Source organism: Rattus rattus, chromosome 1 (assembly GCF_011064425.1).
Source record: "Rattus rattus isolate New Zealand chromosome 1, Rrattus_CSIRO_v1, whole genome shotgun sequence".
In the NCBI taxonomy this organism is placed as follows: Eukaryota; Metazoa; Chordata; class Mammalia; order Rodentia; family Muridae; genus Rattus; species Rattus rattus.
In genome coordinates, this window is record NC_046154.1 from 258,870,645 (window position 1) to 259,014,823 (window position 144,179).

Sequence of the window (144,179 nt, forward strand, 5' to 3'; positions counted from 1 at the left end):
CCAGGAAGACGTTTATTACTATAATTATTAATGTTGTAGTTCTGGAGTTATGACCCAAGGCCCTCAGCATGTCAGCGGAGTGCTCTGTAACGGAGATGTATCCACAGCCTTAACATCCAAAACTAAAGTTTAGTGTCACTGTTTGAATTCACGTTGCCATGTTATGAAAATGTTTTATTTGTTTGTTTATTGTATGTGAGTGCACTGTTGCTGTCTTCAGACACACCAGAAGAGGGCGTCAGACTCCATTACAGATGGTTGTGAGCTGCCATGTGGTTGCTGGGATTTGAACTCAGGACCTCTGGAAGAGCAGTCGGTGCTCTTAACCACTGAGCCATCTCTCCAGCCTCTTTTTGTTTTAGTTTTTTGTTTGTTTGTCTTTTTTGAAACTTTTTTTTTTCTGGTGTAGCCCTGGCTGTCCTGGAATTCCCTCTTTAGACCAGGCTGGCCTCAAACTGAGAGATCTGCCTGCCTCTGCCTTCCTAGTGCTGGGGTTAGAGGTGTGTGCCATCTGCACCCGGGTGCCATTTCTTTTTTAAAAACATATTGCTGCATATCCATTTATTTTGTGTGCTTGCGTGCGAGCTTGGGTGCCACGTTGCCCAAGTGGCGGTCAGAAAACAACGTGTGGGGGTCGGTTCTCTCCCACCATCGTGTGGGTTCTGGGATTGACTGTGATCATCAGGCTTGGCGGTAGGTGCCTTCCCTTGCCCACCCATCTTTCTGGGCCCCCTTTCTGCTCCATTTCCCAGTTGCTTATCAGGTACAACCTGGCGCCCACTTACAATAAATAGGCTTTCTCATACTCTGTGGTTAAGCTGAAACTAACTCTCAGGTTGGTGGAAAAGGACTATGTAGCCTTCGTATAGAGAAAACAAGACTTATAATCGAACATGAAGGTTAAGACAGAGGGACCTTACATTCTGATGCACGAGAGAAGAACTCTCCTGACGTGGAGAAGAAGAGTATCTTTGTGATTCAGATAAAAGCTCCTGATGACTGTTGGAGCACTTGAGAGCCCTCCCCACAATTGACCTCAGCACTCCTGCACATTCAGGAAGAAGAGGGACCATTTTAGGACGTGCAGGCAACAGAGATACAAATCTCACGGCCCCTACCCTCACCCCTTTCTGGTCTCGAACTCATTCTGTGGGATTTGAACCTGTGGCCTTCCTCTTGCCCTGGTTTCTGGAACTGCAAACCTTCAGCATGACATTCTCCTGACATTTGGATATTTATGTCACACACGACTTTCTGATTTATATCACAAGATCTAGTTCCTAACACGTAGAATAAAAACAGTCATGTAAAGGAATTCGAGGAATTTGCTATTTGAAGGCTGGGCATTGGTTCACACTTTTCATTGATGATGTAAATTCGAAAATGAACATTCAGTATTTCTACAAACTAACGAGGAGTGGCAGAAGGAACGTTAATCACGACCAGAGATTATATGCCTTCTTCGTGTTAGCTGTCTAAAGTTATATAATGCCATCTCAGTCCCGTTAGCAGTTGCGTGGGATCAGGCACATATTACCCCGCCTGAGAAAAGTAGCCATTCCTGTGGCTGAGGGAAACATGCTTTGTATGTGTTAGAACTGGGGTCCTTTGACCTTCGAGGCTGACCTTTCCCACAGGCCACATTGTTCTTGTTCCAGTTTAGCGGCTGTGACACAGGGCAGAGCATCAAGGTGAGAGCCCATGCATTAGGGAGGAGGTCACGTCCTAGTGCCTTGGCTTAGACACTAAGTTCCTCTTACTTGTACTTAGGAGAGATAAGACCTCCTTAGAATATAGGGAGAGAACACAAGTCAATACTGAGGTAAGAGTTCTTCCTGCCATTCAGAGTGGAAATGAGTTCTTATGAAGCTTGGCCCAGGATATCTGACCCGGATGGGGAGTAGGCGCTGACACACTTGTGGTTCTTAAGCATCAGGGCTGTGATGCAGAATCAGAGTACTCGCTCTTCCAGAGGACCTGAGTTCGATTCCCAGTTCCCATGTCGGCAGTTTATAACTGCCCGTGACTCTAGCTTTAGCGGCTCTAAGTGCTTTCTTCCGACCTCGGGGCACCCATACACACACAGCACATCTTCACAAAGACGATACGCATAAGCAAAAATTAAAAATTAAAACAAAAATAATTTAAACGAAAGCATTCAGACTACAAGTTGAGACATCAGAACACAGCCTGAGACAGGGTTGGGCAGGGGGGGAGAGGCTCGGATTATTCAGCAAAAGAGATGAGAATGCTTGGTGCTGAGGTAGGAAAGATAAGACTTACTAGCATTCTATTACCGGAGATTAAGCTTATAGCCCAAGAAGGAGGATGAGACCTTCTAGTCACTTACAGAGGAAAGACAAAACCTAGAAAGCAGTGCTTCTCAACCTTCCTAATGCTGCAACCCTTTAATATAGCTCCTCATATTGTGGTGACCCCAAACAATAAAATTAGTTTATTGATACTTCATTGCTGTAATTTTGTTGCTCCTACGATTTGTAATATAAATATCTGATGATCTGATTACGAGACCCCCCTCAAAGGGGTTTGCAAACCACAGGTTGGAAAACACTGCTCCAGATGCATGACTGAAGTAACGAGTCCTGGTTGTCAGAGACAAGATGCTCTGATGTCCTGTGATACTCAGATAGGGTATGTAAGACCTCCTCATACTCAAACAGAAGATAGAGAGTTCTGTGATCCTTAGGCAGTGGGAAAGAAGACAGGCAGAAATGAAGTTGAGATGATATTCTTGGAGAGGGGGAATGACATTTAGGTAGGGAGATGAGGCTACTCAAGCAGGGAGAGGAGACTTCTTTTAGGAGAAACGACTACTTCTGACACTTCATTATGGGAGTCGAGACTCACAGAACATTCATATAGTTAAGGTACAGTCTGTACTCTGGTAGAGGATATAAGATCTCTTGATTCTGGTACAGAACGTGTGACAAGGTACCACTCAGAAGAAAGAAATGAGACCTTGGGCCCTGAGGTGGAAAAGAACAGTTCTCACACATGGAGAGGGGAAGTCAGCTTTCTGATGCTTAGGTAAAATATTCAAAACCTTATTGGGCAGCCTTGGGAGATGTGACCTTCTGAAAGCTACAGAATGAAGTATGACATTCAGTTAAATGTGCCCAGAGAAATCAAGATTATCCCATCAGGGATTGGGATTTAGCTCAGGGTAGAGCGCTTGCCTAGTAAGCGCAAGGCCCTGTTCGGTCCCCAGCTCCAAAAAAAAAAAAAAAAAAAAAAAAAAAAAAAAAGATTATCCCATCAAACGAGAACTCAACATATAGGGGAAAATAAAAATGTCTCGATGGGTAGGAGCATTCGCATCTCGTGGCACCCCCTAGAGGAGATGTTAACCTTTCACTGCTATAAGAGGCGGGTGGGGACTCACAGTCAAGGGGGGATGAGACCTTTTGACCTTGTTACAGGGAAGGAGGAGCATCATAGTACGTGACACGCACCTGTCATGCTGTCTTCTGATAATCAGATATGTATAAATAAAGACGCTTGCTACTCAGGTAGCCGTGACAAGAATTCCGCTGCTCGAGTATAGACGATCCCGTGTGGCTGTACTTGTGGTCAAAAGAGGAGACCCGGAGAACTTCAAGAAGTACGTGATACTCAGAAACGGGCAAGAAGGTAGGCTTTGAAATCATAAGTCAGGAAACTTCAAAATGGCTCCTTGAAAGTGTTCTGGTGACCCCCCACGCCCCTATACCGATGATCTATCAGTCAGCAGAACCCGATTTCTTTTCGCTGTGAACATCTCGGATGTATTACCTCATTACAGGAGGGCCGAGCTGCTCTTCAGACCGTGAGCCTGTTGTGGTATCATCCCCCACAGAGCATATCCCAAACATTCATAAAGTGAGACGTCAGAAGGCTCGCCAAGGATGAACGAAGGTCTTAGGACTGAGGAAACGGGTTGGTCGCTCATGAGTACCTCACCACCCTGAGGTCGGGAGAATTCACGCAGGAGGTTTGGATGGCACCTTCAGCGTGGATCAGTTAATCGAGGAGGCCTGCCTGGCCTAACTGCTGGGGTGGGGGTGGGAGATCACCCTGCTGATTGGCCAGAAGGCTGTAGAGCTTTGTGAGGTCACAGCTTGCAGGCCAGGTTAGGGCGGGAGTATGGTAGAGATGCTGCCAACTGTCGTTGCGCTGGTCCTGGCAGTGTCCGTGGTTGCCAAGGATAACACCACGTGTGAGTAAGTGTTGGGCACCTTGGTGGGTAAGGGTGCTCATGAATAACAGGTCCTATCCGGACGCCCTGTGTCCGGGGCTAGAGTGAGTAGCACATTGCCTTTGCAGGCTCTGGATAACTTCATAGTTCCTGTGAGCCACATCCCCTCCTCAGATCCTTCCTGCTTCCAGAACTGTGATCCTAGAATCATTAGGTTTCCAGCTGCCCCTGGCTTCCCAGGAAGGTGGGGTGAGGGTGAGGATGACCCATTATTCCTAGATCTCTTCCCACTACTTCAGTGACTGACTTCATTGCCTGTCAGGTATCGGGGCCTAAACTTTGGGAGCCCCTGTTCTCCTCTGGATGATTGAGGTCAATCACCTGTGTGTGAATTCAAAGGCATCGTATGCCTTTGCACCTCTATCCACCTGAAGATTCTCATTCCTAAGGGACTCACAATGCAAACAACTCCAAAACTCTAGGTGGCCTCCCCCCACCCCCCCATAAGTCCCCAGAACTTCCCGCTCAGGATCCCCTCTGCTTCTAGTGTGACTCTAATGCTCATGAGACACTGTGTTTGCTTGCAATTATCTGCAGTTAAGTTCTCCAGACCCAGCTACACAGTTTCTATAACCTTAGTCATGTGACATTTGCCTGAGTCTCCCATCCAAGATTGGTCCTGAAAACCATTACACCCCTCCGAAGCACTTTTGATTACCGCCATGTCCAGGGGTTCCCTTCAATACCTTTAGGACCCATCTAGATATTTCCCGGAGACTGTGACCTCCTACATACCCTAGGCTGCCTCTCTTTCCCCCGAAGTCCCTCCCCATCTTTCCCAACCCTGTGTCCCTGCCTCCCCCCAGGTGTGGAGGTACAAAGACTGGATGCCTCTTCTTGGTTTGAGCAGTTTCCTGGTCTCTCCTCAGAGGCCCCTGTGGGTTACGATTCAGGCAGAACCCACAAGCAGGTATCCGGATTGTCGGAGGGCAGACTTCGTCGCCTGGGGCCTGGCCCTGGATGGTCAGTTTACAGATCTTCACGTCCCATAACAGCCGTAGGTATCATGCCTGTGGAGGCAGCCTACTGAACTCCCACTGGGTGCTCACAGCTGCTCACTGCTTCGATAACAAAAAGTAGGTGTGGGGCTCAGAGAGGGAGGTCTCTAGGGTAACCTTCACGGACAGGGAAGTTCCCTGGAGTCTCTGTGGAGCTCTGGGACCACATGGTCACCAGACTCCAAAAGGGCTCTGAGGGTCACACCACAGGTTGTTTTTCCCCCTCTGGCCAGTCTGTGAACGAGACCGGCTGGCACACCTTTGTCTCCACAGAAAAGTCTATGACTGGAGACTGGTTTTTGGAGCCCATGAAATTGAATACGGAAGAAACAAGCCAGTGAAAGAGCCTCAGCAGGAAAGATACGTGCAGAAAATTGTCATCCATGAGAAATACAACGCTGTGACCGAGGGGAACGACATTGCTCTCTTGAAAGTCACTCCTCCTGTTACATGTGGGGACTTCATTGGGCCTGGCTGCCTACCTCATTTTAAGTCTGGTCCTCCCAGAATCCCCCACACCTGCTACGTGACTGGGTGGGGATACATAAAAGATGACGGTGAGTATATGCGGGGCTCCTCGGTGGGCACTGGCGCCCATTCTCCTTGCTGGCTGTCTTTGCACGGCAAGGGTCACGATGTGTGGCTAAGCTGTTTCACTCCTCTCAGCATCATGAATAGAGTCTGGGCACAGACCCTTTCATGGCTGGAGAATTCAGTGTGAGGGAAGCTGAGTCCCATGTCTGAGGTCATGGTGTCCAGGTTGTCGGAAGGCGTGACTGGCAATAGCCCAGCTATCTATGGGAAGGCTGAACGGCAGGTATAGTAGAACCTTGACATGTTTGTGAATGCAGCAATAATGAGTGTGTGTGTGTGTGTGTGTGTGTGTGTGTGTGTGTGTGTGTGTATCAGCTGGAGGTCCAGCTGGATGGATTTTGGACATTGGAAACTTGAACTGAAGCAGCCTTTGCGAAAGACCTCTGGATGTGGTGGTGTTGCCATGAGAAACACAAGGTGTTTCCCTCACTTGTGCACAGTTGAAGCCTCTCCGACTTCTGTGGTCTTAGGGGTGTCTTAGTTCACCATCAGCAGTCGGTACCTAGGCCTGTTCCCCTCTGTGGATAGTCGTAGAACCAAGACTCACTTTTCCTTCCAAATGATGTTCTTTACGCGGACCGGGAGGGATATAGTCGGTGAGTACACTTTTCCTAGGTCCATTAGTTCAAGACTCCTGGAAGGGCCCAGAAGATCTCTTGCTATTCAAGATGACCTGGGTGTGTAGGGGAATGTTTTCCGTAGTAGGCAAGCTGACAGGGGACACAGGAAGTGTTCTAGAGCCACCGATGACTCCACAGTTATACCCTGACTCCCAGACCACCTCCCCACATCCTTAAAGTCTAGGGACACTGTCAATACCAGAAGTAACAGGTCAGCCTCTTAAGTCCCAACCTTAGGCCACAGGGCATCCCTGGGACAAGAAGACCAAATAGAACTTGTTCTCTGCCCATGAACAGGGCTTTTGGCTTCACAAGTACGATTTTTTTTTTATTGCCACATTAGAGATGTGAAATGTGACTGAAATTAACGGAGGCATTGTTTTCTTCTTTGGTTTTTGGAAAACTCGGCCTTCCTGATTTGAGACAATTGAGTCATTTGAGGCTTGCCTTTTTTCTTTTTTTCTTTCTTTTTTTAATCCCGGATTTCATCTCTTTTTCTAGAGGTGATCTAAGTCTTCAGAGCGGTGGCTCTTAAGCTGTGGTTTGGGGGTCCTTCTGACAAACATCTGCTCCCAAAGACATTTACATTCCGATTCGTAACGGTAGCAGAATTACAGTTATGAAGTAGCAAGGGAAATAATCTCATGGTTGGGGGTCACCACGGTACGAGGGACTGTATTAAAGGGTCACAGCATTAGGAAGGCTGAGAACCAGTGTTTTTAAAGGTTTACGGCCCGCCCTGTCCTGCGGGGGGAAGGGGCCTTACCCTCCCTACTTTAGTTTCCGATTGCTCCTTTGGTATGTGACGGCAGCTATCTGAGGGGTGCGGGCATCCCATCCCATCTGCTGGTGCCCTGGCCCTGCTCAAGCATGCGCACAGCCCGATTCAGCCCTGTCTTATCTGTCCTCCGATCACATACATAGCCCGTGTTCTTGTAGATCTTGGGTAGCTGGTCTCTGGTTCTAGAATCCCCTTAAATCAGTGGGGGTATCATTTTCGCCCTGCGGACACAGTTTCCTATCAAGGCCTCAGTCTTTAAAAATCCCTAGGCCCCAGACTCCCATGGCCTGTTTTATATGCTTTGTTCTGCCTCCTTCATGAGTTTATCGGCTCTGGGGTTGGAAGCGCCACCCAGATACCGTTCCTTTAGCTGGGACTTTGAGGTCTTGTGGGCCTCTTATTTAAATGGACTGACACAGATGACTTTCGGTCTTAGCCACAGACCTAAAAATGTTACTCATCTTAATGGCCAGCGAGTTTGGGTTGCTGTGGTTATTTAAGTGTCATCCCCAGATCAGGGGCAGTGCTTGTGCAAACCTCTCAGTGATGCTCAGATGTGGGGCGGGGCGGGGCGGGGTGACAGCTCTATTGAAAATGGAAAACGAAATAAAACATCCCATGTTTAAAAAAAATCCTTTAAATACCCAAAGCTCAGGAAACACACGTTAAGCAGATGCCTCCTGAATGCTTGGCCCTGCATATACTGGCCCCGTGCTTTTCCTATCTTATCCCCTGCACTGCCCGTGACATCCAACCTACAGTGCCATGGGAGGGGGCTGTCCGAGCCACACCATGTGGCAAAGAGGCACAGCTGTGCTGGTTCTGATGCTGCGTCTCGAGTCCGGCACATGCCGGCCGCCTGAGCTGAAGCCTAACCCCAAGGATAGGGTCAGTGGTGTGAATGAGGCCTTGACTCAGTTTTCCTCTTCCAAAACTCTCCTTAAAGCAGAGCTGAGGCACACGGGAGGAACCTGTCTGAAGCTGGGAGGAGGAGTCCCAATGAAGTTGATAAAACAAAATCAAAACCAAAAAACACAAAAACAGGGAGGGTGACTTCCAGACACACGGTGGCGAAGGAACGGTGTGTCTGTCGTGGGTGTGGAGAGATGCGATCCCGGCCAAATTCTTGAAGTAGGTGGGCAGCGCTCCAGTCCCTGAACCAAAACCAGGAGGAAAAGGCCCTCGGACTTAGCTCTTGGCAAACAGTAGCTATGCTTATCAGGGAGAGCTACAGCTAGTGTACACAGTTCCTCATCCATCGCTAAGGTAGACATCATCTCTCCTTCCTTTCTTCCTCCAGGCAAAATTCTTTTACCTCTACTCCCACCTGTCCTTTCACTGTGCCTTTCTTCCCCTCAGGAGTGTGAGGTGAGCCTGAGGGATCTTGGTTTAACCAGAGCACTGCATAGGATGGACGGAGATTCATGGTGGGGGAGGAGGCAGGGCTTTCTCCGTCTCCTCCTTGGGCACTGACCGCTGTGTGGCCTGGCTGCAGCCCCCAGACCATCACCTGTCCTGATGGAGGCCCGCGTGGATCTCATTGACCTCGACCTGTGTAACTCCACCCAGTGGTACAATGGGCGTGTCACATCAACTAATGTGTGCGCAGGGTATCCTGAAGGCAAGATTGACACCTGCCAGGTAACTTCCTTCTGGTACCCCAGACCCTTGGGGTCCCTCTTGGGGTCCTACCCCGCCCGCTGAGGAAAACCTCATTTTAAGTCCCGGATCTCCATCCTCTCCTCCCTTGACCCCAGGGCCAGCAGCTCCGGTGACTTGGGACAGTGTCTGCCATCTGTTCCTACTGAGAACATGTCGTCACACTTAGCATCTGACCCCAACATTAGCATACAGAACACATTGCCCCAAACCGATCCTCTTTTTTTTTTTTTGCATTTTTTTTTTATTGGATATTTTTAATTTACATTTCAAATGTTATTACCTTTCCTGATTTCCCGTCCATAAGCCCCCTATCCCATCCCCCTCCCTTTCTGCTATAAGAGTCAAACTGGCCCTTGAAGACAATGCTTTTCTCTTCCCCATAACACCAAGCTCCCAGAGCCACCAGTGTTCACGCATGCACGTAAAGCCACATGCATGTCTTTGTACGCTCATCTTATTGCAAGGCATCTCAGGACCCCTTCCCCACCCACCCTCCGCATCCCAACGGATATTTGCAACACTTAACCTTACCAGTTGCGTTTAAGGCAGGCAGGAAACTATGTGGCCGCTGGCATTGTTCTCCCATAGCCCCATGAGCCTTCTGGGAAGGGAGAGTGGTTCAGGCTGAAAGTGACCCCTCTGTCCTTCTGGACAGGGGGACAGTGGTGGGCCTCTCATGTGCAGAGACAGCGTCGACAGCCCCTTTGTGATCGTGGGGATCACAAGCTGGGGGGTAGGCTGTGCCCGTGCTAAGCGTCCTGGAGTCTACACAGCCACCTGGGACTACCTGGACTGGATTGCTTCCAAGATTGGCCCTACTGCCTTGCACTTGATTCAGCCGGCCACCCCTCACCCACCTACAACCCAGCAACCGCTCATCTCTTTCCACCCTCCTTCGATCCACCCTCCTTGGTACTTCCAACACCTGTCTCCTCGGCCGCCTCACCTACGACCGCCTCGGCCTCTGCTCCATCAGCCGTCTTCAGTCCATACCTCCGCAGCTCCAGTCATACCTCTACTGTCCCTGCTCACCCCAGTCCACCCTGTGTCCTTTACTCTTGCTGCATACCACACGAGGCACCACACAACGCTGTCTTTTGCTCGGCGTCTACAGCATCTCATAGAGGCCCTGAAGATGAGAACTTACCTATAAAATATCCCACCGGTACAGTGGACGGTGAACTACCACCACCGCTTCTCCGTTGAGCCCTTTCCAACAAACCCAGCGAGCCCCCCCCCCACACCTCAGAAAAGAGAAAAGAGTGAAATAAATACACACACACACACACACACACACACACACACACACACACACACACACACACACACACGAGGACATGCTTTCTGGACTTCTGTTTTCTCCAACTCAACCCAAATCTTCCTCCATCAAATCTACGTCCTCCCTCCTCAGCTCCAATAAAATGGAATTTCTCATACACTCATATTGTTTTTTTTTAAATGTTGGATTTTAATGCTTCAATAAGCAAACTCGGGTCACAGGCCAACCATGGTCCTTATTTGACCATAAGTAAGTGTCCTTACTTGACACCTTATTGATACTGACAGGTGTTAAATGCCTTTGTGTATGTAGCTGGAGGGTGGGGGTGAAAGTGCTTGCTCTACCTGCTAAGCTGACCAGAAAAGAAGGAACGGGCTTCCCCCAGGAGGCCATTATCTTGATGCAACCTTGAGGCTGGCCCAAGGAGATGCATCTGTGTGAAAGGGCCTGGATCCTCAGAGAACAAGGGATGACCAAGCTGCTTGGAAGCCACCACTAATCTTACTTGTGGCTGATCAAACATTCTGGGTTATTACTGGCCTTTAGCTAAATCTACTGGTTCCCGGACTCAAGCCCATAAGGTCCTCTTTGCTAAGGCTTTCCCAGGAATAACAGGGGTGGTAGGGGTTGGGGGCAGGGATGGGGTGGGGGTGGGAGGGATCTTATGGATGTACCTGAGTTTGGAATGGCTTTTTACAGCCATTAGATTTTTTTTTTTTTGGTTCTTTTTTCCGGAGTTGGGGACCGAACCCAGGGCCTTGCGCTTCCTAGGCAAGCGCTCTACCACTGAGCTAAATCCCCAACCCCGCCATTAGATGTTTAAGACTATTCATTGTAAGGGACAGAAACCGGTTTGAACCTTTGTAAGGATACAAAGATACGCAGGACCAATAGGAACGGGTCAGAAGCATTCTCAAGGCACAGCGAGCCCAGCTAGGTGTGGGAATGGTCTGAAGCTTCCTCAGAATGGCTGCTGGACCCCCAGTCTAGACCTGCCCCACACTGCCTGAGGCTGGGGTCAGCCTTCAGCCTGCCCACATTTGTTTGCCTAGTCCTGGGAAGGACACCCTCATGGGCTCTGTTCTGCTATCCATTCTGGTCAAAAAGTAAATCAAACCTGGCGTTTGGATTAACCACTTGTATTTATTAAAGATGGCAGGGCAGTGAGAAGCGACACTTCCTCAAATCAAAATGTCCTTACTCAAGGATGCGATCTGTTCTCAAGAGTTGTGCTTTGCTTTCCAGCTTTGGATTGATAGGAGTGCAAGGCCTCTGACCACTCAGAGTGAGGCACAAGGACCCCCTTGCATTAGGAATAAAAACCCTAGCAGGACTTCAGCTGGGCATGCTTGCCTGCTTGATTCGACCGTGCCTATTCACCTGTGTGCAGAGCTGACACTCTTCCCCTTACTGGCATACTTCGGATTGCACAGTCCCTTTCTTGGGACCCCAGACCTATTTCTAAAAGCCTGGCCGGCAATGTGAGAGGCTCCCTGTGACCAAAGGTCCTGGGAACTGACTCCCTGCCACCTTGTTGCCTCGGTCCTGGATATAGACAAATATCTCAGGCTCCTGAACTAACCGAAACCCATGTGAAAGGATTCGGCAGCGTTGAGATAATTAGGGACATTGAATGAATGTGGCAGCAACTAGGTAACTTCTGTGCACAAACCAAGGCAAGAAAATTGGGCTATAGAATACTGATATAGAATACTGATGTGGTTGGGCCTTTTTTTTTTTTTTTTTTTTTTTTTTTTTTTTTTTTTTTGAGGGTGAATATGACTTAGATGTCTGTCACAGGGTACTTGGAAGTGGAAAAACAAAAGGTCCAGGGGGGACAACACATGGAACCAGTACAGGGGGTTTGAGTAACTCCCAGGGGGACTTGGGAAGGGAGGAACGAAGGTCCTTTGTCTGATGTTCACCATTTAGTCCATTAGGATGGATTTTTGAGTTTCTGGGAAGAAAACTTCAGAATCAAGAGAAAAAAAACAAAGCAACAGCAAAACAAAACAAAACAAACAAAAAAAATGTGAACACTGCTTTGGTGGGCGGGACATCTGGAAGGCCGTTTGAGCGTGACTGAAATGTTTAATCAGAGAAGCGAATATAGATCCCCGATCTGCAGTTCCAGTTTCCTGTGTGGGAAAAAGCAGTTTGAGCAGAGTTCAGGTGGTATAGGGAGTCCACAGCAACTGCAGTAGATAAAGGGCCTCGGTGCTCCTCAAGGGTTATCAAGACATCACAGTTATAAGGATGGGAAACCAGGCTCCCTCTCTGGGTAAGCAGACGGATAAAAGGTCTGAGGCCAATAATAGTAATGTCTCCTAAAGCCCATGCTACAGCAGTGCGGGGAACAAAAAGGAAAAGAAAACCGATTAAGACTGGGTGTCTTAGGGTTTCTATTGGTGTGATGAAACACCATGACCAAAAGCAACAGGTAGGAAAGGGTTTATTTTAGTTGATAATTCTCAGGTTTATATTCCATCACTGAGCGAGTCAGAACAAGACAGGATCCTGGAGGCCGGAACCGAAGCAGAGTCCGTGGAGGAGAGCTGCTTACTGGCTTGCTCCTCAGGGCTTGCCCAGCCTGCTTTCTTAGACCTATCTAGTCCACCTGCCCAGGGATGGCATCACCCACGGTGAGCTGGGTTCTTCCACACCAATCATCATGATAATAGCATATAGGCTTACCTTATAGGCTAAGCTTACGGAGGCATTTCTCAAGGTTCTCTCTCCTCAGTAACGAATAGATTTGGGTCAGGTTGACAACCACACACTGGGTATGTGAACTTATAAAGCACGTTAATGATGAAAGAATGGGGAAGAGGTGATTCTGATTTTGCTGAAGAAGGGACCCAGGACCCTCTTTTCTCTGATGCAACAGCAACAACATAAACGAGAGAAAAGAGAGCCACTTCCTAAGGGGGATCCACTGGATCACTTCTCTTTCTCTGTGCTGGGAGCCCAGTTCTGTACTGCCAGCTCAAGTTCTGACTCTCATGTATACCCCAGTGTCTAAGAATGAACCTTGAAACAATGGCAGAAGGATATCCAAAATCCACAGAGGAATCCCCTTAATTGATGTTCCCATCCAGGGATGTTCTCAATTTGTCAACGTCCCCCTTCCCAGTTCAGAGGTCTTAAATTACAAAGGGGGCCAAGGCCTCTGGTAGAACACCCGTATGTGATCTTTGCTCTATGGGATCAGTATCTCGGGCCTCAACTCTATGCCTGGCCTGAGGTACTGTCGATCTATTACTTTCTGTAGTGGACAGAGAGGATGATTAGAGCTGTTGCTACACACAGACATTCATGTAGGCGAAACACACATAAAATATTTCTAAAAAGACGAGGTTTCTACTTAAGTGGAGGTCACAATCTCTTTGAGGCGGGAGAAATGCCTCGAACGTTAAAAGCACTGCCGCTTTTATGGGTGACGTGGATTTGGTCCCCGGCACCCACATGGTGTTCCGAAACCACCTTTTTTAGTTCCAGGGGCTCTGGCATCCTCTTCTGACTCTGAAGGTACCAAGACCACACAGTGTACAGACTTACATGCTGGCAAGATACTCACCCATTTAATCTAAAAAACAAAAACAAACGCCAAAACCAAAATTAACAATAAAAAAGAAGGAATGCTATGTCTGGATAGGGCGTCATGATGAGAGATAAAAAGTTCTCAACCAACAACTCACATGGAATAACAACAATGAGGTCCATCAAAGCCATTTGAGGAATCGTTGAAACTTGGCCATAAAGGGGATTGGGAAATCAGTACTCCAGTCTTAGACTGGATAAAAATAAAAACATTTGATATACAAAGAGAAATTAATATGCAGTTGGGAAAAGAATGGCCTACATTATTTCTAGGAAGGCAAAAGGACTGGAAGAAAAAAGTGTTTGGTGTTAAACAAATTAAATTAGAGAGCCGTTGGGACATGGGATGGTGAAGTTACACTTTATAAGAACAGCTGGCCATTACAGTGAAAACCTGCAAGAGACTGAGGTTTGAAAGGAAGATTCTAGAGGCAGAAATGAGGGGAGAAGGGACGTTTCAAGAGGGAATTTCCTGTCTTAACAAGAAATAATACCTCACATGACCTTTGCAGAGGATTAAAAGACATTAATAAAATATCGTTTGTCACCTCGAACTGAAAGTCCAGAGTTAACTCTCATTTTGGCTCTGTATGCACTTTCTCTTCTGCCTTTTCTTGTTCTCAGGGAGTGTCCCCTCACATCCAGGGTCATTCTGACAATGGGCCAAGGCTCACGTTAAAATGTGTATTTTTTTTTTTTACAACAGAAAAAAAAAAAAAAAAAAAAAAGGATTCAAAGGAATTAAAAGCTAAACAAAGAGTTGCAATAGGAAAAAAGCTTGATAATCAAATTATGGGTATGGGTATTCTTAACTCTCGCTAATGTGCCATGGATTTCGATTTGGCTTTTATTTAGGGAAAGAAATAGTAAATGTGTGTGAGAGAATTATTGAGAAGGATGTAAGTGTGCGTTCATATTTCTGGTAAAGGGGTTAAAAAGGAAGGTATTTTAGATAAGGATGGATTTTATGTAATAAAACAAGATTTTTGTCCTAAGAATGAAAAACAAAAGTTTAGTTACTGTTTTATTGCTATGGAGAGACACCGTGACCAAGGTGTCTTCCGAGAAGAAGGAAGACTTTATTTGGGGCTTACAGGTTTAGAGGGTGACTATGCTGGCTGCTCTTGTGTCAACTCGACAAAAGTCATCGAGAAGGAGGGAACCTCAACTGAGAAAATGTCTCCATAAGATCCAGTGGTTGAGCGTTTTCTTAATTAGTGATTGATTGATAGGGCGAGCCCAGCCCATTGTGGGTTGTACCATCCCTGGGCTGGTGGTCTTGGGTTCCATAAGGAGGCTGAGCAAGTCATAAGGAGCAATCCAGTAAGCAGCACCCCTCCATGTCCTCTGCATCAGTTCCTGCCTCCAGGTTCCTGCCCCCTTGACTTCTTGTCCCAACTTCCTTTGGTGATGAACTGTGATGTGCAAGCACAAGCCTAATAAACCCTTTCTTCCCCAAGTTCCTGTGGTCATGGTGTTTCATCACAGCAATAGTAACCAAGATAGTGAGTTCATGACCATCACAGTGGGGAGCATGGCAGCAGGCAGGCAGCAGGCAGGCGGGCAGGCAGGCATGGTGCTGGTCCAGTAAATGAGAGCGTATATACTTTTTGACAAGTAGGAGGTCCACAGAAAGAAGGGTAACTGGGCTTTTGAAACCTCAAAGCCCACCTCTAGTAGTACACCTCTTCCAACGAGGCCACACCTCCTAACCCTTCCCAAGTAGTTCTACCACCTGAGAACCAATACTTCAAATGTGTGAGCATATGGTGTCCATTCTCATTCAAGCCCCAGAAAGAACAAAACAAAGTTAAAACCAAGTCACAGCAGGTTGGAATATATTGTATAAGGTTCACGGAGAATGGGACTTGAGGGTGATATATGTTTGATGATAAAGTTATGAAAATTCCTAAGATTATACTGATCTATGTGTAAAATAGACAGGGGCTCACTGTAGCTATATCTACCCTGGAACTCAGTTTGTGGTCCAGAATGGCCTTGATCTTTCAGTGATCTGCTTGTCTCCGACTTTTCAACGTCACCACACCTGGCTCCACAGCACTCTCAATAACTAAAATGCAAACAGGTCAATTATTTGTCAGTGGATGAATAAACAAATTGTTGAGTATGGACACGATGGAACACAGTCCAGCTACGAATGAGAGACAATGTACATGATGCATAGATGAATCTCTGACTCTCACCTCTCTGTCTCTGCCTCTCTGTCTCTCTCAGAAACAGGGTCTTTCTTCATAGTCCTCACTGTCTTGGGGCTCACTATGTAGTCCAGACTGGCCTCTGCCTCAGTGCTGGGATTAAAGACATGTGCCGCTGTGCCCTGCTCTGGATGAGTCTTGAAAGTGGAAGAAAGACACAAAAAGTCACATATTGTATAATTTCATGTATATGAAATATTCAGATTAAACAGATATCACCAGTGCGGACTTCACTTTGGAGTGATGGGACCACACAGAATTGGCAGATGTCCCACATTGTGACTGAATGAAATGCGCTGGAAGCTTAGTCATGTGCATTCACCTCAGACATTGCATCCCTATGTAGTCTATTTAATTTAGTCCCTTCAAAAACTGGTTAAATCATAAAGTGTGGCAGTGGAACCCCTAAAACTTACAAAAGGCGTGGCTTAATGACAGCTGTTGTGCGGTAGTTATCTATGAGCACTCTGACCCCAATACCAGTATTGATGGACTAATGCAGTTTCCCCTTCCCCAGAGAAGTGTCTGAGCTAAAGTAGGAGCTGCTTGGCCCTGGAGGACACAAGCTATCTCCCGCATCTCATGTGTGCACTTGGTGACAGTTCTCTGGTCTTCAGGCAGGACCAAATCTGCCACAGTTTGTCCTTCCTCCTGTCCCAGGGGTTGGAGGTTGTGGTAAGGCTGGCCTTCAGCTGAGATAAGAACTTGGATTCTCACCTCACTCTGTTCCCCTTGCTCAGCTGAGAAAGCAGCCCTAGTAGCCCATCTAAAAATTGTCTTCTCAGGCTCTGCTTTAAGGAAATCTAGTACGAAACAGTATGGGGGGCTGGAGAGATGGCTCAGCCGTTAAGAGCCCCGACTGCTCTTTCAGAGGTCCTGAGTTCAACTCCCAGCAACAGTATGGGAAAACCAATAATAGTACATTTTTGAGTATGTGAAATCTACCTCAATAAAGCTATTTACATAAGAAGAAATACCTACTGGCTGGAGTATAGTTCAGAGGTAGGACACTTACTTAGCTAGCTCATGAGGTCCTGGGTTCAGTGCTCAAAATTGCAACACACTCATGCGTACAGGCATGCACACACACACACACACACACACTCACACTCACACTCCCCGATTATTAACCGATTATTAATCACTTACAGTAACTGTTGTTTGTCTTTTTAGGAGGAGTCTCACTTTGTAGCTATGAATAGCCTGGAATTCACTCTGTAGACCAGACTGGATTTGAATTCCCACCTCTGCCTTGCGACTGCTGGGATTAAAGGTGTGTTTCACTATGCTCAGTAACAAGTTTTTTTCTTCTAAAAATCTTAACTCATCTGAGTAATGCGTTCCTGAGAGTCCCTGATCAGAAGTCAAAGTTGAACATTTAAGTATCACCTACTTAAAGGTGAAACACACTTGTTCCTGAGATCTCAAATCTACATTTAATTATAAAAAACCCCACAAACAATAAATTCTACTGAAATGGTCTCTATTGTCAACCAAGAGCTAATTTGGACTACAGCGTAGTAGGCTATCAAGGCGGTCTTCCTTCATCTATGCGGCTAATGTCGTTGTTTACTTCAGACCACAAAGCACAGATACTCGGTGTGATGGTTTGAAGGAGAATGGCTTCCGTTAGTTCCTGTCTGAGTGCTCTGAGTGCTCGTGCTGGTGGAGTGGTTGAGAAGGATTAGGAGGTGTGGCTTTGCTGGAGGTGTGTCCCAGGGGATGGGCTTTGAGGCTTCAAGGACCTTGCCATCTAGCATTCCCATTGGTTCTCTCTGCCTTGTGCCTGTGGACCAAATGTGAACCCTCAGCTACTGCACCAGCGCCATCTTCCTGCCTGCTGCTGCAGTGCTCCCCAGGATGACGGTCCTGGACTCACCCTCTGACACTGTGGGCCCCATTAAACGCTTTCTTCTAGGTTGTCTTGGCCATGGAGTTTGTTATGGCAACAGAGAGGTAATTAAGACACTCAGTGTTTATGAAACGTACTCTTTATTGTAAAAAAGGAAACAATATAAACAAAATGATAATGCAAATGCTCGAGACAAGGCAATCCAGCAAGCTGCAGAGCGCAGGCGGCTCTCCTCTGCTCCTCACTGCTACCCTGACCACGACGCAGTGTGTGGCTCGCCCTAGAGGTGGAGGAAGCTTTCTACCCTGAGATGGAGGCTTTAAGGGGGTTTCTGTTCACGTGGTGGGGAACAGTACAGTGTGTGTAAGCAGATATGGCTAGACTTGTCTTCGCTCCGCCGCAATAGTCTGCTCCTGTGCTCTCAACTGACCTAGAAGAGCTCCTGAAACAGTCGGTGCTAAAAACAAATCTGGAATTAACAGTATCTGTCAAAATATTGTTGAGAAAGTTGGTTGGGAGACAGGGACAGGGGTATCATGGATGGATTCTGTAGGGACACAGTCCTCTAGGGATAGCATCATTCTCTCGGCAAAAAGGAAGTGACAGTCCCTGAGGTCAGTTTGGGAAGAAAGACCAACAAACACCTAAATGTCTACTAAGAAGACATGAGCATGTGCACTGTTTCTGCACTGTCAGGCTGCTGGGGTGGGGGTGGGGGATGTGAAAGACACGGATCCCTCGTCCTGATGCAGGAAGCTGGTGGGTATCACATCTGTCTAGTTTGTGTTGACCTCATCATGTACCACAGAACAGTGGGTTTGCAGGAAGTTGAGCAGGGGTAGTCTAGAGAGGTTCTCCAGCAATGTAGGGTGTTCCAAATGGTCCCCAACACCCCAATTCTGCCATGTATGGATGTCCTCTGGTTAAGAAGGAGATGGGCTCTTGCTCATGTCACCCTGCTCTTGGTCTGGTGTATCCTCTTCTTTCTGCTCCAACTTGAAGTTCTGTGAAGGAGTTATAGGTGAAGCCTGACCCTACACTTGTCCATTCATAGTTCTGAGGCAGTTAGGCATTGCAAAGGCAGGCAGAACCCCATGTGTTAGGTTGTACTGCACACTCTGAGGAATCATCCTTTCCTATCATACCTCAATCAGCCTGACTTACCTCAAGCTCCTGTAAAACTTCATCCATGAAGTCCTGGGAACTTTTTTTGTAAGCCACAGCTAACCGAATAGCATCATTGAAGAGCTGAAGGTGGGGCAGAAATGGCAGAAGTGTAGTCGTGGGTAGGACCCTGAACCTCGCCTTTATAAACCAGTCTCACCAGTCACTGGCCCCTCTCTCACGCTGGTCCCATAGACTGTCTCGCCAAATGTGGTCCTCCCAACTCCTCTCCTCTGCTGCACCCAGCCACACCCTGTTCTTGCCTCCTCCTTCCCCCTCTCGCCTCCCCAGGACTCCAGCACTCCTAAGCCACATCAGCAGACTGCCTAAGGCCTACCATTACCTTCACAACATTGGTTCCATCAGCAGCCGAGACAAAGTACAGGGGTAGGGAGAACTTCTTGGCAAAACTGAAATTCTTTTGAGTCATCTGTATGTCTGCTGCAGAGAGAAGCAGGGCACTGGCTTGTCTACCCGGGCAAAGGGGAGAGTTTGGAGGCAGGGTCAGTGGAGGCTCTGGGCTCTGTCAGGGACTGCCCTGGAAATGGGTACTAGGGGTCTGTGTCTTGGGAGGACAGGGTCTTGCTGCTGGCATCCCTATGAGAAAAGGAGTATCTTGGGAAGGAGAAACAAAGGCTGCCCATTCTTTGAAAGAAGGAAATGTGTGGAGCTTGGTCCCGGGAACTACTGTCACCCAGGTGCAGGGATGGCCCACCATCAATTTTATTGGCCACCAGGATGCACGGGATCTCCGGCCTGAACTCCCGAAGTTCTGCATACCAGGTGCCCAGGTTCTTATAGGTGATTTTCCTCTGGACATCAAATACCTACAGAGGATAGAAGACAGTTTAGACACAGTTACACTACTTCATTTGCCTTATTTCACACTCTTATTTAGTATCCTTGGTTATTAGAATTAAGACTTTTTAAGTTCTCAGGGTTGGGGATTTAGCTCAGTGGTAGAGCGCTTGCCTAGCAAGCGCAAGGCCCTGGGTTTGGTGCCCAGCACCGGAAAAAAAAAAAAAAGAAAAAAGAAAAAAAAAAAGACTTTTTAAGTTCTCATGGGCTTTTGTGCTTAAAGGACTGTGGAGGAACAGGTCATGAGTCCCTTCCATGACCCCTTCACTGTCCTCATCTGACAGCTGGCAAGCCCCTTCAGGTGGCCTCTATGTGCACACACAACTATCTGACTATGAGCTACCAGCGTGCACACTGGAAAGTGAAACGATACATCAGAGGAGGCTGCATAGAGACGGCGGCATCTAAGCAGACACTGGACCATGAGCAGCGTTTCTGTTGAATGGGTATGAACTGCAGAGAGCTGAGGGAAGAGCAGTAGGGGAGGGTGAACAGACCAGTCTCTTGTGGGTTCGTGCCACTCCTTATGGATGAGAAGGCACCCACTCATGAGAGCAATGGTGTGCATGCTGTAGGAGGTAGGGCTAGAAGAGTTAGGTGGTGTCAACTGCTATAAAGTGCCAGGGCAAACTTACATTTTGTAGGCAGACACCACAGCAGTGGTGACAACTTGTGTTCTTATCAGAGGTGTAGTGCCTGTTTCCTTCCCTTGTGATTAGGACCAGAGTGACTTACAGAGCGGTCACAATACAACATCTACCTGGGGACCTCAGTCTTGAGGTCTAGCTGCCATTCCGTGAGCTAGTCCACATCGGCTCTTACTGACAAAGTGTCCTCACTTGGTGACAGTCCCTAGGGTTCCTAATTCAGAGACCTAGACTATGGGACTGGGGCTCAGCTCAGGGGTAGAATGCATACACCTATGGGTAAAGTCAGTCCTGTTTACCCCCTAGTATCAAACCTCCAATCAGCCTACGGACTCGTGTGTCACAGATGCTTGCCATTCATGAAGATGTTTTATCTGTGGATTAAGGAGGACATATTCCTTCTCGGCATGTAAGGGAGGTGGCCTGGAAAGCAAGCCTGGGAGCTCAGAGGCAGGGTCGCCCTCCCAGAGGCAGGTTTTCTCAGTCTTACTAGAGCCTACGCACAGGTGACTTTGGGGAACTTTTGTGCAGTCTGTCACCCATGGTAACCATCCTAGATAGCACAGGGAGAGCCTGAGAGGCAGGTGAGGGCTGCTCTGAGAGGGGAAAGGCCTTTCAGAAGCCGTGGGTGAGGTACCCATGATGTTTCCCTCAGTAGCCGGCGGTGGCCTTGTCTCAGCCATGCTTTCTTTGAACACTGAGTGGTGAAGCGAGCCCAGTGCCTCTGCTTTTTTTTCCTTTGCCCCCATCTGAGGCAGCTCCTCTGGCATATTCTGTTTTAGAAGCTATGGGGGAGGGGGGGTAAAGCATCTGGGTGGCCTGGAACAACCTTCTCCTACACATCTATATTTGGTGGTGGGGCCAAGGACCATTGATCCCTTGTCTCCTTTGTCTCCTTACCCCTCAGGCCGGAATAACCCAGTGGCTTTTTTTTTTAACTGCCCAGCTGGTTTCATACCATGATGCAGGCGTGAGCCTTGTGGTAGTAGGAGGCATGCATGCTCTGGAACCGCTCCTGGCCTGCTGTATCCCAGAAGTCTGCAACGAGAACACAACTGTCTGCCCAATGGGGCTGAGGGACAGGGAGACACCCCGACATGTCCCAAGCATTTCCATGCAGGTCTCTGCAGAAACATGAGTGTATTGTGAGAGGAAGACATCAAAAAAAGGAAGGACAGTGCAGATAGGAAATCCCGGAAGGAAGAGTGTAGGTGTCCCTTGTCCCCATAGATGGTGGACAGTCAGGATATACGGCCTGGTGACCCCAGGGAAAGGTCATGTCTGACATTTGAGAAGTGGTTAGGCCACAGATGGATCTATGTATGCTAGTCAAATGCTAATCCCTGAGATGAGAAGGTTTACCCCGTCAAAGGCCTCTGTGCCCCTTTCCCTCTGGCAGAACAGTCTTCCAGTGTCTGCTTGTCTAACTCCTGCCCTGCACACTAGTCCTGGCCTGGGTGCTGTGACACCGTATGTCCTTGAGGACCTCCTTTTCTGCTCCTTGACTTCCAGTTTTTCCTCCTCCACTCTCTCCCACGAACCTCCTTTCCTACCACCTCCCACCCCCGCCCCCACTCAGCGTGGCCTGAGGGCCCATGCTGCTCACCCACAAGGATGGTCTTGCCGTCTACTGTGGCCGTGTGCTTATACAGAGTCAGGGCATATGTGGACAGTTGCTGTGGCTGGCTGGATGCAGGTTAAGGAGCCAAGGTGACTCAGCAGAGGTAAGAGAATGGGGACGGGGCTGAATGGGTCCCCTTCTTACTTAGTTTTTCTTAATTTTTTGAGACAGATCTCACTATATAGTACTGGCTGGCCTGGCACTCACTATGTAGACCAGGCTGGCCTCAAACTCAGGGATCTTCCTGTCTTTGCACCCTAAGTGCTGGGATTAAAGGTGTGTGCCATCATGCCTGGTCCTTTTTTTGTTGAGACAGGTTTTCCAATGTAGCCTCAAACTTGTAGATATCCTGACTTTGTCCTCTTTCTAAAGAAGTTAGATTTCAAGTTGAATAACTTCTACAGACAGATAGAGGCAGCATCAGGGGCACAAGGTCTAAGGAAGGGGCTGGGAGAACGTCCTGGATACCCGAGTGTGAGGTCACATGGAGCAGGGTTTTACAGAGAAGTGGTGTCACGATGCTCTAAAAGGTAACTGAGGACACTTGAAGACTTTCATGGACAGAGTTCTAATAGGCTAGGACATCATGATTATTCCAGGGTAAAAACCACTGACAGGTCTGGAAGCTGACAAAGCATTCACAAACAGTAGTTCAGGTTTGTGTGTGAAACACCAACAAAATACGTGGGGAACAGCGTCTTGTGAGGCTGAAATAGGCTGGACAGTTTAGTGACCCACGCTGTGGGCTTGGTACACAGTGGATGGCACCAGTGTCTGGGGAGAGAGTAATTGGCCCTGCAGTTCTCAAATGTAGCCCTCAGGGTCCACTTGGGGAACTTTTAAAAGAAGCTCTAAGTTGCAGCCCCTTACTCCAAATTTGTACAACAGCTCATAGGATAAGGGAAAAGCTGATACCCACAACTTATAAGGCTTATTCCTACTGAAGATGTTTGAGGCTCTGAGGAAAGAGGTTAAATGATTTACCCAAGGTCAGAACTAGTAAGGAGGAGGCAAAATTTGTATCCAGGCATTTGTTCCAGACTAAGTGCTGTCTGCTATTCTTCCTGGTACAGATCAAATGTAAGTAAGCAGCAGCCTGGATTGCATGATGTGGTTTGGGTCACCCAATGAGGAGTCAGCATGAGGGAAACCCACTGGTCTTCCCTGGACTGCGGGACTGCAGGTTAGGATGCACGAGGGTGGGAAAAGCCACAGGAACAGAGGACATTTCAAGTCTTTAAGGATACAATCCATCCATGAGAAACCTCTCCATGAGTCTGTAAGGGAAATGTGTGAGGTCACAGGTCACGTACCATCTCTAGCTTCTTCTCTCTACTTTGTCACCCCCCGGGCTGACAATGTGGAAGCCACCTAAGGCTTCCTGTCTCTTGTGAACCCTCTGTCAGTTTCTCTTCAAGCCTGCATATGGGAATCACCATTACCAAGCTCAGAGAGCCAAACTAGCGGTGTCATCCCAGCGGTCGACCTGCACGGGGCGCTCCAGTCCCTTACGTCCATCCCACATACTGCTACATACACAATTACCCCTGCTTGTGCACGGGGAAACTGAGGCCTAGAAGCCTGTATTCGTCATCCAGTGGTCATTTTCTCAAGGCTCTGCCATTCCTTAGGGCTTTGCTCAAATGTCATCTGAGCAGGACAGTGACTCTGTGATAGGTAAGAGGCTTGCACTCCCATCCCTCTCTGCCCTGCACAGAGCTCCAACAAAAACATTAAATTACTGGAGTGTCGCTGTCAATCGGTCGCTATCAATTGGACAGAGGGCGTGGCATAGCAGTTTGCCAATCTTTAGTCTGCTGCTACCTCGCCATGTCCAAGGCAATGCACTGGCCCTCAGTCAGTATTTGAACACATGAATGCGGGCAGCTAATAAGTTTAATTTAGTACATATTTTGCAGCCATGGGACAACTCTGAAACCTTTTCTTGGTATTATAGCCACTGACTACCAATCAGTCTATACAGTAAATCTACACAAAAAACAACACAACAAACTTTGTACCCCCTGAAAGACATTAAAATCACACACACGCACACACACACACACACGAAACAGCATACATACATTTTAAATAAGAACAAAACCAAGATTTTAACACTCCTATGGTGGATAATTTCAAATGTCAACATGACATGGTTTAGACTTACCTGGGAGAGGGGCTTCTGGGTATAGACATACTGAAAACTGGCAGAGAACTCGAGTCCCACTGATACTGATCAAGGCCTTCTCACCCGCCAACCTTCCTCTAGACACAGATTGCATCCTGGTCTCTCTCTAGCACTCTGCTTAAGATATGAAAGAGGTGGAACTACGCCTTCACAATGTACAGAGGCCAGGACTGTCAGTCTTTTCGTGGTCTGTTAGCTGCTTAGACTTTTTACAAACTGCACTGAGTTAGGTTAGTACTTACTTAGGCCTTCCCTGGGCTTCTCGCCAGTCCACATTTCCCTAAAGGTCTATCATTAACCCAGGGACTGGTCTCCCCTCGCCTGACACTCCTGTTCTCTGTGTCAGTTCTAAATTCAAGTGTGGACAAAAGGCTGCCATTTTCTGGGTAATCTTCCAAATCCTTACTGTCAATGCATGGGATATTGTTGAGGTTAGAGCAACTGTAAAATACTCAGCCCAGCTTCAGTGTAGGGAAGAGAAACGGATGCCAGTTCAGGAAGCTGGCCCCAAACTAGCAAGGCCCCTGAGAACCACTCATTGCTGAGTCTGGCGTAGAATGTGAGGTATCTGCGGACTTGAGGGTTGGGAGACTAAAGCAGAGATTTACGTAGGAACAACTCTACCCTCATCCCTTGAAGGCAGAAATGAGCATGCGTCCTCAGCACCTCACACTGCGCAGGTGAGAGGCAGGGTGTCTGATGGAGATAGGCCGAGAGGAGTGCAGATCTCCAGGTGGAGAGTTCAATACCCGCACAGGCAGGCACTGTGCAGAATAATCCGGTCATTCACAACATCACAGTCGATTATCGTTCAACCTCAGGGAGTCCCTCCAAGGAAGTGTTACTGCCTATACCCTACCTGTCCTGTTCCTCTCGCCAATCCCCACTGTCCTGCTCTAGCAACCCCTCGACTTCACACAGGTCATAATATCTCACGTGCTACCCCTGTACTACACCAGTCATTTCCAGAGTGATCCATCAACAGCTTCTGTAAGGACTCAGAAGGTTCCCTGATTTCTATCTCTTTGACGCTCTCCCATTTCCCCCATGAACACCGTTACGGACATGATTCCGGGGCTTTCCCATGCACACCTAGGCTCCAGTCAAGGCTCCCCCTCGCCAGCTCACAGAAACCACACACATTCTCTTCATCTCTGGAGCACTTTTCTGATCCCCCCAGAGCCACTCTGGGATTGTTTTTTCTTCCCCAGTTTCCTGACGTACTTGGACTTGCCCACTGCACTGTCCCCCAGGCAGATGATCTTCACGTTCTCATGAGCATCGTACTTCTCTTGGTCCAGCTCACCGTGCTTGCTTCTGTCCCCTGCCATTAGCTCGTGTCCGTGGACAAGTGTCAGCCTTACAGTCTTGTCACCGTCTGGAAAAGTCAACAAGAGTCCACTGTTAAGAGATGAGAGCTCTTTTCAACTAAATCTACTTTCTTCTTTTTCCTGAACGGCTGATGAGAGAAACCAAGCACACACATCCCAACAACTTGGTCACCGTGTGCTCTCTGTCTCTATCTCCTGTCACTTCCCATGGCAGATGAGTTTGGGTCACATCTCTCTTCCTACCTTCCTACTAGATTTACAAGTTCAACATATACGTTCTCTTACTTGTAAACTCAGATATTTAACTGCTCATCGGTTTTTTAAATAGGAGACGAGGGCATATAGCAATGTTACGCGTTAATCATAAACAGTGCGTTAGTTCAGTGCACACTCATACCTCTCATATCTCCACAAGTTTAAGACATGACTACTACCCGATGTCAACACCGGTGCGTAACATCATCTCTAGCCCGCTCCACTCGCTTCATTCCCAAATACGACTCGGCGAACACTGCTTCGAATGTACAATAATCCAGATTCTTCGCCCGCTGGGCGCACTGCAATTACACTACAGCCTGTACAGGGAGTGGTCCGTTCGAAAGCCAAATCCCGACTATCGACTCACAGTGGAATCCCTCAGTGACTGTCACTGTCTTCATTGCGGTCAAGCTCTCTTTCGTGTGACAAACGTTTTTAGGCGCTCATCAGGCCTAGCCACAATCTCCCGTAATGGACCCGCCACCATCTCCCGTAAAGGACCCACGATCTGCGGTCGGGTCTCGGCCGGGCCTCCGTCTTCCCTCCGCCGCATCTCTCGGGCGGGTGTTCCCAGGTACTTTGTCCTCAGTTCGGCTTCGCGAAGGCTCAGAGGGACCCGGGACACCGCAGATGCGCTCTCCCACCACAGCCCCTGGACCTCAAAGGCAGCCGGCTTACCGCTTACAGGTGACCGTAGTCCGGTAGCGGCTCGGCCGCGTCTCTGCCGCTGCTACGCGACCGCACCAGGACCCCGAGCTGGGCTGTCCAGCAATGGCCCGAAGGACCCCAGTGGGGCGCGGGCTGGCTAGCGCAGTGCCTGTCTGCCTGTCGACTCCCAGTTTGCGCATCTGTTCCACTGACCAGGGCATAACAGAGTGGGTGCACTGGGCTACCGGCCTGGGGTGGGAGTGGGGGCCGCAGGTTGGAGAGGCATCTGACCAGCAATAGGTTGCTGCAGTTTGCGATACATTGCTAGGATAAACCTAAGCAAATTTCTCGACTTTTTTTCCTCATTATTCACTTTACTTACCTGTCGCTGCCCCTCCTGCCTGACTCCCCCTCAGACAATCCCTCCCCACATCTCCTTTGCTCTGAGAGGGTGGAGGCCCCTCTCCTCCCGGGTATTCTCCCACCCTGGCACATCAGGTCTCTGCAAGGCTAGGCGCATCCTTTACCGCTGAGGCCAGATAGGGCAGCCTAGCCAGGGAATGGATTCCATAGCCAAGCAACAGCTTTAGAGAGAGCCCCTCTCCCCACTCCAGTTGTTGGGGGACCTCCATAAAGACTGAGTTTCACATCAACTACACAGGAGCTCGTGCATGCCTGCGTGCGTGAGTGTGTGCGAGCCTGTGTGTCCAACCCTTGTACGCTCTTTGGTTAGCGGTTCAACATCTGAGAACCTCCAAGGGTCCAGGTTAGCTGACTCTGTTGGTCTTCCTGTGGAGCTCCTATCCCCCTTGGAGTCCTCAATCATTCTTCCAACTCCCGCATAAGAGTCCCTGAGCTCTGACTTTCTTAATCTGTAGTCTATGCAGTCCTATGAACGTGTAGGTTGTAGGAAAAAGTCGGTAACTGTGTAGTCTCTGAACATGTAATCGGATGGAGATTAAAAGGAACTAAAAGGAAGCACATGCTGCTCCTAGGTATGGAGGAGAAAGTTTATTGTAGATGTGTGGGAGAACATAGCCAGAGGCAGGGACATCCCGGAGAGTCCCGGATAGACGTGACCCTGAGCCTGGTCATGTGAGGAGAGGAGGGGAGAGGGGACAGCCAGGAGGTCAGGAGAGTAAAGGGTAGACAGAAGGACTGGGTACCAAATGTCTGGGATATATAGGAAGGAACAACTGGGAAAAAGCCTCCTTCCCCACAGCACTTGTACTGGAGAAATTTAGGGCAGGTTCAGGGGATGCTAGTCCAATCCCATAACAGGTAGCGACTGGGGATTCTGGGAGAACCCAGGTTTGCACTGATAACATTAAATAGGCACATTAGTTAGCCATTTGCTTGAGACCTAACAGCAATGATCAAAAATGATTTAAAAAATAAGTATCCGTGGTGTTTCTGGGAGCCTTCTCTTTGTGGACTCTTACGGATTTACCTCAGCTTTACCTCTGAATACAACATGCTCGTGCTACACTGCCATACAGAGTCAAGAACACTGCTTGAGATACTCTAGGTTCGAGGCTATTGTGTTATGAACCGCAGTGTTTTACTGCACATATAAAATATAATGGTTTACTTTCAGGAAGCAAAGGTTCCTGCTAGTCTCCTACCAGCATTTCAACTAGCATTTATCAAATTGGTATGTCTTTGGATTGTGTTGTGTTAACACATTTGGTTTTAGAAATGGTGTTTTGAGTCGTTGACTTGAGTTTCGTTTAAAAAAAAAAAAGAAGACTAAATAAATTTTGGCTTGGGATGAGGGCAAAATTTTCAACAAGTTTTGAGATTCCTCTAAACACACCGCTGCTGTTTTGTGGTATATAGCACCATTCTCAGCACTATCCGCTATGAAAAATGTAGCATCAAATGTTCAGCCAAGATTTAACATTCTATCAAATAAAGCACATGCAGACTTTGCTTTTGGTCTTAAGTAAATGGTGGAATTATATGCATGTCAAAGAATTGTTCTAAAATGAAATTAAAATAAAATACTATATAGTTTATCGCGAGGAAATGTTTGAGCTGTGTACCTGTATCATATACCTACATATCTGCGTTTGCCTAAAACTTCTGGGGTGAAAGGGGCCACGAGCAGGAAGAATTTAAGAAGCTTTGGCCTAGATGATCTCATGTGAGCAGAAGTTAGGAGAGGACCCCCGACCTTGCCCCAGTGCAGTATGGGTTTACCTGGCGGATGCTTGTGAAAGTTGCCTTATGCGATGTATTCCCTAAGACCCGCAGCTACTGAGTCCTCCTAGAGTAACCGCTAAGGTTGTAAGATTGCTGGCAAGTCCTGGAGAAGGTTGGAGGATTGGACCAAGTGCAGCAGAGCAGGGCAGACGGCATACGCAGCCTTTGTAATAAAATCGCCAGGGAGCTGTGATGTCAAGAATGAGTCTAGGCAATTGGTAAATATCATACTTGCTCTCTAGTTACTTGTCACTTGTAACATTAGAGGGAGGTGTAGCAGTACCCAATTAATCACCTCTCAAATTGATCCTGACAGTGGCAGCACTTTCCTCAATACCCATCCCAAAGTTCTGCATTCTGGAATGAAAGACGCACATATGCACGCACGCACGCACGCACGCACGCACGCACGCACGCACGCACGCACGCAGCCTTTAGATAATATGCCTAAAACCGCTCAATGGCTGGGCCACTTCCTAACCCCCAGGTGGCTAACCACCTTCCTCCATCCCTCCAGTATTACTGAGTTATTACTTACTAAAACCTATATTCTACGTGACTGCCCCAGAGCCAGACGTGCAGCCCTCTTGGGCTGTGTTCTCTAGCTCCTACGTCAGAAAGCACAGATGTTTTTATTGCTATTCATAACAGTAACAAAATTACAGTTATGAAGTAGCAACTGGAATCTCCTGCAAATTCGGGGACCCAAATTAACGCATACAAGTGGCATTAGATCAAACTCACTACAGGGAGGGAAATAGGTAGGACTTCCAATGTGGACCTTCAAGCTGATGAATTGATACCTTCATTGGGGCCAGCCCTTGCATGATGGTTCTGTGACTTCAAGCCCACTTTGGATTACCTGGCTGTTGTCCTGCATTCTGTCTTTTGTTTGTTTTTAAAAATAAGTCCTTTTTAAAATTTCTTTTCTCCTCCAAAGATTTATTTTATGTATGAATACACTGTCACTGTCTTCAGACACACCAGGAGAGGGCATCAGACTCCATTACAGATGGTTGTGAGCCACCATGTGGTTGCTGGGAATTGAACTCACTCTGGAAGAGCAGTCAGTGCTCTTCATCTCTGAGCCATCTCTCCAACCCCTGTCTTTTGTTATAGAACGCATTTCAACTGTGAATTTAAAGCAATGTTTCTGAGAATTTTTTTTCTCACTCTATGGCCCAGGATGGCCTCAAATTCACGACAGTCTTCTACCTCAGCTAAGACTACAGGTGTGTACCACCATACTTGGACCAACTATGGCCTCTTGATGGCTGTTAAGAAGCTATATTTCCTTTGGGCTAGAGATATGGGTCAGTGGTTGAGAGCATTGACTGTTCGTCCAGCGAACCAGGATTTCATTCCCAACACCTTCATGGTGGCTTGCAACCATCTGTAACTCTAGTGCCAGGGCGTTCACCGCCTTTTTCTGTCTGTTGTGGGTATTCAGGCATTCAGGTGGTACACAGACACGCAGACAAAAACACCTACGTAAGAGTAAACGAATGAATGAATGAATGAATGAATGAGTAAATAAAAGAAATTGTAGTTTCTTCCTGGCGAGGTGAAGATACATTTACATATAGACCACTTTTGATCTGCGAAACCCACCAGCCTCAGCAGTCTTGCCCTAGCAGACATTTCCATATGTGTATAGATATGATGATATACCTCACTGTCCTTAATGACTGACTGGGATGGACCATTGAACGTTTGAGATAGTTTGACTTCTGCTTCCCGCTGGGACAGAGACTGAGAAACATCTCCGTCACCTGTCACTAAGTTTCTGTGCATTTGTTCTGCTAGTCCAGGTGTGTTAAATATGTCACTAAGCATCCTTGCCACCCGTGTGTGGGCTATGAGTGTACATACTGGTATATAATGAGCACACAGAAGGGGGGAGGAGAGATCAGGGGATCAGGTGCCCTTTATTGTTGCTGTAGAATTATAAATGGTGACACTCGTCTTGGTTCCTAGGAGTTCCCACTCCTGAGGATCTGCCCACTCCAGCTGTTTCTCTGTTACGGCTTTCACACACCGTCCCCTTGGCGGTTGTTACCATGCTTGGGACTCACATAGCATTCCAGCAGCCGGACTAGCATGGCCCCACACCATGCCAGCCCCCCAAGCATTCTATACACTAGCACAGCTTCCTGTCACAAACTCTGTCCACACTCCCAACACCCAGTGAAATCATTACTCAGCAAACTGGAACCCAACAACCAGATTTATTTGTTAAATGCTCAGTGTACAATACATCCACACAATTAACTTACAACCAATTCATAAGATATAATTGCCCACCTAGACACACAAAGCCCTGTACACATCCATCCCTTAAGAACATTCATGACAACCTGTAAAGGTGCAGAGAGGAATCTTAACATCCGCCTCCATGTTCTCCCATCCGCTTCTCTTTCCCTCGCTCGCTCCAGTCTCCTCCTCCTCTCTAAAACTTTTCTCCCGCCCATCCTTCCTTCTCATCCAATGACAGGCCTCGTTCTGTCTAGTACCTTGTCTTCACCTGCGTAATGACATCGTTCCATACTTTATTCTGTACTTTCCTTATTCAAGATGGGGCTTTTAATAAACTCGATTTCAGACCTTAACTCACTACAACTTGGTGACCCGGCAGTGATTCAGGATCAAGGCAAACTGAATGTGACAGCTGTTCCCACGTCCCAGCAAACACTCAACACGTTAGTGCTTAGCTCTGGCTACAGGCTTGTTTCTTAATGTTTGTTTAAGTTAATGAAGGTAATTTGGAATTAAGTCAAAATGTCCTAGCTCAAATGCCCATGAAATCTTGTGTGTGTGTGTGTGTGTGTGTGTGTGTGTGTGTGTGTGTGTGTGTGTAAGCCAGAGTCTTTCTTCCTCAATCACTTCACCCCTATGTGTGAATATATATGTGATGTTGGGGAAGGAGGGAGCACACACAGGTCCTGGCACACACAGGGGAAGTCAGGAGCCTTTTTGAGACAGATTCTTATGGAACTGGCCAGCAAGACCCCGGGGTCTGCTTTCTTCATGGGGGTCAGGGCGGGGTGTACTACCAAGTTTGACTTTTTTACTTGTGTTCCGAGGATCAAATTTAGGTCCTCATGCTTGTGTGATAAGTACTTTCTAGAGTCATTTTCCTAGCCTATTTCTTTTTTAAATTGTTGAGACAGTCGCACGAGCCCAGGCTTGTTGGGTAATTGAGGGTGACTTTATGATCCTTAATCCTCTGCATCTGCTTCCAGCTATGTAGCACCTTTCCTGGTAGCTTCTCCATGTCATGGGTCTCCCCACTGCCAATACGAGGGTTTGAACCTAAAGAGTGGTGTACTCTACCACTGAGCTATGTCCTCAACTCTATAAAGTGGTTTTTGATAGCTAACATTTGACGCTCAAAGTAATATCAATACACTTTATGTCCTTCGGATGTATTCTGGCCTCAGCAACTGGAAACCTGCACATAAACTATAAAGTCTGTAGCGCTATAAAGTCTTCTGAGTGAGACATATACTCTCTGAGGCCTCGTTTAGGAAGTGACATCTGCACTTAGCCATGATGAAGAACAAAATCTTATTATAGATGGAGATTGTCTAAGGCAGGGTTCCATTGCTGTGAAGATATACCATGACCGTGGCAATGCTTACAAAGGAAAACATTTAGTTGGGGCTGGCTTACAGTTTCAGAGGTTTAATTCAGCATGGTAGGGTAGCGTGCTGGCATGAAGGCAGATATGGTGGCGGGGAGGTAGCTGAAAGTTCTACACTAAGATCTGCAGATATCAGGAAGAGAGAGAGACTCTGGGACTGGCTTGGGCCTTTGAAACCCCAAATCCTACCCCTAGTGACACACTTCCTTCAACAAGGCCACACCTACTCTAACAAGGCCATATCTTCTAATTCCTCTCAAGTAGCACCACTCCTGAATGACCAAGCATTCAAATGTATATAAGCCTATGGGGGACATTTTTAGTCAAACCACAACCGATGTCAATGGGCTAATATTTGCCAACGATTTGGATAACAGGAAATGTCTACACACTTATAAAAACCAAAATGTGAGCATTTATAGTATTTAATGTAAAACAAAACAAGGGGAGTTGAAGAGATAGCTCAGAGGTTAAGAGCACTGGGCTCTCCTGGAGGACCTGAGTTCTATTCCTAGCACCCACATGACACCCTACAATTGTAACTCCAGTTTCAGGGGGGGGATCCAACACCCTTTTCTGGCCTCTGAGTGCACCAGGTATACATGTGATATAGAGACATACATGCAGGCAAACCGCTCACGCACGTAAAATTAAACGGGGACGTCACGACCTGAATGGCGGAATCATATTATCTGCGTGCTATCACGGCACTGCCTTAGGCAATCGCATTGTGTCATCGTGTCATAACAACACTCCCATGTGACGTCACAGGACTCCTTGTGATGTCACAAAGGGAAAGTGAGATAATTCAAGGCTCCGTTGTGGCCAGCATGTGGTATTGTGATGCCGCAGAACTCTTGTGATATCTGAATGCCCCATGGACACCAGAATGTCCACTATGACAGTATAGTGCCTCACAATGTGCTACTGTGCCCCACCACATGCATCACAGCCCCGCAATGCTCCATCCTTCCATCGAATCGATATGACGCTCTATTGCTCCAGTACAATACTCTGAAGTGGAAACGTAAGAGTTCTTTGGGGAAGTCAGTTGTGTTGGATGGTGTTTTGCTTGGGCAAACATGTGAAGGAGTGTTTTCCTGAAGTGGGCACAGCTAAAAGACTGAGGCAGACTTTTGAAGGGACGTTGGTTGACTCAGACACAGGTGAAAGGATGTTCCGCTAAAGCAAGCACGTGAAGGGACACGTGATGAAGGATTCTTTGCTAACAACACCAATGTATCGGTCCGTCTTACATTGTGTAAGTTCAGCTGCATTTGCCGAGACTCCATAGAGAAACACATCAAAAGATTTCTGGTGGTGTGCTGCAGTTTCTTTCTGCTTCTGTGGACTCAGGCTGACTGACAGAGGCATGTGCTGAGCGACGTGGTGACCCATGGAAGACACGTGATGTTTGGAGGGTATAAATAGGACTGGACGGACAGTGACAGAGACAGAGCTTGGCTTGCTGGTACAGCTAGCTGCCCAGTGCTTGTGGGTCTCAAGTCTTCACTGATCTTCACTTCTCCGAGAGATTCACAGCCTAGGACTTCTCCTGGCATTCCTCCTGGTTCTTCCTGCTGACTTGTGCTGAGGCTGAGGCCTGGCAGTCTCTGTTAGGTCGCACCACCGATGCTGACCGTTTGCTATCCCGACTCTACTGAACTGGACTGCTGGTATCTGTGAAGTGTCTCCAAGTAGATCAAGCGGCCGCTGCTGACCTGTGAACTGAGCTGCTGATTTCCAGCCAACACAGACGGGAGTTGCTCCAAAGAACCTTTCTAAACAGATCCACTTCCCCAGTACCCTTTCCTTTTCATTACCTCTGGTGGGTGGTGGGCTACGAGGGGGACGGTTAAAGCATTTAAGAACCATCATTAAAAATAGGTTTTAGAAAAAAGAAGGAATGAGAGAGCTAAAGGGAATGGTGCCCCATAGGAAGAACAACAATATCAACTAACCAGACCGCCCAGAGCGCCCAGGGATTAAACCACCAACCGAAGAGTACACATGGAGGGACCCATGGCTCCAGATACATACAAAAGGGTGCCTTATCTGACATCCATGGGAGGGGAGGGACAACATACGAAATGTAAATAAGTAAAGTAATTAATTAAAAAAAAGAAAAAATAAAGTTACAGTACTCCATTGTGTCATCACCATGTGATTGTGGCACAGCAATGCTGAATTATTGCCATCCCAACCTTAAAATTATGACATCACAGCGTGCCATCATCCCATCAACTGAACTGGGAGATCTTAAGTCACAATGGTGACACAGGAGAACCCCATTGTAGCATCTGATGTTTCCTTAAGATGTCACGATCTTTGAATAGTATATCACAATGCTTTACTGTGACACCATAAAGCAAGTGCTGGGCTTGGCGCTGTACATCTGTAATTCTCAGGAAGCTGCGATAGAAGGATGAGAGTTTTGAGGTCAGTTTTGAGGGTTATAGAGAAGGACCCTTTTCAGAACAAAAAAGGAAACAGACTGGAGGTTATCTTGGATGTTTGCCTGCCGGACATGCTTGAATCCTTGGGGTTCACCCGAGTACCAGAAAAACGTGTCATGATGGTGCACAATGGAAGCAGGAGGATTTGGAGTTCAAGGCCATCCCCAGCAATATAGTGAGCTGCAGTGGAGACCTCATTAAACAATTAAGAAAGAAAAGAGGGAGATAGTAAGAAGCAGTTGAACCTTGGGTTTCCACCCAAGCACCGGTGCTCTCGAATAATAATAATTATTTATAGTGTTTTGTACTGCTTAATGTTTGTGCCTTTTGGATACTATTGCAAGCTTGTTAAATGTTTCTTAAGGACTTCGTTTGTCTCTCACTCCTGTCTCTATCTCTGCCTCTTTATCTCTCTATCTCCCTTTCTTTCCACCACTCTCTCTCTCCCTTCTTCTACCTTGCCCCATGAGTGTGTGTGTGCATTGGATGATTGTGTGTGTGCTTGCCCACGCAAAGGGTTGGCGGTAGTGGGGGGGCAGATATCGACTTTAGTGGCTTCTCAAACTCTGTGTGTGTGTGTGTGTGTGTGTGTGTGTGTGTGTGTGTGTGTGTGAGAGAGAGAGAGAGAGAGAGAGAGAGAGAGAGAGAGCGCTCAGCTCATGAGATGTGTAAGACAAGCATTTCTCCCAGTTAAGCCACCTCTCCAGTGCTCAATCTCATTTTGTTTGAGGCGGACTTTCTTGCAGAACTTGGAGCTCAGCAGTTTAGCTGGACTGGATGCCGGTGAGTCCCCAGGATCTATCAGTCTTGGTCCCCAAGTGCTGGGGTTTCAGGTATGTGCTGTCACACCAAGCTGCCAATCTGTATTCATGCTTCCAAGGCAAAGACTTTACCCAGTGAGCCATCTCCCGGGGACTCACTAAATGATTTAATGCTAACAACTCTACCAGGCAGCTGCTACTATTCTTATCCAAAATAGGAGGTAACTGAGGCCCGAGAGTGTGGCGAACTTGTCTATAATGCAGTGAATGGTTCCCAGGTGAAACGGACTCAAGCCCTCTTTTTCTTTCAATGGGACAAGCATGGCGGCTGTGATATTATCAGCAATGAAAAGGAAAGACACAAAAGTGTTGTGTGAATGAGATCTGATGATTCTCTGAAGTAGGGACTGAAATGGGGCACTGTGGCAGTTACCACAAAAGGAGGACCAGATTGCTCCTTTAGGTTCTGTGATGACCAGTTTTATGTTAACATGAGGGACATATGCCTCCATTAGGTTGGGCTGTAGACAAGGCTGTATGGCATCTCTTAATTGGTGGTTGATGTGTATGGAAATGCAAGCAAAACTCACCCTTTCTTCCCCAAGTTTCTTTTGGCCCCGGCAATAGCTACGTTGTCTCAAGATAACAGCAGTGCACCACTAGGTGGCGGTAGAGCCTAAGATCTGTAGTTCAGTCACCTGCTCTTACAGAGTGGTAAAGTACAAAATAATTCAGGGATTTGTACTCTGATCTGACCCTTTCCCCCGGTCTCTTATATCCCAAGCCAGTCTCAGACTTGTGTAGGTGAGGATGACCTTGAACTTATGATCTTCCTGCTTCATCCTCCCTAGTGGGATTGCAGATGGGCGCTACTATGCTGGTTTTGCCCTCCTAACAAAAGAATGGGAATCTGCACCATCAGAGATATTGCAACTCTGGCCAGATGGCCCCAGTTTTATTATAGCCCTGACTATAAATAAAGCTGTCAACTCCGATGCCTAGGAAAAAGCCCTCAATACATTTGATGCTTGCCCAACATGGTTTCTGTCCAAACGTTCTGGCATTAAGCTTATTCTCCTCCAGCCATTTCGTTCACTGCTCTTCTGAATTCCGGGAATCTAAGTGGGAATGCGCTCGGGTCAGAGTTGTTGCGGTGGGGAAGCAGAACCCAAGAGAAACTCTCTTCCATCAGACAGCAAGGTATTGATGCTTCAATACCCCAGGAAACGGTAAACCTTGTGGATGTTTTTCTGCTTGACCTCGAGAGAAAAGTCTCTTGTAGCCCAGGCTTGCTTGGAACCTGAGGCGTAGCTTAGGCTGACCTTAAATTCCTGGTCTTTCTGCCTTTGCTTCTTCAGTGCTGGGAACACAGGCATGCACCATGTGCCATCACCCTTGGTTGTCGGATTGTTGTTTTGAGACAGGGTCTCTCTGTGTAACCCTGGATGGCTTAAAACTCACTACTGCAAGAAGCGGAAAACGGTGGGTGAGATGGTTCAACTGGAAAAATAAGTTTTGTGTGCTGTGACAGAAGTCCAGGACTCAGTGTGATGCCTGGAATCCACAATGAAAGGACAGAACCGGTTCTTAAAATTAGTTCTTTAACTCTGAGCATGGGTGTACACACACACACACACACACACACACACACACACACACAACACATTCTTTCTCTCTCACATACACACACTCTCACACCCTCACATTTACACACTACACACACACATAGTTACACACACATATACTTTAATAAAATAGTGTTACTTTTATGTCTGTGTATATACATTTTTGTATTTAAATGTATTTAAAGTTTTTGTGTGTATATGCACACATAAATCATCTTATGTATGTATTTATGAATATCTTGCCTTCACGTGTTTACATGTACTATGTGCTGACTGTGCCTGACGAGGCCAGAGAGGGTATCATATCCCTTGGAACTGGAGTAACAGTCAATTGTAAGCTGTTTTGTGAATGCTGGGAGTTACATCTAGAATGTCTCTAAGTGCAGCAAGTGATGTAAGACTCAGCAAACTTTCCAGCCCCCAAACTTATTATTCTCTTTAAGAAGTAAGATAAGGGGTTGGGGATTTAGCTCGGCGGTAGAGCGCTGGCAAGCGCGAGGCCCTGGGTTCGGTCTCCAGTTCCCCCCCCCCCAAAAAAAAAAAGAAGAAGAAGTAAGATAAATGTAAACATATTCTGCAGCACAAATGATGGGTGCCGTGATAAACAATAAGACATAGCCATAGAGAGAGGGATTTCACTCATTTGGGGACATGCTCCTCCAGCATGCACGAGGAAGCCCTGGGCTTGACCCCCAGCACTGTATAAAACAGCTGCGGTGGTGGCGTTCAATAACCCAACAGGAGTCAAGTGAACCGGGCAGGTCCTCTGGTCAAATGTGACTCTTACGGTGGGAGCAAGGGGCCTCCTTCCTCTTCCTCACCTCCTTCCCCTGTTTTGTTTTGAGGCTGACTGAAACCCAGTGTGTAGAGCAGACCACCACGAACTCCCAGACCCACCTGCCTCTTCCTCTCCAGAGCGGAGGTCGAGGGCATTCGCTATCCCACACTTCACTGCAGTTATCTGTGGTTCTAGGTTACAGGCATGTTCAGCTTTTTTTTATTTTTTATTTTTTTTAACACGGCGCTGGGGTTTCTTATGTCCACAGCAAGCACGTTACCCACGATCCAGCTCCCCAGCCCCACCTCCTCCGTTTTCAACATGTGGATCTGCATTGCAGCAAGGGCAGGCTTAAGAAAGGAAAGTCTGATCCTAACACGCAGCCTTGGAAACTGTACTGTCGTAGATGAGCCCCAGAGCAGTGGGCCACAGAACGGAGGCTGCAGAGGACCCAGACCATTCTGAAAGTCATCCCAACCAACTCAGGAAGTGGAAAACTCTCTTTGAGTCTGATAGGCAGAGCTTCGAAAAGGAGAGCAAGCACTTTCTGAAGTCCGAGTAGGATTGCTCGCACCTGTTTTGTTAGGACAATGAAAGGAAGCCCAGCATACTTTTGCCATCCAAGTGCAGTCTTGGGGATGGGGCAGGTTTGTTTCCTCTGTTGAGCATTGTCTGGCATAATTCAGCCTCTCTTGTTCTGGTAAAGCACTCCATATAGCTGCAGTCTGTCTCTGTGTCTGTCTGTCTGTCTCTGTCTCTTTCTGTCTGTCTGCTTTTGTCTGTCTCTCTGCCTGTCTGCCCCTCTCTGTCTCTGTGTCTGTCTGTCTCTGTTTTCTTTCTGTCTCCCTGTCTCTGTCTCTGTCTCTCTGCCTCTCTTTGGTACAGGAGGTCAACAGATCACTGTCAGTGAGAAATTCCCACCAACCAGCAGGGCTACCAGCTCTCTGGAACACCTGGGTGCAGTGAATACAGGATCAATGGCTCCATCTGGATGCTGCCTGTGTCAGGAGCTGCAGGCTTCTTGGATGTTAAAAAAAAAAAAATCAGATCTTTCAAGCAGACACCACAATCCCAGAGACAGTGCTCTTCCCTTTTTCTTCAAAGAGTTGTGTTTTCAGACAGCCATGGTGGAGGACACTCGTGTTAATCCCACCAGTTGAGAATAAGACCACTACCACGATCTTTAAGCAAAATTTGAAGTGAGCTTTATTTAAATACGGCCAGGAGTATGGGCGTTGTCCGGGTCCATTCCCGGGTTCCCAGAAAATGGTGATGAGTCACATTTTGCTGAGGCCTCAAAAGACGACCCTACAAGACCACTGTACTTCCTATCAAGCCCAATCAGGGGCAAGCACATCTCCTGACGCACATTCTCCCCCACCCATTTCGGGGAATGTCCTGATGCATTTCCTGACTATGTACCTCCCATCTACAATCAACCACATCAGGTATAGTTGGGTCAAACTTGTTCAGGGGAATGAAAACTTGTTCAGGGGCTTGTGATTTCCCGTACACCACAGACACCAGCATTTCAGGAACTACCTGCTCTTGGGCAAGGGGCCTGCAGGTTAGAGGCAGTCTTGTTTCATGGGTTTAAAACTTAAAACACAACTGTGGCTCTCACACCTGTAATAAAAGCAGTCAGGCGTCTGAGGCAAGAGAATGGCTGAAAGTCTGAGGCCAGCCTGGGCTGTATAGCAAGACATTGCCTTAAAACAAAACCTCTCTCTCTCTCTCTCTCTCTCTCTCTCTCTCTCTCCACACACACACACACACACACAACCAAACCCTCCAAACCAGAATGAGCCAACCAACCACTACCACCAAACAGGTCTGGGAGGCAGTTCAGTCAGTGTGATGGTTTATTCTTGGTTGTCCAACTTGACTACAATTGGAATTAGCTAAAACCCAAATGACTGGCCACGCCCGTGAGGGGTTTTCCTCTCCGTGAAATCGCTTGGAGGGGAATACTTCTCGTCTGGATCTTTGCAGGTGGGAAGATGCTCCTTTAATCTGGTCACACCTCTGCTGGCAGCCATAGAAAGGGCATGGAATAAGGGAGTATGCTCCCTCTCCCTGCTCTCGCTCTCACCTGCAAGTCCATGTCATTGTCATTAGTGCTGTCAACCAGGTGCTTTGCTGACCCAGTGCATCCCCTGCCACGGCCAGGCGCGGCACATTTCCACTGTCCACGGTTGTGTATTTTCCAATGCAACATGTCCCTCTGGACATCACAGCTCTCTCTCTCTCTCTCTCTCTCTCTCTCTCTCTCTCTCTCTCTCTCTCTTCTCTCTGTCTCCTGGTATTTCTGTGTGTCTGTCTGCCTGTCTGTGTGTCTGTCTGTCTTCCTCCTGTCCCTACTCCAAGACGATCTTTTGCTCCCCCATTCCTAATAAACCTCTTGCGTTAGCACTGCTGTGTGATGTGATCTGGTAGCGGCACACCTCGGCCCCAAATGGCCAAGTTATGTTATCCTAACAATTGAAGTCTACTTCTTCAAGATTCCGGCATATATTGAAGAAGCTGAGGAATCCAGCCCTGTGGACTGAACAACTACTGGATTCTTGGACTGGATTCCTTTGGTAGACAGCAATTGTTTGATTAGCAGGACGACAGCCTATAAGCTACTCTAATGAATCCCCTTTATCTCTCTTTCTATAGACTCATTCTATACGTTCCTCTAGAGAACCCTGACTCAAACAGCTGATGAAGCACATGCCAGGTAAACATGAGTACCAGAGCTCAGACATCTAGAGCCCACACAGATGCTGGGCACGTGTGATGGCTCACCTGTAATCCCAGCAGCAGAAGGTAGGGGTAGAGATCTCTGGGAGCCAAGTAGCTAGCTAGCTTAGAGGGGCAGGTGAGCTCCGAGTTCATCTGAGAGACCCTGCCTCAAAATACAGAATGGAGAGGACTGAAGAGGACACTTGTGTTATGGGGTGTCTGCTGGAGAAGAACGCTCAGTCTATAGCCAATTGAACATCTTTGTTCCAGTCACTGGAACTACGCTTAGCTATTTTGGGATCCAAACGTAGCGTCGAGCATTTAGAGTAAGGGGTTTTTAAAGGCAAAATGTGTTGGGTACCTCACTCAGCCGCAGTGGGCAGGGTGGTGGTGGAGGGTTTACATAAGCAAATAGTTTGACAGAAGCCAAGATAAACAGCTGTAGGGGAGGCTCTACATAAGCGAGTTTAACAGAGGGGAAAATAGGTTAGCGGGGACATCTTGACCTCAGAATCTGAGAATACAATTGGATAGTTTTTCATGAGGCTTTCCGTGAAGGAGATCAAATTCTAGTTAATCCTGAAATGGCCTCAGCAGTAATACAAGATGGAGAAACCTCTGTCACGTTCCCCTCTGGTTCTGTGGGCATGAGTCAAACCATTGGTTCCTCCTGTTTTATGGGAACATAGTTGGTCCCAAGGACTAGAAGCTTATCTTATTTGTATTCTGTTTGATGTAGTTGGCCATGCAGTTGAGGGTTGGGTGTCCTATCATTGGTACAATCAGGATAAGCATCAACGGTCTGGCTAATGCCAGCAGTAGGTGGTCAGCCATGAGGATGAGGGCAGCAGAGAGAGCCTGCTTTTTTCTCTCTAAAGATAGCTCTCCACAGCTGTCCTTTCTGTAGTTAAAAGAACAAAGGTCTACATGGCACTGGGGTTGCTCATCTGTAGCCAGATCGATTATCTGCCTATTATTCTTAACAATTATTCTTAATTGGGGGTGATGAATCCAGAGGATGGCACCAAACACTTTCACAGCAGTTGGGGTGGTGAGCATAGCTGAGTAGTCTCCCTTCCAGGCAGGTTCCAGAGCCTAGATAGGGATATTCGTTATCCAAACCAAGTCTCCTGGCTGGAACTGGTGGCCATGTTCAGAGGTGGGAGATAGCAGGATTCCCTTACAGTCTGGCCAGTGGCCTAGCAAGATTCCTGCAAAGACTTGGGATGGCAGACATTAGACATTTCTGCTTGGGGGGACATCTCAGAGTTTGGGGAGAATGGCAGATGGTTTACCGAATGTAACTTTTAAAGGAGTAAACCTCTTTCAGTAAAGAGTACATCAGACCCTGGGCAGACAGAAAGGGCCAGACGGAAGACACTGGCTTGAGTTGTCCGATGACATCAGTGCCCTGGGACTCCCTAGCCATATCGTGAAAGGCCTTCGGACTTTTGCCAGGTTGAGGGGTGAGCGTGGATCTCACTAGAGTGTGAATGTGCCATTCCTTCTTGACTGGGGTTGGCTTTCTTTTTAAGAGAAGGAATGTGGCTGCCGTGAGGGTGACTCTGGTGGGCTCTAATGTTGATAGCGTATGTTCAGATGCACTACACTCTTGCTTCCACAAGGTGGCACACCAGGCCTGGTCTGCATATCCTCATCTCCAGGGCAAGCACACCTTTGGTAAAAGAAACGCCGTCCTTCAGGTCCTCACCTGTTCCCTGAGGACCATCTTTATACGTAGCACAGAGCTGTAGTCAGAGTGGAGGAAGGTGACCTGTTAAGCCCCGTAACTAAGCATGAGTTAGAAGCTGGCATGGGGATCCTATTCTATCATACAATGTGATACTGAAATCTTTGTCTAATACTTCCTAATACCAGAGGCACAAGAGCAGAAAAAAAGGTAAATCATTTTCATCTGCCTATGGTATGATAGCACCATTTTTATTTTTAAAATGTATTTTTATTAGTTTTCTCTCTGTGTGTGTGCGAGTGTGTGTGTATGTGTGTCTGTGTATGTATGTGTTTATGTGCACACATGGTGCAAATGAATAAAGTGCTATGCAATCTTATTCTTAAAACATTCTGCCACCTGCACGCCGAGCTCTGTTCTTCCCAGACCTTGTTCCCAGTGGCTCTGGCATGGAGTATGCATGTGGAAAAGTTACTTCAGGCTGACACTGGCAAATATAACAAAAATTTAATTCATTTTCGTATACTTGTAAATCATAATTTAAAAACTGTCTCTGTGTGTGTGTGTGTGTGTGTGTGTGTGTGTGTGTGTGTGCGTGTGTGTCATCTGGAGCTATAGATGGTTGTGCATCACCATGTGGTTGCTAGGACCTGAACCTGGATCCCTTGCAAGAGCAACAAATGCTCTTAAACCATTGAGCCATCCCTCTAGCTCCATTCTAAGTATATACCGTCTGGAAATATTTCCCCCCCTAGTCACCATGCCTTCCCCTGGTACCCTTGCTTCTTTCTAGGATTTCCTGCCATTGTTTCACAAACACAAGCAGAGGTATACATCGCAGCTTCTCTCCTCAAACGACAGCACCCTGTGGACATCGCTCTCCTCCATGCTTTCTAACTGACACTGTCTCAAAATAGCCTTTGCCTGCCACTGCGTTAACAGTATATGTGATGCACATCTCGGCCACCAGAGGGCAGAGGAGAGTCACTTTCATAGAAAGATGATCTTAACAGGTCCTGCGAGTCTCTCTCTGTAGAGTGTGTTTCTTAGCCTGATGACACTGGACACAGGGGAATTTTCCTTCTGACACTAGCTGCCAGCAGTACACTGTTATGTGCCCTGGAGTGGATTTCAAGCTAAGTAGGAACAATCCTTGATTCTGTAATTTTTTTTTTTTTTCTGATTAGTTTCCCTTCCCTCATCAAATCCTGGGTCCGCCCCACCTCTCTACTCCTTTTCCCCCACTCTCTTTAGAAAACAGGCAAATAAAACAAACAAAGAAACAAAAAGAATAAAATAATCTAAACAGAAAAAAGCATGAGAAACACATATATGTGCAAACAGACGACAGGCACACACACATAAACCCAAAATCAAAAAACATAGTATATGTAAATGAAAGACCAGTAAGGTTAAAAAAAATGCCCAAAGCGTCATGAAACAAAAATATCTAGGGGTTGGGGATTTAGCTCAGCGGTAGAGCGCTTGCCTAGCAAGCGCAAGGCCCTGGGTTCGGTCCCCAGCTCCGAAAAAAAGAAAAAAAAAATATCTTCAAAATACCATTGAAGATCAGAGGGAAGTTATGGCGACAGACAAGGGCAACCTGCACTGTGGAGGTTAAGAACCCCTGAGAACTAGTGTGACTCGGTGTGCGTAGGTTGCATTCAGAGTTGAAGGTTACAGATTCAAAGTGAAAATGACAGCTTGCACCAATATTGTATTGAGGTGAAGATAGACTTTGAAGAACATCTTTGTGTGCGGGTGTGAGAACCAGCGTGTGTGCACCACAGCGCATGTGTGCACCACGGCGCATGCGTGCACCACGGCGCATGCGTGCACCACGGCGCATGCGTGCACCACGGCGCATGTGTGCACCACAGTGCATGTGTAGGTCAGCAGGAAACCTTGGGGTCTGTCTCGTGTACTGTGACTCATACTATTTTTCTTTAGCGGCTTGCTTTCAGTGTTTTTCTTTGTTCTGTATATTGAGCGTTTTAGCTATAATATGTCCTGGGGAGACCTTTTTCTGGTCTTGTCAGGTCGGGATTCTATGTTCCTCCTGTACCTCTATGGGTGTTTTCATCTATCATCTTGTTGCCATTGTCCCGGGATTCTTTTTCCTCGTTCGTGTCTTTAATTTAAAGATTTGATCTTTTCTTGTTTTACTTTTGAGACTATCCTATAATTACATCATTTCTCCCTTCCTTCTCCTCCACCCAAACCCTCCCATAGATTCCTCCTTGCCTTCTTTCATTATTGGCCTATTTTTCATTATTGTAGTTACGTGTGTATATGCTGTTTGTACACATATATTCTTAAGTATAGCCTGCTCAATCTGTATAATGTTACTTGTTATTGTTACATGTTATTACATATATTATATATGTTATATGTTATACAATATATGTTATATTACTTGTTATGTTATTTTTTTATTTTAAAACATTTTTATTATCCTCTTATATAATACATCCAGACTGCTATTTTCCCCTCTCTCCACTCTTCCCAGACTCCCCACCCCCAGATCCATTTCTCCATTTCCCTTCAGAAAAGAGCAGGCCTCTCAGGGATATCAACCAAATAAGGCATAATAAGTCACAATAAGACTAGGCATAAACCATCGTATCAGGGCTGGGTGAGGCAACCCGGTAGGAGGAAAAGGGTCCCAAGAACAGACGAAAGAGTCAGAGACAGTCCCACAAAACCACTAAGCTATCCATAACTACATATGCAGAAGCCTTAGTGTGGACCCACGCAGGCTTTGTGATTGCCGCTTCACTCTCTGTGAGGGCCTTTGAGTCCGGTATCCCTCCCCTTCCCCCTTCTTCAAAGGGGCTCCCTGAACTCTGCCTAATGTCTGACTCTGGGTCTCTGCATCAACTCCCATCAGCTACTGTAGGAAGCCCCTCTGATGCTGATTGGTCTAGGCACCAATCTTGGATGAATGTTTTCATCACTGACCGCTTGACGGTGGTTACCCGGTTGACGTGCACTTCCAGGGGAACGCACCACTTCTCCCAGCCCTTAGTTTCTTGTAGTTCCCTGTGTAGGAATGAGACCTCCTCTGGAGGGATGAGACCTCCTCGTTTTTCTTTGTTTACTCTGGCGTGTCTTGCTTTATTCTCCTGTTCACCTCATGTTCAGATAGTCACGTTGGCGAGGCTTTATATGAGCGTAGCCTCTGAGATTACAAAGATCTGATATTTTTGGATGGTGTTCCACATTTCCTCAATGCTCATGTCTTATGCTTTAAACATTTTAAAGATCATTCTCTGCTCATTTGGTCTAAATCTTCTTATCTTTATATTCAAATCATCATATTCTATATTCTCCTTGATTTGTTCAACTAAGTTCTAACTGGGATATTAAGTCTCTCATTTCATTTTATTGTCTCTTGGATGGTTCTATCTATTTGTCGAATTTGATTTGCAAATGTCATGTAAGTTGGCTGTGTATTTGTTTTTTGTTTCTTTCTTCCTTCCTTTCTTATTCTTCCTTCATTTCTTTCTTAAAAAGAATTATCTATTTATTTTATGTATATGAGTACACTGTAGCTGTCTTCAGTCACACCAGAAGAGGGCATCAGATCCCATTACAGATGGTTGTGAGCCACCATGTGGTTGCTGGGAATTGAACTCAGGGCCTCTGAAAGAGCAGTCAGTGCTCCTAACTGCTGAGCTATCTCTCCAGCCCAGTATTTATGCTTTTTTAAACATCAAAATTGCATTTCTGGTTATGCTCTTGTAATTAAATAAAGTGCTTGTTCATGTCCACTTAAATTACTTGACTTCTTTGGCAATCTTTTTTTTTTTTAAATCAATTTTTCTTTTAAATTTTGTGTCCTGGGGTTCATCTTGGCAGTTCTCATTAGGAAAAACTTTCATGAAAGACTGGCTGGCCTCATCATTAATGCAGTTTTTGCTTTTATAACTTGACCTGGGAATGTGTATTTTATTCATCCGCGGTGTGTCTGGTTTGAGAATCTGTCCTTCCGTAGATTGGGCCAGTGCAGGAGCTGCATGAACAGAGCTAGGGTAGGTAAAGCTGGTGAGTGAGCCATTTAACTGGACCAGGGAAAGGTGTCTTCAAAACCGTGGATCTGGAGCTGGGCCTGTGGGAGAGGAACGAGTATCTCACAAGCCTGACGGCTCCTGGGTTCTTTTCAGAGTGTTTTCCTAGCCCACCATCTTGAGGAATACTCCCTCTAGATGTTTGGAGTTTAAATTAAGGTCTTTGATCTTCTTTGAGTTGATTTTGTACAGGGTGAAAGATAGGGATCTAATTTGGTTCTTCTGTAGGTAGATGCTTAGTTTCCCATTTTTACCAGCACCATTTGTTGAATCTCTATCCCACTGTATGTTTTTGCCATCTTTGTCAAAAAGTCGGTCGATGCAGGCTTGCCAGTTTACTTCTGGGTTATTCCGTATACTGATCTGTCTGTTTTTATGCCAGTATCATGATGCCTCTGTCATTATAACATTGTAGTAGAACTCAAGGTCAGCTATTGTCATATTTACAGCTGTGGTCTTCCTGCCTAGAAAACTCTCACATCTAATCGCTAATTACAGTAAAGTCTCAGAATATAAAATCAATATACATACCAACAGTGAGCTCTCAGAGAAAGAAATTAGGAAAACACAAATCATTAATAGTAGCTGTAATAGGGGTTGGGGATTTAGCTCAGTGGTAGAGTGCTTGCCTAGGAAGCGCAAGGCCCTGGGTTTGATCCCCAGCTCCGAAAAAAAGAACCAAAAAAAAAAATAGTAGCTGTAATAAATATACAAAGTAACAGTGAAGAAATCAACCTAAAGGAGCAAAAAGACCTCTACGAGGCAACTTGAAGATATTGTAAAGTGACACAGGACCATGCAAAGAACTTCCATGCTCCTGGATTGGCAGGATGAGTATTGTGACAATGAGTAAGCTACCAAATCTGGTCTGCAGAGTCCACAAACTGCTCATTAAAGTTCTCATGACATATTGCAGATCTAGAAATTGTTTTTTTTATACTTGTGTTTACGGAAATATTTTTATAAACCGAGTTTTGTTGGTGGAAACTATGCAATTGCTTCATCATGGTTTTGTGTTCTATATTTTCAAAATTTAATGTGACTATAATATTTCTCAGGCGTAGGCTGCATGGGCAGAGGGAAAGCATTGATCTGGAGCCTGGTTTGACTTGAGGTTCAGTCCTTTTCCTCTCGGACAAGTTGTCTTACCTTTCTGACACACCATTTTCTTCCTTATTAAGCGAAATTAAAGACATTTGACGGTGAAATTGTGCTGAAGCAAAGGTAGAATAGCATTTAATGTGGCGTGGACTTTGTGCTTAAAGTGATGATCGTTTTTTTCATCAGACAAAAGAGGCAAAATTATGCTAGGGTAATCAACAGCCCAACTCCCTGGCACATACCAGAATTTTTCCGTTTGGACTTCGTGTCTAACTGGCTAGCAGGGCTTGGGGATTTGATGGACCGACTCAAGAACACAAAGTGATGTGGACCATTTCCGCATGTGCTTCTCTGATCACAGAAGCAGTAGAGAGACACAATTTGGCAGACGGTGCCTTGGCTCGTATGATGTCTGCCTGACAGTGACACACTCCCCTCTTACATTCTCCAAACAAGGGATGTGTGTCTGTGCTTATTTCAAAATAAGCAAGCCGTGTGAACTCCATGTATTCTTTTTTTTTTTTTTTTTGGTTCTTTTTTTCGGAGCTGGGGATCAAACCCAGGGCCTTGCGCTTCCTAGGTAAGTGCTCTACCACTGAGCTAAATCCCCAACCCCAACTCCATGTATTCTTAAAGAAGAGCGCTGCAGATGTTTGTTGATTGACAATGTATATATGGCTCATAGCATCTGTAGTATTCTATACACAACACATTCTCAGTGAATGGATGCTTATTGAATACATATCAATATTTGGAGGGGGGTTGAATTTAAGCCTACAATTTTCTAAATTGTCTAAATCATAAAAGGGCTAATTTTGATAAAGAGGGTAGAAAATTATCAAGACCTTTATTTTGTGGACGGTTCTGTACTAATGCCGTGAAATGCCCTTTATCTCTGTCACGAAAGCCCTGTGTTTGGAGGTAGGAGAGTACTGACACATTGTCTGGTTCAAGGTCATAGCCAGTCTTCCTTTACGGTTCCTTTGTGTCAGGCCTTCTGTGGATTCCGTAAGCTGAAGGTTTACCTAGGGTTTCTTACTGAAATACATTTCAGCGAGGTCTTCTTTTTTTCTTTTCTTTTCCTTTCTTTTCTTTTCTTTTCTTTTCTTTTCTTTTCTTTTTTTTTCGGAGCTGGGGACCGAACCCAGGGCCTTGCGCTTGCTAGGCAAGCGCTCTACCACTGAGCTAAATCCCCAACCCCTCGGTGAGGTCTTCTTAGCAGGTTTGCAATACACACATTTTTTTCTTTTACTTTTCAAATGCCTCAAAGTTTGGCTCTACTCATAAATCTTGATGTGGTGCTAACACCTGGTAGCACAGAAGACATTATTAGGAAAATAAAAATGATGGATGCTTTATGCTCCAACTGCCAGGTTGCTTTAATGTGATTGTTGTCTATGTGATGTCTGGGCTTTGTCCCATTTTTGGCGAATCCTGAGATAAAATATTACACTTTAGTTAGGAGCATGCCAGGTGGTACATAATGCCACCGCGGAATATGCCGTTGCTATGGCATCCGGAACCCTATTCCAGCTCGATGCTTTTGCTGTCTTTCTCTGGTTTTTCTGCAGGGGTGATCGAGGCGGCTGCAAATCAGGTTTTAATATTTTAAGTGTGGCCGGGGATTTTGTTCTTTATCAGAATAGACGTTCTTCTCTATCGCTCCCCTCCTTGTGTGTAAGCAGTGTCACTGTGCAATCTAAAGCATCCTTGGGTGTGGATAGATGCATTCTTGGGTAGAAGGTTTAAGTATTACTACTCTTGACCCGGGGAAAAGCAACAGCATCTGAGAAACATGAGCCAATGGAGGGTTACCAGCCAAAACGAAATGATTCTCAGTCAGTTCAGAACTTCAGGATATGTAGGGTGTATGGTTGGCTCCTTAGACTCTGAAGGTTTAGCAAGACCTGCACAACAGGTCAAAGAGATAACCGTAGACACAAAAGATTTAGTATTTTTAGATGTTTTAGTTAACACCTAGACCATATGGTGGTAACTTACCAACAAAGTGTGATATGACTTTTAAGAAAGAGGGAATGGAATTATGAGTTTTGTAATCTGCACTCCCTAAAGCATGTTTGTAGGATTAAAATGTTACACAACAAAATAATTTGGTTGAGAAATGGTAAACTAGTCAAAATTCAGCTCAATGCTTCAATGTGAATCCCCAAGAATTGCTGAAATATCTTCATCCTCATTCTTCCATGGAAATCATCATGATCGTCATCCCCCCCACCCCCACATTAAGTGTGTTTGAGTGTGTGTTCACATGTGTGCACATGTGTAGTGGTCAAAAGACACCTTTCAGGGGTTTGTTCTGTAGGTTTAACCTTTTAAAAGCCTACTTTAATAAAGGTTCTTAAACGCTTTAACCTCCCTTATAGCCCACTGCCCAAAGGTAAGAGGGGAAAATGGCTAATAGGACAAGGAGATGTGGACCTGTTTAAAAGTAGTTCCTTGGGGGGCAATTCCAATCTATGTTGCCTGCCGTCCAGTCTACTAGCAAAACAACAAGCACAAAGTAGCAGCAGTGGCTATGAAGAAACCAAGTGGATCCAGTGGCTGGGTACAAGTCTACCAAAGCAGCAAGAAACAGCTGGGGCACCACCAGAAGTTCTTTGGTGTGCTTCTCTCTACAAAGTCACAACAAGCGAAGATCACTGAAGAAAGCAAAATTAGTCAATGCAATAGCATCATCAGTGAAGCCCAGCATCAGCAAAGCCCACCGAAGACCAGCAAGGTGAACCAATGTCTTCCACTCTCTGTTGGGTTATACTTATACTCTTTCCAAACATCACGAGTTCTCTCAGGCGTCTGCTCTAGCAAAACTTTACATACCCTTTCACCAGACAGCTTCCAGAAAAACATCACTTTTCTGTTATCATCAGAACACCCTCGCACGTGTCTTCTCATGAGATAGCTTCCAGGAAAACATCACATGACAGTTGAGTCTCCAGTGATGGAGACTCATGGTTCTTTCCTTCTACCATGTGGTTTCTGGGGATCAAATTCATGTGACAAGGCTAGCTAGGCGCTTTTTACCTGCTGAACCATGGATTCACCCCATCCCTTTTTTGTAATATTGGTGATTGAATCCTTATGTCACAACTGGAACTCACACAAGCACACTATCTTCTAGTCCTCCCCCTGCTTTTTAAACAGTATTTTAATAACCCCTTATTATTAAAAAAAAACACATGTCAAGAAAGCCTGCTCTAAATTTATCTTTCAGTTTTGATTTTCATACGTACCTCCTAAACGAAGCATCTCATGCTTAATTAAACAACATGCATGTGATCGGATAAGACGTAATTATTGTAAAGAACAACAGGTTATGCACATCACTATCACTGTCAGACATGCCACGACAGATGACTGAAAGAGTGGATTCAGGTACCAGTGCAGGTGTAAGCACAGGTTTAAGTGCAAGGTTACTAGGCGGTTGGATGTCTCATGAGTTGAGTGTAACTGAACAAACTCCATTGTGAAGATACCATCTTCTCATGCCTGTGCCAATGGAACTGGCTAACTCTGCACACAGCATTGTGTCAGGAGCTCATGCATGATATTATCTGACCTTGCTTTGGTTATGTTCTCGTTAGAAAGGCTGGTCTAACACACACGAAAAAAACACAGCATACAAATGTTGGGTTGAGTTCTAAACGTGTTTTGTAATCAACATCTGAAGAGTTCCGGGGAAGGAGAGTGTAGTGGATTGTTTTGAATGGTTTGGTCAATGGGAAACATGGAAGGGCTGTCAACCAAAAGTAAGATTTTAAGTGGCTACATATGACTTTGAGCTTAGTGCCGCTCTCCTCTCTTTCCTCATATCCTTCACTCTAATCATCTTGGTGATGACTTTAGACATGATACAAGTAAAAGACCTTTAATCTGAAATCACAAATTCAAAATGCTCACAAACTTGAAACTTTCTGGGTATCAACACGATGACCTCAGTAGAAAAAATCCTGCATTATGAAAGTTTGTTTTGTGGAAGAGCTTGAAGGGGCTCGAGACCCCATATGTACAACAATGCCAAGCAACCAGAGCTTCCAGGGACTAAACCACTACCTAAAGACTATGCATGGACTGACCCTGGACTCTGACCTCATAGGTAGCAATGAGTATCCTAGTAAGAGCACCAGTGGAAGGGGAAGCCCTGGGTCCTGCTAAGACTGAACCCCAGTGAACTAGACTGTCGGGGGAGGGCGGCAATGGGGGAGGATGGGGAGGGAGCACCCATAAGGAAGGAGAGGGGGAGGGGGATGTTTGCCCGGAAACCGGGAAAGGGAATAACACTCAAAATGTACATAAGAAATACTCAAGTTAATAAAAAAAAAAAAAAAAGTTTGTTCTGTATACAAAATTACTGAAAATATTACATAGAATATCCTTGGAGCTATGTGTAGTGTGTGTGTGTGTGTGTGTGTGTGTGTGTGTGTGTGTGTGTGTGTGTGTGTGTGCGTGTGTGTGTGTGTGTGTATGTGTATATGTGTGTGTGTTTGTGTATGCATGTGTGTGTCTACGTGTGTGTGCATGTGTGTGTTTGTGTGTGCATGTGTGTGTGTTTGTGTGTTTGTGTGTGTGTGTGCATGTGTGTGTGTTTGTGTGTGTGTGCATGTGTGTGTGTTTGTGTGTGTGTGTGTGTGTATGTGTGTGTGTGTTTGATGTTTAGACTTGAGTTCCATTCCCTAATTGCCTCATTACGCATATGAAATATTTGTCTGACTCTGTCACAGTCTAACAAAACTCTGAAGTCTTCAATCCTTCTAATCACTAGCATTTCAGATCATGGACACTCAGGGCTTGTCTGTGTAACTTAGACTGTGCCTAAAAGCCCTCATGACATCCTATATTGTCACTCTTATTTTTTGATTAACATAACAAGATAATTGCTTCACCTAAAAACTAGCATGCAATTTCATTATTGATAAAAACAAAGAGACAGCAGAAAAAGAAATCACTGTTAGTGCAGATATTTGTGTACTTTTGGGTATCTGAAAATAATCTACACCAGCAGGTTCCTGTATTTGATACATAAGAAAAATACAGACTTCAAGCTATATGGATTTATAAAACCCTCTAGTTACTTATACAGTTAACATAATATTCATTGTACAAAATACAGAAAATAAAAGCTAAATCTAAAATTGAAACGAAATTCTAAGAAACACCAGTAATTTCAACTCCAAAATATAAAGCGAACCCATGGAAAATCATATAGATGCATAGGTGTAAGACAGGTCATATATAATCATAAATGAACCTGAATTTACATATGGAGGACTATACAATCTTAAAAACAGATGTATGCTTCACATTTGGTTTATAAATATATGTTTTTATATTACAGTGGGGTTATATTGATATCCAGGATTCACTGTGGAGGACGGAATTGAGACCTTTGGAGAAACTTAGTTGATGATATTTACTGATGAGAAAAAAAATGGGACGAAGAAGAGGGACCAAGATTAAGCAGGGAAATCTTTGTCTTGAATTCGAGATGGAAAACAAATTTTACACTTACTGCTCCTGTCATAGCACATGGATAGGGTGAGACTGTTCCTTTCATGTCTTTCTACTTCACTTGAGAATTTAATTCAGAGGCTTAATTTTAAGTATTGATGTTCCAGGCTTTGTTGGATCAGCAGTCTGGGAATACTTAGACAGGCTGCCAAATAGATTCTCATGGAGAGAGATGGCATGATTATGTTGTAATAGTCTCCTTAATTCAGAAAGTTAATAAGGTAGAGGGATAGCTCCCAGGGATTGGTGTTTTCAGATAATTTTTAAAATACTTCATTTAGCAAATAGACTTTATAATATGAACTCCTTTGTAATTATATCAGCCAGCAGACTCTTACCACTCGGACAATAGATGTGTCCTATACTGATTAGTCTTATGTCAACTTGACACAAGCTAGAGTCATCAAAGAGAAGAGATCCTCAAGTGAGAAAAAGCCTCCATAAGTTTCTGTTTGTAAGGCATCATCTTAATTAAAAAGATTGATGAAGGAGGTCCCATCACATTGTGGGTGGTGCTATCCTTGGGCTGGTGGCTCTGAGTTCTATAAGAAAGGAGGCTGAACAAGCTATGAGGAGCAAGCAGCACTCCTCCATGGCCTCCATCAGTTCCTGCCTTGAGGCTCCTGCCCTACATAAATTCCTGTTCTGACTTCCTTTGGTGATGAACAGTAATGTTGCGGTAAATATTTAAAAGTCACTCTATGCTCCTGGCGGGTGTGTGCTCAGCTCTGCACCCACCTCTGAACCCTCACCCACCCCTGCACCCATACCCACCCCTGCACTCACCCAAGAGCTCTGGATTAACAAATGCAACCTTTATATTTAATAGCCTCAACTAGTTCAATGGTTGGGTATTTCTGAACCTTCCTGTGGCTAGCACACACTCTTCTCTGATATTCCTGAATTAACACTTTCTAAATCTATATATTGTTTTTGCTGCCCTGTTTCCTTCTGGGCAACACTCCCATGGGGCTGCTTTTTCTTTACACCTACATTTTGTCCAGCTCACCCTACTGCTTCCTCATGTCCTATGCCCCTCTCACGGTGGAATCCCTTTTTCCTCTCCCCTGTGTTTCTTACCCGTTAATCCTAAAAGTCCCACCTCTCTCCCTGTGCCCAGCTATTGGCTGCTGGCTCTTTATTGACCCATCAGAAAGCCAACTGTTGGCAGGCACCTGCAGTGAACATGTGAATTCCCATGTAAAGACAAATCAAACCCCCAATATCTTACCCCTTGTGTCCAATCAAAAAGGTTCTTTTATCTTAGGCATAAATTGAGAACAACAATAACAATTATGTAAATTATAAGTATGATATATAATTAACATCTAATCTATCATATTTGACAATTTAGATAGATACACCTATTCTGACTTAAAGAGTTTACAATACTCTACCCGAATTATGTTCTGACTTTAACTTGTATTATCATCTGAAAACTGTTCTTTCAAATCTGGATCATCTTCCTCAATGCTAAACACCTTAAGTTTGATTATGAGACTGTAATTAGTCTTCAACTCCACCAGAAATCCTAGAACAAATTAAATATTACACAAATATATAGGAAGCACAAAAACATAGCTTCCAAAACTTAAGCAAGTTGTAGAGACAGCTGACTACCTGAATAGTCCCCTATCCCTCAAAATGTTGAAGCATCTGTCTTCAACCTTCTGGCCAGAACCATCGTTAGACCTTGAATGAGGCAGGAACTATGAAGGACTAGCTTACTCTGTCTTGGCAGAGCTAAGCTGTGGACTATCCTACATTTTGTGTCCTTTCCTGGATAGTATTTTTGGTCTGTAGATGAACTAAGGTAATTTTTTTGTCCAGTGGAGCAACTCCATATGGAGGATTTTTTTTTTTTTTTTTTTTTTGGAGCTGGGGACCGAACCCAGGGTCTTATGCTTGCTAGGCAAGCGCTCTACCACTGAGCTAAATCCCCAACCCAATATGGAGGTTTTGATATTCAATCTCTTCTTTGAACCATGAAGGGAGTTCTGTTAGGAGCACACATGACTTTAGTCAAACGATCTTTAATAATGAATTAATATTGCATGTCATATTTTGTGGATTTCTGATGTTTTAGAAGACATCTATCTATATAACGGGTATCTGAACTTTTAAACCTTGACTACTCTTAGCTACTTCTTTTTGAATATTGTAAAAAGCACCTTAGTATAATTGAATCAGAATCTAATATAATCATGAGTTTACTATCTGGAACTTAACTTGCCTTATTTAATCATCCTAAACAGTTTGTAATAGCAATAATTAGAAGGACTGGGTCTAAGCCTTGTGTTCTTAAATGAATTGCATAGGCACAATGATTAACTAAGAGAAACAATAGTATCAATATAAGAAATTTATACCAATAAAAACCTTAAATATGTATCAATCTATAAATTCTGTACCAATATAAAAATTACAAGTTCAATTTGCATCATTTATGAAGGTCTCTACCAATATAAGATTGTGGCTATACTTTATGATTAAATATAGTAATTCATCCCACCTATTTCCACTCTGTTCAAAATTATGACCATTTCCAAATTATTAGCAGCAATTCCTGAAGCTGTTCTGGAAGCAAGTCTCTGGACAGCATCGGGAAGCAGGGGGCTGGAACAGCGGGTCACTTTAGCGTCTCTGTGGATGAATCTTGTCAGAGCTACAAATTCTGCATTACATGAATCTTACAACTAAAATTTTAGTACTATTAAGATATTCTGGGGTTGGGGATTTAGCTCAGTGGTAGAGCCTAGCAAACGCAAGACCCTGGGTTCGGTCCCCAGCTCCGAAAAAAAGAAAAAGAAAAAAAAAGGATATTCTATTTTTCACATTGGGAAGTGCCTTAACTACTTTCTTTTCTTTCTTTCTTTTTTTTTTTTTTGGTTCTTTTTTTTGGAGCTGGGGACCGAACCCAGGGCCTTGTGCTTCCTAGGTAAGCCCTCTACCACTGAGCTAAATCCCCAGCCCCTACTTTCTTTTCTTTTCCTGTTAAGTCACAACATTGTTTACTATATGATTTGTTTTTTTACAATGTAAGCAAAAAAAAGAGCAGATACGCAACATATGGCTGCAGCTAAATGCAGAACGATGACTTGTTTCTCCTCTTCAAGAGGCCATGACTCCTGTTTCTAGTAACAGGTGGTAACAGGTTGGTCCTTAGCTTCACAGTTTGCCTAGAAATGATCTTCGAATGAGTTCTACTCCTGATACTTAGCATATAGCATAAAAAGGGACTTAAGTGATGTTCCTCGTTGGTTGCTACTATATGGTTGGTTGCTACCATGCTATCTTAGCAGGGCAGTATATGGAGATATCTAAGTTAAATGTTATTATAAAGATGAAGCAGTCATGAGATGCTGGCTAAAAGAGCACTAAATTCTGTGCGTTAGACTAAATACATTATTATGTGGCTTGTATCAAATGACGCCTCCGTGTTATCATAGAAAAGTGTGATTTGCACTTTATTATGGAGATTTGTCAGAAGCCTTCTAGAGTCCTTTTGCTTTAGAATATTCTGTAAACGAACTATCAGAACACGATTGCACAAGAGTGAAATGTTTTCATGTATTAAGCTGAAGACATCTTTTGAATTAAAAAAAAGGAAAATGCAGAAAAGTACTTAGGGATGTTAATTTCTAGGTACACAATGCCCTAGATAATTCAAGGCATCTTAATTTCAACAACAAACAACAATTTTTTTTCGTCATGCTAAATCTATCATTATGGATAAAATTGGTGTGAACTGGCCTCCTGGATCCAGCAAACACCCATGTCCAAGCTGTGTATTGGTAAGTGGTACACAACTGGGGCTTACTAGAGTTTTAAAGAACTTGCCTTTCTTCTTGTTCTTTTCTTGGGTTCTTCAAGAAATTTATTTGCTGAGTATCCCACTTGGCTTTCTCTTCTTCAAACTCTAATTCTTTCCCCTTAATTCCCTCTAATTCTTTGTGCCTCTAAGTTCTTCCTCATTTGTTCCTGGCGCTGCTAGAGCTCTGCCTCAGAGTCCTTCAGTTTTTGAGCATTTTCTTTGACTGTCATCTCAAATATCTGCTCCATCTCCTCCTTCTCCATTGTCAGCGACATGTTCCCCCTCTTTTTTTTCCCTCCTGTGCTCGATGGCTTGTAGTAACTTGTCCTTACTGGTTGTTATCCACTCCATTGTAAGGCACTGCTGCTAGTTTTCTGCTGCCAAAGTTCTCACAGTTGCATCATTAGTGCGTACACACCCTCCATGTGCATCCTTATCAACGTATTTCTTACTGTAAAATCACAATCTTCACCATATTCAACTTCAGCTACACCCTAAGGACTCTGCCTTCTTGATACTTCCAGCTAATTTAGCTTGGCGATAGCATTACTGTACACCACAGCAGGAGGTAAATAAATGGTCATGTACCTTCTTAGCCAGCTTATTTTCTTCTTCATCATCTCTTTCTGGAAACTTGTATATTTTAATGCGATGCCCTTGCTTTCTCTTATGGCTCAGTGGTTGAGAGCAGTGAGTGATTGCTCTTCCAGGGGATTCGGGTTCAATTCCCAGCACCCACATGGCAGCTCACAAGTGTCTGTAACTCCAGTTCCAGGGGATCTGACACTCTCACACAGATATACATGCAAGCAAAACACCAAACAATGAAAGAACCAGAATTGGGGCCAATCTGGGCCAGTGGGAAAATTCCCATCACAAACCTCTGAGCACAAGGACCCTTCCTTTCCAGGAAGAAAAAAAAAAAGCTAGTTTAGTTTCTGGAACAGCTACAAGCCAAACTGTCACACAAAGATACCTGTGGCTTCCCAAAGTCCCCATGCCCCTTGGGAAATGCTTGAACAGTACATTGAGTCCGATCTGAAGGTTGTTTCACTCCACCTAATGACCATAGTACCCTGCCTAGTTACCATTATGCAAATTTTGCTCCAATTGTTTAAATTCTGCCCCAATTGTTTACAAGGTATATAACTCTCTGTTAGAGTCTGCTCAGGGTCATCTCCCCTTGAAGTGGTATGACCCCGACATGTCTGAATGATTAAACTCTTGCTTTTATACTGACCACTGCCTCTGTGAGTCTTGTTCAAGAGGCCCTGGAAAAGGTTCAAATTGGACCTCACGACTGCACATAAAAACAAACAAACAAACAAACAAACAAACAGACAAGTAAACAAAGCAGTTAGCATTCCACTAGTGTTAGTGTGTCTGCTCTGGCAATTAGTGCAATTCATGCAAGCGTTACGTAAACTCAGTACCCAATGGTTTTAGTCCATGTCCTGAAGGAGTAATGAAGTAAAAACAACATTATACCCTGTTATCAGGCATCTGACTTCTATGCACTTGAGATTCTGCACAATAATTCTTGAGGATTCTTTAAAGAGCCCTCAAATTTATTATTAATGCTGTCGATAATAGGCTGCCGGCAATGATTGTTATTCATTGCATCATCTCCAAACCCTGGTGTATAGACTATAGTCAGCAGCCACAGAACATTATCTTCTTTGATTAAAACTTTTATTGTTCCACCTGGACACTCTGGAGAATACAGATCTGTACTGGCTGGTTTTGTGTGTCAACTTGACACAAGCTACAGTCATCAGAGAGGAAGCCGCCTCAGTTGAGGAAATGCCTCCAAGAGATCCAACTGTAAGGCATTTTGCCAATTATTGATCAACGAGGGAGGACTCAGCCCACTGTGGGTAGTGTCATCCCTGTGCTGGTGGTCCTGAGTTCTATAAGAAAGCAGGCTGAGCAAGCCAGGGGGAGCAAGTCAGTAAGCAGTACACTCTTCCATGGCCTCTGCATTAACTCCTGCCTTTAGGTTCTAGTTCTACTTGAGTTCCTGTCCTGGATTGTGATCTAGAAGTGTGAGCTAAATAAACCCTTTCCTCCCCAACTGGTGTTTGGTCACAGTGATAGAAACTCAAACAAAGAAAGTAAGGAACGATGAATTGATTAATGTAGACTTTTCCAGTCCAGGTTTCCCTACAACCATGAGTGTGGATTCAAATCCTCTTTCCATTGATTTTTTTTTGTATGCTTGATTTGGAAAATTAGTTTAAGTATGCAGCTGTCTGCTATCCTGCTTCCCTGGGGACATGAACTTCCCAGGCACCGGCACAGATCTGCTGCATGTCCTGAACCTCTATGTTTACATTGGGTGTATCTGGGTACTTCTGTTGCTGTGGGTAGTAGGGTCTTTTGTTTCTTCAACACTGCCTCTAAGGTTAACTGTGCTACCCTTGCCACTCATAGTTACTTTTATATTACAGTGAGGAGACACCATGAATGAAAACATTTCATTGAGGTATGCTTCGGTTTCAGAAGGTGAGTTAAGTCCATGATCATCATGGAGAAGAGCATGGCAACCACAGACACGGCACTGGGCTGTAGCTGAGAGTTTACTCCTGATCCATCTGATCCACAGTCGCTAGGCAGAGAATGAGAGCTAAATAGGATGGTGTGGGATTTTGTACCCTCAAAGCCCACTCCTAGTGGCCCATCTCCAGCAAGGCCGTAACTCCTAATCCTTATCAAACAACAGTTCCATCAACTTGGGACCAATCATTTAAACATATGCACCTGAGGTGGCCATTGTTGGTATTCTGTCTAAGCTCCACCCCCACAGCTACCTGGGAACAGCCAGATATGCTCCGCCCCACAGTTGCCTGGCAACAGCCAGCTGCGCTTGACTATAAAGGGGGCTGCTTGCCTCCTCCTATCCCTCTTACTTTTCTTGCTCTCTCCTTGCTCTTTGGTTTCTGCTCTCTTCCCCTCTGTCCCTGTCCCTTCTCTCCCCATCCCCCTACTTCTCCCACGTGCCCATGGCCGGCCTTTCCTCTCCTCTCCTCTTCTTCTTTCATTAAACCTCTCTACGTGGAACCATGTTGGCTTGGTGGGCTGTTTGGGCACGAGCCGAGATTTAAACCCCAACATTGGTTCTAACAACCATTCTCATTCAAACCATCATAGCAAGTCAACGGGTGCTGTCATCGTTCAAATTTTGCTTAAGAGCCATTCCTTTAGTTTTATGGGTGCGGCTTCCTCGTCATTTCTAGGGGTCACAGTTTTGCAGGAGGCTTTCTCGTCTTCCTCCTCTCAGAATCTTTCCATTTTTCTTCTGAAATGTTCTCCAAGACTTCAGCGTAGGAGTTGTTTTCTAGATGAATCCAGCGAGGCTTGCTTGGCACACTATGACTAGTTGTGGTTTTCTGTAACAATTTTTTTTTTTCAGCAAAGGGAAGCTTCTTTGATGAGGGGTTAGACGTGTACTTATTTGAGGGTATAAGGATATGTTTCACATGCATTTAGGAATTACGATGGTCTAGTGAAGAGGCAGTTGTATGATCTGTACCTCACTAGTCCTTGGTAATTGGCTAGGTTTCTAGTAACACACATTATTTACATTTTGATTATTATTAAGTCTTAAGCCCATTTAGAGAGCTGTTGGCTTCTGCCAATATATGAATAACACTATTGCCCCTTTAGGGATAGCTTGCACGGTGGCCATTGCTGTGGTGTATACGTGTCACAATGGGGAAGCTTTCACAGCACCTCTGGTCCTAAGAAGACTATTGGGAGGAGGTTCATGGTTCAGGTCAAGATCACTTGCTCCAAGTCCTGCATCCGAAGTGTGTGATATATTTATCAATAGGAGTTTACCTTCATCTCTTTCAGGGCAACCAAGGACAACAGTAATATCCAATATTGTTTTGGGAGTTTCCAGGAATACCCTAACCAACAATTCAAGAAGGTTTCTCATGCCTGATACTGGGGTTTTGTTAGGTTATCACCCAAAGTAGTATGGCATTTTAGGTCAACATCCAATAGTATTTTCCTGTCTACTTTAAACATCCTTAGTGCTATTTACCCCTCCTTCACCCCACTCCTCCCGTAATGCCACTTCTCTATCTCGTTCTGTAATGTTCTTCCTCCCTCTTCCAAGCTAAAGTCCCTCAATTTGCTTCTTTATATCACTCATGTCCTGCTATTTACTTGGACAGAGTTCTTTTTCCATCCCATGTTTCTTTTTACTCTCCTGGCTTCTGCAGTCACTCTAGTTTATATACTCACATCTGAAGATTTCTAGCTAGGAGCCACAGATAAGCAAACACAACAAATGAGCAGAATAAATATCAGAGAAACACTTGTGTCTCTGCATCAGAGTTACTTCTCCTAGTATAATATTTTCTAGTTCCATCTATTTACCTGAAATTCTCATGGTTTCATTTCTCTTTACAGCTAAACATTCCATGGTTTATATGCACCACATTTTCACTCTCCATTTGTTGGCTGCAAGGCATTTAGGTTCTTTCTACTCCTCAACTATCATGAATAGAGCCACAATAAACATGGATGAACAAATGGAGCAGGATGTGGAGTCCCTTGGGCACATGCCAAGGAGTGGTATAGCTGGGTCTCATGGTTAGATTTAATTTTTGCCTTTTGAGAATTCTTCACACTGATTTCCAAAGTGGCTGTACCAGTTCGCAGTCCCAGTGAGGGTTCTTTTCTCCTCACACCATTTCCAGCATTTGTTGTGGGTGTTAATTTACAAATAATGAATCTGGGGATGTGGAAAATTGTTATTTTAGTACCATGGGGTACCTTATTAAAGTGCTAAGCAAAAGAGAAAATGTGTGCTCCTCTTATACATACCAAGAGATCGTCCCATATTATGGGCCAAGTGGAAAAAAAGATTTGCATTTCTCTGATGACTAAGGGTGTTGAACATTTCCATAAGTGCTTCTCAGCCATGTGAAATTCCTCAGTTGAGAATTCTCTGTTTAGCTTTGTACTCCATTTTTAATAGGGTTGTTTGGTTCTCTGGAGTCTAATTTCTTGAGCTCTTTGTATAATTTAGATATTAACCCTTTATTGGATGTAGGGTTAGTAAAGATCTTTTCCCAATCTGTTGGTTGCCATTTTGTCTTAATGACAGTGTCCTTTGCCTTACAGAAGTTTTTCAATTTTATGAGGTCCCATTTGTCAATTGTTGATCTTAGAGCATAAGACTTTGGTGTTCTGTTCAGGAAGTTTTCCCATGTGCCCAAGTATTCGAGGCTCTTCCCCACTTTTTCTTCTATTAGATTCAGCGTATCTGGTTTTATGTGGAGGTCCTTGATCCACTTGGATTTGAGCTTTGTACAAGGAGATAAAAATGGATCAATTTGCATTCTTCTACATGTTGACTGCCAGTTGAACAAGCACCAGTTGAAAATGCTGTATTTTTTCCACTGGATGGTTTTAGCTTCTTTGTTAAAGATCAGGTGACCAAAGATGTGTGGGTTCATTTCTGGGTCTTCAATTCTGTTCCATTTATCTACTTGCCTGTCTCTGTACCAATATCATGCAGGCTTTTTTTTTTTTTTTTTTTTTTTTTAATCACTATTGCTCTATAGTATAGCTTGAGGTTAGGGATAGTGATTCCTTCAGAAATTCTTTTATTGTTGAGAATAGTTTTTGATATCCTGGGTTTTTTGTTATTCCAATTGAACTTGCAAATTGCTCTTTATAACTCAATGAAGAATTGAGTTAGAATTTTGTTGAGGATTGCATTGAATCTGTAGCTTGCCTTCAGTAAGATGGCCATTTTTACTATCTTAATCTTGCCAATTCATGAGCATGGGAGATCTTTCCATCTTCAGAGGTCTTCTTCCTTTCTTCAGGGATTTGAAGTTCTTGTCATACAGGTCTTTCACTTGCTTGATTTGAGTCACACCAAGGAGTTTAATATTTTTTGTCACTATTGTGAATGGTGTTGTTTCCTTAATTCCTTTCTCAGTCCTTTTATCCTTTGAGTAGAAGAAGGCTACTGATTTGAGTTAATTTTATATCCAGTCACTTTGCTGAAGTTGTTTATCAGCTGTAGGAGCTCTCTGGAGGAATTTTTGGGGTCGCTTATGTATACTATCATATCATCAGCAAATTGTAATGTCTTGACCTCCTCTCTCCCAGTTCATATCTCTTTGATCTCCTTTTGTTGTCTCGTTGCTCTGGCTAGGACTTCTAGTACTATATTGAATAGGTAGGGAGAGAGTGCAGTCCTAGGTTATTACATGCACAGAAACACCAAATAATGATTAATTCAGAAATTATTAAGACAGGATGAGTGACAGTAGTCTAACAAGGTAAAAGTTATTAGAAAATAAACTCAGTGTTCATGTTTAAGGGTTCATGGCTCAGCACTGATTCACAAGAAAAGGATTTGGAAGATAACCTGACTGTTATCTCACAAGTATCATTAGTTATTCCAACATGAACTCAACAAGCATATTTCTTTCCTAGTTAACCCAGTCAAAAAGTAATATGTGATATGCGTGTGTATGTCAAGATAATAAAACTTGAATTTTAAAGTATTTCAGAAACTAAAAAGTATCCTCCAAACTTAGCATCTCTATTCTTCTACAGTTATTTCCATGTGCTGTTTTTGGTTACATTTAAATATTTCCGATCATTTGCTTTTTTTTTTTTTTTTAAATTTGAGATAAGGACTCATGTAGGCTTGCCTTAAACTACCTATACAGCTGAAAGGACTTTATACTTCCTCTCCTCTTGTCTTCATTTCCTGAGTGCTGAATTCTAGATGGTCAAGGACTGAACCCAGGGTCCATCCGTTGCTAGGCCAGCATTCTACCAACTGAGCACATCCTCAAACTGAACTTTTGTGTTCATGGATTTTATCATTCATTTTAGTGGATATTCTCAGTCCACATCACATTCTGAAAAACATGAAGATTTCCACCTACTAGTCAGCAAGCAGTCAATTCTGCAGTAGACACTGGTGGTGATACCTAATTGAATCCATCTTGACACTGCACTTGAAGACAGATAGCATCAGGACCACATAGTTGAGGGCTTGGCTCCTGTGACTCAGTTCCTCAGGGGTCTTATGGACCTTTGTTTCTAGGCTGGAATTATTGAAGCATGTGGAAATATGACTGAACAGAAAGGATAAGATCTACTGTAATAGCATGGGTGAAGAAACCAGTGGCCTATGGAACTCACTTCCAGGAGGCTGGTATCCAGAGATCTTAATATGTCCTAGGAATAACAGATGACTTCAGATGGCTTTGTCAAGATGCTATCTTTTCCACTGAGACATACCAGTGTGTCAGCCAAGCTTGTCATTTTTGTCATGAAGCCCATGCTCACAGAAGGCTTCGCTTTGTGTTTTTTAAGTCTCAGGCTCCACTGTAGGAAGAACTTGCTATTAAGTCTAGGTAGGAATTTAGGGAAACCTATTTTGATTATTTCTAGATTTATAATAGCACTTTTTTCAACCTAGAAATCAACAAGAGATCTGGGGGGGGTGGAAAGCTGACTCTTACACACTCTCAACTGTTGCTTCTAAACAAACAATTGCTCCTTGTAACATTTCATTAAGGAAAACTATAATTTCTATCTGTCTCTGTTTTGAGAGAGTGTTATGCAAGACCTTAGACTGACACTGAACTCACTCTACTGTCTCATTTTCCTGGGTGATGGATTAACAGGTACATACAAATTTTCTGGTTTAAAAATATTTTTAAAGTGTCTTTAAAGCCATGTATAAGCAGGTTCATTGTGGATCCACCATTTTTTTTCAAGACAGAGTTTCTCTGTGTTGCCCTTGCTGTCCTGGAATTCACTATGTAGACCAGACTGGCCTCAAACTTAGAGATCTGCCTGCCTGGGTTGAAAAGGGGAGTGCCACTATCACCCAGCTCTTATTGATGCATCATGTAGCCTCTTGTTTCTGTTTTCTAGAAGGTGGTTTGTGTCTTTACCTTTACCATATTGGATTTTTTTTTCATGGAAATAGGCACCACAATTAAATGATGTTAAATAAAAGATCAGTTAGGTCAACTCACAGTCCATTCTACCAACTTTCCCTCCACACCCCATCACACTGTGTGTGTAGCCGAGGGCCTTCTGGAAACTTCCCACTTTGTCACATGGAATAGTAAAAAATACTTGTACAATTGAAAGATGATACATAACATGATATGTTTTAGATATTGTTCTAGTTATAGGTTCTAGGGTATTGGGTATGATACAAGACACCTTTTACTTGTATTTCACATCTAAACATCATCACTAAGGCCCACGGATCCTGCTGAAAAGTTCTCACTTACCCAGGCTTGCTTTCCCATTTCTGCAGAACCTGTCTTAGTTTATGTTCACAGAGATCAGCAGTTGTAAAGTCTGTTCTACAGGTTTCTGCAGGGCCTGGGTTCCCAAAACACAGAGGACTTGCAAGAGTAAATCTGTGTTTTCCATAATGCTAAGACTTTATTTCTCATCATACTGACATTTACATTCATGGATCAAGGAAGGGTTGGGTACATGCTAGTTCTGAGCAGCTGCTAAAGCTACAGCAGCCACCACTGTGTCAGTGGCCGTCTTCTCAGTCCCTGCTATGCACTGGTGGAGAGATAGTGGCTCTTAACTTAGGAATATCTTTGGTGATAAAGTAAAAATATTAATTTTACCTTCAGTCATTCAAGTATTTTTACTACTCTATGTGACAAAGTGGGAAGTTTTCATCAGGCCCTCAGTACACATACACAGGGTGATAGCGTGTTAAGGGAAAGTCAGTGGGATGGACTGTGAGTTGAACTAACTGATCTTTTTATTTAACATCATTGAATTATGATGTACTATTACCACGAAAAAAGTGAACCAGAAAAGAAATGTTGCCTACTAAGGTTTTCTTATTTATAGAATATCTCTCAAAAATTCATGAAACCAATCTATTATCATAAAGAACACAGATTACAGTATTTTTTTGCCACTGATTTTTTTCCCCTAGTGCTGGGGACTGGACATAGGGTATTACACCTGTTCTGAAATCTCTCTGCCACTAAGTTATACTCTTCTCTGTTTTTGTAATTGGAGACAGCATTTTCTTAAGTTTCCCAAGTACGTCTTTGTATACTTGTAATTCTCTTTCCTCAGCCATTTTAGTAACTGAGTGTATGAGTTACTGTACATCTTACAGAGGCAAAGTGTCTGACAGAAGAAGCTGTAAGGAGCCATCTAGGAGAGGCTAAAGGCTGACAGGTGATTTTCCTGAGATGGTTTACCATGAACTGCAATGGGTGAGCTCTTGGAGGCAAGGCCCGAGAGATGATGTCTCAGGGTTGATTATTGCTATTGATGTGTCTTTCCTGCCATTATTAAATTAATATAACACCCCCTGGTCATTAGCCTACCCTATTGGGCAGATTTTCTGCATATCAACAAAGATGTACTGATGCTATTTAGACAAATAGATGATTTCTTAATTCCTAATGATGATTCTATAAGAATTTCTAAATTTATATTAGTAATTATTGAACCCTTTACAATAAGGCCTGTAATTAGAGCCTTCTGTAATATGAAAGAAAACTGCAATTAGGACTCTGCCAGGCTTCTTGTGTTATGAGTTAATTAAGCTAAGATAGAAAACAGGCACCGATACAGACTTACCACTTAGGAACACATTCCTTTAGGCCGCAAAACCATTAACTAAAGTTCATAAAGTGGAAATGAACAGTTTATTGTAGGTGCAAAGACAATGTGAAATATTGACTGGGTTTATCTATACAAAACTTCAATGTTAACTTAGACCTAAGAATTATAGTTTTAAAGTCTCAACAAACTGGTGGATGTAATAACAGATAATAAATTTCTAATTAGATAATTAGTCTTTTCTTTTTTTATTCTTTTTTCTTTTTTTTTTCAGAGCTGGGGACCGAACCCAGGGCCTTGCGCTTGCTAGGCAAGCGCTCTACCACTGAGCTAAATCCCAAACCCCCTAGATAATTAGTTTTAATGGAAGCACATGTAAATATCTCTGTGGGAGCTTCTTATTTAAACTTATGTTTGAATTTTTTGTGAACTTTTGAAGGAGGCTGCTTGGAGTAACATATGATCATGTCTGAAAAAGTACAAGGAACTAGGATTAATGACATAAACTAGGCAGAAGGAGAGAGCAGAATTAAGGAGGCAGAAGAGATACAGAGTGGAAGCAAGATAGAAGCGGAAGAGATAACCGAACACAGCAGGATATACCAGAGCTTAAGAGAGAGTTGCAGAGAGAGCAGAAAGAGAAGGTAGGCTTCTTTTTATCAGGTTCTTAAGACAGGTTCTTTTTGTAGCAGCAAGTTTCTTATTACTAACAAAGATGGGGCTTTTTTTTTTTTTAAAATAAAAGGGTAGAAGTTTTCCCTTTGTTTGAGCAATAAAGCTTGTTTTTCATCCAGAATGAGTGAGTTCCTTTTGCATTTTGCTCAATGAAACCTGCTTGTGAAGGCTTTTGCTCTTTCCATCAAAAATACACACTTGTACATAAGTATAAGTATGTGTTTGTAAGTATGTAAGTTGGTTAGACAAATGGCTGGGCCCAACAGAGGTGTATGAAGGTGCATGAGTGTATGTTTATGAATGTATATGCGTTAATGCATATTTGCTTGTGTAAAAGTTTTTTCCTTTTGCAAATGTGACTCTCTTCTCCTGCTTCAATAAAAGTTAATTGCTCCAAACCTCCCTCCTACCTGGCCATCTAGAGGCAAGGCTTCTGGGCAAGAGAGGAAAGGAGCCCTATCGATTAATCCTTTACTCAATCCCCTGCTGCTTTAAAATAGTGTGTCAATAGGCTTGTTAGTATTGTTAGTGTCAATAGGCTTGTCAATAGTCTATTAACAGGCTTCTGGCCTCAGAGTAACTTAGAGACAAGACAGGTGAAATGTAGAAAGCAATTTTTACACTTGCAAGACAAAGTCTTGCCCTGCCAACACTCCAGCCAATCGGCCGCCTCAGGGAGGACCCAGTGCCTGGGGCAAAGCTTCCAGAAAGAAGCTTAAGTGAGAATGTTCTAGGACGTTGTTTATCTTGGTGGGGAGTCACACTGGCAGAAGTTTGGCAGAGCTTGCCACATTGTATCCTCAGTAAAAGGGGTGTGGAGGTGTGAAAGAATGCTTTCTCCATTTCATACAGACCAGGATCCTCTGTCTAGGGGAACTTGGAGGTTCCATTCACAATCAAGATGGGTGATCCTACATCAGCTAATGTAATCAAGATGATACCCCACAGGCATGCTCAGAGGCCCATATTCCAGGTGATTTTAGGTTCTGTCACACTGACATTTAACAATAACTGTCTCACTGAGACGCAGGGTGCTACCTGTAATAATGAAACTTTCACATTTTACAAAGTTTATAAATTTTAAATTTGGCACCATGAGCTTAACAACTTCCCAACACTTAAATATCTTGATCCCCGCCAGCCCAACTGTTAAAGTCAGTGTTAACACAAAGTTCTGGGATCCAGATCTGTACCTACACATTCTAGTTCCCAGTCTGCCTCCTTGTGTCTATTTTGTTGTTCTCTCTGTTTCCCACAGTACCGATGAAATCTGAACCAATAACCATGGGACTGATGATCTTTGCACAAAACGGTCTTCCTCTTTTGTTTTGGTTGGTTCCCTCACTTACATCAGGTTTAATCACAGTGTGTTCTTTCCATGAAAAGAAAGTTGACCTTTTGAAACTTGAATGTGGATTGTAGCATATGTGCAGCAGTGCAGTGGTAGAAGAGGCTTAAGACAGCTGGTAGACAGCTAAGAGATGGAATGGACAGGCTGTGTTCATTATCAGAAAACCAAAGAGGAACTTACCTGAATGCAGATATATTCATATATTTAAATCATTCCAGGCAGAGGTCAGAGGCTCAGGTTTGGCTGTTTATAAGCATTAAAGAATACAATAAACATAAGGTTTAGGTGACTAGAGACTGATCTCATAGGTAATTATGAAACCAGATAGAGAATTTTGGTCGTAGCAATCCAAAACCTAATTAATTAATAACCTGGAAAAATGTTTGGGGGAATAGCAAGATTTACCAGTCAAAAGCAATGGCACCTAGTCAAAGCATGACCTCTGAAGTGGATTTCCACTTAGGCAGGGAGTGATGACTAAAATTTATGAGCTTCAAATTGAGATGATAGAAAATCGGTAAAGAGAATTATAGGGCCTGGGAATTTGGCTGAGTCATAGAGCATTAGGCCAAATTGTGTGAAACTCTGGATTTTATCTTTCATTAATCTGTTGATCAGTTAATCAGTCAATCAATAAAGTGTGTGTGTGTGTGTGTGTGTGTGTGTGTGTGTGTGTGTGTGTGTGTTTTGCTGTATTTGAGCCAAGGATTAAGATTATGAATTATTTTAGGTCCCAATAGATGTACTGAAGTGAATGTAGAAATACAAAAATCAGTTTAAAATGTTAGGGAGGGACAGTTAGGACAGGGTTTTCAGCATGAGGTCAGGAACCCAATAAAGTAGAGACAGCTCAAATAATGGGCAAGATTCCACGCAGCAGATTCAGGTCAGATTTATGAGCAAAAAGGAAACTGGCAGCAAGTTTTAAATAATCATGGAAAGGCTAGCAGTCTAGGATTAACCACAAGAGAAGAATAAGCCATCAGAACGTTGCAATGTCACTTAAGGAATGTGGTAGAAATATTTTAATCTCAATCCTGGGTTTCTAAGTGGACTTTGACCACTTAGTTCCTAGATAAAAGACACACACACAACCTTTATATTTACAATAAGCCTTAGTTAGCACTAGTCCCGGGCAGATATCTATCCTCTATGTTATTATGTCTATTTCCTAGCCAATTTGCTCTGTTTGATCTGGGATGCTCTTAACTCCAATTAGTCAACCCATATGGCTATTAATTGAAGATTCTTACCCCATGGTGCTTTCTCCTCTCTTTACCTTTTTTTTTCACCTCATGGTCCTCCTCCAACCTAAACCCTGCCTATGTCTCTTCTGCCCAGCTATTGACTGTCAGCATCTTTATTCAAAAATCAGGAATAACTTGGGGGCAAGGTCACATAGGACTGTCTGGGTCTATGTGTGGGTCTTTTTGGGGAGCAATCGGTATTTAGCATGGCAAAAGACCAAACCTCAACAAAAGATTTGAGTTACTGAAAACCTGGAGTCCAGATGAAAGCCTCAGTTTCAGGATGACAAAGTGGTAAGAATCCAGTTTCCAAGATCAAATATGAGCAGCTCCAAGATTGACGTGGTGCTGAGCTATGAACCAAGATTATTTATACTCCTCACCCCAAAGGTCAAGATAGAGCAAAATGAAAAGATGGAGAGATGGCCCAGTAGTTAAGAGTACTTAGTAGCTATGCAGTGGGCCAGCCTGGGGTTCCATACTTATATTGGGGGAATTCATCTGTAACTTCAGCTACAGGGGCTCTAATGCTCTCTTTTGACTTCTGACAGGAGGCCATCACATTCCATTTTAACCAGTTTTAAAAATTCAACTTCCCTTTATGATAAAAGTCCTGGAAAGAATAGGAATTCAAGGCCCATACCTAAACATAGTAAAAGCCATATACAGCAAACCAGTAGCTAATATTAAACTAAATGGAGAAAACTTGAAGCAATCCCACTAAAATCAGGGACTAGACAGGCTGCCCACTCTCTCCCTACTTATTCAATATAGTTCTTGAAGTTCTAGCCAGAGCAATCAGACAACAAAAAGGAGATCAAGGGGATACGGTTGGAAAGAAGAAGTCAAAATATCACTATTTGCAGATGATATGATAGTATATTTAAGTGATCCCAAAAGTTCCACCAGAGAACTACTAAAGTTGATAAACAACTTCAGCAAAGTGGCTGGGTATAAAATTAACTCAAATAAATCAGTAGCCTTCCTCTACACAAAAGAGAAACAAGCCGAGAAAGAAATTAGGGAAATGACACCCTTCATAATAGATCCAAATAATATAAAGTACCTCGGTGTGACTTTAACCAAGCAAGTGAAAGATCTGTACAATAAGAACTTCAAGACTCTGAAGAAAGAAATTGAAGAAGATCTCAGAAGATGGAAAGATCTCCCATGCTCATGGATTGGCAGGATTAATATAGTAAAAATGGCCACTTTACCAAAAGCGATCTACAGATTCAATGCAATCCCCATCAAAATTCCAATCCAATTCTTCAAAGAGTTAGAACAATTTGCAAATTCATCTGGAATAACAAAAACCCAGGATAGCTAAAACTATCCTCAACAATAAAAGGACTTCTGGGGGGAATCACTATCCGTGAACTCAAGCAGTATTACAGAGCAATAGTGATAAAAACTGCATGGTATTGGTACGGAGACAGACAGATAGACCAATGGAATAGAATTGAAGACCCAGAAATGAACCCACACACCTATGGGCACTTGATTTTTGACAAAGGAGCCAAAACCATCCAATGGAAAAAAGATAGCGTTTTCAGCAAATGGTGCTGGTTCAATTGGAGGTCAGCATGTAGAAGAATGCAGATCAATCCATTCTTATCACCTTGTACAAAGCTTAAGTCCAAGTGGATCAAGGACCTCCACATCAACCCAGATACACTCAAATTAATAGAAGAAAAAGTGGGGAGGAATCTCGAACACATGGACACTGGAGAAAATTTCCTGAACTAAACACCAATGGCTTATGCTCTAGGATCAAGAATCGACAAATGGGATCTCTTAAAACTACAAAGCTTCTATAACGCAATGGACACTATTGTTAGGACAAAATGGCAACCAACAGATTGGGAAAAGATCTTTACCAATCCTACAACAGATAGAGGGCTTATTTCCAAAATATACAAAGAACTCACCAAGTTAGACTACAGGGAGACAAATAACCCTATTAAAAATGGGGTTCAGACATTCAGAGCCTGCCCCACATGTGGCCCATACATATACAGCCACCCAATTAGACAAGATGGATGAAGCAAAGAAGTGCAGACCGACAGGAGCCGGATGTAGATCGATCCTGAGAGACACAGCCAGAATACAGCAAATACAGAGGTGAATGCCAGCAGCAAACCACTGAACTGAGAATAGGACCCCCGTTGAAGGAATGAGAGAAAGAACTGGAAGAGCTTGAAGGGGCTTGAGACCCTATATGTACAACAATGTCAAGCAACCAGAGCTTCCAGGGACTAAGCCACTACCTAAAGACTATACATGGACTGACCCTGGACTCTGACCTCATAGGTAGCAATGAATATCCTAGTAAGAGCACCAGTGGAAGGGGAAGCCCTGGGTCCTGCTAAGACTGAACCCCCAGTGAACTAGACTGTCGGGGGAGGGGCGGCAATGGGGGGAGGTGAGGAGGGGACACCAATAAGGAAGGGGGAGGGAAGGGGATGTTTGCCTGGAAACCGGAAAGGGAATAACACTTTCGAAATGTATATAAGAAATATTCAAGTTAATAAAAAAAAAAAAAAAAGAGCTCACTACAAAAAAATGGGGTTCAGAGCTAAACAAAGAATTCACAGGTGAGGAATGGCGAATGGCTGAGAAGCACCTAAAGAAGTTCAACATCTTTAGTCATAAGGGAAATGCAAACCAAAACAACCCTGAGATTTCACCTCACACCAGTGAGAATGGCTAAGATAAAAAACTCAAGTGACAGCAGATGCTGGCGAGGATGTGGAGGAAGAGGAACACTCTTCCATTGTTGGTGGGATTATAGACTGGTACAACCATTCTGGAAATCAGTCTGGAGGTTCCTCAGAAAATTGGACATTCACTACCTGAGGACCCAGCTATACCTCTCTTGGGCATATACCCTAAAGATGCTCCAACATGTAACAAAGACACATGCGCCACTGTGTTCATAGCAGCCTTATTTATAATAGCCAGAAGCTGGAAAGAACCCAGATGCCCTTCAACAGAGGAATGGATAAAGAAAATGTGGTACATCTACACAATGGAATACTACTCTGCTAACAAAACAATGACTTTATAAAATTCATAGGCAAATGAATGGAACTGGAAAATATCATCCTGAGTGAGGTAACCCAATCACAGAAAAACACACATGGTATGCACTCACTGGTAAGTGAATACTAGCCCAAATGCTCGAATTACCCTAGATGCATAGAACACGTGAAACTCAAGAGGAATGATCAATATGTGAATGCTTCAGTCCTTCTTTAAAAGGGGAACAAGAATATCCTTGGGAGGGAATAGGAGGGCAAAGTTTAGAACAGAGGCTGAAGGAACGCCCATTCAGAGCCAGCCCCACATGTGGCCCATACATATACAATCACCAAACTAGATAAGATGGATGAAGCAAAGAAGTGCAGACTGACAGGAACCGGATGTAGATCTCTCCTGAGAGACACAGCCAGAATATGGCAAATTCATAGGCGAATGCCAGCAGCAAACCACTGAACTGAGAACGGGACCCCCATTGAAGGAATCAGAGAAAGGACTGAAAGAGCTTGAAGGGGTGTGAGACCCCATATGAACAACAATGCCAACCAACCAGAGCTTCCAGGACTAAGCCACTACCCGAAGACTATACATGGACTGACCCTGGGCTCCAACCTCATAGGTAGCAATGAATAGCCTAGTAAGAGCACCAGTGGAAGGGGAAGCCCTGGGTCCTGCCAAGACTGAACCCCAAGTGAATGGGATTGTTGTGGGGAGGGCAGTAATGGGGGGAGGATGGGGAGGGGAACACCCATTTAGAAGGGGAGGGGTTGGGGGATATTGGCCTGGAAACCCGGAAAGGTAATAACAATTGAAATGTCAATAATAAATACCCAATTTGATAAAGATGAGAAAAAAAAGTTCATAGACCAAAAATCCCTCACAGAAACCTCTGAACTGTACCCCTGAAAAAAAAAAAAAGCAGATCAGTACTCCCAACATACAATGGCACAGAATATACAGTACTGTTCCAAAAGGGAAGACAATGAGCATACTGAGGAAATACTGGGACAGGCAAGACCTAAAACCCCAGCACAAATTCCAAACTCTGCTTCTCCACGTCTGATGTCAAATTGCTCTTCAGATCTTCAACTCCTTTCAGCTTTGTTGACTGCCACACACTTCTCTCTCTTGGGTTGGCTCTTCACCTTTCCTCGGTAGGCATCCCATAACTCTGGCATCGCCAACTTCTTGGTGTTTCCAAGGCAATCCAGACCTCACCGTACAGCTTCATGAAATGGTCTCTCTGGGCCTCCGTGCACAGACAACCCCGATGCATGCTTGCCCTCAGCAGCTTCCTTAGGTCAGAAATCCCACAGCAGCTTTCTTGTATCCTTGACTCTAAAGCCAGAGCTGTGTGGTCTGAGCCACCAAGCTCTGCTGCTTGCTGGGGCTGGAACATGGCCTCCTTGTTCAATTACATCTGCATCAGCTTTCTGTGGTCAATCTTTCCCTTACTGCTTATTTTTTCCCCTTACTTTCCACAAGCTGGAGGCTTAGCTGGGTGGGTCTTGCCAGGAGGTCACCACTCCGTTTGCCACCAGGTTTTTCTCTATCTCTTTGAGCCCTGGACTTAGCTCCATGATACTTCCCGGTGCTCCTTCTCTTCTCGAAGAGTACGCGTTGTATTTTCCTTGCTCAGCTCGTTCCTTCTCATTAGAGATATGCATAAGAGTAACCACTAACCAAGCCACAGTTAGTACTAGGCTGTCTTTAAATCTGCCAGTGCTATTAATCTAAAACCATTTAATTTTGCTTCAGGTAGATTTTTTTGGACAAAGGCAGAAAGCAACCATATTCTTTGACAAAATATCAAGGCCACTTACTAATATTCTTCTCCTCTGAAACCTCTTGAGCTAGACTGTCAGCCTGTATTTCTCTCAGCACCAGTCTTCCACGTTCCTACTAGTATAGCCCATTAAGCCCCACTTAACTTATTCTACTGCTTTTATTTTTTTTCAATATATAAGTCTTTTATTGTCCCCAAAGAGCCCACATTGTCCTTGTGATCAGGATCTTGTTTCTGGAGCCAGGAAACTGAGGTCTCACTCGTCAGCCTGCTGCACGGTTCCCTTCTCAGACACACAGATACCATCCAAAAACTTCCCAATATCCTTGTTTTTAACCGCTCTGGCTTGCTCAATCAGAGCTTGAATTTGAAACAAGTTCAATACCATTTCCTTCAAGGAATAATTCTTCCTTCTGGGCTCGTGAGACTGAACAAGGAATACCTGTCCTCATCTGAACTCTGCGGATGTAGTTTTCCCCCAAGAAATTTTGGATTTCAAAGCATCCACAGACCTCATCCTGTAACGGAAGACCAGCGTAACACCCTTGAACATGTTCTGAACCCGCCTGCGGATGGTTCTGACAGCGTCCAGTTCCTTCCTGTTACTCCACCATTTATCTACACGGAGCCTTTTCTTTTTCTTTCTGAGAAAATTCAGCTCTATACTGATGTGATTGAAGTCCTCCGCAGAGTTCCCCTGGGGTTCTTCACAGTGACCGTGCACCTCTTCAGAGTGATGTCGACGCTTCCTGGAATGTCAACAGTCTGATTGCTGAGAATGGTTTTCATTCTTGAAGTAGATGGGGCAAAGAGCATTCAGTTGCTTTCTTAATCCAAAGTTCCAAAGTCCACATTCCTCCTACAAGAAGCATGGTCAGGCCTGTCACAACAATACACTACTCTCTGGTATAACTTCTGTCTTAGGCAGTGTTAGACGCCATGGCCAAAGTAACTCCTGTAAAGGAAAAGTGTTTAGTTAGCTTACAGTTTCAGAGGTTTAGTATAATATCACGATGGTGGGGAGCACAGTGGCACACGGTCAGGCCCTGGAGCAGCAGCTGAGAGCTATAACCTGATCTGGAGAGAGAGAGAGAGAGAGAGAGAGAGAGAGAGAGAGAGAGAGAGAGAGAGAGAGAGAGAATATCTGAGCCTGACATAGGCTTATGAAACCTTAAATACCAGACTGGAGAGATGGCTCAGTGGTTAAGAGCATTGACTGCTTGTTCTTCCAGAGGACTCTGGGTTCAAATCCCAGCAACCACATGGTGGCTCACAACCATCTGTAATGGCCCTTTGGGAAAGAAGGAAGAGGTCTTAACTGCTGAGCAGTTTTTCCTTCCCCCCCTTTCTCCCTCCCTTTCTCCTTCCCTCCTTCCCTCCCTCCTTTCCTCCCTCCCTCTCTCCCTTCCTTCCTTCCTTGAGACAAAGTTATACTATTTAGCTGGCTGTTCTTGAACTCTGTCTGTCGCATGTTGGCATTTATTATTATTAATTATTAATTATTATTATTACTATTACTATTATATGTTTTATATATAGCCCAGTGGGTTCTGGGATCAAACTCAGGTTGTCCAGTCTGTGCAGCAAGCATTCTTGCCTACTAAGCCCCGTGGCCAGCCCTGAGAATACCTTCACATCATTTAATTTGTGTGCAAATTGGAAACTGCTGTTGAGTCCTTGAGTGGGGATTATTTTGTGGAAGAGCTGATAAATATTTCTTGAAATAGGATGAGAAGTACTTACTAGTGTTTGTCCTATCTCTCACATGTGGCATAATAGCTTTTATTCTTGTTTAATTTGGTATACCTCACACATAACTCTTCGTGCTTATTTAACGTTTGTCATGATCGTCGTTGAATGCACAGAGATGTTAGGATATAATTGACTTATCTGAGGCACTCACAGCGTCTTATTCTTTTTGGATCATACTCCCTGCTGCTGACAGACAAAAATAAGTCACTTCACAGGCCTCTTTCCATGTGGAAAGAATCCTTTTTTTTTTTAATTCACCTACTGCGCCTCTGAAATATTTCTGTGATCGCAGAAATATTTAAAAAGACTAAATTTTAGATTTTGTTTTTCTTTTACCCTCAAAATGAATTTTGGGAGGCTAAAGAGATAGGTCAGGCTGGTAGAGCGTCTGCGGCTCAACCTTAGGATCTGGGTTCAGATGTCCCGCAGCCATGTAAAAAGCTGGCGTGGTGCCACCATCTACCCAAGCTCGGCTCTGGGGAGAGGCAGTGGATGCCTGAAGCTCACTGGCCAGCCTAGCCTAATTGGTGAGCTTCCCGTTCAGTGAGAGACCCAGCATTAAAAATAAGATAGGAAGAAACCGAAGAAGGACTCCTGAAATCAACCTCTGGCTTCCACACGCACGAGCACACATTGTGTGCCCATGCGCCCCAAACCAGAGCTTGGTTGGGTGATATTTTAAGCTCTCAGATAGCTGTAACTTCCACATTGTAATGTAAATCAGTTAGTGGCTTTGGCAAGGGTAAGGAACGCGTAGGGCGTTACTAACCTTGAAGGTCTTTTATGACCACATATATAATGAATGCTATGTACTTCAGAGCACTCTACCTCAGGCCAGACGGGATTTCATTGTTAGTTGAGCACACGGTGTGTATACTCGTCCTTTAAATCCTTGTTCTGACTGGAACGACTTAAATGTGTTCTAATCGATAATGATTTCACAGACAGGAGGTTACATGGGAAATACATAGAACAAGCATAAATCCAGGCAAAACGGGTGGATTTTACGTTGTAGCTGTCAGATGTAGTGCATCCTGTACATGATACCAGTGTCCTCCTGTATCGTGCGTGGTTAAATGACTGAGGGTGGGGTTTTGCGTAGCACATGACCATGACAATATAAAGACCGACAGCAGCGAGCAGCTGGAAAACCATCTGGGACAGACCCCTGAGAAAGAGGTTTTTATTTTATCCCCCTTGGCCTCATTCTGATTTTTATTAGGACTGAACTTTCTACTTCTTTTCCTTGTGAAGGCTGCATTGCAGGGGACTTTTAAAAATAGCACAGCAGACAATGAGAAATGGTGACAGGTCATGACAAGATGTTTTGGTTCTAGAAATCTGTTGAAGAGACGTGACATGTTTATGACTAATTAATTTTATTGAGGCTCGCTCATAGAACACGGGCACCATTTCAAGTGAGAGACAACAACCGAAGTAAGAAATCTGGTACGTCGTAAACCAATTAAAAAATAAAATAAGAATGAAAGTAAATGATATTCTTTTATAGGTTCAAAATCGAAGTGCTGGTTTACAAGATATTTGAGAGATGCTGGTGAGAATGAAGTTGGAAGATGACACCCATTGTAGCTGTCCCTCCTCTGACAAGGATGACGGGAGTCCAGACTAAAGGGTGGAAATATTTCAGTCTGACAAACACTTGCCCAGAACTCCCACCCTGAACTCGCCCATGCTCAAGAATGACCGCCTGCACAGACAGTTCCTATCTGGAATTGTGGAGGCAGAACTACTGCCAGAAAAAAGAAAGAAAAGAAAAAGAAAAAGGAAATACCCACTGAGCTCCAACCCTCATATACCCTTTCCCCAGTCAGGTCCCCAGTGCCACAGCACACAGTCTCTACCTCCTCAGAGAAACTGTGTCACTTGTTCTGATTAAAACAACAGTTCTGGGCTCTTTTTGGTTTGGGTTTTTATTTTGTCTTGGTTTCATGACAGGTCTTGTATGCAGTCCAGGTTGGTCTTGAACCCTTCATCTTCCTGCTCCAGGGTCCTGAGTTCAGGGACTACGGGCATGCACAAACACATATGGCCTCCATAGTGGATTCTTTCATTGGATTCCATTAACTTTATCAGATATCATCAGAGGCCTTATGGTTTTCTATCATTTTAGGGAATTTTTTTTATGGCAATACATTGAGTGAAGTAGTACTCACCTGTAAACAGTTCTTGGGAGGCTGAGGCAGGAGAACAATGAGTTTAATTAAGGCACAGCTTTAAGTCTGAATTGTGAGACTTTGTTTCAAAGCAAAAACATACGCAGAAGCAAACACCAGACCACATCCTCCTTGCTGCTAAGACAAAACAAAACAGAAACGCACAAAACACAAACAAAAAACCTGGAAATGAGGGCTGGAGAGATGGCTCAGTGGTTAAGAGCACTGACTACTCTTCCAGAGGTCCTGAGTTCAAATCCCAGCAACCACATGGTGGCTCACAACCATCTATAATGAGATCTGAGGCCCTCTTCTGGTGTATCTGAAGACAGCTACAGTGTACTCACATAAATAAATAAATCAAAAGAAAAAAGAAAAAAAAGAAAGAGAAAACCTGGAAATGAATTGTTCAAGTTGCATTGATTAATTAAAAAATTGTATAAACCACTAGTGTTTAGGTCTTCGGTTATATCTGAGAAAAGCATTGGGGTATTCTGTGCTTTGGAAGCCTAAATATTTCTGTGATCTACCGATAGAAGGTCCTTCAGCCTGTACCCCGGAGGAGTGTAACTGGGTCATGTGGTGTTCGAGAAGTCTCCCGTTTTTAGGAATAAGAAGAATCTCAGAATGTAAGCATGCATGGAGGGACTGCGTACACGGTGACGGTAACAGTCTACATTACCACCGATGTCGAGTAACCTTTTCTCTCTCCCTTTGATTCCTCATCAAGTATTTGTCGCCATTCATTTTGTTTACAGTAGCCATGCTGCCTGGAGTAAACAGGATTTCAAAGCAGTTTTGATCTGCATTCCCCAGGTGCCTAAAGACGGTGAGCGCTTTTCCCAAATATGTATTGGCCATTTGCGATTTCTCTTTAGAGGACTATCTGTTTAATTCATTGGTCTATTTGTCGACTAGATTTTCTTTTTCTGTTTTATTTTTGGGATTAAATCTTTATAGGTTCTAAGACATCAACTCTTTGTCTGATGCCTAGCTGGCGAAGAGTTTTACTACTGCACAAATGAGAATTTCATTCTGGTGGGTTGTTTCCTCGCCTGTGTGGGAAAGCTTTAATGTCCTGTAACATTGTTTATTAATTTGGGGGGATTATCTCCTTTGAGATTAGAGTGCTTTGCAGGGAAGTCTTGGCATTTATTTAGATGTAGGAGTACTTTTGCATATTTTCTTCTAGTAGCTTCAAGTTCATGTCTTAGATCAAGATCTTTGACCGGTGTTTAGTTGAGTTTTGTACAGGTGGGGGAGATAGCTCTAGTTTCATTCTTCTACATACAGAAATCTAGTTTTCCCAGCATCCTTTGTTGGAGAATCTTTATTTTGTTGGAAAGTTGGCACTTTGGTTAAAGTGAGGTATCTGTAGCTCTCTGGGTTAATTTCTGGGCCTTCTATGTTATTCCATGATCAGCATTTCTGCCTCCGTGCCTGTACTGTGTTGTTTATATTACCATGACTACATAATTTAAGACAGAGCACTGTAAACGCTCCAGTATTGCCCCTTTCTGCAAATACTCAGAATTGCTTTGACGATCTGGAGTCTTCGGTGATCCTGTATGAGTCTTAGGATTGTTTTACTACTTTTGTGAAAAGCGCCACTGGAATTTTGATGGTGGTCATGTTGAACCTGTAGATAACTTTTAGTATTTTAGATGCTTCTACAATATTGATTCTACTGACCCGTGAGGACGAAAGGCTTTCAACTCTCACAGTGTCTTCTTCAATGTCTCTGCCAAGTGCTTTAAGTTCACTGTTATAGAAATCTTTCATTTTCTTGGACAGGTACATTTCTTAGCATTCATTTAAAAAGTCATTGAGACGTTCTGTTTGTTTCTTGACGTGTTCATTGTGGCTACATATAAAGGTGATTGATTTCCATATGCTGACTTTGTATATTTGTATTTTTATGAGTTTTCAAGATTTATTGATTTAATATATATAGGTACAATGTAGCTACCTTCAGATACACCAGAAGAGGGCATCAGATCCCATTACAGATGGTTGTGAGCCACCATGTGGTTGCTGGGATTTGAACTCAGGACCTCTGGAAGAGCAGTCAGTGCTTTTAACCACTGAGTCATCTCTCCATTCCAAGAGTTTTCTTGCAAAGTCCCTAGGGCAATGGCTCTCAACCTGTGGGTACAGTAACCCTTTCACAGGGGTCACCTAAGACCATCAGAAAATACAGATATTTATATTTTTAGTCATAAAAAATTTCTAGCCATGAAGTTGCAATGAAAACAATTTTATGGTTGGGGGTCACCACAACATGAGGAACTGTATTAAAGGGTCACAGCGTTAGGAAGGTTGAAAACCACTGCTCTTTAAGTATAGGATTTCTGTCATGAAAATATGGATAATTTGACTTCTTTTTCCATTTGTTTCTCTTTTATTTCTCTCTGGCCTTACTGCTCTAGCTGAGATATTGAACAAAAGCAGAGGGAGTGGACACCTTTGTCACATTCCTGAGTTTAGTGGAAACACTTTCTACTTCCCCCAGTTAGCACAACTTTGGTCTTATGTTCATTGTATATAGCCTTGTTCTGTTGAGATGTTTCTCTTTTAGTGCTGGCTTCTCTTAGGCCATGAATGGATCTGGGACTTTGTTGAAGGTCCTGTCTGTCTCTACTGTGATATTTGTGTCATTTCTGCCCTGCAGCCTATTCATATGCTAAATTATATTTATTGATGTGTATTGAACCTACCTTACGTTCATCCCTGGGCTGAGGTCAGCTTAGTCATGGTGTATGATAATTCTTTTTGGGAGTTCAGTTTGCCAGTATTTTAATCATATCTTTTCCATTTGCATTCACCAAGGAAGGCGGTCTGCAGTTTTGTTTGGCGTTTTTGGCATCCTTATCTAGTTTTGACATTAGGTTAATTCCGCTTACGTGGAATGAGTTGGGCTGTGTCTTTTCTTTTCTCTGGAACACTATGAGGAACTTAGAGTGTCAGCTCTTCCTTGAAGGTTTGACAGAATCTAAAGGTGAATCCATATGGTCCTGGGCACTTTTTATTTTTTTTGTTGGAAGCTGTTTTACTACTACTTCATCATTATTTGTTATGTATCTTACATATATTTATACACATTTTATTTAATTTTGATGGGTCGCACATTCATAGGAAATTGTCCATTTCTCCTGCATTTGACATTTCTTTTAAAATATAATTTTTCAAGGTATCTTTGAATTCATTGGAACCCTAATCTTACTACTTTGAGTCGTCTTTATTTTTCTGCTAGCTTGGCAAAGGCTTGTCAAATTTGTTTATCTTTTCAAAAAACAAGATTTTTGGTTTTACTGATTCTCTATTTTGTTTCTAGTTTATTCTTTTATCCTATTCTTTATTACTTCTGGCTACAACTTCTTTTGTATCTGATTTTGTTCTTGTTTTGCATTAGTTTATTTGAAAATTCATTCTCTCTCTCTCTCTCTGCCTTTTACTATAAGTACTTATAGATACAAACTCTTCAAGAACTGCCGTAGTCACAAGCCAGAGCTTCTGATAAAGGGTGTTATCATTTTACCTTTATTCTAGTTACTTACGTTTTTCATTTTTGATATCTTTAATGACCTACTTTCTACTTCATCTTTTTTTTTTTTGAGACAGGATTTCTTCCTGTAGCTTGGCTGTCCTAGAACTCTATAGATCAACCTGGACTTGAACTCAGAGATCTGTCTGCCTCTGCTTCCTGTGTGCTGGGATCAAAAGCCTGTGCCACCACCATCTACAACATACGTTCACTGAAGTGTGTGCTATTCCCTCTCCAAGTATTATACTTCTGTTGCTTCTCTCGCTGTTAATTTCTAGCACAAAATGATTTTGATTATTTTGTATTTATTAAGACTTGCTTTGTGTCCTAGGAACTGATCTCTTTTAGAGAAGGTATGGTCGATTTCTTGGAAGAATATGTATTCCATAGCTGTTGGATGGAATATATAGTTGCTCAATGGCTGTGGTTTCTCCTCCTCCACAGATAAATGTACACTTCCTGTGCTGCTGTCTTGATTGTTTGGAATGATCTTGGCTTGTTCTTGTCTTTTAGTGTCCTTTATTTCTTCATTAATTTTAGGCGCAATCTTTGCTGCATTTGGCCATCTGAGTGTAGTAAATTTATCATTCTATGCTTTGCTAGACTTAGGCTTGCTGAGGAGAAATCTGGTGTTATTTTTATGTCTGCCTTCTGAAGGTAGGTTTGTGTTCTTCCCTACCAGCTTTTAGTATTGTTCCTTCTGTTTGTACCTTTGACATTTTGACTAAGGAGGAGTTATTCTTTTATCATGCCCATGTGAGTATTCTTCTTTCTCTCTCTCTCTCTCTCTCTCTCTCTCTCTCTCTTTCTCTCTCTCTCTCTTTTTTTTTTTTTTTTTTTTTTTGAGCTGGGGACCCGAACCCAGGACCTTAAGCTTCCTGGGCAGCGCTCTACCACTCTAAATCCCCAACCTTTCTCTCTCTTTTTTTAATGACTCTTTCCTTTCTTTTATTATTATTTTTCTTTCATTCAATTTGGGAAAATTCTGATGCACTTTCATTGAATAGATGCTCTATGCCTTTAGTTTTTATATTTAACCTCCCTTTTATACGTTATGGAGTCTTATGTTTGTTCTATTGAATATTCAATATATTCCAGAGCTCTTGGACGTGTGGGCATGCTCACACATCTCTCTATTTCTTCTGCTTGGTGCTCTGTCAACAAAAGGTGATACCTTTGTCGGTGTTTGTTTGAATTCAATATATTGCCCCATTTCGCGCTTTATTCTGTTCTTTTATTGCAAATAGATTTTTTTCCACACAATATATTCTGGTTATGACTGTCCTCCCTGTACTTCTCCCAGCTCCTTCCCACCACGCTCCTACCCAAACCCACAACCCACACCATTTCTATCTCTTGTTAGAAAACAGACAGGCATCTCAAGAATAATAATAAGATAAAACAAAACTGAACACATTGTAATAGGACCAAACAACCAAACAAGAAAAAGGATCAAAGAAGAAGAAGCAGAAGCAGAAGCAGAAGAAGCAGAAGCAGAAGAAGCAGAAGCAGAAGCAGAAGCAGAAGCAGAAGAAGCAGAAGCAGAAGCAGAAGCAGCAGCAGCAGCAGCAAGCAGCAGAGAGAAGAAGAAGAAGAAGAAGAAGAAGAAGAAGAAGAAGAAGAAGAAGAAGAAGAAGAAGAAGAAGAAGAAGAAGAAGCACAAGAAACACATATAGACAAAGAGGTACACAAATTCACACAGGAATCTCATAAAAACACAAAATCAGAAGCTGTCGTATACATGCCAAGAGCTTATAATGTTAAAAAGCCATGACAACATTATGAGACCAAACACTCCTCCAAAGACACTGCCCAGTTCTTTTGTGTTGGGTGTGGGGGTCTACCCTTTAGAGGTGAAGAAAAAGAAAGGATGGTCATAAATTATTATTCAGACAAAAAATGCAAGCTAAAACAGAAGGAACAATACAAATATACAAGCATAAAATAAAAAAGGAAATAAAATGAAATAGATGATTTAACGTCACTCAGCATTTCCCCCTTACCAGTTAAATGTGCTTTTCCTACCTCCTCCTTGTTGTGTGCAGTTGAGAGTGCAGGTGGGTAGAGCTCCAGAGAGGTCCGTCTCTGTGGAACTCAGTGTTCTACAGCATCCCGCTCTGAAGTACCCACCTGTCAGCTACCACCTCTAGGGATTTCAGTGTCTGAGGCCCGGAGGCTTTTTTTGTAAGGTGCAGCCATCCCTGTGTCTGGTTATGTGTTCTTTCTCCTTGTCTGGGTTTCTGACTGTTTTATTCCCCAGTGTCTCAGTTCGTACCCGAGAATACTTGAGTCTGGGAGGCTGTACCAGGTCCAGCACAGTTTTGTCCCCAAGCTGTCACATGCTGTGATGGCCTTTCTCAGTTGTCAAATTGACTATACCTAGAATGAACTAGAAGCCAAGCAAATGGGCACAGCTGTGAGGGATTTTCTTAATGAGATCCTCAGACGTGGGAAGGCCCATTTTTAATTCAGATCATTTGACGTCAGAAGACCCACCCTAAATCTGGGCCACATCTTCTGGTGGTAGCCTATAAAAATGTAGAAGGAGGAAGCTTTTGATTTTGCTTACTTGCCTTCATGCTTGATGGCAAATTCATTCCTTCGTTGGAATTATTAGAGCCTACTTCTTCAGGATTCTGATGTATGCCGAAGATCAGCTGAGACATCCAGCCGTGTGGACCAAACGCTATTGGATGCTTAGACGTTCCTTCAGGAGACAGATGTTGTTGGGCTAGCTGGATCACAGCCTGTAAGGCACTCTAACAAAGTGTGTATGTGTGTTTTCATTTTATCAGCTCTGTTTCTCTAGGGAACCCTACATTCTTCAGGCTTGTCATTCTGTGGTGCTTTTGGAAGTTCTCAGATTTTAGTTTCCATTGCCTTTCTGCCGCATTCTACATTGCCAGCACTACTACAGCCGCCTGCCTGTCTGTCTGTCTGTCTGTGGTGGCCAGGGTGGTGTACCCCAACCTATTTGTTTGTAAAGTCAGAGGTATGGATGTGACTAACTTCCCTTGTTCACGTATTTTTTTTTATCAAGATGAGAGGAAAACAATACCCTTAAATATAGTCTCCCATCTTTTAAAACCCATAGGATAAGCAACAGTTTAATTAATAGGACAATCTTGTTTAATGAGAAGAATGAATGAGAAATGTAGCTACAGCTTTCTTTCCATGGTGCCAGGAGTTTAATGGAGCCTTTTTCTTTGCTTTTGAAGTGGCTGAGAACTACTGGAATTGCACATCACTCAGAGTTTTGTGGTGCTAAAGAGGCAGCAGTTTGGCACTGGGTTGCTAAAGGGAAGGGGGGCACCATATTTACCCTGCTCTCTTTACCTGGCCTGCTGGGAAACAGGGTAGGAGACCTAGGAGGTGATCCTGTGGCTATCTTCTTGGAGTCAAGATTGCTGCAAATTGTTTCCAAAGACCCCTTTGAAAACAGCCACTTTGTCAGGCAACTGGCATGATCATGACCTGGACTTCTTTGGCTTTCCCTGCCTCCTCCCAACAAAATAAGTCATTTTCTCTGAATGTGCACACCCTTGTCCCTGTTTACAGAGTTAGTTTCCAGGTTTGGTAGTAGGTCTTCTGCATATATTGCAGCTGCAAGTGGTTCTCCACCCTCAGCGGCTGCTGTTCCTATGGCAACAGGTGCATTTAAATTCACACCAGTGTTCAACTTTTCTCCCTCCCCTCCTCTGCAATTTGGGAACAAGAAAGAGCGATGTTTTTGAGAAGGGAAGATGTTGCCATGAAAGAGATGGGGGAAAGAAAAAGAATTTTTAATGATAGGAAATAATAAAATATTCAATACAAGCAGAAAACTGTTTGCTTTCAGAGGATCGCAGTGACTGGAGGAATGGTGACTTTGTGGTGGGCACAAAATCAAGAACAATCCAGTCTTCAATATAGTAAAATGCCGCATTATACGCGCAAAAGCTGTTCCAAAATCAACTGCAGCCAAAGGTGTGTGGAGATTGGCATTGGTTCAAGTCTCTCATATCCATCTCTAAGCTTTGTCCCCAAATATGACATTTTTTGAGTGACCAGGAAGCTTACGGAAACCGCTGTTTAGAACTGAGACAGCCCAAACCCTGAAGCGGGGTGGGCAGTATCCTTGAGACTGCCTAGGTCCTGCTTAAGGCTCCACTGGTGCTGCCTTAGAAGCTGCATCTCACGTACAGTAACCTGGAGTGTTAGGAAAGCATCGGGCATGCCTGGAATCTGTAGCCTTTCTTGTCATTTGAATCCAGAAATGTAGAGAGCCACTTTTATCCCTGTGGGTGGGAGTTGGCGAATGAGCAAGACAGGAGAAAACAGAAGTTCATAGATTCATCTTCTCCACATAGCCAGACAGGAATGAAAGGATTTTCAATATAGGCCACGCAAGTAACATATGCATTGAATTCACATTTTAGAAGGTTACTGGGGAAGGTATGTGGGTTTGTTGAACAGGAATTTGGGGAGAAAACAGCTAAAAGAAGATTGGAACGTGTAGACCTGTCAGAGCAGCGAGAGCCAAGGAAGAGTAGAGAAGAAGACAAGGTGGACTTTGGAAGGAAGAGGAGGGAAAAAGGAAAAAACAACCAACCAACCAAAACCCCCAATCAATCAATCAATCAATCAACCAACCAACCAACCAACCAACCAACCAATCAATCAAACAAACCAACCAACCAAAACCCCAAATCAATCAATCAACCAACCAGCCAATCAAACAAACCAACCAACCAAAACCCTAAATCAATCAATCAACCAACCAATCAATCAAACAAACCAACCAACCAAAACCAAACCAACACAAAAAGCCCTTTAAACTCAATGAATGAATGAATTGTTATATAAAAATGTATTTTATTTGCCAAAGAAAAGAAAAAAAAAGAAGAGTGAAATGCTGTGAGGAGGGGCTCTGGGTGATGGAACGCAAGGCCGCGTGCATAGAGTGTAAGAGGGCTTTACAGGTGTGCTTCTGCGTGGTGTACACTTCCTTTGCTGCCTCATCCAGGGTCTTCTGGGGAAGAGCTACATTAATTTTTCAGTGTTTTCCAGGTTGAATATGTCCTTACAAATTATAAAGCGTAAACTTATTAAGCAAGATAGCTATTGATGTTTACCTATCCACAGTAACTGCACCTACACTCCTGCATCTTGAGTTAAAGTGAGAGATGGCTCTTCTCAGAGCCCTGGGAATCTGTCAAAGTCAGGTCTGGATTTCTCATAGCATCCTTACCTCCTGTGGAAGTTTTTTTCCTATTCTTGTGATAAGACACCATGAGCAAAAACTGCTTGGGAAAGACAGGATTTATTTCATTCGTACTTCCGTATCACGGCCCATTGTCAAAGGAGATCAAGGCAGGAACTCAAGGCAGGAACTGAAGCGGAAACCACAGGGAACACTGTTTATTGGATTGCTCCTCATGGCTTGCTCAGTCTGCTTTCTTATATAATGCCTGACTAGGGACGGAATCACTCACAATGGTATAAACCCTCCATCACGAACCATTAATAATAAAGACAAAACTCCCATAGACTTGCCCATAGGCCAACCTTGTGGGAGCATTTTCTCAATTGATATTTCCTTTTTCTTGAATGACTCTAGCTTGTGTCAAATTGACAACAAACAAACAAACAAAACCCCCTGAAACAAAACAACTCCCCCAAACAACTAACACACTTTCTTAATCTTAACACATTGCCTTTCTGCTCTTTCTAAAATAGATACTAGTGCCAAAGCAGAGGCTAAATTCCAATCTCTTATGACAGGGCTATCATAATACAATGTGGGTTTATGTTTACATATGGGGTAGCAGATCCTATATCTTAGAATTAGGTTTTTGATCTTTCTGCACATCTCGTTTCTCTGACAATTTCTGATGTTAACAAGACAGAACCTTGATCACTAAAACTTCTTGTTCTGGGTCAATGTCCTGGGTATCAAGTGGGTCCAGAATGAGCCTGTGTGGTGGAAACATCTCAGAAACTGTAATATGCTGGTAAGTACCATTCGAGCTACATACAGCATGACTCCATGAAGTCAGATATTCAGAGAAGAAAAAGGAATTGATGTGGAAAAATATAGAGGCTAAATAGGAGGTGACCAGGGTTACTGATATTTTTGGCCTGGTCCATCCATGTCTATTATGAGGCTCATTGCGTTTTATAAAAAAGAAAAAGGCCCAAGGATATGTTTGATAGAGTGAGGTATGATGTGGTGGGAGGGGTGCCTTGGTGGGCCCATGCCAAGGCATTCCCTTCCCACTGAGGTAACTGCCACATGAATAAAGTTTATTTAGGGCATGGGAAGGGAGTTGAGAAGAGGAGAGAGAGAGAGAGAGAGAGAGAGAGAAGAGAGGGAAGGAAGAGAGGAAGAGGAAGGAAGAAAGGAGAAAAGGCCTGCCAGGAACATTTGGAAAGAGAGGGGGAGGGGGAGGGAAGAAAGAGAGAAGAGGCAGGGAGAGAAGGGACAGAGAGTAACAGAGTAAGAATGAGGAGGGGGCGAATAGTCCCCTTTTATAGTAAGCCAGGCATACCTGGCTGTTGCCAGGTACCTGTAGGGTAGAGCCCAGAAGGAATGCTAAGAAGGCTAGTCTTCATTTCTAGTTCTTTGGTTTTACAAAATTCTCTAGTCCAATCCATTCACCCAATTCCTACCATTGGATGGAACAGCTTTTATTTGCTGAAATTAATATTCCTAAATAGCTACTTGAGAAATCTCTGAAAAGGAGAAACTATAACAGAGTGTGCTTTGCTGTTAACCTTGACTGTGACTATGAACACGAGGAGCTCTTGCAGGGAGATAAATAACTGAGACGGAGGGTGGGCTCCAGTTGAACAGAAGCATTATTAAAAGCTCCCTTTTTGACAGAGCTTTAGTACCCTCAACTGAAATTCATTAGGCCCCGTTCAATGTAGATGCAAGCATGGTCCAGCCTGGGTAGAACAAGGTCAGGCGTTCGTGGAACATTTCTGCTGTGCCATTTAAAATAAAACTGGGCCAAGCATCGATTAATGTTCAACGCCATTATGAAACACAATGAAACTGTTGGCCACAGACAGAAAATGACAAAACCATTACTGGGTCGACTGTAGTGAACGGCAAACAACACTCTGCGTGAATAGTTTTGTTACTCGAATGAAAAGCCAAAGGCCGTCACAAAGTATGTTCCTGTGTATGCTTGAAAAGAAGAGGTTTACCTCCTGGTGTCAGGGCCCTACCAGGTTTCAAAACACTGAAAACAACGTGACAGTCAACCTCAAAGTGGGGCTTTCTGCAGAGCTCACTCCTTTTACCGATAGAAAAATGTCAGGGCTTACTTATGTGATGAAAAAGAAGCCCAAACAAAGCACAGGTAGCATTTGAAAGAAACAGTCTCCCATGCATTTGACCAAATAAAGGAAGGAAGGAAGGAAGGAAGGAAGGAAGGAAGGAAGGAAGCTCTCCCGTTGATCTTCAGCAGATGAAAGGGTCACATGGGAAAATGGAATCACAAAGGTAGTTCCTGAGGTTGTGCTTTTCTAATGCTTCTTTCTTGAGTCTTCCTATCCATTTTCTTCTTCCTTTAGGTTTTTCTTTAAAAATGTAAATGAAAAACAGGACATTCTACCAATATGAAGATGTCTTACCTAGTAGCGTGTTTTCAGGAAAGCCTGCCTTTGGCTGTGGATTTCAAATTGGTAAGTAGACAATGAAAGCGCCTTAGGCAATGCGACTTCTACAACCAGACAGCTCTCTTTATGGATATTTGTGCACATTGCTTTATAAAGCAGACTTTAGGAGGAAGTAAGTAGGAGAGATATAGTTACCTGTCATTTTTGTAAGTATTTCCAGGGAAGAGTTAACGTTTATTGATAGTACCTCTTATTTAGAAAGACCTTCTTTATGAGCAACTCTCAAACTTCACGCTCAAGTATTCCAAAGTGCACTTACTAATACGAGAAAACATCTTCATGATAGCAAATTAGACTTTAACTGTTGGAGGACACGGTGCCTTAGCTAAAGTAACCGATGGCTTTGGCAGCACTGTTGTTCTTGGTTTTGGAGTGTGACTCTGAGTGTTAATGAGGTAAAAGTGAACTACATACAATATAATAGTGCATATTATTATATATGGTGAATAATGGTAACCAGAAAACACAATATTTTACGAAAAATATCCAATTCTACAGGAGCTTTGCTGACATAGCTCGCAAACTTAATTTTCTCTTGCTTCATCCCAAGGCTGTGGATGCCGAGCTGAGATTTCTACCTATATTTGTACTCATCTTTGGTTGGGGAAAATAATTCACTGGGATAGATAGATAACTTTTTGAGCCAAGAGGAAGTCAGAAGAGAAAATGGATACAAAAGTATTAATAAATGTATGAGGTATAATTAGCATATGACTGACACATAGGTGGGAAATAGCTATGGATTCTCTTTTTATTGTCAACTTTTAAGACCACATGACATCAGATTTTAATGAGTTTTCTCGTAGTTTTTTTTTGTTGTGTCTTCAATTAACAGGAAAGAAAAATTTAACAGGACTTCAATCATCTTGTTAATATCAAGAAAAAAGGCAGTTATACAATAACTGCAATGTGTATTAACACTGATAAAATACTTTTTATACTTTTTAATTGAAAATATATAATTTTTTTCATATAATATCTTCTGATTATGTTTTATCCACTCTCAACTCTGCCCAGATTCTCTTCACCTCCCCACCCACCCAATTCCACATACTTTTTTTGCTCTTTCTCATTTGAAAACAAACAGGCATCTAAAAACCAAACCAACCCCTCCTCCCCCCATACAAACAAACAAATGGGAGGGAGAGAGGAGGGGAGGGTTTGAATATGAGAATAAGAACACACACACACACACACACACACACACACACACAATTTCTTCCTGCCCATTTAAGGATTAGCTGTTATCTTTATTTGTCAAAAAATGTTTTCTTAGATTTAAGTGACATACAGTGTTGAATTTGAACTAGTATTTACAGTGTTTAAAATATCAAAGTATTCGATTTAAACAAAAATGAAGTTTTCTTATCTAAAATCAAAGAAACAGAACCCCAACCAAACAAACCAGAACAGAACAAAACAAATAAACAGAAAAGTAAGAACCTGTAGGGCGCCCTCCTGTGGTGAACAACGGTACTGCGCATGTGCGGGTTTTGCACCTGGAGTCAGTTGGCCGGGACGTTAATATGCTAATGAGGGATTCATGCTCCGCCAATCCCTGGAGGACAAGTAGCAGGGGTGATAGTGGGGTGATAGTGGGGTGATAGTGGGGCAATTCGTGCTCCGCCATTCCCTGAAAGACAATTAGCATAGCCCCAGCCTGTTCTGTATATAAGGCGAGCGCTTTTGCCGCTCGAGGTCCCCTCTATCAGCAATGAGGTGGTCCTGCAATAAAGGCTGTTGAGAAGAATCCAACGGTGTTGCGTCTTCCTTGCCGGACGAGGTGGGGGCGACAAGAGCCAAAGAAAAGTCACAAGAAACACAGATAGATGGACACACACACACACACACACACACACACACACAGGCAAACACAGGAATCACAAAAAAATACATAATTGAAAACCACAATATATAAGGGAAAGACCTGTAGTATAAGAAAAGAAAAAGCCTAGAAAAAGCATTATGAGACAAAAAATAATAAAATAAAGATCTCCAAAAAGAGAAAATACAGTTTTGTTTTGGGTTGGCCATTTATTGCTATGCCTTAAGAATATTTTTTAACCTTGGCATGACCGTTAGAGAACACCAATTTTTCATCTGTGAGTGGTTATCAATTACAGAGAGCTTCTAGATTAGGAATGTGGTCTTGTGTTCACTCTCAACCCTTTGGTAGCACGCAGAGTGCCTTCCAGTACCCTGAACACCAATCGGCAGGCGTGAAGGCTCTAGGGAGGTACCAGCTTCTTCATGGTCAATGAGTTGTGAAAGTGTTGCCTTCAGGATTACACTTTACCATCAGTTTGTGGAAATCAACCAATAGCTTTGGCAATAGTCTACGTTGTTTGGGAGTTTCCATAGGGTCCCCTTTGACCAACAACTTGATTGCATATATCCCATTCCTGGTACTGAAGTCTTCATTTGGCGATGAGTGGTGTCCAGTAGTTGGGGCTTCATCTCCCTTGGCATTTGGTGATATTAGATATGCATACTTTACATATGTATATGTTTTAGGAAGTTTCTACTGCGTTAGGTCTCCATACCACCCCTCAAACAGCTCTCAGCTTTAACTGTTCCTTCCCACATCCCCTCTCTCAGCTCTTCTTCTCCTTGCTTTCCTATCTGACTCTCCCATTCCAGTTCCTCCCTCATCCATCCATAGCTATCTACTTGCCTTTCCTAGGGTGATCTATAACTAACCCCTGTAGTCAGATAGATTGTAGCCTGCTTATCAATGACTAAACAACTAGCATCCACATCTAAGTGAATACATACAATATTTGTCTTTTTGGGTCTGTATTACCTCACCCAGGATGCTTTTCTTCTGTCTCTATCAATTTACCTGTGGTTTTCCTGATTGAATTCATTAAAAAAAACAGCTGAGTAACATTCCATTGGGTTATTCCAATGTGTCACGTTTTCTTTACGTGTCTACCAATAGACATCTAGTCTGTTTCTAATTTCTGGCTGTTATGAATAGAGCATAAGCATGGCTTAGCAAGTGTCTTTTTCAGTGGGGCATAGAGTCTTTCAGGTAGATGTCCAAGAGGGGTATAGCTAGATCTTGAGGTAGATCAATTTTCAGCTTCCCAAGGAACTTCTATACTGGTTTCCACAGTGGCTGTCCAAGTTTGCACGTTGACCAGCAATGGATGAGTGTCCCCTTGCTCCATACTCTCACCAGCTTGAGCTGTCATTTGTTTTATTGATCTTGGCCAGTCTGACTGATGTAATATGGCATCTCAGAGTAGCTCTGATTTGTATGTGCCTGACGACTAAAGATACTGAAGCACTTTAAGTACGTCCCAGCTACTATTGTTTCCTCTTTTAAGAATATTCTCTTTTGATCTGCACCCCATTTTAATTGGGATGTTTTCTTGATGTCCAGGTTTGTTTTTATTTTATTTGTTTATTTTTTAATTTATTTATATATTTTAGATATCATCCCTCTATTGGGTGTGTAGTCAGTAAAAATCTTTCCCCATTCTGTAGCCCAGCTTTTGTCCAAATTGCGGTGTCCTTTGTTATACAGAAGCTTTATTTGAAAACACAAAGAACCCAGGATAGCAAAACCACCATGAATAATAACAATAATTAAAAAAAAACTGTTGGAGGTATCATCAGCCACACTTTCAAATTGTACTACAGAGCGATAATAATAAAATCAGCGTGGTATTGGCATAAAAGCAGATATGTAGACCAATGGAATTAAATTGAAGACCCAAGCACATGTATGGACACCTGCTTTCTGATGAAGAAGGCAGAAATACACACTAAACAACCAACCAACCAACCAACTAACCAATCAACCAACCAACCAACCAACCAACCAACTAACCAATCAACCAACCAACCAACCACCACCATCACCACCACCACCAACAACAAAAACTTCCACAGCATCTTCAAAAAGTGGGGTTGGTCGACAAGATGGCTGCATGTAGAAAAAAGCCAACAGGTCTATTCTTATCACCCTGCACAAAACTCAATTCCAAAGGATCAAAGAATGCAACACAAGGTCAGATATACTGAATCTGTTAGAAAATGGTGGGGAATAATCTTGAACTCATTGGCACAGGGATAGACGTTCTGAACAGAAAACTGTTAGCACAGGCACTAAGATTAATAAATGGGACCTCATGAAACTTAAAAAAACTCATTTTTTTTCTTTTTTGTGTTTTCGAGTCAGGGTTTTTCTATGTAACAGACCTGGCTGTCCAGGGACTATTTTTCAGACCAGGCTGGCCTCAAACTCATAGGGATTTGCCTGCCTCTGCCTTCCTGAGTGCTGGGACTAAAGATATTCACCACCACACCTGTCCCCCCCAAAACTCTTCAAACTTCTAAAAAATGAAAGGTATGTTTTTAATATTCAACTTAAAAAATCAAAATAAAATCTGTATTTAATATTTTATTGAATTAAGAATTTATATTCCGCATTTTAACTGAATCACATATTAAAAACTGTAGAAGTTTTAGCATACTGTGATTTTTCATGCTGTAATTTACATAATGAAGAATAGAATTCCCACACATTATGACTCCTGCACAGCAGGAAGAAATGAGCCAAAGAGATTAAAATATAATATTGCTTAATACAGGAAGACCTGTCATTTTGCAAAGTACCCAAATTAATTATAAAATCCAGGTTTTTGGTAAAATTATACAGCCTATTTCTGTTGCCCATGGTTACTCTCCCACATTCTACATCTCTACATCCCCTGATGTAGAACGTAAATCTCAACTGTTGAAGACACATCTACAGTCTTACCAGCCAGCAGTGAATTCTCACTAGCATTTGTTGCCGTCTGTCTGTCTGTCTGTCTGTCTGTCTTTTTCTTTATAGCTATCTTGACTGGGGTGAGGTCAAAGATCAGACCAGAAAACAAATTCCCCATAATATATTATTGTTAAAATATTAAAAACACAGAACAAAGGTATTTAACAATGCATAAAAAAAGAGCAAGTCACTTCCAAGGGCAGGCTAATTAAAATAACACCTGATCATTTGACCAACATTTTGAAAGGCCTGGAAAGTTATATTTTATGTTTTGAAAGACCAAAGCTGTCAACTCCAATTATTATACTTAGGTAAAAAAAATTCTACTAAAGTTGAGAAAGAGCTAAAACTTTCTATGATAAAACACATTAGAGGAATTCATGACTATGAAGTCAGTGCTACAGAAGATCCTAGAAGAAATAATTCAATCTGTAGGAAAGAATAAACATACGCAAGAGAATGTAGACAAAGAAAGGAGAAGACAAGATAGGTGAGCAACAGAGATTTGAGAAAGCACCACAAAGTGAACAAAATGGTAAGAACCAATACACATATTTCAATAATAACTCTGAATAGCCATGGTTTCAACTCTCCAATATGAAAACAGAGGGTTATAGATTGAATTAGTAAATGTGATTGATCTTTGAAAGAAGATCAATGTCTCCTTGAAACACACTTTAGCGTCAGTGGTAGACATTATTTCACATTAAAAGGATGGAAAACGGTATTCATTATGACCAAATGCCACAAAGGAAGAAGCAGGTGTATATATTCTAATATCTGATAAAACAGATTTTAAAATAAAAATAACCAGAAGAGATAAGAAAGGACATACTTCATATTCATTAAAGGAAAAACCCACTGACCCAATATTAAAATTCTAAATGTTCTGCACTAAAACAAAGAAACACTCAATTTTATAAAGAAAATTTAGCTCTAAAACCACAGATTAACACCCAACACAATGGCAATTGGTGGCTTTAACATCCCACTTTCACCAATAGACAGTTCATTGTGAAAAAAAAAATAGGAACTCTGGAGTTAAATGACATCATAAATCTAGCGGACCTAATTGTATCAACAGAACATTCTATCCAAGCACTAAAGAATACACATTTCTTTCAGCAACCCATGGAGCATTCTCCAAAATCAACCACATATTAGGACACAAAGCAAGTCTCAACAAATGTAAAAAAAATATCAAAATGACATCCCACATTGTATTCCACCATAAAAAATAAAACTGGATATAAAAGCAATAGAAACAAAAGAAAGTAGGCATATGTTATGATTATATAAGCACTTTATCAGAAAACTTCTATAGCTGGTAACTATCTTCGACAAAGTATCAGGACACAAAATTAGCACACAAAAATAAGTAGCTTTCTCATATACTAATAACAAATGCACAGAGAAAGAAATTAGAGAAACAATAGCGTTAGTAATAACCTCAAAAAACAAATTTTGGAAAAAAACATCTAACAAGTGGAAGATTTGTACCATAAAAGTTTTAAGGTACTGGAAAAAGAAATGGAGGAAGACACCAGAAGATGGAAGGACTTCCCATGCCCATGGATTTGTAGGAGTAACATTGTCAAAATGGCCATCTTACCAAAAACAATCTACAGGTCTTGTGCAATCACCATCAGAATTCCCATGAAATTCTTCACAGAAAATTCCGTGAACTCACTTTTTAAGCTATTGCAGTTGTAAATAGAGAAACTTAAACTATCTGTTGATAAAGGAATCTTACAAATAGATTATGCGAAGTCAACCAATCCTTTTTAGATAGAAGGCTTTTTTCTCTTTTTAGAGTTCACCCTAGAGTTGTGGTAGCTGTTATTGTTCACCACACCTTGGTTGTACATGCTTTTTAGAAAATGATAGTTCTGACAAGAGACTTTGCAGCTTCTAAAAATGTTTGTTTAAAAAAGTTATAATTTTAATTTAACATAAAATACATATGTCATTTCTATTTCTCACGTACTTAGTATTTACACCTCTGGCAAATATAACTGAAGCTGTAGAACTCTGTTTTGTTACAGCTTCTATGCCATCTACAGGACACAATGAGCCTCAAATAAGTACTCGTTGAATCAGTCATGAAGTTCTAAGAAATATGTCTCACAAAAGTCTTAGTATGGGAAGTGAGGAAAAACTAGTGTTACCAAAATGCAAAGAAACTACTGTTTGAGACACAGAAGGAACACCCATTCAGAGCCTGCCCCACAGGTGGCCCCATACATATACAACCATCCAATTAGACAAGATGGATGAAGCAAAAAGAAGTGCAGGCTGACAGGGCGGATGTAGATCGCTCCTGAGAGACACAGCCAGAATACAGCAAAACAAACACGGAGGCGAATGCCAGCAGCAAACCACTGAACTGAGAATAGGACCCCGTTGAAGGAATCAGAGAAAAGAACTGGAAAGAGCTTGAAGAAGGGGCTCGAGACCCCATATGTACAACAATGCCAAGCAACCAGAGCTTCCAGGGACTAAGCCACTACCTGAAGACTATTCATGGACTGACCCTGGACTCTGACCTCATAGGTAGCAATGAATATCCTAGTAAGAGCACCAGTGGAAGGGGAAGCCCTTGGTCCTGCTAAGACTGAACCCCCAGTGAACTAGATTGTTGGGGGGAGAGCGGCAATGGGGGGAGGATGGGGAGGGGAACACCCATAAAGAAGGGGAGGGGAGAGGGGGATGTTTGCCTGGAAACCGGGAAAGGGAATAACACTCGAAATGTATATAAGAAATACTCAAGTTAATAAAGATAAAAAAATATAATAAATAGATTTTTAAAAATTAAAAAAAAAGAAACTACTGTTTGGTGATGACTATTTTAAGACATATAATCTCTAAGATTCATTAAAAGCAGAAGAAATATCTCAGCAAATAAAACCTTTCCTCTTCACCTTGCTTTCCAGTCATGGTGCCTAATCACAGCAATAGCAACTCTACCTAAGACAAGTTGGTACCAGGAGTGGGGCATTGCTGTGACTGACCTGACCAGGTTTTTAGGAAGATTGTGGAGGGACTTTAGAACTTTGGGCTACAAAAGCCATTGAGTGTTGACAGCTCAGCGAGGTGTTCTATGGAAGCTAGGAAGATAAGAATGTTGAGAGCAGTGTAGATGATGGAGGCCTGGCTCATGAAGTTTCAGAGAGAGGCTTAAAGACTCTGTCAGTGCCATGTGCTGTTTTCAATTAAGATTGTGTTGTTTGGGTTAGCTTAAACAGAAGAGTCAGCTGTGATAAACAAGAGACCAACACAACTGAAGTGAAACCTTTGTATTTCTGGGACAATAATGATTATCTGGAGCTAAGAAATTAGCAGTGATTAAAGAGAGATCAGCGCCATCACGTTGAAATCTCTGGCAAGTGTTTCTTCAGGGTCAGGGTCAGCACATAGAAGGAAGCTGTCTTTCAGAAGTAGTTGATGTTGTGTTTCATGATGCTGGCAGCTAAACTTGGTAGTATTAAGAGTCACTCAGGTGGTAATGGTTTTAAAGGCATGAAAGGGTCACAGAGAGCAGCTGAGGCTTGGCCCTGTGTGGCAGCTGGAGTCCCTAAAGAGTCTAGGAAAGGTTATTGGTGAAAGTGCAGCCCAGTTGCAGGAATGGGCCCCATCAGTTTTAGAGTTTCCAGGGCCATGGGATGACCACCAAAACCAGCAGCAGCAGTGGAATGGAGTCAACCAGAGCCTAAAAGACAAGCTGTGTGAGCTGCAGAGGGCAGAGGTAGAGAAGTGACCAAGCTCCTTGGAGAAGCCCAGAAGACCATGTGCGCATCCCAGATAATGGGACATTGAGTTATTTACATTGCTGGAGCTTGGTTTTGCTTGGTTCAGATTGTGACCATGCCTCATGGTTCTTCCCTCTTGAAGTGAGAAGGTATTTAATGTAATTTTGATTTTTACAGATGCCCACAGATGAAAGACTTTGAACTTTTTAAAAATTAATTTATTTATTCACTTTACATCCCAATCAGCTCCCCCTCTCCTCTCAGTATCCCCTCACCCAGATCTGTAGGGTTCCAATGCCGGGGTTGGAGGGGTGGGGGGCTCTGCACAGCGATTCAGCCCATCTAGGTTCGTGGTTTCAGATGATGGTGAGAAAACTCAGGCAGGGAGGGGGAACAACTTTTGCTGCCCCCAGCTGCCAGTCTTTCTTTTTTTTTTTTGTTCTTTTTTTCGGAGCTGGGGACTGAACCCAGGGCCTTGCGCTTGCTAGGCAAGTGCTCTACCACTGAGCTAAATCTCCAACCCCTGCCGGTCTTTCTTTCTGCCGCTGCCACTTCGGTTGCTCTGGCCAGGCTGAGCTGGGAGGAGACTGGGAGCTTCTGGCAGTGATTTCGTGATAGCAGATCTTTTCCCCAAGCGGTGGTGTTACAGATCTTATGAAAGAAGCTCTCAGATGCTGGAATAATTCCTGCACACTTTTAATTTTGAACAGGATCTTAAATAAAGTTTTTGGATGGGTCAGTGTCTGACGGCAGGTACTTTCTATTCGTTTGGCCTAAGAACTTAGGAAGACCTCATCTACATATTTGGAGGTGTGGTCCTGCTTCCGTGATTGATCTGTGTTGAGCCTATGTGACCTGTGGTACCAGTATCTTCTCCCACTGAGTCCAGATAATGCAGCCCAGTTAGGGGGAATGGGAGCCATAGGCAGGTAAGGGATTTAGGGACAGCCCTTGCTCCAGACCAAGCCCACTTCTGCTAATATGTGTGTGGGGCCTAGGTCCAGCCCATGCACCCTCTTTGGTGGGTGGTTCAGCCTCTGGAAGTCCCCAAGGACTAATTGAATCTGTTGGTCTTTCTGTGGAGTCCCTGTCCTCTTGGGGTCTCTAATTTATAATAGCCAGAAACTGGAAACAACCCAGACGTCCCTGAACAGAAGAATGAACACAGAAAATGTGGCACATTTACACAATGGAGTACTACTCAGCTATTAAAAACAATGACTTCATCAAACTGGCAAGCAAATGGATGGAACTAGAAAATGCCATCCTGTGTGAGGTAACCCAGTCACAACAGAACACACATTGTATACACTCACTGATAAGTGGATATTTTCTAAGAAGAAGCTTGGAATACCCACGATACAACTCACAGAGCATATGAAACCCAAGAAGAAAGAAGACCACATGAAAGTGTGGATGCTGCAGTCCTACTCAGAAGGGGGAAGAAAATAATCTCAGGGAAGTAGAGGGAGGGAGGAATCTGGGAGGGAGAGAGGAGGGGGAGGAAAAGTGGGAGATGATGGAGAAGTACAGAGGGTCAGGAATTTGAAAGGAGGTGTGTAGAAGTGGGGGAGGGGGAAAAGGGGGTAGCCACTAGAAAGTCCCAGATGCCAGGTACCCAAGAGGTTTCCAGGACCCAACAGAGAGGACATTAGCTGAAACAACAAAGGGGAGACAGAACCTGTAGAGACCATATCCAGTGGATAGGCATGGCCCATACTTGGGGGGATAGGGCCACCCACCCATCTCAAAAATATTAATCCAGAATTTCTCCTGTCAAAAGGAAATGCGGGGACAAAGAGTAGAGCAGAGACTGTCCAGAGACTGTCCCACGTAGGGATCCATCCCATCTGCAGACACTAAACCCAGACACTATTGCTGATGCCCAAGAAGTACTTGCAACAGGAGCCTGATATAGCTGTCCCCTGAGGGGCTCTGCCAGAGCCTGACCAATACAGATGCAGATGCTTGCAGCCAACCATCAGACTGAGTGCAAGGACCCCAGTGGAGAAGTTAGGGCAAGGACTGAGAAGCTGAAGGGGTTTGCAACCCCGTAAGAAGAATCACAATATCAACCAACCAGACCCCCCCAAAGCTCCCAGAAACTAAACCACCAACCAAAGAGTACACATTGGGGGACCCATTGCCCCAGCTGGATATGTAGCAGAGGATTTTCTTATCAGGTATCACTGGGAGGGGAGCCCCTTGGTCCTCTAGGTCCTAGGGTAGGGAAATGCTAGAGTGCTGAAGAAGGAGTGGTTAGGCAGCTGTGGGAGCACCCTCATAGAGGCAGTGGGAGGGAGTATGGGATTGGGGTTTGTGGAGGGAAAACTGGGAAGAGAGATATTATGAAATGTAAATAAATAAAATAACAAATAAAAATGAAAAAAAAAACCAGACTAGAAACTGAAATAAAAAGACCATGGGACATTTAAATTTATATTTTTAATGTGAGATCTTCAGGATGAATGAAGAAGGAAAGGTTGTGGCTTCAGTGATGTTTGTCAAGTCAACAAGGGATCAATCATGTTGCATAGTTTTATGTGGACTTGATGTAAGCTAGAGTCACCTGATGGGATGGAACATCAATTGAGAAAATGCCTCTATTATGTCAAGCTGTAGGACATTTTCTTAATTACTGATTGAAGGAGAACCCAGCCCATTGTGGATGGTACCATCCCTGGGCTGGTGGTCCTGGGTTCTATAAGAAAGTAAGCTGAGCAAGCCATGATGAACAAGCCATTAAGTAGCAATCTTTTCGGCCTCTGCATCAGCTCTTTCCTGAGGTCCTTTCTCTGTTTGAGGTCCTGTCATGACTTCCTTTAAGGATGAACAGTGATATGAAAGTGTACACCACATAAACCCTTTCTTCCACCATTGCGTTTGGTCATGGTGTTTCTTTGAAGCAATAGAAACCCTAACTAAGACACTGAATACCACAGTTTCTAACCAGTTTAGGATATTGCGGTTTCCACCACTGATGGTTTGAAATCATCCTCCTAAAGTGCTAAAATTGCTACTTGTAGTTAGAAGCACCACATACTGGCTGCATTCAATACTAAAAGATCTTATTCTATCAAGTGCTCTATTATAGAGTGGTATGAAACTAGAGAAAAAAAGGAAGAGAAGAGAAGACATATCTTCAAAATCAGGTTGACGACAGCAATGAACTTGGTAAAGTCTATGGGATACACTATCTCTTGTTACAACTGTTCAACAGTTTCTGACTCTTAAGGAGATTTGAAAACTAGTGGTAGGACATTTTTATGTAGGCCTAAGGTTTGTTGGAAGGATTTTTAAAAAAGATTTATTTACTTATGTATATAAATACTCTGTCACTGTCTTTAGACACACCAGAAGAGGGTATCTGATCCCATGACATATGGTTGTGAGCCACCATGTAGTTGCTGGGATTTGAACTCAGGACCTCTGGAAGAGTAGTTGGTGCTCTTAACCACTGAGCCATCTCTCCAGTCCTGTTGGAGGGATTTTTACCTAGGGTTCACAACCTTTATTATTATCATTTTATTGCACAACTCCCATGGATTATGTCCTGGCTTATGTTTTGCCAACTTGACATAAGTTAGAACCATTTGTGAAGAAGGAAACTCAATTGAGAAAATGCATACATAAGACTGACTTGTGGGCAAGTCAGTTGTATATTTTCTTGATTGATGTTTGGTGTCGGGTGGTGTCATCCATGGGTATGTGGTACTGGATTATATGAAAAAGCAGACTGAGAAAGCCGTGAGGAACAAGGCAGCAAGCAACAGTCTTTCATGGCTTCTGTTTCAGTTCCTGCTGCCAGGTTCCTGCCTTGATTTCTTGCCCTCAGTTCCATCAATGAAACCGGAACTAGAAGTGACACTTCAAGTTGTTTTTGGTTTTTTATCACAACAATGAAAAAAACCTAACTATGCTATCTCTCACTTAGCATTTTTATCATCTTTGTATGGTTCTCTAAAATAATAAAAAATTAAATTTAAACATTGTTTTAAAAAGATAGTTCTCAAATAATTATTTCAGTCCTGTGCCCAGAAGAGACAGATCATTCATAAAGCATCCTTTCTGGTGTGGGGCTTTAGCAATGATTATTTCTGTGTGGGTGTTTTCCGTAACAGTAGGCTTGTTCGAGAACCATCATGCTTCCTTTATCTGATCTCAATATCAGAATTTGCCAGATGGCAGACTCTAAATAGAGGATAATGCTACTATGAAAGATTATGTATTTTTCTCACCCGCTGTATTTAATGCCTTCCATGTTACATAGCCACCCATCTCTCCTAACAGTAGGAATAGGAAGACATCCCAATAGTGAATATCAATTATCATGTTGCCTGTCTTTATCTAAGAACTTCAATTTCTTACAGCAAGTGTAAGGAGGTATCTTAGCTACTCTTCTATTGCTGTGAAAGATTTCATAACCAAGGCAACTTATAAAGGAAAAAACATTTAACTGAGGGCTTGCTTATGGTTTCAGTACATAATCATCATGACTAGGAACACAGAAGTACACATGAAGACATGGTGCTGGAATAGTAGCTGAGAGCTTACATTCTGATTGGCAAGTTGAAGGCAGGGTGAGAGCTAACTGAAAATGGTGTGGTCCTCGGAAATCTTAAAGCCCACCCTCAGTGACAGACGAATTGGAAACCAGACATTCAAATATATTAGCCTATGGGGCCACATTTGTATTCAAACTACCACAAGAGAACTGTTACTTTCCCCACTTTGTAGGTAGGGAACTGAGGCATGGAGTTGCTCCCTACCTACTGGAGGATGAACAGCTGACGGATAACAAGAACTGGCATGTCAACCCAGGTTTTGTGTTCCCATAGCTCAGGTCTTCTATTGTGATTACTTTGGGTTTCTTAAGTAGTTCACAGTTGATAATCCCATTGTTTTAATCTTTCTTAAGTCTTCATAAATTGATATGTTCAGATGCTGAGGTGAATGTTTCAGGTTTATCAGGAAATCTATTCTCTTACATAGTGGCCTCAGGGAGCTAGTCTGATAAGTGTAACATTTTTGGTTCAAGTGTGAAAGAAGAGCTTTCATAAGACTTACAATAAATGTTTCTAAGTAAAAATCTTACCAGCAGATCAAACACTTGATTTCTGAGTCAGAAGAAAATAAGTCTATTCTGACTGATTTAAAACTATTAAATCAGTAAAATTAAATCAGTAAAAATTATTGCTTTGTGAATGTACATTTTTCAGAACAATGCTTATAGTTGCCAAATATTTGTTACTATATTAGCATCTTTGCACACTTTATAGACCTTTAAAAGTATTTAAAGATATTAGATTGCATGTTAATTTTCATGATAAAATTGAATACTATTCATGGACATTTGCTATATTTTTCTTTCTCTTAAATCAAATTTTAGTTTGAGATTAGCCTGGGCTTCATAGCTACATTTTGTCTCAAACAAACAAATGAACAAACTCAACCAAACAACCAACCAACCACCAACTAACCAACCAACCAACCAACCAACCACCAACCAACCAACCACCAACCACCAACCAACCAACCAACCAACCAACCACCAACCATCCACCCACCCACCAACCAACCACCCACCACCCACCCACCACAACCAACCAACCCCACCCAACCCCCCAACCCCACCCCCCCCCCCCCACCCCCCCCCCCCACCCCACCCACCCAACCACCCACCCACCCCCCCCCAACCAACCAACCCACCAACAACCAACCCCAACCAACCAACCAACCACCCAACCCACCCACCACCCACCAACCAACCAACCAACCAACCACCCAACCAACCACCAACCACCCACCACCCACCAACCAACCAACCACCAACCAACCACCCACCCACTAACCAACCAACTAACCAACCAACTAAACAACAAAACAGGATGAAGGGGCTGTGGGTATGACTCAGCAGTTAAGAGCGATGGCTGCTCTTTCAGGGGAACCAGATGATTCCCAAGGACCACATGTCCCTTATGATCACCTCATCTGTTGTTGGTGGTTGGTTAGCTTGAAGCCTACTGAGAGGAAATCTCTTGATCACTATTAAATCAACATCCTCAGAGTGATGGAGCCATGAGCACATTTGACTTTCCTATTGATCCATAACATGTGTTGATTCTTCTACGTCTTGGTTAAAACAAGCCCGTTCTAACACGGGCTAATGACAGTCACTGAGAAACAATGATTGTGGCAGGTACTTTTTCTGAGTGGCAGAACATAAACATTTTAACGTCTCAATTTCTGTTTGACAAATAAGATGATATCCCAAGTGGAAGGGAAAGAATTCTAAGGAGTGACTTGTTTAAGGAAGGCAAAAGAGGGCAGGAGAGAATGCTCAGTGGTTAGGGTAGTCAATAATGAGAAATGGAGTTTAGATCACATCACACCTGAACTGTAGTTCCAACGTTTACAATACCCTGTTCTGACTTCCAGGGGCACCTTCACTAGATGTTAAGATAGAACTACTGAAAACACCACACACCTGGGTGATACAAACATAGAGAAATCAAATGGGAATTGGGTTGAAAACTTCACATATGCTAGTCAGCTTTTCATACTGACTATGAAGATGCTATGCAGGCTGCTGGGGAAGAATTATTATCAGTAGTCTTACTCACCTGTGGGCCCTGGGTATGACAGTGTCTACTAACCAGGCAGGATGCAATAGTGCAAAAGTATTTATGGGGATGTGATGGTTTGATTAAAAACGACCCCCATAGGCTCATATATATCTGAATGCTTGGTCACTAGGGGTTGGCACTATTCGAAAGGATTATGGGGTGCAGCCTTGTTGGAGGGAATGTATGGATGTGGGCTTTGAGGTTTTCAATAGACCAATCTAGACCCAGTGGCTTTTTCCCCCTGATGCCTGTGGATTTGGATGTAGAACTCTCAGCTACTTTTCCTGCACCATGTCTGCCTGCACACCACCATGCTCCCTACCATGATGAAAATGGACTGAACTTCTGAAACTGTAAGCCAGCTCTAAACGAAGGTTTTCTTTTATGAGAGTTGCCATAGTCATGGTGTCTCTTCACAGCAGTAGAACACTGACTAAGACAGGATGTAACTGACCACCTTCTGATTATATCTGATGTTCTCTGGACAGGAGGGATGGATACATCTGGCAGTTTAAATACAGTCAAAAACCCATAGTCAGGGATGTCATGAACTCTAGTAAAAAGGTTATAGCTGTTGTTTTGCCAAACGGATACAATATGTTCACCACATCACCTACTAGAAGTAAAAGTAAAATAAAAATTGTAAAAATAAGAACTCTTTTATAAGAAGTAGGGAGAATGCACATCATAAAAACTGTTGGATTTGTGTGTGTGTGTGTGTGTATGTATGCACATTTGTGTGTGTGTATGTATGCACATGTGTGTATGTATGTATGTATGTATGCACATTTGTGTGTGTATGTATGCACATGTGTGTGTATATATGTATGTATGTATGCACATTTGTGTGTGTATGTATGTATGCACATGTGTGTGTATGTATGTATGTATGTATGCACATTTGTGTGTGTATGTATGTATGCACATGTGTGTATGTGTGTATGTATGCACATTTGTGTGTATATGTATGTATGAACATTTGTGTGTATATGTATGTATGCACATGTGTGTGTGTATGTATGCACATGTGTGTGTATGTATGCACATTTGTGTGTGTGTATCTATGCACAGTGTGTGTGTGCATGTGCACACATATGTGTTTGGAGACAGGTTATCATGTAGTCACAGTTGTCTTTGATCTCACTATGTAGCTACGGACAACGTTGAACTTTTATTAATCCTCCTGCAAGAACAACCTCTTGGTTACTGGGATTAAAGGTGTGCAACACCATGCACAATTACTATTGCTGTTTTTTGAAAAGTTCTTCCTACATCAGTAATGAACAATCGCCCCCTCCGTTTATGCTTCCCAGGGCACTGTTTAGTAACAATTTTATCCTTATGAAGAGAATATTTTATAAATGAGCCAACATTATATTCTATTTTAGAGCTTTTCAAAATAGCAAGATTATGTAAAATTACACAAGATGTTACGGGTATTGCGAGCCAAATGGAGCTGCTCATCATTTTGCTCTGTGGCGATAAGGCAGAGGATCTGAGGGGGAAAGACTCGGGGGGCGGGGCTTTTGGAGAGGTGAGAAAGGATCACCCCAATACCAGACGATAAACTCTTGGAACCAAGGAAGACTATATTTTTGTAGATTTTTTCCCCTCATAGGAGATGACTAGTGGCAAAAGAAATAAATGGAAGGTTTGCATTTCTACTTAAATAGTGAATAAGGTGTCTGCAGGAACATCCCCGCAGACAATCCACCAAAATTATGTAAGAGTTTCCATAATTATAAATGGACTAATTCACAAAGAAATGGATATGTTCGAATACTATATATCTATAGAATTCAAAAAAGGGGCTCGGAAAGGAAATGGGACCCAGAGCATTGCTTTGTCCATGAAGGCTGTTGCTGACCTTTGTTTGGCCAGCATTGCAACAAGCTGTGGCAGACACGGTGGCAGGATCTGGAACCTGCGAGGTCACATCTTCAACCACAACTGCAAAGCAGAGAGAGGCTATAAACTCTCAAACCTGCCCCAAGGGATATGCTTCCTTCAGCAGTGCTCCATCTCCCTATATCTGTCCAAGTGGAGGCCAGGTAAGCATCTAAATAGCTGAGCTACTAGGGGAATTCTCATTCAACCATCACCGTCGTTTAGTGAGTTTCCAGATTGTTTTCTAAACTGTACTATTTTATACTCCCACCAATAGTATATTAAAGCTTCAGTTTTTTGTTTTCAGTTGGTTAAGTTTCGTCCTCATTCTAAGTTTCATGTTTCGGTTCCTGTATATGCTCTGTTTTGTTTTTTGATGCCAGACATTTTGATTTTTACATTGTTGCCTGGGAATAATTTTGTTCTTTTATTATTGCCCTTTTTTTTTCTTCTGGGGTGCAGTTAACTATCTTGAAGACCGTGTGACTCTGTTGGGTCTTGTCCTTCACAAGGCTATAACCAGAGCTGGTCTCCACAACTAAGGCAAAGTCCTGCGCTAGGCTCTAGAGACAGAATGTGAATTAAGCAAAAATGGTCCTTGTCATCAAAATAAATGTTCAGTCCAGCAGGAGGGAAAGCAGAGAGGACAGGAAATTAAAATTACATAAAAGCACAGGACTGCTGTTTCGGACATAACAATGAGCAATCTAGTTTGAGTGAGGAGAGAGGTAGTAGGTGTTCCAAGCAGGAAAAATAAAGTCAAGAAGGAACTAAAAGCTGGAGTGTGCACTGTGGTTTCAGAGTGCATACAGAGTGCACAGAGTGCACATGGTGAGTACTCAGAATAGGTTCTAATAACCAGGGACAATCACGCAGCTCATGGGGAGCCCAGCAAATGGTGTGGGGATTACACTTTATCCTGTGGCCACTGCAAATTGTTAAGCAAAATGGAATTTCATTAGAATTGCTACTGATGCCTACAGAAAATCTAATGCTATTTTCTACTTTTCCAATAAATGCATGTGTATTTATGTGTAGTATATTTCACTTGTCAAAGAATTTCGATGTATCTAAAACACCTACTTGTAAAGCAGTATATGAAATTAGCATATGTACATGTTCAGGGAGAGTTTTGAAAATACAAGGAAGTGAATTTATATGGTAGAAAAGAAGAGATAAATAGATAAACGGAGAACGCACATGCTAATCTTGAAGTATGTCGAAGTTCTTTTCATTTTTTAAAAATGCACTCAAACTCTTGTCTTTGTTTTTCGAGAGGGCATTATTCTTTATTTCTTCTGGTTAACTCTACATCATCAGCATATTCATTAAACTCCCTCAAGCAGCAGTATAACTAAAATATGTATGATTTTTAAGTTCCAGAATTATTCTTCAGAAGATTTGTTTTTGAGAGGCAACAAAAAAAATATTTTGACATATGACATTACCTCAAGGATATCCTCAGTCACTATTGATTAATGCTAAATTGTTTCTGCCATGCAGAAAACAAAGACAAGTGAAAGAACATAGATTCCCTTGAGGGGAAAGAAAGCAGGCTATGAAGAGAAAGAAAAAGCAAGACTCGTGACGCCATGATAAACTGTGTGGTAAAGGATAGTAACCCCTTCACCCTTTAGAGCTTTCAAGTGTGTCACAAAATTGCTAATATGAGAACTTTCCCCCAAATAGTCCTTGCATATATGCACTCAATGCTGTGAACTGCTTCTTAGAACTGTCTTCACCATGTCTATACGTTTGGGGATGTGCTTTCTTTTTCATTCAGTTCTAAAAAGCTTTGAATTTTCTTCTTGATTTCTGTCTCCACCCATTTTTTTTTCATACAGTAGTGTGCAGGAAGACTCTCTTTGTAAGATGTTTCTCTGTCCTTCCTCACCTGCCTAAGGCATTCTGTGATTGGTTGAATAAAGAGATGAATGGCCAATGGCTAGGCAGGAGAGGATAGATGGGACTTGTGGGCAGAGAGAGGAACTCTGGGAAAGAGTCAGAGGGAGGCTCTCGCCATCCAGGAGGAGAGGAGGACTGTTATACAGGGACTGAGGAGGGATAATGAGCCTCATTATTGGTGTAAATGGGTTAATTTGCGTTGTAGGAGATAGGAACAAGCCCAAGCAAAAGCCTTAAGCATTGATAATTAATGAAGTCTCCGTGTCTTTATCAGGAGTTGGCATCTCAGGGACAGTATGGTTTCAAGTGAATTATTCATTTTCCATTAGTTTTATACTTTCTGTTGTTGTTGATAACCAGCTTTAATTATGGTAATCAGATAGGTCTCAGGTGTTATTTCAACTTTTCTTATATAACTCGAGACTTGATTGGTGTCCAAGTATGTGGACACCAATTTTGGAGAAAAGTTCCATGAGTTGCTGAGAACAAAGTGCATTCTTTTGTGTTTGGGTCAAATGTTTTCTAAAGTATCTGTTAGGTCCCTTTATAATATAATTTATAATATTTTAACTGCAGCATTTCTCTGTTTAGTTTTTGTCTGGATGACCTGTCTGTTGGTGAGAGTTGGTTATTGAAAACACCCACGATCACAGCATGAGTCTAAATACGTGATTTTAGCTGTATTAGTTAGTGTTTTTATTGTGAACTTTGATGTCCTTATATTTGGTGCATAAATGTTTAGAATTGCAAAATCCTCTTGTTGGGTTTCTTTTTTGATGAGTTTGTAGTGTTCGTCACTATCTCTTCTGGTTAGCTTTGGTATGAATTCTTATTTTGTCATATATTAAGTTAGAGCTAAGTGTGCATACTCCTTGGGTTATTTTCTTGGAATACCATTTCTATCCCTTTACCTTGAGACAATGTCTATTCTTGATGACAAAGCATGTTTCTTAGATGCAGCAGAAAGTTGGATCTATTCCGTTTGTGTTGTTTGATTGGAAAGTTGAGACCATTGGTATTGAATGTTATCAATGAGCAGTGTTTTTTGCTGGTAGGATGTGAGTTTTCCTCTCTCTTTTGCTTCCCGGATTATTTATTCCTTCTGTCCTTTTGCATGTGGTTAACATCTTCAGATTGGTAATTTCTTCCTAAAGCCATCTGTATTGCTAGCTTGGTAGATAGATACACATATATTTGGTTTTTATTGTGGGATGTTTTTCTTCTCGGTCAAGTGTGATTGATAGTTTTGCTAGGTATAGTAGTCTGGTCTGGCATCTTTAATCTCTTGAAATTAGGTGTTATTTGAATGAGTCTGTCTTTATGTGCTTACTTGGTCATTTTTTCTTGAGGTTTTAATATTCTTTCTTTGTTCTGTACATTTAGTGTTTTAATTATTATGTGTCATGGGGAATTTCTTCTCTGGTTGCTCTTTATTTGTTTTCCTACTTTGATAGGGATCTCTCTCTCTCTCTCTCTCTTTTTTTTTTTGGTTAGGGGCAGTTTTCTTCTACGAATACATTGAAAATATTTTCTCTACTTACCTGAGCTTTTTCTTTCTTATTGTTTTGGCTATTGAACTTTGTCTTTTTGTGCTAGTAACTAGGCATGTGGAGTCATGAGGATTGAGGTGTTGATGTCTGATATTGATGTCTGATATTGTCTTTGTTAGATGAGTGTTCTGGTCCTTGGTTTCTGTTGCCATCTCTAGACCTTAAGGAAAAGGTTGTCTGATAGAAAATGCTTCTGCTGGTTGGTAGGTGCAGAGAAGACTAGAGATGGGCTATTAGGAAAGGTTGAGAGTGGTTTTGGGAAAGATCTAAGAGAATTCTGACCACACCAAGAGGTGGGGTACCCAGGGAATTGGTGGCGTGGTGGGAGGAAACTTTTGCTAGTAGGTTGCAGTAAGACAAAGAATATTTCTGAAGAGACAAGGATAAAGAAACTAGGTGAGTCCTTGGTCTGTATTAAAAGTTGTGTTCTAAAGTGAATGGAGGTGAGGAGGGAGGAGGGGTACCTTTAAGTTGGCTGCTATAGTACTGATGTGAAAGAGGTGAAATTGTAGAGGGGACAGGTAGAATAGTGTGAATTGAGAGTCATAGGTAGGAAATGTTTCTAGTTATTGGTGACTGTGTTAGTTAGGGTTTCTATTAATACAATAAACACCTTGGCTGAAAATCAAATTGGGGAGGAAAGGGTTTATTTGGTTACACTTCCACATTTTAGTCACTATTGAAGGAATTCAGGACAGAAACTCAAACAGGGCAGGAATGTGGAGGCAGGAACTGATGCAGAGGCCATGGAGGGATGCTGCTTATCAACTTGCTCCTCACAGCTTTCTCAGCCTGTATTATTATAGAACCCAGGACCACCAGCCTAAGTATAGCACCATCCACATTGGGCTGAACCTTTTCTTTTCCATCACTAAGAAAATGCCTTACAAGTAGATCTTAGAGAGGTATTTTCTTAATTGATGTTTCATCCTTTCATCCTTGTGTCAAGTTGACATAAGACTAGCCAGGAAAAACAAAGCAAAAACAAAGGAATGGGAATGAACTAGAGGAGATGGTTGAAAGGTTTGCCAGAATCCCCACGGAGTGGAGTTAGGGTGAGAAGCCTGGCACCTGTAAACAGACTGCTACAGGACTGCTACTGGTCTTAGGGTTAGACAGGTAAGTTTGTAATGGAGAAGTGAAAGGAGAGTGGAAATGGCCCGAGTCTCAGTCTGGTATGGGCACTGGGGATCTCAGATAGGAAGAGTTTCTAGGTATACATGGCTGACACAAAGGGATGGGAATAGGTTAGCTCTGAATATTTAATGTAGCTACTTAGAGCTATAAATTTCCCTTGTAGAACTGCATTCATTGTGTTTCAGAGGTTTTGTTGTGTTGTGTTCTCATTTTAATTTAGTTCTAAGAAGACTTTTTTTTTCTTAAGTCATTCATCATCAGTAATTGGTTGTTTAATATTCATGAGTTACGTATTATCAGAAGATTTTGTTTCATTTTGCTGTCCATTTTAAGTTTTATTGAATTTTGGTCAGATAGGATACACAGAGTGGTTTCAATCCTTTCGAATTTGTGAAGATTTATGCTTTGGCCCATGATGTGATCACTTTTAGAAAAACATCCATGTGCTCCTGAGTAGAATGTGTATTCTTTGGTGTTTGGATAGAATATTCTGTAGATATCTATTGATGTGTGATGTCAATTGATTTTAATATTTCTCTATTTTTTGTCCAGATGACCTGTTTACTGGAAAAAGCGGGTGTTGAAATCACCCACTGTGTATGGATTGATGTTAATATTTTTCCCTTTACTTTGTCCCCATTTCATTTTCCATACTGGAATATTATATTTCAACATGGCGAGAATATACCTGAGACGTCCAAGGGAAGATCTAGTTCTTTTATCTTTCTCTACTATGGTTTATAATTATTGTGAATGAAAGTACACTAATATGAGAAAATTTAAAAACTCCACATCACATGTAGGGAAAACATTTTCAAATATCGTATGATGAAGTTATACTGCAAATGTACATTACTACTATCAGGTGCTCTAATGGTAAATTGATTGGTAGAGTGTTAGATTTAAAATTATAGTGAGTTATGAGCTTAAAACAGGACAGAAATGTTGATCTTTCCACGTAAACAGGTAGAGCAGTTAAGGGTTTTTCATTACAAGTGAGCCATCTCCACAGGCTTTCAAGATTAGGGCATCAATAAAATTGTGTACAAAGCTATAAAAAATGGCTCTTTGGAGATAGACACTTTTCCAGAAATCAATTTTGCCCCACCACATGCCTCTAAATCATATTATAAAAGGTGAAATCCTCGGGTTTGAAGGGAACAAAGGAGGGCATTTATTCAACTAATCTGTCTGTTGATAGGACCGTAAATAATCCTATTTGAGATATGATATTATTTTGTTTTATAGGACTTTCAATAAAAGAGAAAAAATAGAATTTCTTAGAATGCCCAATTAATGTTGAACTGCCTGTGAGGTAGAATCGCCTTCATTCTGCTTTATGTTGGCAGTTGGCTGTCTTTACTTTCTGCCTCCTTCACATTACCATATTGAAATGTTGACTCACAAAGAAATGGTGTCAGGAACTTGAGCTTGGAGAAATAGGCTGTAAAAATTGCTGGTTTCATTGTGAGATCTATGCTGTAACAAAAGGGTCTCCCAGTACCCACATATGAAGACACATGAAGAGGGCAATTTCAGATGTAGAAGCATCCTGTTTAGAATCTGACCACCCTGAAGCCCTAACTTCTAGCTTTGAAATTCTAGCTTCCAAAACTTGGAGTTGTTTAAGAAACAACCCAAAATATATGTTTGTTTTAAGAAAGTCATCAGCTTACTGGGATATGTCACAGCAGCCAAAGTGGACCAAAAACAAATGCCCTTAATGTCTTTGAAGAAGAATGCTACATTTGTCCATAGACTTTTGTTTTCCTTCTGAATAAGCACTGTTTTCTAATATTTTCTTTGTGGATGTTATTTGCCCGTAGATATTCTTTAAACACGTTTGGGTTGGGAATAAATCATTTCTAAATTTCATGCATTATTTACTCTCTGTTAAGCTCAGAATAGTGTATCCTCCTGTGGAAAGCAGGGATATAACTAAGGACTTGGAGAGTTTGGAGCCTTGACAGGGAGGAAGAAAATAATAGCATGTGTGATTTCTTATTTTTTTTGAACCTCCTTTCATTCTCATATTATTTTTATTTTTTAAACAACTTTGGTGCTGTCAGATCTAAGGATAAAATGGAACATGATGGCTAAGCAGAAGAGTGTGGGCTGAGGTGGGAAATAGAAGGGCAGGCATTTCATCCACCTTGCCTTATGTGCTCAGGGCCATCAGGGGTAACGTGAGCTATACTGGACTGTGTGCTTTTTACAAGATAGTGACGGCTCCTTCTTCATGAAGCCTCTGGTAGGTAATCATTTCTGGATACAATGAGAAGCCTATGACCTGTATCTTCTCTATGCAAAACACATAATGCCACTTACAAATTTTATTTGACTCTGTGATTTAGACCCATGTTTGAAGGCCATCTGGCCTCCATGTAGGGTTATGTTCATGCCTTTGCATAACTTTAGATACAGTATGACTCACATTGAATAAAAAAGATAGTTGAATTGTATAAAACTTCTCCTCCATTCAGATTCATAATGAGTGAAAATATGGATACAGAGTGATTTTTGGATGAGAAAGTGGGTCTAGGTCTAGATGGGACTAGGGTTAGTGCTGACACGTTGGAGAAAAAAACCCCAGCATGAAAAAGTCATTTAATTCATTAACAGAGAAGGGGGAAGGAGAACACTGCAGAATGAAGACCTGCAGTGAGCAAAGGAGGAATGAATGGGACAGTCTATAACGCTCATTGATACAGACTGGTCCTGCAATTTGCCCCTGTTATGATTTGAGTGAGAATTGTCTGCCACAAGCCTATGTGTTTTAACACTTGCTACCAAGCTGGTGTCCCTGTTTTGGTGTCCCTGTTTTGGTGTCCCTATAAGGTGAGTCTCATCTATTGGGTCATGCACTGGAGTAGTAGAGAGAGAGCACCCAGGATCAAGAAGAATCAAGTTTACAAAAGTTTCTGTCTCTACCTCAGACCGTGGCTGGACTTGGAGTGACCAACTGCCTGGAAGCCTGTATCCACCATCAGCTTGTCTGTATATGTGCAAGATAAGCTTAATAAGCCTTGTTTTTCTTTAGGCCGTGCTAAGGAGGAGATTCTGTGAAGTGAATATATGTGGGTCTGAGTTCCTGCAAAGAAACATCTTGCCGAGTCTTGACGTTGTGCTTCCTGAAAAAAGAAAGTTTGTTTTTTTTGTTGTTGTTGTTGTTATTATTATTATTATCATTGTTGTTGTTGTTGTTATTTGTTGTTGTTGTTGTTTGAGAGTTGGTGATTTAATCCTGCCTGGAGTTTGAAAAGGCAGCTGAGTGGTGACTTTCTTGCAACCAGTGTGTCCCATGAGATAAATAAATGACAGAGACGTCTTTCATCAGGGTTGCTCCCTTTCCCCCTCATTCTGCAGTCTGCCAGGTGGGTGTCTCCATCGTGACAGTCATGAGCATGTGTGCTTTGGTCTGTCTTGAGGAGAGATTGGATTAAGTGTTGGGATTTGCCCAAGATACCCCATGACTTCTCTCTTAGTTAAGGTTTCAGTGCTGTGAGGAGTCACCATGACCAAGGCAACTCTTACAAAAGAAAACATCTAATTGGGGCCGGCTTACAGTTTCAGAGGTTTAGTCCATTGTCATCATGGCAGGAAGCATGTCAGTGTGCAGGCAGATATGGTGCTGAAGGAGCCAAGAGTTCTAGACCTGCAGGCAGCAGAAGGAGGGGTACTATCAACATGGTGGCTTTCCTCATAGTTCTGGGGCAGGCCATACAAGGTCAATGTGCTGATGGGTATTATTTGTTCTGAAGCCATTTCTTTGCCTTGCTTTCTCTCTGTGTCCTTACACAGTTTTTCTTTGTGTTTTCTATTCTACTCTTTGATATCACTTAAATGTAATTATTTTTATAGGCCTATCTGCTTCAGTTATACTCTGGGTCCTTGGGCCAACAACTTCAACATACAAGCTTTTAGGGATATAGTTGGGCCCTTATACTATTCCTACAAATCCATCTTTACAGGGGATTCACCTTAGGTCATGTGACCCTTCTAGATTCAGAGGGAGAAGCAAATAGAGTGAGTACACGGACTCCCACAGGAAAACCAGCCACTGCCTTCAGGATTAGCCTAACTGGCTTCTGGCCAGCTCAAGCCAGTAAGCACCAAATTTACTTAAAAACATACACTAGGATTCTTACATCAGTAGCAGTTGTTTTTATGACAAATAACATAATGAACTAGAAAAGGAAGTAAGAGTTTATTTATTTGCTCTTTGCCTTTGAGACAGCATTTTGTCACGTAGCCAACCTGGACCTGAACTCACATTCCGTATCTGTTAGATACCTAGGTGCTAAGAGAGTATATGTGCCCCACTATACCTGGACCCAAGAAATAGATTCTTAAGTTAGATTTTACATTTTCACTTCCAAGGAGAGAAAAATGTTCAGTAAACAGGAGCATATATCACAGTTTAACCAACAAACTTTCTACAAAGAACCACAGCCCTAGAATATGCTATTTCTCTTAGCTACTTTAAGCTTAGAGTAATTAAACAGTTCAGACCAGAGGGAGGAAAGCAATTAACTTGAGACATGGATTTGTTTATCTGTCGTTTAAAATGCTTTTGGAGCCACAAGTGATATATCATTGGCTTCTGTTGATCCTAAGTGTCACGGTAGAGAGAGAACCTCACCAAGATGCTAGGCTTCATTTTCCGAAGGAGCAGAGGAGTTCAGCCTTCTTGGAAAAGAGACTGACCCTGACTAGCTCAGTCCAGTTACTTTATTCAACCATTGCACAAAATTAATTCGGATTGGGAAAGGTTAAAACTACCAAAGTTATTTTGCCCTTACTGCCCAAGAGACCAGGCAGAGCACACAAATATCAGTCCTTTGTGACCGTGGCTATCCATAACCAAAGGTAAGAACTCCAGGTTTTCCAGGAGTGTCTTAGGACTAAAGACTGCAGCTGCAAGCGCTCACGGAGCACCAAGTACAAACTTTCCCGGGAGACATTTCTTCAAGGTTCAAACAGCCTCAAAACAATTTCTCAGCCTCTTCTGATTAACCCAAACATAGCGAAGGCTTTGCTGAAACATTTCACCCAAAGCCAGACACAAAGGGACGTCACTACAATAAATTGTCTCCACGAGATATCTTTTCTAAGCATCTTTCATCCAAATGAAGAAATGAAACCATATTAAAACCTCCCCAATATGCTCAATAAGGGGTGTAACAGGGAAGAAGGCTTCTCTGTGTTAAAGTCAGGAAAGATCTAAATATGAAAGCATATAAAATTACAGAGGATGGCAAACTATTAAATGCTTAAAATATTTGCCACCAAATTAGTGATGATATCAGCTACTAACATCCACATGCTCATCCCCTAAGCACGGCTGGAGTTGTAAGAGTCTCTGGTTACTCTTTCCTCTTGTGTGGAAAGTTTGAAAGTAGCAGGTATTGGGGACACTTCATTTTTTGCACACATTTCTTTACTAGCCTAATAGGTAAAGCTAGAGTGAGGAAGAAATTATACAATAGTTAATAGAGACTTTATAGACTATACATGGATAGACCCATGGCTCCAGCTGCATATGCAGCAGAGGATGGCCTTGATGGGCACCAGTGGGAGGAGAAACCCTTGGGTCTGCTAAGGCTGGACAACAGCTCACCCCCCACCAGTGCAGGGGAATGTCCGGGTGGGGAGGCGGGAAGGGGTGGGTGGTTGGGGAGGGGAACACCCTCATAAAGAAGGGGAGGGGGATAGGATAGGGGGCTTATGGCCAGGAAACCGGGAAAAGGAATAACATTTGAAATGTAAATAAAAACAAAAGAGAAAAATAGAGACTTTATAGAACGCAGTGTCTATTTTCAAAATTATTTGATTGCAAAACCCAGACTCACCTTCTGAAAGGAAATTCGTTCAGTACTCTTTGTTTTAAACTGGGAAATGTTCCCATAAGTAAAGTTGATCTTCCCCACGATCTTCATGCAAGACAGCCGCAGAGAAGTGCTCAGATTGCTGTAATTGTCTGGAATGGCAAACAGCAAAGGGCTCCTTTACAAAAGAGCATTGCCACCCCAGGTAACTGGTGCCTGTGATTTCTCCTTCGATACTTTTAGGTCATCAATGGTTTAAATATTTGCAGGTTCACACCGTTTATGCATATTTTGCTTTAAAACGGAGTCAGAACATTTGTAAAACTACCTTTAGAACCTCCTGAATTAGTTTAAATATGTGTGGGGGAGATGGCCTGCCAAATGAGCCTAACAGATGTTTCAGGAAAGTACAGCATTTGAGCAAATGCTCCAGCATTTTACAATGGCCCCTGAAGATTAGTAAGTCTAGTCATTTACGAGAAAGTGGAGTAATTGGTTTGTACCCTGTGAATCAAAAATGTCACATCCTGACAAAGAGAAAGGTTCGGCTGGCTTGTCCTTTTGCTGCTCCAGCCCTCTCCTCTTCCTCCCAACTCCCTTTCAATTTCATTTCTCCCTTCCCTCCCTCCCTCCCTCCCTCCTCCTCCCTCCCTCCCTCCTTCCCTCTTTCTGTCCTTCCCTCTCTACCTCTCTTTCACCTGCCTGCTCAGTGTTGCATTAATGAATGAAAAGTCTTTCTTTTGGTAGATTATACCAAGAGCAAGCCCAAATTTGAGTTCCCCACTAGGAATTTTAAGCCAGCATCATGGCTACCTTGGCAAGGGATCACATGGGAAGACCTTCTAGGTCTATGTGATCCAGATGGAATGAGGATACAGTGTGATCTGGCTGGAATACAGACACACCCTTAGTACGGACTTTCCCCTCCCAATCCTAACATTTATAATATACTTTTTTTATATGAGTAAGATTTGGGAGTGCCTTAAATTTTAAACAATAAGGGAATCAGTCAGAAAAATATACAATAAATATAAGGTGGTCATAATGTATCGTAATGAAAACTACAAGTGAGCAAGCATGGTACGCTGCATGTTTGTTAAAACTATTTCTAGAACACACATCATCTAGAGTATGATTGTGTGAACTATCATAGATAGTTCATGGCGTTTCGAAGGTAGATCATTATGATAGACCACAAGTTGTACTCCTGGAGTCTTTTTCTGACTTTATACATCTTTGTCCCCCCCCCCATTAATTTATTTATTCACTTTACATCCTGTTTGCAGTTCCCATCCCTCCTCTCCTCCCAGTCACACCTTCACACACCCTTTCCTCAACCCCCCTTTCTCCCCAGAGAAAGCGAGGTACTAACCCAACCCATCCAGACACATCAAGCACAGCAGGACTAGGCACATCCGCTCCCACTGAGGCCAGCTAAGGCAGCCCAGCATGGGGGAAAGCTGTCAGCAGCTTCCCTCAGCAGGTATCCCACAACTCTGGCATTTTCACATCTCGAGGTCTCCAGGACAACTTCACCCTCACAGCTTCTTGTTCCAGTGTCTGGGATCCATGCATGGTTTTCTGAGCTCCTTCAAAGGACTTGGGTCACGTCTCCAGCTCTGTGCTCTGTTGATCTTTAGGCTCTGGTTAATTCCATTCCACTGATGCTGCTGTTCTTGGGATGGTCCTGCCATCTCCAATAGGTTGGGGTCATCCACTGCAACTAGGCTTCTTCACCAATAGCCTTTCATAGATTCTCTTCATGGTGCCAAGCCTCACCTTCTTTGCATGATCCCTTCAGCCTTGGACCGTCAACTGCAACTGAAGCTGTACCTTCACCAATGGCCTTTCTGGCCTCTCACGGTACTAAGCCTCAGCTGATCTTTATGACCCCTTCATGCCTTCAAAATCATATCACCTCGGTGATTATTGCACATTACCAAGTACAGCTGCAGCATGAGGTACAACCTTGGCTATCTCTGGAACATAGATTCTTTGTGCTCTCAGAAAATACTTCCCAGAAAATTTCACCTCAGTGATGCTAGTCTCTTCTTAATCATTGCTAATTCCTAAGCTCCAGCCAACCAGCATCAATTATTCCTTCTACTCTTGATTCTAAAGTCAGAGCCACATGGCCAAAGTTGCCAAGTTCTGCTTCTTGCTGGGGCAGGAACATGCCCCTCTTGTTTTATTATATTATTACTAGCTTTCTGTTTTCCAATCCCTTCACTGCCTAAACTTGGCTGTCCTTGAACTTGCTCTGTAGACTGATCTTGAATGCCTCTGTCTCCTGAGTGCTGGGATTAAAATTGTGAACCACTATGCCTGGACTTCGGCTTTTCTCTACTTGGAACTTGCTCTGTACCAGGCTGGCCTTGAACTCAGAGATCAGCTTGCTTCTATCTCCTGGGATGAAAGGCAATGTACCACCCTGCCTGGACCTAAGCTTTTCATGACCACTTTTCTTCAAGATCTGGAATAAAAGCCTGTGTCTTTTAGCCTCAAGATCTGGGTCAGAGGAATGCCCTCCGTTTCTGAATTGTAGTTCATTCCAGATTAAGAGTCCAAATGAAAACAATAACCAGGTCCTAATAACTCCCAACGCAATATAACTATCTTCTGTTCAATTGCAAATGCATAAACAATAAGCCTAGCTGAATGGGATCTTGCCCCTGAGTCGATACTCCCTTAATTCCGTTTTATCCTTCAACATAGGATTCTTCTCCATTGCTTTTCCTGGTAGCACTTTAATACTTGAACTATACATTTTGTAATTTTCCTTTCTAAGCTTGCTACACTTGATTAAAATGCTTTTCGTGAGAGGGAACCACAGGGCAGAGTCTAAACTTGGTTGATTTGAGGCTCCCTTTGTTAATACAATCAATCTGAACCTCCTCATCTTAGTCTCGGGCAGACTCTTTGGACAAAGGCAAAAAGCAACCATATTCTTCACCAAAATATCACAAGGACAATCTCTAGGCCACACACTAAAATTATTCTCCTCTGAAACATCTATAGCCAGCCCCCCACCGTTCAAATTACCCTCAGCACCACTGTCTTCCATGGTTCTAGAATATGGCCCATTAAGCCCCACTTAAATCATTCTACTGCTTTCCAAAGTTCCCAAATCCACATTCTTCCAAACAAAAGCTGGTCAGGCCTATCATGACAATACCCTACTCTTAGGACCAACTTCTATCTTAGGGCTTCACTTGCTGTGAAGAGACACCATGACCAAGGTAACTCTTATAAACAAAAACATTTAGTTGGGACTGGCTTACAGTTTTAGAGGTTCAGTCTTTATCATCACTGTGGGAAGTATGGTAGTCTCCAGGCAGACTTGGTGTAAAAGAGCCAAGGTTTCTACATCTTAATCTGAAGGCAGCCAAGAGGAAACTCTCTTCTGCAGGGTAGCTAGGAGGAAGCTCTCTTCTTCACTGGGTGGAGCCTGACCATAGGAGACCTTAAAGCCAACCAGGACAGTGACACACTTCCTCCAACAAGGTCATACCTATTCAAATAAGGTCACAAGCCCTAATAGTGCCACTTCTAATGGGTCAAGCAAATTCAAACCACTACAGCTTTGTCATGGAATATCTTGTTTTCTCTATCTATGGTGATTGAAAGTTTTGCTTGGTATAGTAGCCTAGGCTGACATCTGTGGTCTCTTAGGGTCTGTACGTCCAGGCCCTCCTGCTTTTAGAGTCTCTGTTGAGAAGTTAGGTGTAATTCTGATAGGTCTGCCTTTATATATTACTTGGCTTTCCCCCCTGCAGCTTGTAATATTCCCTGTTCTGTAATTTAGTGTTTTGCTTATTATGTGGCAGAAGGAATTTCCATTCTTGTCCAATCTATTTGGTGGTCTTTTATGCTTACAGGCTTATCTTTCTATAGATTGGGGAAATTTTCTTTTATGATTTTGTTGAAAATATTTTCTGGGCTTTGTAGCTGGGACTCTTGTATTATTCTTAGATTTGGTCTTTTCATAGTGTCCCAGATTTCCTGGATGTTTTGTGTCAGTAAATGAGATTTAACATTTTCTTTGATCAATATATTGTTTTTTAAAAATTATATCTTTTATGCCCAAGATTCTCTCTTCCATTTCTTGTATTCTGTTGGTGATGTTTGCATCATAGTTCCTGATCTCTTTCTTAGCCTTTTCATTTCCAGGATTCCCTCATTTCGTGTTTTCTTTATTGTTTCTATTTCCATTTTTAGGTTTTGAACGTTTTATTTTTATTTCCTTCACCTGTTTTCTTGTTTTTTCCCTGTATTCCTTTAAGGGATTTATTCCTTTCCTCTTTAAAGGCTTTTATCATGTTTATATGATTGGATGTAAGGTCATCTTTCCGTGTTAGCATATCTAGGGCTTGCTATAGTAGGATAGCTGGGCTCTGGTGGTAACATACTCCCCTGGCTTTTGTTGATTGTGTTCTTATGCTAGCCTTTAGTCATTGTTCCTGGTGCTGGTTGGCCATCTGGATGTTCCTTGGGCCAGCCTTGACCCAGAGAATGGAGCTCAGGAGACAGAGCACAGCTCACCAATTCTGGATGTGCCCCAGAGGAGCCTGGCAGGGCTAGTACACGCCTTCAATCCCTAACAAGGTAAAGTTAGTTTGTAGAAGAAAGCATTCGTGCTTGAAAGTGATGTTTAATTGAGAGGCAGACAAGATGATGAATCAGAGGAAGCTTTAACAGAATGCGTCAGACATAGGATATACCAAACTCTTATGAGAACAACATAGGAAAGAGAGGTTACTTAAGTACAAGCAGCATAGGGATAGAGAACAAGCTAGATATAGGATGTGGTGGTACATGTGTGACAGTTTTCCTGGGACAGCTTTACATAAAGTGCAGAGAGAACAAGTACGATACAGGTGTTGGTGTTTGAGGAACTTTTAGCAGGACACTTTTATAAAGATAGGTGGTAGAGAGAACATTAGTCAGACACAGATGAAGACAGAGCTAGCCAGAGAATGAGAAGGGTCCAGAAGATTAGAACATATTGCCAAAGTTATTATGGGAAGAGCAATTTAGTGAGAAGCCAAGAAATGCCAGATTGAATCAGTCAGTTTGGAAGATTAGCTTGTACAGAGGCTAGAAGCTTCCAGACCTAGGCCTGGGTGTAGTTAGAACAGAGAAAGAAATGCTCTAGGCTCATCTCAAGCCTTGCATTTGCACAGCTTGAGTACAGTTCTCATCTCATCCCTCCTTCCGAGGAAATAAAAAGTGAAATTTACACTCCACTTTTCTCTTTATTTCACAATTGTGTATGGTTTATGGTCTGTGGCCTGTCTATAGTATGGTGTGTGTTTCTGATGTCTGTCGTTTGTAACAAAGGGCTTTGCTCTGTATTGATTGAATAGCACAGAGAACATGGTATGGGCAAGGAATGAAAATTTTCTTTCTATGGTAATATTTAGTAGCATTTGCAAGAGAATGAATTCTTTTACTGACCCTATTTGACCCCCAAACCTCAGATTTTATCAATCTATAGCCACATGTTGCTTCCAAAATTTTGGAATATTTGTTTTCTTTAAAGTTTCTTTCAACCTTTGGCTGCTTCAGTCAAATCATAACACGCACAGACACACAGACATGACACATACAGATATATATATATATATATATATATATCACACATGACAAGCACAAACATATAGACAGACACTCACAGGTACACACACAGAGAGACATATTCTCACAATATTCACTCACACACTCTCTTTTTCTCTTTTCCAATATACTATTTTGTGTAAGGGTAGAGAAGAATACATGGTTTAGGGTTAAAGCTGAAATGTTGTAGCTGGAGAGATGACTCAGGGGTTAAGAGTACCTATTAATCTTCTAAAGGACCCGGGTTTGGTTCCTAATTCCAGTTTCAGGGATTTGATGCCCTTTCTGGTATCTATGTGGATCTGGCCCACAGGTGGTATAGATGTACATACAGGTAAAGCACTCATAAACATAAAAAATTAGAAAGATGAAAACTTAGCTTGCAAAGTATTACATGGGAATTACACATATAGTAAAGTTGGTTATGTTGATTTTGAAAGGCAAGTTAAACTTAAATAGGCCTGGTACCAATAGGAAAATGGATGTAATGCATCAATTTGAATGATCTCAAGGCATATTATTAACTTGGTTACAAAGTTATTCCCACACATTTCTTCTTCCCCCACTTCCTCCCTCCCTCCATCCCTCCCTTCTTCCTTCCTCCCTTCCTTTCTTCCTCCCTTATCCTTCATTCCTTCTTCCCTTCCCCTTTCTTTTGCCATTCCTTCCCCTCCTTCCTTTCTTCCTTCCTCCTTCTCTTCCTTTCCCTGTTCTTTCTTTCTAATGGAACGTGTAGAGCTTCTATTAACCTTGTCTAAAAACATATTTATTATATGTAAGTACACTGTACTATTGAGGCACACCAGAAGAGGGCATCAGATCTCATTACAGATGGGTGTGAGCCACCTTGTGGTTGCTGGGATTTGAACTCAGGACCTCTGAAGAGCAGTCAGTGCTCTTAACCACTGAACCATCTCTCCAGCCCTTCTATTAACCTTTTATTTTTGGAACAAATCTACCAAAGTTATGACAATCAGCATAGTGCCATGCTTTTCATCTATTGTTCTACCCAAAGATGGTCCATTCTTTGAATGGATGAACTGACCATGGAAAGTGGACATTGACCATCCAATTTAACTTTCTTGCAAGACAGAACTAAAAAAAATCTTTCTGCTTTGGATTCTAATAATTCATAAGAACCAGTCTCATTGGTAGAATTTAAATGGCCCCTATAAGGGTAGCAATGAGTGACAAAGGCCACTAGGTAAGCTCTAGTACTAGTCCAACCATATTCATGATACTTATATTTGATTCATTACCTTCTTATATTTTTTTCTTGGAAATTTAGTAACCAGGACAATACCTGGATATACAGGAAATGAAATTACTTTTCTATAAACACCTATTTCCTTGCAGAACATTGCTTCTTTTTGTTCATTTTAACCTCTCTTAAGGTGGTTAAAAAATTATTTTTAAAAACACTCTGTTGTTTTAGTAAAATTTTCTGCTTGATGGAGTACAAAATTATAGTAGTGTAGTATAATAGCTTTTTGCCTACATTGAATGATTTATGAATGTAACATGTATTGTAGTGAGAACATCTTGTGTATTGTATGGATGTATCACCTGTCAATCAAAGAGCCTATGGCCTATGGATTAGGTAGGAAATAGAAGATGGGACATCTGGAGGAGAAAGAATTCTGGGAGAGAAGGGGGTTGGGATTTGCCTGGAAAGGTGACAAGATGAACCTGAGCACAGGTAACCAGCCACAAGGCAGAATGTAGTCTAGAGTATATGGGATATTTTAAATTATATCTAGTCAGAGAAGGGCCTAGCTATATGGCTAAAGTATTTCTAAATACATCTTGAATCTGAGTCTTATTTCTGGGAGCATGGGACTGGGAGGAATAACCAGGGCCCAAGCCACAACATATTGTGTTTTGATAAGCTATACATGCTAATGTTAAATCTGCTATGATCTATCTACTAAATCAAGCTATAGGCTGTATGTAAGCCACATGACCTACATCTTAGAACCCTCAATATGCACCTGTTGTGTAATCATAGATTGTGATCACAGCAAGAGAGAACCACAAGCTACAGTACCTTTAAGTACAACATTCATACTCATAGTATGTCTCTAAAATGCATGACATAGGTATGAGAATCTCTCTCTCTCTCTCTCTTTCTTCTTCTTCTTCTTCTTCTTCTTCTTCTTCTTCTTCTTCTTCTTCTTCTTCTTCTTCTTCTTCTTCTTCTTCTTCTTCTTCTTCTTCTTCTTCTCTTCCTCCCTCTCTCCTCTTTCCCCATTCTTTCTTTCCCTCCCCAATCCTTCCTTTTCCATTTCTCTGTCTCCTTTATTCTCCACACTTGCTCACTCCTCTCTGGGTTTATTTCAATCTAGAACACATTAAGCTCCATGGACTTTGTGTTATGGCCATATCAGTTTCTTTAAGTATGAAGTTAGTATACTGTTCCTCAAATTGTGCATTTGAATTGGAACTTATTTAGGGTTAAAACCAACAGTTTCCCATTGTAGATGCCACATTGTTTCCTTTGTGATAGCTAAAACCATATAGACTATTAATGACATTGACTATTGAGGGCTCAAAGGACTTATGCTACACATTGTTTACCTTAGTCTGTAGTAATTATTACTAGGTATAGGATATCTACTCCCAATGGTTTATTTTTGCCCATTCAAAAATAATCAGGGGGTTGGGGATTTAGCTCAGTGGTAAAGCGCTTGCCTAGCAAGCGCAAGGTCCTGGGTTCGGTCCCCAGCTCCGAAAAAGAAAAAAAAAATAATCAGGCTGATTTTCTTTTTCTCATTTTTGTGTGTGAAAGTCCAGAGTACTATGCCCCTGGGCCAATAGTAGTCTTAGCTTCTAGATATAGACAGTTTTCTTTCCTAAGTCAAAATAGAGGCTATAATTATTAAAACACAGCCAAATAAACAAATAAACAACACCAACGCAAAACAAGGAGAACTGTAAAAAATCAGACAGCATAAAAATCACAGAAAAATCCCATTCAAATAGAAACAACTCTCCTAATGGCCCCAGTTCTCATGTTCACCAAAGTCTAGATTTTATTGACTGGGGTGGAGCATGCCATTGTTTGACATACTTGCTACTTTCTGCAGAAGGGTTTTATTCAATTTATAAATTTAAACTTAAAATTAAGTATGCAAATACTCCCTTCCACAAAGCTCAGAAATAATAATGTAAAATGCATAAATGATATATTTAATATTGGTTGATGGCTATCTAGAAAAGCTCATTTGATTAAAAATAATTAGATTGAGGTTGGTACCCCTATGCAAGGAAGAGTTAGGAAAAGAATTGAAGGAGCTGAAGGCAGGGCAACCACATAGGAAGACCAACAGTTACAACTAACCTGGACCCTTGGGAGCTCCCAGAGACAAAGCCACCAAGCAAAGAGCATACACGGATTGGTCCAAGACCCCTGGCACATATGTAGCATAGGCCTGATTTGTCTGGTCTCAGTGGGAGAGGGTGTGACTAATCCTATAGAGATTTGATGCCCTAGGGAAGGGGGATTCCTAGGGAGATGAAGGGGAGCACCCTCTCAGAGACTAAAGGGAGGGGGGAGGGCGAGAAGAATTCTGGGAGGGGAACTGGGAGAGGGCAACATTTGGGATGTACAGAAATAAAACGATTAATTAAAAAAGACCAAAAACAGGGCTGGAGAGATAGCTCAGTGGTTAAGAGCCACTGACTGCTCTTCCAGAGGTCCTGAGTTCAATTCCCAGCAACCACATGGTGACTCACAACCATCTGAAATAAAGTCTCATACCCTCTTCTGGTGTGTCTGAAGACAGCTACAGTGTATCCATATACATTAAATAAATAAGTCTTTAAAAAAAGACCAAAACAAGAACAAGAACAAGAACAAGAACAACAGCAACCCAAACAAACCCCCAAACAACACTATCTTACTATTTCATTACTGATTATTCTCTAATTCTGGGGAAAATTATTTATTGTATGTTCAAGGTTCAAAGTTCATTTCCTAGACATTTTGAAAAAAAGTATATGAGAATAAAGTCCATCTCCTCATTAACTTGCATGAAAGCAAATCTATTATAGGGTTGAAATGTTATTCCAGGCATACATGCTCATGGTGTCATTTATAGCTCAAAGAAATGCAAAGAGGTGTACAGATGCAGCTTTAGATGCTAACTGTGTAAGTCAGCTGTGGGAGACACTTGAACGCGTGGGTGATTTGAGGCATCATCTGGCGCCATAGCAGGGCGTTACTCAGAATCTGAGGTCGGGGTGGGGCCTCTTTACACACTTCTACCCTCTCCATTAGTTTAAGGATAAAGTGTCATCTGATACGTTTTACCTTAAAATTCTTCGATAATTTTAATTAAGAGTACTTTTCAAAGTTCTCCGTTAGACATGGTGCTTCTGCCCTGCTCCCCTTGTTTCTCCAGGGGCTGAAGTATCAATGAAGACCTGAGTACCATTTATTTCTCATATTCATTTCCGGAAATTCTTCTTTCCATAGTTACCTGTGTTCTTACTTTCCATGTAATCACAAGTTCTTTCTAGAGAGAAATTGGTTTACGGCATCCTATAGACCTCATACTAGTGCTTGTCAAACAATGCACAAAGAGATGTCAGGCTTTTATTAAAATTTATTGTTTGAGTTCTGTTTTCTACATAATTATAAGCATTAATGAAATTGCAATTTAATAACAAAAAGCTTTGGTGTATATAGTTCTTACCAAGGAATTTTTGGGATTTCCAAATTTTTGTTTTTAATAATTATTCTGGTTGTTTTTGAGAGCATTTCCACATTAAAAATTTTTATGGGTAGCAACGTAAATTATTTATTAAGGGCAATAATCTCAAAGATACAAAGATTCAGCACCAATTAAAAGCTAGTTTCACAATGGAAATGTTATTTCCTCTATTAATTATAACATAGACAGTATAATGTAGGAATGATGAAAATATTTTAAATGATTGGATTATATTAAAATTCTCTTAAATATAACAAAGTTACTCATAAATCCTTTTGATCCCCCCTTTCCTCTCAGGAAGGATTAGTTATATTATAATTGGCTTTCCCATTTATTTTGCTAAATTTTTGGGTCAGTTTTTATTAAAGGCTACTTTATAATATTTTGAGGTTAGCAATGTGTTTTCCTTGACGTGTTTCTGAGTACAGCGAGCTTATTAGAGGACTTGGTAGCTTTTACTTTTTCCTCTCTCCTGTGCTAAAAGCCCTATTTTGCTTTCATAGCAGGATTGGGCAAACATAATGTCATTAAAGGATTTCTCAGCGGGAGTAACTAATGAGTGTCTAATGAAATTAGATCGCGCACTTACTGTAATATCTTTATGATTTTGGGGGGTGTTAGATTTTAAATTTTATGATATCAAAGTTGGGAGAAACTCTGCAGGGATCTTTTTTTTCAGGAGTTCTTCAGTGCTGGGAGTCTGCCTGCCTCTTCAGGTACGCAGCCTGCGTTTGGATATTCACATTGGCCTTTCATTTGGAGTTGTTCATTTCTAGAGGTCGCTCCCTTTTAAACATTTCATTTACGTTAGTCCATTTTGTATTTTAAAGGAAGCTGTTTGGACTCTTGTCGTTCCTACCAGCCATTTATAAAGCCAGCGGTAAACCTCCTTACTTTTCCATGTCCAGTCATGACTAACCTCTTGACCTCGGGTTTGAGTGCCCAAAATCACCATCCAATGCTATCGTTCCAGCCTGGTGAGTGACCCAGACCTCTGCTCTCCATACCATCCCCATATTTCTGCTCTAATTAAGGTCATGTGACCTGAGCTTGGCGAGTATCTCAGATCTCTACCCGACCCAATTGTCCTCACGTTCCCAGACCTAGCTTTGGGTAGCATGGTTTGTACACTAGACAGTTTGTCCCATTCACACGATTTCCTGATCACCACTGTGTCGGAGTGAGCTCATTTCATCAATCACGATTCAACATGAGTATCTTGACAGCCAACTCCTCATACTTAATTTGAAATAGACCAAGGTTGAACAACAGCAAAAGAGGGTCAGACTTCCACTTGACAGTGTCAGGCTCAAATCTCATCTCAGATATACCACCAATGACAGAAGTCTGTGTGGATATCCCCCACCCCTACCCCCGCCCTCTGCACCTCCTACCTTTCCTCTTATGGCTCCTCCCTCCTTCTGCTAATCTCTGTACCCCCAGGACAGCGGTTCGCAACCTGTGACGACCAGAAAACTCATATTTCTAACGGTTTTAGGAACCCCCAGCTGCAAAATTCATTTTCATTGTTATTTCGTAACTGTAATTTTGCTACCGAGCAGGGTTTCAGTTCCCAACACCATCAGAATACGTGTTTTCCGATGGTTATATGCCCAGGTTGAGAAACACTGCTCCAGGGCGTCTCAATCTTACTTTCATTTGACTCAAAGCGTTAAGACTGTGAAGGAGACAGTGAAGGTAGAGGTAGGTGCTAGGCTTTATCCCTGGTTTTGGCAGAAGTCGTCTCTAAGTCCTTGGTACAGAGGTAGGATCTGAAAGGGTAGGAAAGGAACAGACCACTCAACAGTGGCAAACAGACAGCATTGCGGGGTGGCGGGGGAACACGTTTCACAAAGGGGAGAAACGGGCAGTTATTTTTGGAATTGAAATACATGGGGATGAGGTTGCTGCTGACACCTCTGGGTCTTCTGAGACGCAATTAGGGTTTTGTCAGAAAGATAGAGGGGGGAATGTATTGCAGAAGAGGCTGTTTACGGAGACCTGGGAAGAACTTGGTGTCTCTCTCTCTCTTTCTCTCAATCCCTCTGGGAGTTGTTGCCTAAATAGGGGCTTCTTTTTAAATGTATTCACATCCTTAAAATATTTTTATGACTGTATAATCATTAGGCAAAGTGGATTTCCTTCAGACCTTTCCGATTATGCACATCATGGGCTTTACTCATACCCCTGACCCCCTTCCCTCCTCTCCGGCTTCTTCCTCCTCCCTGAACCAACCCTGTTGCTCCCATGTCTTATTTACATGCGTTCTTAATACCTAGGCTTTTTTGTATGATAGAAACCATCCAATATTTTTTTTCTGAGTCTGGCTTATTTTGTTTGACGCGATGCTTTACAGTTCTGTACATGTCTTTTTGGCAAATGACATGATTTCATTGTTCTTTCCAGCTGAACAGAACGCCACTGTGTATTTAAACAGCACTTTTATTTTTCACTGATTCTCTTTTTTTTTATTGGATATATTTCTTTATTTACATTTCAGATGTTATTCCCTTTCCCGGTTTCCTGTCCATAAGCCCCCTATCCCGTCCCCCTTCCCCATAAGGGTGCTCCCCCCCACTCACCCCCCCCCTTACCCCCTGTCCCCGACATTCCCCTGCACTGGGGGTCCAACCTTGGCAGGACCAAGGGCTTCCCCTTCCACTGGTGCCCCGACAAGGCTATTCATTGCTACCTATGCAGTTGGAGCCCTGGGTCAGTCCATGTATAGTCTTTGAGTAGTGGCTTAGTCCCTGGAAGCTCTAAACAGCACTCTTTAATCTACTCACTTTTATATGCATATCAGGTGATCCCGTAACGATTGTGGATAGTGCTGCAGACAGCACAGATGATCAGGTAACTCTGTGGTACACTGATGTACAGTCATTGGCCACATACCCAGGACTGGTATAGCTGCATCATATGGAAATTTTACTTTGAATGTTTTTGAGGAAACGAACACTTATTTTACAATTTCCCCTCAATTTATGGTTTATTATGAGGGTTTAACTCAGCTTTACCTTTTACATAGGTAAAGGGCTTCTAATGCCTGTGCAACCAACTGGGAGAAAATTTGATGCCACTTTGGTTCCTGGCTTCTTCAAGTGTCTGGCTGGATGTTGGCATTATCATTTCCCAACAGAGCCCCAGGTGGTATGTTTTTTTTTGTTAATGAACTGTGAAAAATTCTTTTGATTGAAGTTCTACCGAATGGAAACCAGTGTTAGGGAAATCTTATAATTTATCTATTATTCAGATTTTATCACATCTACACTTGTCCACACGGTAGAAGAAATTGGAAAATATTCTGGAAACTCTTGATTTCTTTCTGCTATTGACTACTAAGACTTTTTAAACACAAATATGACTGTACTCAGCCTGGTCAATGGTGTCTTCTTTTTTTTTTTTTATTTATACCATCCATAGTTTTTCAGGCTTTAAGAGTGTTCTGATATTTGGTAATCTGACGAGCATAAGCATGCATTACAGATGTCAGTACGCGAAGAACGCTCTACATGAATTCGTACTATGCCTCTCGTGGTAAGAATGAGCCAGGTTGTACTTCAGATCCAGTAGGAGGTATTTTGGAACTCCTCTTGGGGACGTGTTGTTTCACTGATATCATTTTTATCCCGATGAACATTGTAAAATGTTAACATTAAAACTCATAAAGGGGAGTAGAGTTTTGTTGAGATTTTGCTTGGAGGACCTTCAGAAACATTTAAAACTACTTACCTTGCAGCTAGTTCCTGTGCCGTGTAGGTGAAGCCTGAAAACCAGGAAAGAGACCAAGAGAAGGTCATCATAGATAACGAGGAGGGATGAGGCATAGGCAAAAGGATGTGTAGGTCACGAGAGAAGAAAAGAGACTGAGGAAAGGAAACTACAAGAAGAAACATGGAGTCCCAGGGGTGTAAGGGAGAGGGAGGGGAATCATTGAGACATACTTGGGTCAGTGTCATGATATCTAACATCTTATGAGCTAGTTTAAGGAATTTTAATATTTTTATTTGCCTTTTATTTTGGAGAGGAGTGCTTATAGTTCTTCAGTCAACCACGTGCTTTTATATTAAAATTCTCATTAGTTCTCAGGTTTTACTATTGTTTCATAGCTTTTAATAGAACAATTTATATGGCAAGTGCATACATTTCTCTATGCCAGGTAGTGTCTTAAATATATTAGAAAAATCAAGTCATTGGTGTTCTGATTAAAAGGTATAAAAATGTATATACTGATGATTTGAATGACTCATTTAATGTTAACGTGTTCTTGGTTATACAATACTCTAAGTACTAATAATGTTTTCACTAAAACATGATGAAAAGCACAACACAGCACTGATACTGACTATACTTCAGTACAACATTTTTAGAGAGCAAAGATTATCATTTATCTATAAATCTGTCAGTTTATTTGCTGAGTCATCTAAATTCCAGTCATTCATCTGCCTGTCAACACATTTATAATAAGATCAATAATTTAGAACAACCAACTTTTTTTTTATATTAATGGTTTCACCAACCATCAACCTTTTACTTCAAAAGAGGTTTAATAGTTTGCAGTATTTGAGTATCTGAAAGAACACATGGCTTTCATAGACTAATAGGTGTGGTGAGATATTATTTAGGAACAAAAGTATTTGTCGTAGAATCTGTAGTCACAAAACCAAAACCTTATATTTTTTTATGTCCTTTACTTTTCTCCCAAACTAACACAGGATAAATGATAATTTTTATGCTATAATATTCAAATATGAGTTTTTCAGGAAATATACTTTTCCCCCTTAAATTCCAAGAGAAAGTAATTTCATGGTTATATCTGTTTCCTTTCTGGTGCTGTGAAACAATACGCTGACAAGGCCACCTATAGGAGAAACAGGTTACATTAGCTCACGGTTATAGACCATCTTGGGAAAGCCAAGACAGGAGGAGCTTAAAGTGATTTGTCACATCACGTGCGTAGTCAAGAGAAAAGACCGTGCATGCAAGTGCCGTTAGCTTTCTCTTTTGAATCCAGTTCAAGACCCCAAGCCCAGAGAGTGGCGTTGCCACGGTGATAGGGCCTTTCTACATCAGGTAATGTAATTAAGATAATTCCTCAAAAACATGTTCAGAGGCTCTTTTTTAGGAGATTCTGAACTGGCAAGTTGACAGTCAAAACCAACCATCACAACTCTACTTCTTGTCAACTTGATATACAAGCAAATCACTTTAAAGGCTACTTCCTACCCTTTTCCCCAAAGTATTAGATTTATCTCACAATGTAAAATACAGTCAAACTTTAATGCTCCATTGACTTAAGAAAACTCTAGTACTTTTTAAGTCCAATATCTTAACCTCCAGCTCCTGTAAAATTAAAAAAACAAAAACCAAGCCAGGCACTTCCAGTAATAATGGCATAGCGTAAACATTCTGTCTCTGTTTTCCATTTGCTGTGCTAAGCACCATCACTCTACTCGCTAGTTTTGTGTCAACTTGACACAAGCTAGAGTTATCTGAAAGGAGGAACCTCAGTTGGGAAAATGCCTCCATGAGATACCTCTGTAGGGCATTTTCTTAAGTAGTGATTGATGGGGAAGGGCCCAGCCTATTGCATATGGTGCCATCTCTGGGCTGGTTCTGGGTCCTATGAGAAAGCAGGTTGAGCAAGCCAGGATGAGTAAGCCAGTAAGCAGCACCCCTCCATCTTCTCTGTGTCAGGTCCTGTCCCCAGGTTCTAACCCTGCTTGAGTTCCTGTCCTGATTTCTTTCAGCGGATGCAGAGACCGTGTAGGGACCTTATTTACTGGACTCATCTTTATGGCTTGCTCATCTTGCTTTTATTATACAACCCAGGACCTTCAGGGTGACACTGCTCACGGTGGACTGAGCAAGACGGCATCAAGCATTAATCAGGAAAATATTCCACGGAGTTGGCTATAGGACAGTAGAGCACTTTCTCAATTGCTGTTTCCCCTTCCCAGATAATTCTAATTTGTGTTGAGTTGACAAAAAACCTAACAGCACACCTCCTATTCCAAAAGCATAAATCAGGTAGAAACAAACCCAAAATACAGCAGAGCGAACAGCTTTTAACACATCTCTGTGCTCAACATCTTGGGTTGCTGGTGTAAACATCTGGGTTCTGAAAGGCTCCTGCTGGTGTGGGGGTGGGGCCTTCCTGGGCCATTGACAGGATGGCTTGAGAGGAGGTGAAGAGTTGGCTAGGAAGGAGTGAGTCAGGTGTGGTGGTCAGGGGAATCTTGCAGCTCTGACTGACTAGCAATCAGGTTGCCTCTTTACACAGGCTCCACAGATCAAAGACAGACCAATGATTATCCAAGAGCTACAGATCCTATCACTTCGTCTCTGGGCATGTATTTGATTTTTCATTGCATGTCTGGGGTTACGAGTTCAGTTACAATTAGAGAGTACACATGGAACAGATTTTATTTTTATTATCAGCCCTGTAGCTCCGATTCAGAGAATCTAAAGAATATCTCCACCAAAGCAAACACATTTACTATGTGATAGCCTGCTTTTGGCCTGGCAATGCTTGCAAATTTTGAAGCGCTCCAGACAAACAGAATACCTAACTCTTTTTACTATGTCGTTTCACCCTCTATGCTAAAAGGTAAGAAAAGGTTACTTTTGCCAATCTATCTTATTTACTGAGTTCTGTTCCATATACCTTATATAACCCCACTATCTTTAAATTACATTTTCAGAGTGTTCTAAGTATATTGTAAAGGGAAGTCTTGAATCTGTTACTAATTCTCCTGGCCAGTAAGAGTTTGTCAATTGTCTGTGTTTACCATGCACCAAATACCGTTTAGATTTGTTTAGGGGTGGATATCCCAAGAAGATTCCTGGAGTCATGGCCTCATTTAGGAATTCCTAGCTTCCCAGTCTCTAGGGCATAAGGAACACTTCCAAGTAGGGCCAGATAAAGTTATTTCCCTAAAGGCTAAAGGGATAATAAATTTAGAACTTTCCAGAAAAAAGACTCAGACATAATTTTCTCTGGAAAAGACATACAATGAATCATAATGCAGAAAGTGCCCAAGAAGGCAACACACACAGACCAAAACTTAAAAGTGAGTGACAGCCATAGCAGCATTCGGTTCAGCTTTGCTGGAACTTTGTCTAACAGCTGTGCTGGCTTCCCAGCGTTTGCTGTTTCAGTGGACATGGCTGCCACATGCCTACGTCTTTGCCACTTGTCAGTTAACGTCTTAGTCTTAGTTTGGCTCCATTCTATTCTTGCAGTCCTTGCTGGTGGACATCCCACAGCCCTGGCATTTCCAATATCCCGCATTCCTCCTCGTAATTAAGGTTTCTCCTTCCCAGCTCTACTCAATGACCTCTGAGCATATGTGTAATTTGTCCTCTGCGCTGGGCTTGTCTGGAATTTTTATCCATGCCCAAGCAAACGAGTCTATTATCTTTAAATTCAACTTCATTGAAGTTCTCAGGACATGGGCAGAATGAAGACAGATTCTTAGCTAAAATGTTATGTGAATGTCCCTTATCCCAGATCCTAAGAAAGGGCTCGTTCCCCTCTTCCACTTGTGAGACAGCCCTCCATTGTCTGTACTTCTCTCAGGATTCATTTCTTCCATAATCTTGTCGGAGTGGTCCACTAAATTCTTCTTGTGCAATTCAAAGATTTTTTTAAAACACAAAGTTCCAAACTTTTAAATTCTTGAACTCACAAAATACTTTTAACGGGTGAGAACCACATGGTCAGGATTGTCCCAGCAGTAGCCACACTTTTTAGTACCAGTTTCTATCTTAGTTATTTTAGTTATGGTCATAAAATATCCTGACAGATGCAATTTAAGGAAGGAAGAATAGATTTTTTTTCTGGATCACAGCTCAGGAGTACAGTTGATCAAATCAGGGAAGCTAATTTGGGAGGTGGAGGTTTGAGGCAGCTGGTCACGTGCATCTACAGCCAGCAGTCACATGTATCTACAATCAGGAAGTATAGAGCAATAAATGCATGTTTAGCTCCTTTCCTTTACTTACACGCTCCAGGATCCTAGTCAGGGAATAGTGCCACTCACAGTGGGCAGGTCTTTGGAACTTCAGTGAATGCAATAAAAATGACCTGCCACAGGTTTGTCCAGACGTCCATTCTCTGGGTGATTCTAGAGCAGTGGTTCTCAACCTGTGGGTGGAGACCCCTCTAGGGTTGTTGAATGACCCTTTCACAGGGATTGCATATCAGATACTCTGGGTATCAGATATTTGTATTATAATTCATAACACTAGGAAAATTAAAGTTATGAAGTAGCAATGAAAATAACTATGGTTCGGAGACTCCACAACATGAAGGACTGTATTAAAGGGTCGAAGCATTAGGACGGTTGAGAAACACTGTTCTAGAGTTCATCAAGTTAACGGTACAATCACATGCCACCACTTCTACCGAACAAACAAGAGATAGATTGGTGGAGGAGACAGTCTTGAATTCAAGTCCAAGCATGAGGAAATGAGGGAGAGAATTTATGTCTTATGGGAAAGCATCTTCAGATTTCTTAAGGGGAAATAGTCGCAGGAGTTTTCAATGTGACAGTGGATGGAAAACCCTCTGATTGGAGAAGTTCCTCAATCTATAAGTTCTCTGAATGATGGAGACTAGCTCATTTTTTTTTCATTTGAAATTCCCCAGGTCCAATCGTCTATGTCTCTAACAACATACAACTTTTGAAGTGAAAAACAATGATAGGCAAAGGGAGAGGCAAGTATATGTCTGTGTGTGTGTGTGTGTGTGTGTTTATGTGTATATATATATATATATATATGTGTGTGTGTGTGTGTATGTACATCGGGTGACATCTTCATAAAGTAAAGCTCCTTTCACGAAGTCATTTCTAGAGAACGCAATGAGTAGACCCTCATCTAACTGTTTTACGCTGTTATTTCATTGAGGCTTGAAATCCAGATTTCTGGGGGTGGGTAGGAAGATTAAGGAAGGGGTGAGGGGTGAGGTAGTAGGAGGTAGTAGAGAGTATATGACCTAAAGTGTTCTTGGCATTACTAAATGAAAACCTGTTATTACTGTTGCTTAATAATGGTGCCAACGAGCTGGATATCCCACTAAAAGGGAACCCCAAATCTCTAGATTTCATGTGAAATGTTTCTTTTTTAAATACTAGTAACTTTGTGTTATAACTGGTCACATTAAAAACATCTAGGTTTCACTATTGATTTGTATCTGGTCTTCCCATATCTTAGGGCAGTTTAGCACTCTGGACTTTCCAATAATGATACTTCTGAGTTTTGCTTAAATAAAAAAATGTGAAGAAACCCAGTTGGAAGCTGGTGCTGAGACCTACATACAGCCAAACAGTGAATAGAGCTTGAGGAATCCTGTGGAAGAGGTGGGGAAGGATTGAGGGAATCATAGAGGTCAAGGACATCACAAGAAAACCCACAGAATCAACTAACCTGGGCCGATAGGGCGCTCACAAAGACTGAGTCACCAACCAGACAGCATGAATGTGGCAGACCTAGGTCCTCTGCCCATGTATAGCAGTTGTCAAATGGGACTCCTGCTAAAGTGGGAGCAGGGGCTTTCTCTGAGTACATTACCTGCCTCTGGATTTCTTTCCACTAACTAGGCTGCCTTGTCTAGCCTCAGTGGAAGAGGATATACCTAGTCTTGCTGAGGCTTGATATGCTGGGGTTAGCTGATGTCCAGGGAGACTTCCCTTTTTCTGTGGAGAAGGGGAAGAGGGGTGTATAGGAGGAAGGGGAAGTGACAGGGAGGGTCTGGGAGGAGAGGAGAGAGGGGAAGCTGCAATCAGGACATGAAGTGAATAAACAACTTAGTTAAAAAAAAAGCGAAGAAACCAGAATCAAGAAATGCAGAAAAACTTAAAATCGGAATGTTGTTAAACAAATGAGTGTTCTGAAAGAGAAAAAAATGTTTCAAAACGTGTTCAAAGTAGCATTGTTCACGAAGACCTGGCACTGATGTTCAGGTTACCCAATGGGAATAGGTGATGAATTCCAGCATTGGTGACCTGTCATTTGCACATAACATGGAAGGTGACTTCATGCAGATCATATGTATTATCTTTAGTTTGGGAACCTCTGTGCACTTTAATGGAATGCCAATGATCAAAGAGAATGCCCTGAACTATGTGAAGAGAATAAATATTGTCAAAGAATGAAGATTATCAAAGAGCAAACTGCCAATTATGTACTCCCCCCATCCTAAGAACCCATTAAATAATGTCTGTTTTATTTAGGGCTATTATTGCTGTGATGAAACACCATAACAAAAGCAACTTGGGGGCGGGGGAGGGTTTTATCTGACTTATGCTTCTAAATCCCTGTTGGTCAGCCATGGAGAATGCTGTTCACTGGTTTGCTCCTCATTGCTTGCTCAGCCTGCTCTCTTATAGAACCCAGGGCCACAAGCCCAGAGATGACCCTACCCAAAATGGACTGGCCTCTCCATCAATCTCTAATTAAGATAATGCTCTACAGGCTTGCCCTCAGCAGGATCTTATGGAGGCATTTTCTCAACTGAGGCTTCCTCCTCTCCAGCGACACTAGCTTGTGTCAAGTTGACATAAAACAAGCCAGCACAATGTCTTTATTTACACATTCGAGAACCCGCTGTATTTGCATTTAGGGAAATCTTTATGTTGCTTGTAGATAAGTGAGTACAAGCTTTTCAACTTTTTCGGTTTCTATATGTGTATTTGTTTTAGTTAGGGTTTTATTGCTGTGAACAGATACCATGACCAATGCAAGTTTTATAAAGGACAACATTTAATTGGGGCTGGCTTACAGGTTCAGAGGTTCAATCCATTATCATCAAGGTGGGAGCATAGCAGCATCCAGGCAGGCATGGTGCAGGAGGAGCTGAGAGGTATTACCATGCCTGGACCTAAATTTAGCTGGGTGGAACCTTGACCCAAGGTCATTTCTCCCTTAATTAGCCACTTTGCCTCAAGATCTCCATACTAAGATCCAGGTCAGAAATTTGTATCTCCCAGCCTCAAGATCAGGATCAAAGGTGAGCCTTCCAATTCATTCCAGATACAGTCAAGTTGACAACCAGGAATAGCCACTACAGTTTTGCTCCAAATTCTTCAATAATTTTAGTGTTGCTAGAATGAAACTAAGAACACTTAGATTATTCAAGTTTGGCTAGTTATAATTAATAAAAATAAAATTTGCTTGTTTTTGAGGCACCCTCTAGGTGGTTGGCCATGTCAAGATGAAGTTGACTATGCCTTTTCCAGTCGCTAGCTGTCAGAAATTCACTGAAGTGGATGATAAATGTCAAGGTCCTACTTTCTATGGAAATACAAACCCATAGAAGTAGCAGTTTATAGTCTGGATGAAAAGTAAAGAGTTATGTGGTCTGAATCAGTGGTGGGAACCACAAACAAGGTTTTCTCATGAAACAGCAGAGTGTGCCTGCTGTTGAGTAAGGGGTGTTCTTGTTGTGGATCAAGAATTGAAGAGAGGAAGAGCAAGCATGTCAGTTTGGATCGACTATCCTCAACTTTGTTATTGTAAAAGAAGGAGAGAAGAGTATTCCTGGACTGACAGATACCTTGGTGATTGGAACCCAAAAGTGCTAGCAGACTCTTAAAGCTTTTTAAAGCTCCAGAGAAGAGGATGTCTACCAATATGTTATCAGAATGTCCTTAAACAATGTAGACAACAAACTCAAGACCAAAGTATACAGGATCAGTGGCTGGTCCATATGGCCTGCAGCATGAATACCAATGTGCTGAAAACACACACACACACACACACACACACACACACACACACACACACACACACACAGAGAGAGAGAGAGAGAGAGAGAGAGAGAGAGAGAGAGAAGAAAAGAAGGAGGAGGAGGAGGAGGAGGAGGAGGAGGAGGAGGAGGCAGCTGCAGAATGATCTAAACATTTGTCCAAGAGAATGAAGGACATCAGAATAAAACTCTGGGAACATATTGCTGAGAGATGTGGGCTGCCCTCACTGAGAACTTCTACTTCTATGTTTGAACGCAGTCAAAAATAAGAGTAACAAATAAACAATCAGACCTTGAAAAAAAGAGAAAAATATGTGTGGTGGTTTGAATGAAAATGGCCTCCATAGGCGCATAAGGAGTGGCACCATTAGTAGATGAGGCTTTGTTGGAGGAAGTGCGTCACTTGGGTAGAGGGCTTTGATGTTTGCTCAGTCCAGGCCCAGTGTCATTTTCTCTTCTTGCTACCTACATATCTGGATGTAGAATTCTCAGCTCCTTCTCCAGTGTCATGTTTGCCCACATCCCACCATGCTTCCTGCCGTGATGACAATGGACTACCCCTCTGAACTGTAAGCCAGCCAACAAATAAATGTTTTCTTTTGTAGGACTGACTGTGGTCATGTCTCCCCACAGCAATAGAAACTCTAAAACAGTAACATTCACATTTACTAGTAAAATATTAACAGAATGCGTTTAAGGTATTTGAAAAGTTGATTTTACTACTATAAATAAAATCTTGTATTTAAAAAGTCTCCAGAATATTATTCCTTTTAGTTCCTAGCATCTATTTTGATGTTGATAAGGAATCTTCTAGCTTCTTTGTATCTCTAGAAATAGAATACATGAGAGAATTTTTCCTATTTTTTTTCTAGAAAAAGGCACAAAATGAGCTTCTAGGCATTCAATATTGAGTTTCATTTATACATCTTTCTTTGATAAAATACAATTATTAAATTGAAAATATCCAAATCATATGAATTGCAAATTTTTTGCCAAGCATAGTAGATTTGGTGTCAGCTTATGTTAGCAATTTACTTGCACTTAGAGTCACTGAAAATAATGATTAGCTTCTGTAATTTGAGGTGATTTTCACGAGAAGATTAAAAACGGAATTATTTCCATAGTGGTTAATTCTGGCATTAACTTACTTTAGGCATTTTAATTTCATAAGCCAAGTAAATTGAAACTAAACAGGAATAACCAGAAATTACTGAAACACAGCAGTTGAAGGATATGAGAAGCTGTAAACCAGGGTGTATTATATTACAAACAGCATTAAAACTTTACTTTCTCTATTTTATTGGCGTTGGTAACTGGGAAGTAGATGATAAGCTGTTTTATTTAGGGTTATCATCATTGCAAAAGGTCATGCTAGGTCTCTGTGTATTTGTGTGCTATTTTAAAGGCACCACGTACTTTTCTATTGGTAACATCTGGTTCCACATCATTGACTTGAAATTGTACAGATTTATTTGTATTAGCTCCACAAAGCAGCACGAACATGTCGCTTAGTAAGTCTGTATCTGTCCTCACTGCAAAGAAGATCTTCTAAGGAGACACTAATGTCCCACCCCCTTGGGCTGTAGTACAGCTAGAACAAAAGAGCTCAAGAAATTGGAACTTCTCCAGGAGTCTCATGCTGGGAGAAAGAGAAAGTTGAGATTTTTCCTTATATAGTGAGGAGGCTTATCTCCCCACACGGTTCTCATAACTTGCTAGATCACCTTGTAGGAGAAACAGGTTGAGACAATGTTGATGAGTGGGGCTACCTTGACTAGGATTGCATAACTGTGTTTTTTTCCCTTCTATTTAAACCTAAACTCAGTGTCAGGAACTGAAAGCCTTCCTTGGGTGGGAAGTGACCATTTAATGTCTTTGTTCTTCTCTGTGATGTGGCATATAAGTCAGTCTTTGTCCATCTGTCTGTCTGCCTGTCTCTGTTTTTCTTTCTCTCTCTCTAATGACAAATCATTCTTTGTCAGTGTTCATTAGCTAACAGAGGACAAGTGGCCAAGCCTAGGGTATCAAGACTGCCAAGGCCTGCCTGATCTTTGCCACTAACAATGCTGGTTACAAGTAGAGTGCTCAAGTGTTGAGGAAATGCCTTTAATTCCAAGGTTAATCATTTTTCAAGTGATGTGGCCGGTTTACTCATGGTGGGAAAGATGACCATGCAGTAAAGAGCTCTTAATGCTCTTCTATAGGACCTGGGTTCCATTTCCAGCATCCATAGGGCAGAGAAAACATTTTCTATAAAATTATATGTAAAAACTTCCCCCATATAGGAACTCCACAGAAAGACTGACAGAGTCAACTAACCTGGACCCTTGGGGACTCTCAGAGACCAATCAAAGAGCATACATTGACTGGACCTAGGCCCCACACATATGTAGCAGATATGGAGGTCAGTCTTTATGTGAGTCCCCCAACAACTGGAGCAGTAGCTGTCCCTAAAAACTGTTGCCTATTGGTGGATCCTGTTCCCCTAACTGGGCTGCTTTGTCTGGTCTGGTCTCAGTGGGAGAGGATGTGCCAGCCCTGCAGAGACTTGATGTGCCAGGGTGAGGGAATACCCAAGGGGCCTCCATCCTTTCAGAGGAGAAGGGGCTGGGGCATAGGAAGAGGAACTGTGTGAAGGGGGGAACTGGGAGAAGAGAGGCAGTGATTAGGGTGTAAAGTGAATAAAAAAATGAATTAATAGAAAAGAGAGAAAATGCTATACCATGGAATCAGGTCACTGGTAGTTTTTAATTACTACATATGTTTAAATATTTAGCTTCATTTTTTTAAAATCTGTTTTGTTGTGTTACTATGAGTGAGTGTATATACAGCAGACATGAATTTGTTTCTCAATAAAATATGAATACATAACTTAAAGAAACAACAAAAATCTTCCCCAGATCTTGAGAAACACATTCCCCTACAAAGTCATACTGGTTAATTTTTTTTGTCAACTCAGCATAAGCCAGGGCCATCTGGGAGAAGAACTTAACTTAGAATATATCCCAATCAGATCAGCCTCTAGGCAAACCCATGGGGCATTTTCTTCACTAATGATCAATGTGGAAGGGTTTTGTCGGCTGTGGTAGCGTCACCCCTGGGCACATACCCTGGACTATGATGCCCAGAGAAGGGGGATGCTAGAGAGGTGAGGCAGGAGAGGGTGGGTGGGTGTGGGAGCGCCCTCTTAGAGGCAAAGGGGAGGGGGAAAGGATGGGAAGCTCATGGAGGGGGGATTGGGTAGGGGGACAACTTTTGAAATGTAAACAAATAAAATAATCAATAGTAATACAAAAGAAAGCAGAATGTGCAAACAAGCCAGTAAGCAGCATTCCTCCATGGGCTCTGAGTCAGTTCCTGCCCCCAGGTTACTGTATTGAGTTCCTTCCCTGACTTCCTTTCGTGACTGACATGAGAGCAGAGCAAACCTTTGCCTTTTCAGATTGCTTTTGGTCGTGATGTTTCATCACAACAACAGGAAGTAAACCAAGATAAGGGTGATATGTACTCATGAAACTATTGATGGAAAATCTGTTGGAAATGAAGTTGGGGCCGGGAAAGCAATGTTATAGGAAGCTTGTTTCTACCCTGTATATGTCTTTATATAAAATTACCATAACAAGACAGGCATTCACAGTCTACATTCAATTTTGATTTATGTCTATAACCTTAACGAAACAATCCAGGAGTGTAGAAAGGGATTATGTATGGAGGAAAAGGGAGGATTCAAGAGAAGAAGATGGTAAGAAACAGATGGGTGCTATGGAGGGCAATCGAGGAAAATGGGAGTGAGATAAAAGAAGAGGGGGTGAGAGGTTAACACACACAGATGGGGGGGTGGGGGAAAAGAAGCAGCAGCAGCAGAAGAAGAAGGAGGAGGAGGAGGAGAAGGAGGAGAGGGAGAAGGAGGAGAGGGAGAAGGAGGAGGAAGAGGAGGAGGAGAAGAAGAAGAAGCAAAAGAAGAAAAGAAGAAGAAGAAGCAGAAGCAGAAGCAGAAGCAGAAGAAGAAGAAGAAGAAGAAGCAGAAGAAGAAGAAGAAGAAGAAGAAGAGAAGAAGAAGAAGAAGAAGAAGAAGAAGAAGAAGAAGAAGAAGAAGAAGAAGAAGAAGAAGAAGAAGAAGAAGAAGAAGAAGAAGAAGAAGAAGCAGAAGCAGAAGCAGAAGCAGAAGAAGAAGCAGAAGCAGAAGCAGAAGCAGAAGCAGAAGCAAGCAGCAGCAGCAGCAGCAGCAGAGCAGCAGAAGAAGAAGAAGAAGAAGAAGAAGAAGAAGAAGAAGAAGAAGAAGAAGAAGAAGAAGAAGAAGAAGAAGCAGAAGCAGAAGAAGCAGAAGCAGAAGAAGCAGAAGAAGCAGAAGCAGAAGAAGCAGAACAGAAGAAATGGAATCGGAAGCGGAAGAGGAAGAAGAAGATGAGAGAAGAGAAAGAGGAAGAAGAAGAGGAAGAGGAAGAGGAAGCAGCAGCGGCAGCAGCAGAAGAAGTAGAAGAAGAAGCAGAAGAAGCAGAAGCAGAAGCAGAAGCACATTGTTAACACTACAGATGTTTGAAAAAGTAATAGGGAAATGTTGTTTATCAACTAACAATAAAACACATTGGCAGGGACACCCTTATATTACACATCAAAGCCCCAAGTGGTAGACTCTTTCTTCCTGCTGAGGTGTGGGCCCTTCCTTATAAATGTGCTTTAATTTTCTCTTTGTAATTTCCATTCTTTTCCGTTATATCAGTCTGTTTGTAATTATGGATTTATCAGGTGGCTAAAGAAATTAACATAAGTGTAATTAAGTATCAACAAATCTGGTTTAGGGAAATTTCCCCTTAA

General features: G+C 42.6%; 2 protein-coding genes and 2 pseudogenes across 5 annotated transcripts; 1 reads left to right on the top strand and 3 right to left on the bottom strand.

Annotated features, from left to right (window-relative positions):
* Positions 1–4,122: 4,122 nt before the first annotated feature.
* Positions 4,123–10,348, top strand: Acr (acrosin). Of its 2 annotated transcripts, none has more exons than XM_032890910.1 (5): positions 4,123–4,220; positions 5,125–5,331; positions 5,527–5,810; positions 8,744–8,889; positions 9,566–10,348. In XM_032890910.1, the coding sequence occupies exons 1-5, from the start codon at positions 4,144–4,146 to the stop codon at positions 10,061–10,063; spliced, it is 1,212 nt and encodes a 403-aa protein (XP_032746801.1). In that variant the 5' UTR covers positions 4,123–4,143; the 3' UTR covers positions 10,064–10,348. The 2 variants fall into 2 exon arrangements, with proteins under 2 accessions (XP_032746801.1, XP_032746802.1); XM_032890911.1 differs by having other exon boundaries at positions 4,144–4,220; positions 9,574–9,755.
* A 7,632-nt stretch (positions 10,349–17,980) lies between these two features.
* Rabl2b (RAB, member of RAS oncogene family like 2B) lies at positions 17,981–26,646 on the bottom strand. 3 transcript variants are annotated; one of them, XM_032919610.1, is made up of 9 exons: positions 26,292–26,646; positions 25,560–25,713; positions 23,395–23,424; positions 22,133–22,212; positions 21,485–21,564; positions 19,737–19,848; positions 19,365–19,459; positions 19,022–19,105; positions 17,981–18,861 (listed from the first exon to the last, which is right to left on the bottom strand). In XM_032919610.1, exons 1-9 carry the CDS (start codon positions 26,323–26,325, stop codon positions 18,781–18,783), a joined length of 750 nt encoding a protein of 249 aa, XP_032775501.1. In that variant the 5' UTR covers positions 26,326–26,646; the 3' UTR covers positions 17,981–18,780. The 3 variants fall into 3 exon arrangements, with proteins under 3 accessions (XP_032775501.1, XP_032775492.1, XP_032775508.1); XM_032919601.1 differs by having other exon boundaries at positions 19,365–19,462; XM_032919617.1 differs by lacking the exons at positions 22,133–22,212; positions 23,395–23,424; positions 26,292–26,646 and having other exon boundaries at positions 19,365–19,462.
* LOC116890130 lies at positions 26,331–64,923 on the bottom strand (annotated as a pseudogene).
* Positions 64,924–74,937: 10,014 nt separating this feature from the next.
* LOC116890177 lies at positions 74,938–75,470 on the bottom strand (annotated as a pseudogene).
* Between the last annotated feature and the right edge of the window lie 68,709 nt (positions 75,471–144,179).

What these genes read in the sequence shown, in the direction of transcription:
- Rabl2b (XM_032919601.1), bottom strand. Translation starts at nt 26,325, where the DNA reads ATGAAGACAGTGACAGTCACTGAGGGATTCCACT. An exon ending in CGGCAAGACCATCCTTGTGG is followed by an intron (nt 21,565 to 22,132) that starts GTGAGCAGCATG and finishes TTCTCGTTGCAG; the next exon opens with ACTTCTGGGATACAGCAGGC. An exon ending in ATGGAACCAATGTTGTGAAG is followed by an intron (nt 19,106 to 19,364) that starts GTAATGGTAGGC and finishes CCCCACCTTCAG; the next exon opens with CTCTTCAATGATGCTATTCG.
- Acr (XM_032890910.1), top strand. Translation starts at nt 4,144, where the DNA reads ATGGTAGAGATGCTGCCAACTGTCGTTGCGCTGGTCCTGGCAGTGTCC. An exon ending in CACTGCTTCGATAACAAAAA is followed by an intron (nt 5,332 to 5,526) that starts GTAGGTGTGGGG and finishes TTGTCTCCACAG; the next exon opens with AAAAGTCTATGACTGGAGAC. An exon ending in GCAAGATTGACACCTGCCAG is followed by an intron (nt 8,890 to 9,565) that starts GTAACTTCCTTC and finishes CCTTCTGGACAG; the next exon opens with GGGGACAGTGGTGGGCCTCT.